This window comes from Gallinula chloropus (assembly GCF_964237585.1).
Source record: "Gallinula chloropus genome assembly, chromosome: 6".
Classification (NCBI taxonomy): Eukaryota; Metazoa; Chordata; class Aves; order Gruiformes; family Rallidae; genus Gallinula; species Gallinula chloropus.
Window position 1 is genome coordinate 7,422,674 of NC_140091.1, and position 121,896 is coordinate 7,544,569.

Here is a 121,896-nt window from a genome sequence, read left to right on the forward strand (position 1 = left end):
TCTGGACATCAAAAGAGACAACAGTGGAGCATAACCGAGGGGACTTTATTAACACAAATCTGCAAACATCTCCATAGGAGGACTATGCTCCAGAGTTCTTAACAACCCTAAATATGTATCAGGTAAGTCAAACCTATGCTTTCTGTGTGCCAGGGGAAGTCCAAAAGTTCCTGACCTCATTGCTGGAAGCAAGAACAAATAGGCACTGATTAGACTGAAGTTAAGTGTATTTCACCTGAGGGCTCATTAACTATAAGAGAAAGGGAATTGGGATGTCTTTTGAATGTAATAAAACACAGTGCTGGTGCTGTGAAAAAATACTGCCTTGATGGCAAAAAAAAAAGTATATAATGAGTTTTCTGCTAAAATTATAAAGATACCATTTAAGAAACAAATTTCCATCAAATAACAAGTAACAACTACAAGAGTTAATGTTAAGAAAGTTCTTGATTGTTAATATGGATACCAGAAAACACAGTACTAAGCAAAAATGTAGCACAGTTCCAACATATATTTTAAAGTTATGCTATAATTGGGTATGATGTTGAATATAATCAGAAGAAGTCTGATTAGCAGATCTGGAGATACTAAAAAACCCCCACAAGAATAAGGGGGATATACTACTAAATAAAGCTAAAGCTTAATATTGGTATTAATTATGGAAAGAGTAAAAAAGGAAACTGGCACACTGGATTTTAAATATAAAGCAAAAGCATGCTATTAAAAGATAACCTTAATTAAAAAACCCAAAAAAACCCTAAACCAAACCACACACCAAAAAAATAATAAAAAAGGGGAATGTGGCTAGTGATTCACCTGAAGAAAAAAAATTAATGACACAAAAAGGCCTTTGGGAGCTCTCCATAGAATTGTTCTGCTCCTTTCAAAAGCTATGTGTTTATTAATGCCTACACAAGTAGTGCAGGGGTATAAAGGAATCAAACCAGATTCAGAAGGAAGATGACTTTGTCAGTGATGTTTAGCCATGTAAAATTTTTACTGAAATGAGGAGGATCTCACCTCTTCTAGTGTTCGATTAGTGCTTGCAACAGCCCTGGACTCACAGATAATAATTGACTTGTCAGCCCAATATAGGACATAACAAACAAGTATCTAGAAGCTTCACTGAAAAAGCTAAAATGTTGGATTCAGTTTATAAGCTGCAGACTTGATGGATATTAGAAGATTTCTACAACTTAAGGTAATATACTAATTTCATAGAATCACAGAATGCTTTGGGTTGGAAAGGTCCTTAAAGATGATCACCTAATTCCAACCCCCGTCATGGGCAGGGACACCCACTATTAGATCAGCTGTCTCTGAATCTCTTAAAACAGATACTCCAGGTAATTTAATTTTGATATCAGCAAGTCTATTATGTGACTTTCAGAATACCTGGCTGTGTAATGGAGGTACATAGTCTGGTGGCACAGGCATAGAAATGACAGTTTTATCATTAAAAATAGGGAAGAACTATAGAGAAAACACCCTGTGCATCCCTCTGAAGCATTTGCAACCTGAATATCTTCCCTCTTCAGGAGGGCTCTTTGGTTGGAAGCTGAATACTTAGCAGATGACTTTCCACCCTTATAAATAGTTTTGAAACTCCTTCCAAATAAGGATGAACCAAATCAACCTCCCTCCTGACTCAATAGAAACCAGTATTTTCCATTAAGTCCTGGTGGAGTTAGAGACAAGAAGGCTTAAGCTGATGCAAACCAAACTGTGTTTTAGAACAAGAAGTCCCTTAGGGAAGTAGGAGAAAATTCCTCTGTGACATTTAGCACATTACAGAGTCTAAAAAAGAGGCATATTCTCACAGTATAGGTACAGAGAAAGTAATTTTCTTTGTAGAATCTCTGTGTTTAATTGGGATGTTGGAGAAATATGAAAAATGCTTTCAGAATTGAATTAGCATGTGAAATGACTTTCCTCATGTATTGGGTTCAAGTGCTTCAAAAACAAGGAACAAGACAAGACTGTTCATTATAATTTGTTTAATTATTGAACCATTAGTGCCAAAGATTAGGGACACTGAAGAAGTTTAGTAAATAAATGTACTGGGAATAGACATTATATGCTGATTACTTCATGCTGGCTATACAAAATACCAATTTAATGTAATGGAAGCTTTCATTTGGGAACCAGTTTACAGACAAAGCCCAAGTTTCAAAAGAGGATAACTGCCTACTGAAAGCAATGACAAAAGGGATGGATATGTAGGTATAAATGCCTAAATGGAAAAGCTGTGTAAGTTGCCATATTAGGCTTATGTTACCAAATTTATCTGTAGTGAGGTAAATAGATGGATGTTACCATAGACAGAGTTAATGTCTTTTGCCTTAAGACCTGCATCCTTTTTCAGTGATTCTTTTTTTTTTTCCCCTGAGAAAATGAAGATGTTAATACTTTTTTTTTTTTTCTTTTTTTCCGTGATCAGCATGAAAAACAATAGGGACATTGGAACTGCATAGAACAGTTCTAGATCGGTCTGGAGCTATAATGCATTTTTACTGAAAGAATCTACTATGGATTAAAGGAGAATAGAGATGGGCATATATTTCACGACAAAACCATGTGTCAGTCTGTATTCCAAAATTATGCTTCCAAGAAAGAGCATTTAATAACTAGGCCTTCATGAGGTATAATGGAAAAAGAATCTTTGGTTGAAAAAAGAACATTTAGACTACTAAAATAAATAGAAAGATCTCTTCAGGGATGAATGATGCTGAAAATAAGGTATATTGCATTAAAATGCGTACACAAGAAGTTAATAGAGATTACTTGCTTAATTGAAACACTTCTGCAAGAAAATAGCAATGGTTACTGCATAAAAGCATTTCAGACATGGGATAGTATTTTGGTAATTAAAATTATGTCTAGACCATCTAGTTATGACTTTTTTTCCAGAGGTAAACCACATTAAATTATTTAGTTATGAAGTGCAGATTGTAAACATGAAACAGGGAAAGAATAAAATGTAAAGAATGAAATGAACGGAGGTAGGTGATAAATATTGGCTTTGTTGCTAATCAGGTAGTGTAAGTTCTGTGCTGCCTGGTTCACAGAGTATTTTTCTCTCTGTATAATAAAGTACATTTTGTTGTGTTGGATGTCTGTCTAAAATGCCAAACAAACTGTCTTTCAGAAAAATTATATGGCACTGTTGCATTTCAATGTGAACTGGAAATCTGACAGGAATAATAAAAAAACCCCTAAGACAGGGAACTCAGATCTTAAAGGTATGCATCAGAAATTGGTCTGCTAACAAGATTTCAGTTGCCCTTTGTATATAACCTTTTTTAAGCCTGAACCTGTGCTTTTTATTAATACATTTTACAATCCACTTAGAAGAGTAAACTATCTAATAAGAGAGGCTTCCAATTGTTTGGGTGTTAAAAGGAGTTTTATCTTGCCTAGGAAAACAAGGTATCAAGAAAAGAAGAAATTAAGAAGATGCTATGGTCTGTAGTTAGAAAAAAAAAATAGTAGGAGGATACAGACTTGTAAAGGAAGTGCATTTAAATGCCCATCTGTAGTTGTCAGTGCTTGTCCTGTCCCAAATGTCCTGCACCCTGCCTTGCAAAAGATGTTCAGCCATTCCTTGAAATCTAAATTATCACCATAAAGGTGAAAGATTATCTGTATAATTGAGGCATATTTTTTAATTTATAAAAATATTTAGGGTTTTTCTCTGACAGTGTAAGATCAATATAAAATGTTTTTCTGCACAAGTCACAGTCATGGGAGGCTACATTGTAATCTCTGCCAAGAAGACAGCATCTAAACTTGTCAACACAGGGAAAGGACAGGGTAAACAAAAGTTTCATGGAAGCAAGCATGCATTCAGACCATGTGTATACTAATCCTGGGGAGGTCAAAATTCAACTTCTGCCTACATTGGCAGTATCTTTTTAATATCCAGCTGCAAGTGTCTTCTAGGCACTAAAATTATTTTTAATGTAATGTTTCCTACCCTGAATGAAAATAGTTTTTATAATCTAAAGTGGGATTTGAGCCCAGTATCCCAATATATAAAGTCATTACATTAACCAGCCGAGATGCTCCGTCATAAAAAGATAACTACCTTTACATAAATAACTCCTGACTACGCAAGCAGGGCTTGTCTTTGAAGGTGAGAGAGAACATTGCAGTTTATTGTATTATATGAATGCTAAAAATGATATTCATAGACCAGACTACAATGACCCTAGTGATGAGCACTGAGAGATTTACACTTTAAGGGGAAAAAAACTTTTTAAGAACTGACATCATCATCAAACAATTTGTGTTTCTCAGTGAATCCACGAGCTGAGCCTGGTGTTTTAATGACTAGAAATCATGAATATTAAACTGGAGAAAAGTTGACAGTATTTAAATGAGCATCATTAAGAGACACATAAATTAACAGGATTTTTAGTTCTTGTGGAACCGCCGTTTCAATGTTAATTAAACAACTGGAGTGCTCTTGTGCATTCCCAGCAAACTGTCCCTAATGTGTTCTGCTGAATATCATTATGGGTGGCTGCCTTGCTGTTTAATTATTTTCAAGCTGATTTTTTTTTCCCCGTTGCTGCAGTGGTTTTATGCTTGTCTTGCATTCAGAAGGTGATGGGGCTTAATCCCAAAGGAGTCTGTCAGTTTGATCTACATGTGGTGCTTATACTGAAATACCCATTTTTGTAACTAATAAAACATGCACATATAGTGTTGCTGCCTAACCCTGCTGAAAAAGCCCCACTATCGACTGCATTATCTTTGTACGTAACATCCATTTGATGACTTACTGGGATTTTAGCAGTAGTTCTCTATCACAGTGGCAATCATTATTTATTCCATTCTGCACACGCAGGTGGTAAAGAATATGAATTTAGATATAGAGAAGGGAAGCAAAATAAGCATGAGATCTGGTTATTTTATAAATGTGAAGAGAACTGCTACACAGAGCACTGTGTGCTGTGTCTGTTTAGCAGATTCACTGTTCAGCTGCTCCCTTACTTCTATCTGCATTATGTATGTGTACATCAGGAATTAAAGTAGTATTTCTTTTCAGTCCTGGACATTGACCTGCCCCTCTCAGTACCAGGTCTGCAGGGAGGACAGACTCTATTTGATTCTTTTAATAGCCCTTGCCAGTCTCCTGTAACTGGCTCTGCATCCTTCCCTTCCCATGGCAGCCTGCTCTCCTCCTGCCTCACAGGAGTCTTCACACCATCTTTGAAGGATATGCTCCTTCAGACATTTATCCAGACTCTATGTTAGGCTGCCTGCTCACTCAGGGGCCAGCCACAAGGCTCCATGGACTCTTAGGACCTAAGACCATCTCTACTGCTTAGATGTTTGTCCATGTTACCTCTTCTGCCAGGTGTTTGTTCAAACTGTCTGACATCTCCAAGCCTAGCCAGGCTTTTACATCTAGCACATAGAGGAAAACATCCCAGCTAAGCTCATCAGGGATATTACAGTGTGCACACTAATCGTGATGCTAATGCAGTGCAAGGCATCTATGCAGTCTCCTTGTAAAAGGGCGGCTGAGGACGGCTCTTGCTCCAGCTGAAGAGGATTTGACTATTTTCTGTTCTTTCTGGGCTGCCTAGGCAGACCAAGGCAAAGACTAATAATTGAACAAATGTCTATTAAGTCGTATGCTGTTGCCCTGCCTCCTTCCCTGCTATGCCACAGCATCATTAGAACCAGAGGACACTGCCTTCAAGTAATGGCTACGTGTTACTGAAACCCATCAAATCTATATCTTTTCCTTAGGGCCTGGTAACTACAGCATTTAACCTCAACTGACTGACAGTCTGACCTGCAGACTTGGGTGGCAACATGACAAATTACTGGCTGGCCAGTGGGAGTATCAGAAAAGGTCTTTTTAGATTTGTAAGTTGAGGAGAGAAAAAATAAAAATCCTGGTTCTCTGGCTGGCAGAAGTCAGACACAGTAGTTGATGTTTCCATCCTCTGTACTATGTGCTCTATAACTAAGGCCAGGGAGTGCAGCTGCTAAAAGAGCTCTACCATCCTGCACATTTGCAATGCCTGTAACTGTGTATGCACACTTCTTGTAGCAACAGAGGCTTTCTCTTTGCAGTTCAGCAATCCATAGAGATAATATACTTAGTGCTACCATGCTGAAGTTGTGAGAAATAAAGTAGATGGAGATTAAAAATCTGATATGATCCTCAGCTTTAGGATTATTTTTCACTCTGGAAAAAAAAAAACCCAAAACTTTTTAGCAATTTTCTGGGAAATATAACTGAACATTTGTTGATGGGGGAAAAGTATTTTGCATCCAGACTTCCATTTAATTAACTAAAAGTTGTTTCTGAATGTCTTTCCTTCCTACCTACTTACTCACAGTTGCCTGTATTAATAGAAACAGTTGATAGATGTCTTCAGGGGAACTTCCTATCTAATTAGTAGATTTTTTCATACTGCATCTTGCCAATAAAAGCAAAATTAAAATAACCAAACAAAGCTAATTATGTGGTGCTTTGAAATACCTGTCACACAGTTTCATATACATTTCCTCCTCTCCTTATTGTACATTACATCAGTTAATAGGTATTTATACACGATGTATTCACTTTTTGCTGGAATGCTGTTGTGATGTGTTTGTTTAGGAGGCGATATCCAGGGCTTTTATGAACTATTCCTAACTGGAGCAACAAGAAGTGAGGTAGTTAGAGTTCACAGAGTAAGCAATACTGTACTGCAGAAACTTCTTGGATTTATTTGTTTAGACTTGTATCCTCGGAGATCCCCCCTGCCCCAAATCTCTAAATAGTTGGTGACTAGAGATATATTGAATGTAGGCTTGAAATAGCACAGAGTTTTGGGTGTCTGGATGTGAGAGGAGTTTGATTTGGTGCATGATTTAGCCTGGCTTTGGTTTGAGACAATGAGGAATGATGTTGTACACATGCTGCCTCTTAGAAGGTGTAAAATAGTCCTTGGTTCAGGGCTTCAGTACAGATTTAATAAAATATAGTCCCAATATTCTCTCCAGATTTGCTCCAGACTTAATAAAAATTTAACGCCATGCGATATTGTTTCAATTTGGCTCAAGTTAATAACAGAGTTTATTTGGAGGTAGACCAGCTCTTCTATGAGTCACCTACTTAATGAACTTTTACCAACTTTGACCATTTACTTAGGATTTCCTGATGACAGGGAGGTGGTCAGAGGCAGAAGTGTATGCAGTTAGATTCTATATTGCATGGGGTAATACGAAGCTCACTGAATATGTGCTGGATATAGCTGCTGCCAGAGCTGGCAATTCTATTTAAGCATTGTTTCAGATTATATACTACAAGGAGCTGGCAGAGTTGCAGACAGTACTGTGGTTTATTATTTTTAAAGACTTGACTAAGGAGGGGGGTGTGTGTCAATTCCTATGGCTATTTATACCAGTAGGAAGATGTAAATGCCAGCAGCAAATGCAGACAGTTGCGTGGTGCTGCTGGTGCAAAGGCAAACAGAACTGTACTGGATGGAAATCTTTGCTACAGGTTTTGGGAAGGAGAATGACAAACCTAACCAGAAACAAGAACTCCTATCAGGTTAGCTAGCCAGCAACCCACACAATATTTTAGTAATCTAAGTAGGAGACAGACTTTCCTTTGCACAGAAATTCACAGGAGGAACAATTTGAAGTCCATAAGCTGAAAACAATATCTCAATATCTCAAATGCAAATTCCTACCACTGCTGCAACTTACACATTTAAGGGCAACCATCTTCCTCATTTACATATATTACAGCGGTCACACTGATATTGTTCTAATTCATTTTATCAACTTCCACCCTTGCATTATTTGAAATTCTTGGAAATATCTAGTGCAATCTATGCATTCCTGCAAATCTATTTAGTATCAAAGAAGCAGTATGAAAATTCAAAAATACGTTTAGCAATGAAGACAGCTGTGACATCTTGGTCTTCCTCACTGAATGCTTAGTGTTTAACCTCCCTGGTAAGTACCACAGGGCACAAACTTATTCCTGTACACAAGCCTGTATAGAAAACAGTTATTTAATTTTGCTGGGCCCAGGCTAGGATCAAGTACTGTTATTTAGGTGCTAAGTGTTTTACAGAGATTTTCAGTGTTTCTGTGTCATTTAAGTATTGCAAATTGCATCCATTGTCTTGTCAATAAGGCATTATACAGGTGAATGCCTTTGTAAAAGTCATCACAGTAACGAAAACATTTACATGCCTGTGTCTCCCTATTTTGGATTTTGTTCTTTGCTATCTTTGAAGCTTTAATTTACCACCTGCACATTGTTCTGGAGAGAACTGCAGATTTTTCAGCAGAATCTCTTATCCTAATTCTTGCATCTGCAAATCTAAACCTGTGTGGGTTTCTACTTCTTTCCCTTTGGTCAATGATATCTTTGCTATCTGTAATCGTCAGGCATTTAAAACCTGGCCTAAACGCTCTTCTCATCTATGTCCAGTGATAGGACAAGAGGTGATGGGTGCAAGCTGGAACATAGGAACATGTGAACATAAGGAAAAACTTTTTCACTGTGAGGGTGATGCAGCACTGGGACAGACTGCCCTGAGAGGTCGTGGTGTCTCCTTCTCTGGAGACATTCAAAACCCACTTGGACACATTCCTGTGTGACCTAATCTAGGAGATCCTGCTCTAGCAGGGGGGTTGGACTAGATGACCTTTTGAGGCCCCTTCCAAGTCCTAATATTCTGTGACAATCAAATTTAGGTTCGGTACCCTTGCTCTTATGAAAGGATCTGGGATAGCGTTCCATTGTCAAACTGGTGCCTGGGCATCACCAGTAGCAGCTCTGTGCAGTTTATGATGTGCAGGTACAAGCTGTGTGTGCTTCCTCTCTCTGGCATGCTAGGCAAGCCCAGTCAAGTTTCCCTCAGTGTGTAGGAGAAAAGGAGAAGTTGCAATTACATTACTTTAGAATGTTGCTGCAAGCCTGTAGTGCAGCGAGATGGAAAGCACAAAAGAGGAAAGCCAGCAAGGAAAACAAAGGCTGGAAGACAATCTAATAGGAAGTGTTCTAGGGATAGGAAACCAGATACTCTGTCAAGAGCTGAACCCTTCCTTTAGTGCCTGGTTTTGCTGATTTCTACTTCTGGACATAAAAATCCTGGAACCAAATGCAAATTCAACTAACTAAATGCATTCCCAAAACAAACCTGTTTGTTTCCTTTGGTATCTCACCTCCAAACTTCTTGCACCGACGTATTACTGACCTTATTCATGAGCCTGTGCTGTGCAGGTGCACTTCTGCATGGAGCTTCACAACTGAGCTGCAGTCCCCAGGGGCTGGCGGCACCTTGGGGGCACTGTCAGGTGCCCAGCCATGCTGCACATCCAGGAGAGCTCTCGTTATTTGCAGGAGGTTTGTAATTACCGTGTTTTGAGACAAAAGGCTCCTGAGCAGGAGCATATAGCCAGCTCCCTGTGAATTGAAATTCAGGTTTTCAACCAGGAGTAATGTGATACTCTGCTTCTGTGATTCCGAGCTGCTCCAGCACGCACATCAGAGCCGTACACACAAAATAAGCTATAAATCACTTCTTCAAAAATCTTTCTTTGTTCAGAGCTTTTAATGTTTATTTTCCTTGTACACAATGACGATTCTAGTTAAAATAACATTGCATCATTTGGCTCAGGTTACTAGATAATTGGGGAGTCTTTAAAGCGGATTTTCAAGTTGAGAGTAATGGAGACAATTTATAGTAGAACAGATGGTTGGCCTTCATTTGCCTGTTGACAGGTAGCGTGTTGTCAGCACTTCAGGTTGTTATCATACAGAGAACAGCAGTTCAGAATCTTAATTGGGACCCAAAAGGATATACTCTACAGCTTTTTCTGGGCATTTACAGGCACAGGAAGATGTACAAAAGAAAATGGGGGGGAAGAAAGCAAGCTGATGTATAAATATGATTCAAATGCAAAACCGTCGAGTTTGCACATGATGATTTCAACTTGCTGATCATTTGATAAGAAGAATACAAAAACTGAGAGGATGGAGGAGGTCAAAGGAGTACTTCTTCCCATGCAAGTGGTGTTGCTGGGGTGTTTGCGTACTCACACGAGTGCTTCCTGTTGTAGCAACAACAAACAGTTTGCTACTGCAGGCAGAATAAACTGAGAGCAGCTATGCAGGGCACCTGGAAGAAATTTAGGAAAATTGAGAGGTTTCTGATTGGATTTTTTTCCACTGTGATTCAGATGTTCACTATATCGAGCAGGAAGCAGCTGAAATCACGTTCTCTGAGGCAGCAACATTGTGATTACTTATAATGTACTTCTCCTAGCAGGAAGAATGTATGATAAAATCTGTAGCACTTTTTGCATAGCAAGGTTTGCGTTAAGTGTTACAGATAAACCTCTGGCTTTGTTATCCTCATACTTTATTTTATTAGATTTAATTATTTTATTTGGTGTGCTAAACTCCTCCTAGGAGGCTGTGTTTTCAAAAAGTCAATGGTTCTAAAGGGTTTGAAGAATGCTGGTTTGGATAATGACTGGGAAACAAAAGTACCTGCTGGCAGCAAGAAAGCTGACGTTCTGGTCCGTAGGGGACAAATTCCTCTCATACATGCTGCTTAGAGAGATTCCAATGAAATGATGCCATTATCCCCAAGAATATTGTCAACCTTTGCTCTTCAAATATTCTTTACCCCACACATTCAGTTATGAACTTCTCTCACAACTCATTATTATTACTGAGGACTAACATTGTGCTTGGCCTAAGTCAGTAACACATAATTCCTGCCTGAAGGGCTAACAAGCTATGGTGGACCACTCTCTTTCAGAAATGAAATCAAAGCCTAGAAGCAGGTCACATCCCAGCTGTGATATTTTCCCAAGGAGAGCAGCTCAGTTAAGCATACAGCCAAAGCGTGATCTCCATCTGAGAGGCACATGATGCAGTATTATTTAGGAACGGAGTATTTTAAAACACAAAAATCAATCTCCAGCAGCTGCCTTTTCAAATCTTGAAACAAAAAAGGAAAGAAAGCAAGCACTTCTAGCACAACTTTGTTTTTAAGAGTAATGAGACATCAGAGGATGTGCTTTTATAAAACTATTTGAGATTCTGTACAGCAGTACAACAAACACCTATTGCCGCAGAAATTTCAGGAACATGTGGGAGATGCATGCAAGCTGGATTAGAAACAGAATGTCCTCTAGCAAGCTTCTTTTTTTTTTTTTCTTCTTTTTTTAAGCAAGTCACAAATGCTGCTTTCATCCTCAAAAAGAAAAGGAGGGAAGAACTTTACATTGGCTGAGAAGTGTGAGAAATTCACACCACTGTACCTTGCCTTGTGGATAAATGACTGACCTCAGCTTTCAGCAAGTGCTGCTTCCCCAGCTGGGCAAAGCGACTGGACTGTTTTGCATGTTCATTCTCCAGCCAGGTTTGGATAGTCACTGTTTCACCCTCGCAAGAGATTATTTTGGCCAAATCATGATTAAAAGGATATTTTTAGCTGGCTTCTACAGACAAAATGTCAGAGGATTTGTTTCTGAGTCAGAGGCATAGCTGCTGTTCATAGTGTTTTTGGAGCACTTCTGAGTCCCTGCAATATTACAGAGCAGTGTTACTGAGCTTACCAGTCTGTGCAAAATTAGGTGGGTGCTAAATATTGGACTGAGTGTCATAGCATCCACGCATGGGATCAGCGACACTCAGCTTTAGGCAGGAGATGTGTACCATGAAATTAGCAGGCTTACTCACGCTGAAAGCCATGCATGCCTTGGTGCTTTTGAAAGATTGGAACCAAAGTCATCTTCTGATGCACAGAACAGGTGTAATGCAGGTAACAACGTTAACAGCTGGTCTGCTCCTCCCTGCTGCTGCATTCGTGTGTGCACCTGGAAGGTCATGAATAGGATAAACCCACCATTTCTTTATGCTCTTTGTTCATTTAGATATTGGAGACTTTCCTGAAGCTGAACTACAGATATTACCTGAGCTCAGGGGATACAAGCACATTCTCACCAGGAAGCAGACGAAGGCTTCCTGACTATGTCTGTGAAAAATCGGGTTGAGATTAATTTCAGAAGTGCTGTTGATTTTAGGACCTTTATTGGCCTTTGTGCCGTTACTGTTCTCATTGGGTGTGCCTGATAACATTAACCTCCTACACACAGCCCTCCCCATCTGACAGAAAACTGCATACTTTGCAATCTTTGCCAAAAGCTTGTTTAATCTTAGGCATTTCTAACAACTATATGCACAACGTGATGAGGTGAACAGCTGTAGAAGTGAGTTGTATGGGAAAAAGACTAATTTCTTTTTTATAGCCAAGAATGGAATAAAGGATCTGTGCTAATACCAAACCTAGCTATACTATACCTCTGCCTGCTTTGGCTGCTCTTAATCATTTATTATCTATCTGGTGTTTTATCCTTTGAATTAATCCTGCGCAGATGCCTGAAGACTACCTTGCTAAGAGAGATAAAAACACTGAGATTGTGATACCTGACAGGTATTTCACCTTTAGCTCACTGAAAGCATACCATGTTCAGTTGCTACTGAACCTCAGGAAGAACACGGAGCTCACAAGTATGCCAGGGCCCCTCATTTTGTCAGGGGTAGGATCATAATACCCTGTCTGCAACCTGCCAACTCTTCCCAGCCTTTGCAGAGGGGTCCCTGCCTCCCAGCTTCCTTGGGGAGCAATGTATGGCATCTGCTGGGGGTGTGTGGGGTCAGAGAACCAAGGGTAATGCTTCCTATGTCTTCCTTGTTTCCCTCCTGCACTGCAGGCAAGCCAGGCACATTCAGCCCCTAATTATCCCTAATTAATAATTAAGAAGTTTTTGTTTGTTTCTTTGTTGTTTGATGGTTTGGTTTTTTTTAAAGGTTTGTCTTTTCCTTCCATTTTCTTTCCTTACTGTAACATTTTCTTGTAATACTGGAAAGCAGTTCTTCATTGTTTGGACTAATTTCCAAACAGATTAAAAACTGTTGTAGCAGTCAAGCTTCAGTTCCTTCGTTTATTAGATTCAGAAGACAGCAAATTCCTTAAAATACAGATATAAACAATTATGGTAATGTATTCTGATTTTATAATTAGTTTTCATCACATGAAACATATAAGTTTGGGCTTCAGATATTTTTCATACCCTCCTCCCAGCTCTGAGTTTGAAGTTCATGCTTTTTCTGTTCCCAGCCTTGCCCACAGTCCTTGGTGGGCCATGTAGCAAGGGATGGAAACTTAAGTCTCAGAGAGCAAAGGTAAAAATGCTGAAATAGGAAATATTTTACCTTAAAATGCATGTAGCACATATGCACTTGCTTTCATTATGACACAAAATAAAAAGAAATTGCATAAGCTTCGGGATGCTCTCTGAAAATCTCCATTCCCATCTCACAGTGAGATCAGAGCAGGGACCAGGAACACACAAGCTTTCAGAGTCCAGGTGGAATAATTTGCAAACGGTGTTAATCTTTGGAGTAGGGGAAAGTTGCTCTTTTCATAGTGAGAGACAGAGGGGAAGTTTTGCCTATGGATATGAATATGAAACTCTCAGCTACTTCATGGCAAGCCTGACCTTGCCCTGCTAGAGTCAGTGAGAGATTTTCCAGTGACTTTTTTGGGCACAGAATCAAGCTGTCGAAGCTTTGCTGAAAGCTGAATTTGGACCCTTGTTGTTATTACATACAACAAGAGCTTCTTAATTTTTGTTTTAATTACTTTTGTCTTGCATATCCAGAAGGATAGGAAATGAGTTTTATTAATACATTGAGAGTGTAATGATCATTAAAGAATAAAGAAAGGATTATAGTATTCTGCTGCAGTCCTCCCACACGGAACCCCGAAACCTAATTGTAGCCCTTGAGGGTTTGAGCATGGCCCTGCTTAATGATAATTTGTGTCACTGCTCCAAAAAAAAGAAGTGGCTGTTAGGGCAGAGAAAAAGCTCTGATGAACAATAGGAGAGATTAAATTAACATGAATGGGCAGAAGCCCCATATGTGATCGCAGGATCCATTAAGTGAGGTATTTCCAGGAGAAAGAGGGAAGTATTAAGACCATTGTACAAAACACTGATGAGTTTTGAACAATCTCATCTCTATAATTCTCATTACTTACCTTCAAGGAAAACAAAGTCAAGCTGAAACAGGTGCTGGAAAGGACAGTAGGGTGACAAGGGGGAACTGGAGTGCCTGCCTGTGTATTGAAGTACAGCAAAGAAAGCCTTGAGCTAGCACCTGCCCGAGCTAGTACATCCAGATGGTGCACTCAAATGTGGGAACAGCAGCATCAGTGTAGCCCTGAACCTCAACTGAAGTACACTGCAATGCAGCAGTGCTGCTTTGCTCAGGTGAAATGCTGTGCTGAAGCACCTTTATGGCTTTCTAGAACTGGGGCTGGGTCCCGTGGAGGCCAGCTTGCACCTTGGGTTGCAGCACATCCTAAGAGCTTGCTGAACTTAAGACTGAATGGATATAATTTCTCCCTTTTTTAAGGATATATACTGAACTGTGTGCACAGATGCTGTGGGAAGGGTGGGTGAAGAAGGGAGAGAGAGAAGAACTAGTTAAATCAGGGGTAAGAATAAATGTACTTAGAATGGTTATGAAACCAGTAGGAGCTCTAACTGGCAGAGGAGAATTTTTCAGTGGCTTTACATTAGGAGTATTGAATCTGGTTCCTGACAGATATTTGCTGTCTTCATTAGCAAGTTAAAAGATGAAGTGACCAGCAAGGGAAGCTGCATGGGTTCATTGACCTTCCTGTTCTGTATCCTGCATTTGGATAAAATGTACCCTCTGCTGGATAAAACAGTCCACTCAGAGGCAAGTGTTGTGCACAAGTTGTCACGTTTCCTGGGTAAATCTGTGTCCCCGGTGAGCACCAGAATACTCGATAGATTCCTGGGGCCAAGAATTCACAGTGTCTCCTGGGTTGGACTGTGGGGTCTAGTATATCCCTTTGTTTTTTTCCAACTAAACACAAATAACACCTAAATCATCTTTAACATGTTTTACAAGTATATCTAAATGCAGACTAAATGAATATCAGCATCTCATAGATAAGAAATATTTTAATCAGCAGGCAGAGAGAAGTGAAATGACACAGCTGTGGTTGCAGAGCAGGCAGGAGACAAAACTGGAAGGAGAATCCACATTTCTTGTGTTGCAGTTACAAGAGGCCAATGGAAGCCAGTGGCTGATTTACACCAACTGGTGCTTGAGAGAGTAAATAAGGGCCCTGCACATCTCTGCCTTTAAAACATGTCTGCATGTGAGGCAGACAACTACAGTATTACCAACTACAGTTGTGCAGCCATTTCTGGGTGGGAACTCTGAGGTGGCAACTGATACACAGACGGTGACCTCTGTGAAACCTGGACATGGGAAGTAAAGATTTCCTAAAACTCTACAGGGTGTTTTGTAGATCAAGTTCCAATCACCAGGTTGCTCCACAGTCAACGCATAAGCCAAAAAAGTACAGCGTAAAGTTCTAAATGCTTCCTTGGACTTACCCAGTGCATTGCTGTCTGCTGATGCCCTGAGATCTGTGATAGAGCACTGGTTAAGTATGATCTCTTTCCTCCCAGGTTCTCACTGGTCCTACATCTGATCTTGATTAATTTGTAACAGGTCTGAGAAAAAGTTTTGTTAGGTATGGAACAGGATAGCTCCTTATCTGTGGCAGTAGAAAATCCTGCTGTTAGTATAACGTTGCAAAGAACTGAAGCTCAGCTGACAGGAAGAACTTGGTAAGCATGCATAGGGCAAGGCTTACAGGATGAGTCACTGGTGTGCTGATCTGCGTGGGGCAATGCTCAGGCTGGGGGCAGAACCCATCTGAGAACAGCATGAATGTATGCTCTGTATATGCTGTGTATACTTAAGTACTACACCAAAGGCAGTATACATGCATTTGTTTATTTTGCTCTTCAAGGCAATTTATATAGACTAGAAGAGACAGAGACAGTAGAGGTTAAATATTCAAGGCGGTGATTTAGCTGTGTGGATCCTATTAAGGTTAATGGAAGTTGTAGTCAGTAACCCTTGCACTGTACGCCTTAACAAGAGTTTAGTCATAAACAGCTGCAACACTAGAAATAAAACTCATTTGATGAGCTAAATGCAATGATTATTTTAAGGACAGCAAGTTCTGTTGTAGTTGCTGTTATGCTCAGAAGCAAAGACAAGCAAAGAGTTAAGGAAGAGGCTAAGATTTTCTAAGAAGCAATTTCTGTTCTCCTATCTGAGATCCTTCTATAAACCTTACGATGCATTAGTTTTCAGTATTATCCCCAAGAAGATGTCATAAAATTCTCATGCTGTCCTGATCCAAATATCTCCTGAGAAATTCGAGCCACCTTATCTTACGTTGAGAGCTAAGCATGTTGAGCCGTTGGCAGAAACTGGGCTGTAGTCAAAGTGCAGCCAAGATACAGCTTTAACCTTGGATGTAGTACTCTGAGGTAGCCGAGACACTGTTTCTGTAATACCTGGGTGCAAATTATTCTGACACATGCTCTATTGTTAGATTTCGTTCTAGTGCACAATAGAAAACAGGAAGGCAGGGGAAATCTGTCTTCTGTGCAATAAATCAACTTTCATTGTGATATAGTGAAGTTGCAGATACCCTCATTTGGATCCTCCAGCACTGGAGTACCTGTAATTCTCCTGATCCACGTTATAAAACCCTTGCCACTTCAAAAGTGGCTTTTGAAGGAACTTGTTCCAGCAACTCTGTTCACCTGTGACAAGATAAGGGTTAAAAAAGCCTTTCTACCTTTAGGAGAAAACAGTAGACTATCAGCTTTATCCTCCTCAGAAACATCCAGGATAGAGGTCAGCTGAACCTGTGTGTGAGTCAGGACTCATTTTCTCTAATATAATCATATGTTTGGTGATGGATTCAAAGAAAATTGCCCAGTACTTGCAGGGTTAAATCACTAATAATGATGTTAGTAGTGATCCGGCTGGCAAAGTCTAATTCCCCTGAGATCACTTTCTCCAAGAAAGGCAGTGTGCTGTGGTGCTTTCTGTGAGTGGAAGGCATTATACCCCTGTTTCCATGTGGATTAGATGACCACTTCTGCATCTAACCCTTTTTTGACACTTAAAGTTCATATGGCTTATCAGTGAAGTGATAAAAGGGTGACATTCACTGTTGTCTGACCATCCTTTGTCTTTATTTGTCTTCATTACCAGGTTTTGGTAACCCTGGAGAAACAAGTTAGAGCAACTATCAGCCCAGATGACAAATTTGCAAGCAGGCCAGGGTGAGAGCTGAAGAATCTGATCTGAGGTGAGTCCCTGTTCCTCTTGAGTAATGCACCTTCTCGGACTTCACTCCTCAGGATGATTTGGTGTAGCAAAAAGGTGTGAAACAGGGAAATCCAGACCCAGGTAATTCAGCTCACGTTTAAAAGAAGGTTTTGCTTGTTGATTAGGTAATCCTTCTCTAGGAAATACACGGCACCAACTGCTTTTCATGCTAGATTAGTGCTCCTGTGGTCAATTTGCTTTTACTAATGTCAGGGCCCCACGGAGCAGGTTCATCTGTCGCATAGCAACTGCTTCAGCAGCAGTGGAGGTAGCCATGCATAAAAGATTACACATGATGGCAGGGCACAAGTGTGAAGATTTTCAAAATTAGATACAATCTCAGCATGAATATGAACTGCAGAATTGACATGGAAGGATTTTTTCAAGTCATCAAGTTTCCATATTTATCAGAAAAAGTGATTTAACTGCAGTGCATGTAAACCGAAGAAAATGCAGAGGGCAGTAATTTAGAAAAGGCAGCAAACAAGGCAGTGTCTGTATACAAATAAATGTAAACAGAAAGCCCCACACCGGTTCTGCCAACTGTGAGGCCGCCTTCAGTTTCATGCTACAGATGCCCTCAGGAGAGGAAACGATCTACAGTATTTTATGTACGCCTCAAAAGGTCACACTCTGAAATGTCCCACACTCACTAGTAAGGGCAGGTGAGAGAACTTAGGTGACTTCATTTCCAGCGGACCTCTGAGCGACCTGCAACACTCCCACACCCTGCTCCAGGAATCTGCTTCCCTTGCTACCTTGTTCAGAGGAGCAGAGATGTTTTCAGCCCTTATTGTTTGCTTTAGATCTAGCTTCTCCTTTGGCACACAGTTGAGCTTTCCTTGGACATTTCTTTTCAAACTACATTCAATCTTTTAAAAGATGGACAGAGGGAGAGAGAGATTGATCGATTAGGTATTTTGAAAGTGGTATGTCAAGGACTGTGTTTTGTTGCTAAACAAGGTTTTTCTTCTCTCTCTAAAATAGTGCAAAAGTGAGAATTTGAAGATCTTTGTATTTGAAGTGCCCTGCTAATTTGACAGACTAGGTTTGTTTTTGTTTTGTACTCTTCTTTATTCCCTCTTACTGGGAGGACAAAAGACTCGGCTCATGCTGCAGAGTGCTGTGGTTGATCCTTTTGTATGCAAGACTAGCAGACCTGCCTGAAACAGGAACCTTGGAGGTAAATCAGGCTAATGAAGCAGCTCAGAGAGGCGATGTGCATTATTTTGTATCCCACAATGATTTTAAAGTCAACACACATACAGTACCAAGTATTTTGTAGCTTAAAATACCTGTAGGAGATCCAAGAGAAAGCTGTTCATCTAGTTTCCTCAGTACTTTCGTTTAACTGATAGCAATTAACTCTCTTTTCATAGTAAGGAATATGGGAACCATTTCACTCTCTGGATAAATTTTATCTAGGCAAGAAATTGTATTATGACAGTTGCTATCTGTGACACTAAAATGCTTTTATTAGGATGATTACAGCTCTTTTTTACTCTAAGCTGAAAGAGAAACTGAAGAGCAAGCTTTGCTAGAGAGAAAGCAGTTTGTTAGGAATGGCCTTTTGCTGCAAAGAGATCAGGGTCTTCTGGATTAATCTTCGGATTATATAGATTTTCCAAGGATAAGACAGCTAAGTCATCCTCCGTCGCTAAGGAAGACAGCACTGTAGCTGCTTTGGCTAATCTAAGACAACAGCTTTTCCCTTGGAGGGTGTCAGTAATCCAAAAGATTGGTAGATAAAATAATTGAAGTTCTCAGGGGTTAAGTTTAGAGGCTGCAGCCATTTTTGCAAAAGCAGCAGTTTATTAAACTGACAAAGCCACACTTCAGTACCCACTGGCCCTTCCTCAGCTGCCGTCACAGTGTTATTTCCTTGGCGCATGTTTTGGGCATTTTGAGTGGAAGGGAAGGCAGCAAGAAAAGGTTAGGGCCTTGTAACAGCCAAACTGCTTCCTTGCCACTTGTAAGACTGGTAATACCGTACAGTTAGTTGTGTTTACCTACTTGAGATATCAAAGCATGCTCTAGACTGCAATGCTGAGGTTTATCCTACTTTACAAAATAGGAGTGCTTTACCATCCTTGTCTGTAAGTGGGAAACTGAGTGCTTAGCTGGCATGCTTCACATAGGAGGGAGGAGAATCCCAAAATCTCATATCCCATTCGATACTTTAACCGGCTGCTGTGTGTTCACTTGGACCCAACGCTGTTCTCTTGGTCCAGTAGTTGGTATCACATCATTGCCAAGGCAATTGCATAGATATGAGTAACTAAGGGCGAGCTTTTGCCCGTAGCCCGATCCACAACATAAAGCACACTCATACCATGGACCTAAGGGCCCTTCATCCCTCCCTGCATCAATGTCTTTGTGAAAGAGCATGCGCAACCTTGTAAACCACAGCATCATTTCACGTGATGTCTCTGATTCTTGACCCTCCTCTTGCATGCTTTTCCAGGAGGCCTGGAGCAATTGGGCTGGGAAATTGAAAGCTACTACTAAATCAACACTTTGTTCAGGATTGGTTCTGTGAAAGATGAAAGAGAGAGACTCTCCCAGGGAACACCCAACCATGAGTCTTTTTGTGTTTGAAGAGCCCCATCATTAGCTTCCACCGTTTGCAGATATCTAACACACTCAGACTACATTTTTGATAAAATACATGAAATTATTTTAAATCTTTTCTTACAGGGTATTGTCAAGGGCTCATTTTGTATCTTGCACTTGGACTGCCAGCTTTACAGGACCAACCCTAGCTTTACTCAGAGTGCATTTGGCAACCGCTATTTTTTCAAGCAGTCAAGTCCTTCCCCATCAGTGTGAGCAGAAACACACTGCCATTTATCTGGAGCTATTTATAAGAGACAGATCATCAAATTTCTCCAATCGGAAGGCAAAAGTAAGGGTAGGAGTCATGTCTTTGTGTTAGATGTATTTAAGCTTGTATTAATTGTTTTTGGAAGAAAGCCCAAATGTTTCCTGAATGTATATAACGTGGTGCAAACACACGTGTATGTGCAAATTCAGTACTTAGAACATGGATGGATTCTTTCATTCCTCTTTAAACTGTCCTTTAATGTCTCCTAAAAAACAAAGGAGGAAAATAGGAACTGCCCAGTTTGACTCACATGTGGATTTACGTTGCACAGTCCTGCCTGTAGTGACAGTCAGTGCTAGTTCCTGCAGGGGAATGTGCAGTTATGCTGGAGCTCTGGGGTAGCTGTGGCCAGTCATCCTTTCCTCCCAGCACTGCTAGGTGAATGTTCATGCAGGTTCTGATGCAAGGTGCCTCAAAACCATTAAAAAAAAATACAATAATGTATATACTGTCTATTTACAACAGTGCACCTTCAGAGTCTTGGTTAGGTAGCAGTACCACAGAAAACAAAATTATCAAGTTAATGTTTTTGAATTGGCAACCAGTCGGTCTCATTGTGTCTCCTATGTACTTAATGGAAGGACAAATAAAATCTCAAAGAACTGATTAGGGCTGTTAACCTGCTTTTTTGACTTTTATCATAACCTCTCTTCATCTTTTTTTAATGTAAATAGTCCCAATATCTGCAATTTCACTTCACATTCAATTTATGTTTCCACCCAGTAAAATCAAACTGGTTTATGTTGCCTTAAAAAAAAAATAAAAAAAAAATCAATGCATTGGGTAAGGCACAGACACTCAGGTTAATTTTTTCCCCAGTATTTGTAACTACTCCTGTTTGTGATTTTATGCTTCAGCAAAATTCAGCTTCCAAACTCTTCAGCTGCAATCTCGTGGTCTCTGATGGAATTAATTTTGAGTTTTTTAATCTTTATCTGTTTTTAAATGTTTAGCAGTACACCATAATCTCTTTTTTGTCAAATGCTTTTATTCAAGCCATTTTTTATACTTTGTTCTATGTTCTTTAAAGGTCTGACTGTAATGAGTGCTACATGATGCACTCATACCTTTTCCTTGCAAATATTTCAGATCTAATGGTACAATCACTGAAATCTAATTGTGCAGTAACTTGTATTTTATTGATCAGTTTGGTTCATTTTTTTGATGCCAAAGTAGTTTTAAAAGTGTAAAACTTGGTCATCCTGTTTGATGCATTTTTTTGTTATCTGCAGATCTGTTTACATATTTATCTTTTGCTCTGGACATCTGGTTGCACACACTCTTTCTAGTTCCTGCCTCTCATGTTCCCCTTCTCCTTTTCCATCCTGCTCATGTCACTGCTGTGGAATCCATCTTTTTTTGCAGTTCTTTTGCTACTGTACTGGATTTCTCTGATTTGTTCAAGTTTGTACTATTTTGGAAAATTAATATTGTTTGGTTTTAGGCTTCTTAATGCAAAAAATATAACTCAAGCAGTATATATACTGTATAAAATTTGTTTTGGCACAGAAAAAATAGGCTCCACTTCATTTTTTTATTGATAATAACATTTTCTTGCTGGAAGGAACAATCAGCCTTTCCATTTTCTCTTTGTTTTCCTCATTATACCTTTTCAGATTAATAGCATTTTGCTATCACCTACTTTCACCTGAGATTTGGTGTTTCCATTCCACAGTATATCCAGTCCTACAATTAGCATTTACTAATTAAGCCCATCATATTTCACTGTTAATAGCCACTGTATCCTCTTCCTTTTCTTTGTTCAGGTACAGTTTATTTTTCTTACTCTGCGTTGTTTAAGCACCATGTCAGGACTGTCTCAATGCAGATTCAGAGCCTTCATCCATCAGTGACAAACTGAACTGTTTGTTCATCAAATTTTTTTGCTTAACTCCCAGATTCCTGAAGGACTCTAAGTGAGCTTGAACTCTTTACCTTTCCTCATCATCTCTCTCACTTTACCTTGAGGACTTAAAATCTTGTCTTCAATGCCATCTACCTGGTCTAAAATTTGCCCCCACTTCCCTGTAGCTTCTGTTTCTTCTGTATGCTCATGGACTCCAGTATTTATTTTATAGCTCAGAGGCATCATGGTAATGGTTGCCAAAATGGTACCTAGCACTGGGATTCAAGCCTAGTTAGATGTGACGCTGCCAGTAGAGACAATGGAAAGAGAAAGGCACCTCCAGAGAGCAACTAATTTTAGCTTAGGCACATGCCTTGGAGTGGGGATGAACCGCTGTACTGGCAGCATCTCCTCCTCTCCACAGTGACTGCAGTGGGAGCTGAAGTGGGTGCTTTAAAGTTTGTGCCTTGTCTTTAGAAGGCTAAAGCTAGGTGAGATGAATCCCACCCTCAGGTTTGGAGTATGGCATGCAAAGGTGATGCGAAACGTATTACCTCATAAATCAGACTAGGTGGCAGGGAACTAGCTAATTGATGGGAACCAATCAATTAGCCACTCTGGAGGTGTAAAAAGAAGCAGGCCACCCCATCTCCAAGTGGATATGATCTGGATAGAGCAGTCTCTACCCACCCAGAAGACTTCTGCTAGTAAGGAAGATTGCTAGTGGTGCTGTAATTGCTAGTGGTTCAAACCTTCAGCTCACACCAGTTATGTTATATCTTGTAACCCAAAGACTGTACTGCAGTTTCCAAATGCAGGCATCTCATGTATCTAACTTGTGTACTGCAGTGACTTGTGAGAAAAGTGTATTTAATCCTGCATCCCTTATTTCTGATCTGTCAAGAAACTTCAAATTGATCTTCAAGCTTAATTTTATAATAACCCATAGGTAGTTTAAATATTTCAGTCAGTTCACCTCCTAATCACCTTTCCTTGAGGCTAAATAATTCCCATTTCATCATTCTCTCAGCTACTGTGTTAGCCTTCTCCAGTACATTAATCATTTTGGTTGCCCTCTGCTGTACTTTCTCCATTTTATTTACATCTGTCTTCCACTCTCATGACCAAAATTGGACATTATATTCCAAATTTGGTCTACCACCACAGGGTCTCATAAAGTAAAAATGTAATTTTATTGGCTTTGTTACAGATAGACCTCTTCCTTAATGTATGCTAGCATCTTCACTGCTGCTGCCTGTTGAACTGAGATTGCGTGAGCTGGATCAGTCAAATACACCCAGGGCTTTTTCCTCTCTCATGTTAACTGCTTCACTGCCAACTCATCTGGTTTTAGTGCATCTCTGTTGGTATCAGCATTCTTTACTCTGTGTGTACTACTTTTCTGTGAAGAGGAAAGGAGAATATTGCAATATGAAGTGAGGATACTGGTACTAATCACAGATTTTTTTTCTTGCAAACCTGGATGATTTCATTGGAATTTGTCCCTTTCTGTTTCATATTTCATATTCCTTTATGCTCTTCACATTCCTATTGGTGCTACCACGGCTATTCTATAAACAGCCATATCCTTCAGCATTTCAGTGATCAGCTGTTTTAGTGTAGTTTGTATTATTTAATAAATGTAGAGAAAAATCTTAAAAGGCACAGTCTGAGGATAGCACAGCAGGGATATAGAGAATATTAAAAATCCTGACTAAATTGCCAGGCTGATTTTCTCAGAGACACAAACTCATGTTTTCCTTAAAATCCCAACACCAAAACCAAAAAGAAAACACTCCCATATTCTTCCTCTGCACCCCACCTCTGCCCCCCAGTCCATAAATAATTGGAAAGAAAATTCTGTTCAGGAGAACAGAACATGAATGATCCTATTTTCTGGACAAAGCCAAGATATTACTTTTTTTTTCTCCCTCATATATTTTGTCATATAAACTCCCTAGGATTTCATGCAACCTTATATTTAGACAGCTTCAGAATTATGAACCCTGTAATAAATCAAGACACTTTGGATCAGTGTCTTGTACATTTTAGTAACAGAGTAAAGCAACAGAAACAAATATCATACTAGATATGTAAAGGAGGATGAGTAGAGCATGCCATTTCCTTCTAAATTTCTTATTATTTTAATGACAGATGATTCCAGTAGTTAGGTTGTCAGGTTGGGGCTTAGGAAACTTGAGTTCGGTTTCCGTTCAATTGAGTTCAGTTTCAGGGCAAGTCATGTGATTTATCTTTGCCTCAGTTTCTCATTGATGACAAGTTCTCTGTAAATGCTGAATGCACTGGAGATACCATGGTCATAGAGACCATATAACAAAATAAAGGTCTCAAATGACAAGCCCATCTTAATCTCGTTTTACTGGAATCAAGGGCAAAGCTTTTATGCAGGAACTAGACTAATGACCATATCCTGAGATCTGGTCACCTGCCCTGACTGGTTTTAAATATGCTGGAGGGAAGGACAGAGATGGTTTCTGGAGCAGACACTCATCATTAAACTAGCTTGGCTTCTGCAGTTATTGGTAAGAAAAATGTGACATCCAGATTTCTCTGGAATCCTTGGAGATAAATGCAACCAGAATGGTATGAAGAGGGTTTACAAAGGCTAAAAAGGTGGCTTAGAATTCCCAGAAGTTTTATGTTGCATGTAGACATTATATTCAGAAAAAATGTCCTGTAACCTCTGAGAACAAAACTAATACTAAGGTTTTCAGGGAAAAAAATATGCCTTTTGCCTTGAAATGTTCCATGTTGCTGGGATAATTTGGTCATTTAAAAAAGTAGGAAAAATGTACATGTAAAGATTTGTACTGACTTCCCCTACACCTTTATGCTGTTCAGACTGCACATATTGCTTTTATTTTGACCTGGATAGCAATGCAGTGTCATTCAGAGCTACTTTTAATACATGTTTAATAGTTATTTAATAGTTATGGGCCAACTTATGCAACATAATGCTTAACCATGTTCAGGTTGTAGAAAAATACCCGGAGTCCTGAAATTCCCTCTGCCCACAATATTAGCCAATATTTCAATAGATATAAACTCAGAAAGTGGATGCAACTTGCTATATAGCTGACCAAGTAATACTCATTTACCCCAGATGAGGATTTGACTGCAGTGTTTAGATTGAAAACATATGATGGTATTTATTTTTACCCAGAAGGCAATCAGAGGTAGGATTTCCAAACACAAATTGTACTGGCGTAATCCATTTAGCTGGGATTTAAGGATTAAAAAAAAGAGTAAGAGAATGACTTGGATGCCCATGATGTAAATAAGATTAGATAATGAATCATTTCCTAATGCGTTAAGAAAATAAGATTAGACTCTTGTTGGTCATGTGAACAGTTTTTCACTGATGACCAAATCCAAGCCTCTGAAAATAATCCTTCCTTGCCCTCATCTCTTATATTGTACCAGGAATCTGTCCTTAATGATGATAATTTTAGACATCAAGTGTGAATACTGCAGTTTTGTGTGACTCCAGGATATGAAATAATAAAGAACTGGTGGTCCACAGTTTACCATGATTACTGTTACTCAATTTCTGTCATGAAAGTTAGTTTATGAAGGTAGAAGCAAGCTGAGACCATAGGAAGTAATGGATTTCTGCCACCAGTTTCAGTGCAGCCAGAGTTTACTTGGGGTTTTACTTGGGAGTTTTCAAGTACTGTCTGTCTACCATATGAGGAGCTGGACTTCAACAATTGTCATGTGATAATAACACATAATAGTCCCAGAAAACAGCACTCATGTTAGATGTCAGCTAAACCTGGAAAGCAAAAGCAGCAAATGCTTTATTCATTGAGCCTCCATCTTTTATCTGTTTCAGGATTTTGCTGTCATTAAACCTTTTTTTACCAAAGTAGTTTTAAATTACCACATTAATTTCAAAATCAAGCTAAGTTTCTTAGTAAGTGAACCATTTTCATCAGTATCTGAAAGAATTCATTATAAAGTTGATTCACTAAGAGCTCTCAACTTACTACATCAAAAGAACACCACAATTTTCACAATTCATTATGTTCCTACAGTAGAGGTTCAAAATATTTATTGAGCTGCTTCTACTGGGGATTTGTGTAAAACATTATAAAAGTATTGCTGATTTTTTCCTGGTAGTAATTTTTCTTCCCAAATATGCGTATGGGGCTAGTATGCCATGGGAGATGCATATCCAGCTGCTGTAAATCAGTACAGCTCTATTGACCCCTTCCAAGCTACTCTAATTCATAGAGATCTGACCTATTAAAAATCTTTATTTCTGCTTTTGCATGTTTATATCCTAGTCAATCTTCAGTGATGGGAAAGGTTGAGATGAAGGAGTAGATCAATGTGAGACCAATTGTTAAAATTTTAACTGTGTTCATTGGTAGAAATGATGTGTGTTACTACTGCAAGGTTTATATAACACACACCACAGTGGGGTCCATTTACGAGATGAGCTCTTATATACTACCACAACACAAATAAAATCCTTGGGTCTTTTTCATTGAGGAGAGCAGGGAATAAAGGTAAAAGAACTGTACAAGGGAGAAAGGAAACAAAAACTTTGGATAACTGTTTACACAAATCCTGAGGGATAGGGTGATGCATTTGCACCAGCCTTCTTTTGCTGATTACTTTGTATTATTCTTAATAGTAAGGGAGTTTTGATGTAGTTTGAATTAACTGTTCTTGGCAAAACCAAAAGTATATTGTACTAAGTAGACATGGGGAAAATCTTAATATAGTCTTGTTGGGTTAATGAAATGAAGCAATTCCCTTCAAGATGGTTGATGTTTCCTGCAGCATCGAGCCTCTTGTTAAAATAAACCGAAAGTTAGAAAATTGTGCTCAGATCTAGTGGAGGGTTTTCAGGGAAACCTGGTTTTATCTTTCAGATGGCAAAGTGACTTCACCAAAATAACAAAATCACTGTTCTGCCTGTCTCACCTGTACTCTAATAGAGCTTTACTATCAGAGACCAGGTGGGAGATGCTGATCCCAGAGATAGCCTTGAGGCTCCAGGCTGTAAAGATATTGGTTTAGACCTCTGAATATTCTTTTTCGTAGGGTTTTATAGTGAGGAACTATTTCCTCTTCAAATCTTTATTGGTAGCATGTTCCATATGAATCATCCCATTGCTTCTGAAAAGCATGGCTTAGGGGAAGTTTGTTAGAGAAGAGTTTTGGAGTTTTTCATTCCTGCAGAAATTCTTCTCCTGGACATTTTCATGGAAAGAGATGTTTGGTTCCAACAACTCCAAAAGCAGATCGATATCTACAAAAGCAATAAAACACCTTGGCAGAAGAACAGCAAGAGCAATTCAAGAGCGATTTGCTCCTGCCAGGAGAGCCTACGGCAACAGAAAACTTGGTGAAGAGCAGTGGATCAGAGCTGCACAATATCACACACCCAACACTGACAGAGGACTAGAGAATAGGATATAGGGAATGTTAAAAGGTCTGATTTGCAAAGAGGAGCCAGCTCTAGACTTATAAATACCTTGCCAAAAGAGGTGTTAAACCAAGAGTTAATGAATGATATAAGCTGTATGTGTTCTGTAGGGTACTCATTGCTCTTGTTCTCCAGAGTGGCATTGTATGCTGGCAAAGGGAAAGCTTGGAGGGCACATGCCCACAGAGACCGTAGATGCTACTTCACCTATCTGGACCCTGGATCACCAGCATAACTAAGAATATATTTTACCTTCTAGAAGAACTAATGGTTCTAATTTTCTTAATTGTTACTGCAGAGGAGGTTGGACTAGATGACCTTTAAAGGTCCTTTCCAACCTCACGCATTCTGATTGCTATACAACAAAAACTCCATAGTGGTAACCAGTTCTTCCTAAAATCAGTGGCGTACAGAAGTCTGAATGTTGAAGTCTTTCTTCAGTAATGTAATAATGCACTTTCAGATAGGATATCTATATGCAGGCAATGTATCAATGTGTTAATATTCCCTGGAAGAGAAGACTCTGGAGAATTTGTTTAGCTATTCGATGTGTCTGGGTGTATCACATATCATTTGGGTGCACCGTGAGTTCCTACAGTGGGATATAAACTTAAAAACTTTCAGCTGTCAGAGCAGCATTTGCTATTTTGCCTCTGTGAATAAGTGAAAGGAAACATGCAGAGGATGCTGTGAGCAGGGGTGGCAGAGCCTGCTTTCAGAGAAATTATCAAAGGTTTTGGGTTGCTCAGGCTATAGAGATGAGTTGTCCTGCTGCAGCACTTTCTGTGGTGAAGTCACATTATGCAGCAGGTACGTTGTTATTGTTACAGTAGATATTTGTGATTATCCAGAGTTAGATTAGTAAGGCTGATTTAGGGATTCATCAAAATGAGCTTGTACCTTCTGTAAAGGTTAACTTTGACTTGTACAAAATGCATTAAAGATGAACAGTCTTCAGTACTATGCTCTTCAGAATTTTACAGTGAATGAGCTACATGTCATTGATTATTTACGGAGCACTCCACACCATAGTAATTCCAAAGTAATATCAAGATATATGTATCCTGAAGCTTGTTGGAATGGAAAAAATGTTACCAGTGATATTTTGTAAAATAAGTACAGTATAAAGGTCATTGTAGGGAGGTGTAAAATTGCAGGATATCTTGGCCATGAAATTCACTTGAAATAAGTTCAGAAATTATTAATCTGTCCTTAGAGTGAAATGATGCATTGGCAAATCCGCAGTGAACTGAATTTCACTTAGGTTTTTGTTTTAAGTGGAAAACTGAAGGGAAGAGAAACCCCAGCTGCACAAAGATTTTCGATTTCACCATGTTCCCACAGAAGAACTGCAGTTTTGACAGGACTTCAGCTTCAACTGGCAGCACGTCCCATAAGAGATTTTTTCCTTTCCTTTCTTATACAAAGACAGTGTTTAGTATTGTATCTCTGTGTGTTTGCCTGGAGCAATCTAAGGTACTATGGCTTTTCTAATAGCAATTCACATTTGATTTTCTTATTATGGCTGTTCAAGGTTTCCAGTAGTGTTTTAGTTTTAATTTGACAGAAATTAATAAGTATAAGGAGAAAGATATCATACATCAGCTTTGTACAGCAGTATTGTCACACTTCCTAATTCGTTAGACAATAAGAATAATCTACCACTTCCAATTTAGACTCAGTAAAATAAACACATGTATATTAATGATTTAAAAATATTTCTGTTCAGTCAAGCATGTCGTCTTTATGCAGAATAGCATCAGATCAATAATTAGTTGCCATGCATTTTAATAACAGGAGTTTTTGGTTAAGATTGTTTTTCATAATTTTGCATTTATGTTTGACAAGTTCAGGAACTTGTCTTATTTGAAAGAAAAAATATGAATGCAGAAATTACTTCTCATTGTATTATTGCTTGCCAAATCTAATATGTAAATACCCAGTAGAACTCATGCTTATGCTAATGGAGAGAGGATCATAGAAATCTTGTAGACAGAGTCTATTTGTCCCACTTTGTTCCACACATTAGTATTCTCTATGGTACTTAATTATTCAGTGTTTTAATTTTAAATTAAAAATAAATACTGTACATGAATGATAATTTGAGTGAAATGATAGGAAAACATTGTTGCAATGAAATACAAGAGAAGTTCCCTTACGGTGTTGCTTTGGTCAAAAAAAGTATCATGAAGAACTAGTCCTTACACTTCGTAAATTTAACTCCCTGCCATCATTATGGATCTAAAGAATACGTATCAGTGAGGGGTTATAATGTGGAAAAGGAAGCCAGCTGAAACTGTTGTATAGCCAAAGGCATAGTGAACCTATTATTTAATGCTGGATTTATTACTTCTGTGCACATTTTGTGGAGTACGAGGATTTCCACCTGTAGTTACAAAATTCATGACTGGCATAAGAAGTAGTTTTTATATATGGGTTTTCTTTTGTCCTAATGGCGTTTCTCAAAATAATTCATTAACAATAAGTTTATAGCTGACCATTTTGCCAACATTTGGCTGTCCTAGAAGGTTGCTCTGACTGTAGATTTTGGGCATCATGGTGAGTGTAATACCAGTCTGAAACAAGAGGAAGCTTTCATCTGCATGGAAATGGCTGCAGAAGTCATCTTCCTCTAGAAAATGGCTTTTCCATTTACACTAAACAGCGTGGTTGAAAACAGAAATAATTTTGTAGGGAAAACAAAATGCTTTGGCTATGTGAAACACTAAGAACTGACTCCTTTAATTAGATACCAGGATGGATGCAAAGCTTGATCTCAGGAATAAGGAGTCAGAAGCATTTCTCTTCTCTGCATTTTTGACTTGGTGTGATCGACTTGGTGTGGCAACTGATGCTGATTACTACCATGAGGTTGTTGCACTATTACAGCCCTCCTAATTATCCTTCTGTCATCATTATAGTGACCGAATACAACATAATCTCAGTGACAAACTCTCATTTTCCGCACCTGTACAACAAGAGCAGCATTGCCTTTTCCTCCTCTGTTTTGAACATAGCATTTAGGTAGTTGTAGCATTCTGTTTCAGACTGAAAAGAATATTGCTTTGGATCACCTTTGCTTAGAAATTTTTTTAAAAAAAGTATTAATAAATTATTTTTAATGCTATGGGTGGGAATGTAGATGAGTGCAAGCAGGTGTTAAACTGTATTTTCATATCTACTAAGTTTGAGAGGATTTTAAAGTAATCTTGTCATAGAAGTAAGGCTAGCACTAGAAGGGTCTTTGTGCCTCACTCTCAGGTTTTCAAAATATTGAGCTGTAAATTTAGAAGATAAATACAGGTGCCAATTCCTTGTCAGAGTTATCCCATGCTTATTCTACAAAGCCACACTTGTGTTTAGGTGACAGTATAGTTCCCCAAGATATGATCTAGATGTTAAACCTCCTGCTTCCTTCCTTCCTCAGACTGCAAACCTGTACTTGTTTGTAGACACAAACCTTATTTCACAATTCCTTTATCTCACTTTCTCCCTCTTAGGTACCTGACTTCACTAGCAGGCTCCACCTGCAGATGGGTGTTTCATGCCTAGGGACCTTCCTCTCTCTCCCTTCCCCAGAGTAACTATCCTCAATAGTTACTCTGGGAGACACTCTGTCTTTCTTCTCTGTCATGTGTGGAGATAGTTTCCTTTGCTATCCTTAAATTAGGAACCATATCTGCATTTTGCTTGGCGGTGGTTGACATCCTTTGCTTTCACAGACAACTCGGACCTGATGTAGCTTGGACCTGGGCTGAGCTGTGGTTCCATCACTTTTCACCTCATTCCTCTTCAACAAATTCCACTTCAACCGCATTTTAAAACTCTCCAGCTTGTTAGCTGCTTTTGTGCTCATTGCATTTACTTTGTGGAGTTTGGAAGAGGCGCTCAGCTCTAGCAATACACAAACCATGTAAAATTACACATTGTCATTGATGATATAGTCCAAGTAAAAGTCTGATTGTTGCATTGTTAATTCACAATGGAAACAAGCAGGGAGTCCAATCCCCTGTTGTTACTGGTGCTCAAATCATATAATCCTGCACATTTATATTAAGCTCCATCTTACAGGCACTTGGATTCTTTTTCTGCACTAGTCTTACTGGAAGCCTGATCTAAAACATCTTTCCTTTTATGATTAGAAACCTTCTAATTTCTAGCCTAAATTTATCCTATTTATACTCTGCTTTAGTGCCAGCAATCACCTGTAGCACAGATTTTTTTTTTCTCTCCAAGGTGTTTCCCATGTTACACTGTTCATCCACTGCAGTATTTTTGCCTCTTCATATTATTTTCACCCCTCCTCAGTTGTCCTTCTTTGCACCTGTTTAAGTTTTTGTTCTTGAATCTGAGGAGCAGAATTATTCAGGCTATTTCAGAGGAGGTGATAGGAGTTCCTTATGCAGTGCTCTAAGTTCTTTGCATTTGGAAACACCTTCCTGAATACATCCTAAAGTTGCATTTGTCTCTTTGACAAGTGCATTACGCTGACACCTCACAGCATCCGCAGTCATGGGGGAGCATGGGCTGGCAAATTCAGCAGCTACTCTGAGTAAGCTGGGCAGATGCTGGCTACGTGTAAAGGGTAGGGTTGTGAATATTTTTCTGTAATACATCAACACTTAACTCTTCACTTTGAAAAAGTATCTGTCAGTTCTAATTGGTAAATTTTAATAGTTTGTAGGTTATAATTTAATAACGAAGGGCTGGGAATTCTAAATGAAACAGCAGAGAAGAATCAAAGCAAAATTCATGATAGAAAAAAGTTACTGCTGAAAGTGACATTAACCAAGCATTATTTTGTATTTTAAAAATATCCATTTATTATATGCAGCCTTGTGGTTACCTGAATGAAGATTCTTCTTTCTGTGCCAAGGAACAAAAGGGAAATGTTTACTTGAAATGTTGAAGCATAAGATACTGTATTATTTCTGGACATCTTGTTAATGGAAACAAGATAATTTTCTGTATAGAAGAGCCACATTTCTTCACCTGGAGGACAATTCAATAAAGAAAGGGGTAGAAATAAGTCACTTACCTTAGTAACATATTCCTGTTAACTGGGACAGGAAATCAATACCACAGGACCAGGGATACAGGACATTAATAATCTTTTGTAGATGTTAAGACAAGCATAGCCTTTACAGTGGTACCAAAACCGGGATATAGCTGTGCACTAATAGATATTTAAAATTAAGATTGGAGCTATGTTTAATAAGATAATTAGTTCCTATTGTACAGAGAAACTGTAATCTGAATTACCAAGCAAGGTAGGACTTCAGTTAGTTTTAATGAGTTACAGAAATATATAATCTTGAAGGGAGCTGACCATGTACATGGGGCTGAAATGGGGAATTCAATTTTGACTTGGCTGCTGTATCTTGATCCTGTCATTGATCCTGTATATTTAAATTTCTGTATATGAAACGTGGGTATGATGCTTGTCTTCCATAAGATTCTAACAGAATCAGGCCTAAACTATGTGTAAGATATTGAACTGCACAGGTATTCCAGTATACAATATGAATATGAAAATGCCATACTGAAATGACGTAGCTATATCCAGATGTGAGTTTATTCTGACACCAGTGCTCACACAGAATGTAGTGGGGGACATTACATTAATAGCTGCTCAACTCAGTCTGTAACACCACGGCCCACGACAGCTGGGCCAGTTTTGCTGTGTAGGCATTACCTTAATTTTACACAGTGCTTTGGGGTTTAGACCCTGGTTTGCCACAGAACTTAACTGTGTGCTTAACATATGATAGAGTTTGGTGGTAGATTTGCACTTAAACATAAAGTTGAGACAGTTTCTTTACCCTCTAGCAAAGATGCAATAAGGTGGTTCTTCATATATAGTCCAGAAGAAGGAGGCAAATGATTCATCATCCCGGAGCATATCTAATATACCCAGTTTTAGGAATAGACTAGATTCTACAAACAGATCTATTGGAAATGCATCTGGTTTACTGTGAAACAAGACCTCTACTGTGGTTGAGACCACTTGAATTGTTTTTAGTCTTGATATAAAAAAGCTGGGAATTCATGGGATTGTTTTGGAGGCTAAACTGTATGGTTGAACATCAGGGTGGGTCTTTGTGTGTTGCATAGGCATTTCCACTCCAAAAACCTGTAAAGCTCTGCACCTTTCTAGGGATGACTATGTTTAGAGAAAGGACAATGCAAACATGGAGCCTTGAATGTTTGACAAGTATATATTCTAGAAAGTTGTTTTTCCCTTTGTCAACAAGAACCCTATCAGACCCTACAATATACTTTTAAGCTCAGAGGACTAATTTTAAATTACTATGGAGAAGTGGATGGATTGCCATGTCCCTTCTGCAGTTTCAGTTAAAATGCCTGATCATCGAATGAACTCACACTTTGGGCTTTGCAGTGGGTCCTGAATTGTCATTCACTTGCTAATCATGCAGTCTGTGGTGCTGGTGATTAGGGAGGAGGAAATAAAAGCAGAGTTTGACTGGGGATCTGAAAGTGAGCTTTCAAAGGTGATGATTAGAGAAACCCTGTTTTGACTTGCAAACTTGATATAGAATCAGAGAAAGATTAAATCCGGATCCAGGAGCTTTGTTTCGACCGAGGGACTTTTCCAGCTGCAGCCACCCTTTGCATGGTTACAGTTTAGCCCACTCAGTATGCATAGAGGGTGGGCCATACAGAGCCTGTGATATCAACTGCTTACAGGGTTAGCAGTTGCTTTCTGATCAGACATGCATGTTAGGCTTCAGTAAATCTGCTGTACTGAATTGGTGAAGCAGTGCTTTTCAAATATAAGGCACCACTGAAATCAATAAATATAAAGAAATTGTGTTATCCTGTATAAAGAATAATAGAGTTTGGCAATGGTTTACATAAAATGTTCTTCTGATATTGTTCCACTACAGGTATTTTTACTAAGAGGAAATTCTGACATTTGAAAATGGTAAAGTCTTCCAGGAATGGAAACAAAGTAATCAACAGGAAGCATAAGATCCGAAGCCACAGAGGTAAAATGATAATTTAAGCCAATTTACAACATGCAAAAGAAGTTGAAAGAATCAGTAGGGGTTTTTATCCATCAAAATTAGATGACAGCAAGGAAAGTAACAGTGAGGTTGGCTTGAGGGTGGATGCTTTCCAAAAAATGAGATGATTTTGTGCCTCAGTGTTCAATTGGAACAATGGATCTGAATTTGGATGGGGGGAAAACTGTTTTTATGGGAATTAATTTGGAAGGATGGAAATATGATGCTTTTTGAGGTAGAAATAAAATTCAAAGTGCTGTTTCAGGTGCCCTGTGTAACAGTAATCTGAAGGAATCAGCATTTGAAACTGCATTTCTACTTGGAGGATATTTAGGACTATGTTAAAGTAAGAGGAGACATGATTTCTATATTTAAGATAGGAAAAACCCCGTGATCTAATTAAATGTAGGCATATTACCATGACATCAGTAGTATGCAAGGCATTAGAGCACTTTGGAACGAAGACTGATAGAGAGCATAGCAAATGGAAGAAGTAGGATAACACAGAGAATAGGTTTACCCAAAGCAGATTTACTAGATTAACTTGATAATCTTTCTTTAGATTATCCTGATCTTTTTAGACAAAGGAAATGGCAATAGATGTGATATGTATATACACTATGAAAGAGGCAACTGACACACAGCTACATGGAGAATTGTTTGGCTGGAAAAGATGCAGATTAGACCCAGAATTGTAAAATAAGTAGAAATTGGCTAAAGGAGATAAAAACAGATGATGCGGAATGAGGAAATACCGGGTTAGAGAGAGCTAAAAGTGGAGTTTCTGAAGGCACAGTCTGGGGACCAATATCACTTAATATTTTCATTAATCAACTGTGCACAAAAAGAATAAGATCCTGCTGGAGAAGCATGCTGAAAGCTGAAAGTGGGAGGGATGTTCAATAGCAAGAAGGCTCATGGCAAAGAGAAAAACAGAAAACCCTTGGGGACGGGGAGATCCAAACGGGTTTGCATTCAACAGTTCAAGTAAAAAGGCCAGGTAGCTGGGAACTAATGATTTCTAATATAAGGTAAGGCTTCTTGTTTGGGCTGATACAAAAGTATTGGACATACATTTGGCATAATATCAAAAGAAGCATTTCCAATTGAGATAGGAAAAGAATAATACTGTTTAGAAGGCTTTAGTGAGACTTTTTCAGGAATGTGGTGACCAAGTGCAGCCATCTGAGTTTGAAAGAAAGAAATTCAACCTAGACTGGGTCAGAGTAAAGTGGGTAGTTTGATGGGGGAATAAGGATTACGTGTTAGCATGTTGAAGGCTGCAAGGAATCAGCCAGAAACTTGATAGGAGCTAAGAGTAACTGTGCAAGCTTTGGCAATGTTGTTGAGTGAACAAAGAACTGTAAACTGGACATCAGTAAGTCACCTATATTTTTAGGAGAGGTTTTCTAATGGAAAATACGAGTTTCTGGACGAGCCCTCCACAGCAGCAGCAGGACCACCCCTGTAACTAATTCTGTGATGGAGATGGTATCATGTCTGAGGGATTCAGCAGCACATCTGCATGCTGCAGCAGCAAATGGCTCCACAATCAGTTGACTGTCCCAGCATCCTGTTCTCATTCATTCTGGTCCCACATTCATAATGATGCATTTCAACTTTTGACCATGACATCCCCTCAGGTGATCCCCCCAGCACCACTGATCCAGAGCAGGATTATTACACTTCTGCAGCTCTGACAGACAGGGGTAGGAAGGAGATTCTCCAGCCTTGGGAAATTGGGGGGGGGGTAGAAATTGCCTATACTCATCCTTTTGGCACAGAAAAATGGGGGGGATGCAGTCACCTTCACTGCATAAAGATCTGAAATGGAGCTGTTCTTAAATAGGAGGTGAGTTTCTCCAGTTATTCTTTTGCTTAGTCAGGCCATCATTGTTTTAATCCAAAATGTTCAGCTGAAAATATTGGCTTCTCATTGAAAAAATGAATACTGTCCTCTCCCCCAGCCATTAGGTTATCTGGGTTTCTGCTAATATCTTTTCCATTTTCTGTATTTAATTTGTCTAGCAAAATGAAATAAAAACATGCTGACATTTTCAAGGAAATCGGATACTTCCCATGAAAGTTTTGATGGAAAATTTTCAAAGAGCCCTGAGGCTCAAGAGCTGGTTGCATCAGGGTGTGGCCAGTTAAATCTGCTGCCTGAATCAGTGGGGGCAATGCCTGAGCATCTCTTAGACCCTCCAGACTTTCAGGTGATTATTTCTAAGAGGAAAACATCTTTTATAGCAAACCACGTGCTGTGGGTGGCACTGACTTTGCTCTCGCAGCAGTTCTGGCTGACCTTGATGCGAGTGGTGCAGAACGCTGAGGCGCGGCTGCCTCCACCCTCCCCTTCCTCCCCCCCTGCACTGCAGAGGCACATGAAAACTGACCACAGCGTAGCCCTAAATGCTTTATTTTTAACTTTTGCCAGACAACACGTGTATCTAAGGCCAAACAAAAAGAGCCAGAGAATGGGGTGTAAGTGCTTGTCAATGTCAGACCCAATCATTGTCAAATAGGGGCTGGATTCTGCAGCTACACTGCATGCAGAACTCCCATTTCCTTCCATGGTGCTGAAGCCACAGCAATGAATGCCTAGAGAGATGGATAAAGGCAGACAGACATAGATACAGACTGACAGAATCAACCCCCAGATGGAGGTTGCTTGAAGTTACCAGAAATTAAGATGCTGTACTGCTTAAGAAAGAGTTCCATGATCTCATTAAGTCTCTTTCATGTCTCCCTTTTTATTTTATTCTCCACCCTCTTACAAAAAAAACCAAAACCCAAAAAACTTTGTGTTATTTGCAGATTGAATTAGAGGAAGATCATCTATGTTCTAAATGAAATGCTTGCATTCTTTTGTACTAGCAAATCCCTTCATTGAAGGCCTCTGTTTTTAAAGGAGAAGAAAATGCAGTAGGACATAATAATGTCATATATTCTAACTTGCTCTTGCAAATCAGGACTTTCCTTTTAAATAAAAATGCCATTTATCATTATCAAATGAAGTGCTAATGGAATCAACTCACACACAAACACATGCATATATATATATAAAAAATACACATTAAAAAAATCCTTACTGCAGAGAATGATCAAGTACCTTGTCAGCAATCCATATTATATTCGTTAATTTGATTCCTGCCAAAAAATCACTTAAGTGAGACCTTCTGATTTCTTTCTTTAACGCTTGAGGCTCCTTTCATCTAAGCAGTGTTTATTAGCCTATTTTTGAAAATCAGCATAAGCACAAGTTATATTTAATCTGTTCTTTTCATGTGGTTTTGGGTTGGGGTTTTTTAATGTGTTTTGTTTTGTTTTTAATTGCAGTGTCAGAATTAGGAATTGAGCATTGGTCAGTATTAAACAACCCTGCTATTTCAGTTAGTGACAACTGAAACAATAAAAGCTAAGGTTTATTATTTTAATTTATATTCTTTAGGTGAGACTGATTCTAGTTTAATTTCAGGACTAATGGTTATGACGGTGAGGAAATTATACTCACTGGAAGAATAGTACTGTGACCTGATGACTGCAGTTTGGCATGCAGCTTCAAAACTGTGCTCTACCCCTAGGCTTACCTGTGCCCCTTTCTTCTGTCTTGAACAGCCAAACTCATGCCTGCACACTTCTGGGTCCCCATCAGAAAGGTGGGTGCAAACTTACTGAACTCCTTAGTGTGGTATCTGCAGATTTAAATTGTTATATGACCAGATATATGAGGGAGATACCCTCATTCACCAAATGCTTCACCTTTGGTGATATTAAAGCTATAAAGATATTAAAGAGTTTCTGCTAACAGGTTATGGGGGTGACGGGTTTTGTCCTTCTCTCAGCACTGCAGCCAAGGGTAAAACATCTACCAAATGTAAACTCTGTCTCTTACAGAATTTAATGAGGCTCCTTGTACCTAAGGTATGGTTGTGGCTACAGATTTACCTAGGAAGGAGTGGTCCTGGCTGGACACCCCCAAAATTCCTACCAGGAAGGACAAAACATATTTTCAAAGCTGCTGGAAGATGGTTGTGGTGGTGGAGTAGTCCTTATGAAAATGGTCACGATCTGAGAGCTGAAGCAGAAAGATACCAAAATGAAGCAGGTAAGAAGTTATTTTGCTTTTTTTACCCTGTTGATTTAGAGAAGCGTGTGGCTTCCAGGCAGGAGATGAGTTTGTGTCCCTGGGCAGAAGTCCTTTGCCTGCCCCATCAAGCAGGCAGGGAAAGCAATGGGATACCTTGTTGAAATTTAGAAACTGAATCCAACCTCAAATTCTCCGAGAACCCAAACTAAATAAGGTTTCCTTAAGCCACTCAGTTCACATACATTCCTGAAAGATGTTATACCTCACAAGTATCACTTGCATTTGTATACATTGGGAAATAGAGTGGATAATAAATCTTCTTACTATTTATTGCTCTGCCAATATGTATCTTGGCAATATTAAAATATATGCATGCATGCTTATGAATTTTATTTCTCTTCAAAGGAGCCAGCTCCTTGTACTAACAACCACAGCTATGATTTGATAGACTCCTCTTTACCTGGCATGCCTATAGAAATCTCTGGAGAATTAGAATTCTCATTAAGTGCACTGGAAAGCAGAATTTAATCAAATGTATGCCAAAGCTCGCTGTTAAAAATGTGCAACTATAAATTGCATTTCTGTGGAAGTTGTTGCAGCCCTACAGTGACCACAGAAGTCTTTTTTATTTATTGTAGCATGAATACGGAATAGATGAAATTAAATCCTCCATAATCAATGGCTCCAATTTACATGTGTTACTTGTCAAAGTGACTTTCTCTGGTCTCCACAAAATGCTATATAATGTGACATCTCACAAGTCTTCAGGAACATCCTAAGATGAATCTGAAAGATAAATATTGCAGTTGTGAGTCTTTCTGTCATGACTCAAATAATTTTAAAATTGCAGAGATGTATTCCTCTAACAATGTTAAAATTGTTCTAATGCAGGATAAAATGGTAGTTTTAGTCTCTGTAATTTTTATAGCAGCTTGTAATTTCCATGCACTTGTTACAATTCTCAGATCAGGAAAGATTACGGGAGAAAACGTTTTCACTGGAAAATCTTCTCTGCTGCTCATCTTCCCTGAGTATACCCAATATTTAGAATCTAGGAAGGCTTTTATGAGTTGTTTGATGCTGTAAGTGTCAAAGTTAGACCATTTGGTTTGGATTAGTGTCATTTCTGGAGTCTGTTAAAGGGATAAGTATGAGCCCACCTCCTGGTTTCTCCCCAAAGCATAATGTTACAAACACCGATGCACTCATTTGTATCCGTTGTGGTTGGGTCCGCTCACCAGCAGGCTGGGAAATGTTTGAAAAACAGAAAATGTCAGTGAAAAACCTGTGTCCTTTGGTTCTGCTTTGAATTGGTCCCCAGATTAGAACTATGATTACCACAGTAAAAACCCTCAAAGTACCCCTTAAGTGTACCAAGACCTGATGGAGTGCTGTTCCTCCTATTAAATACCTTCACTGGAACTTTGGGCTTATTTGGTGATATGTACCACAGCAATCCTTTCAAGCTCTCTGGGTTAGGGTGCTGTTGTGACTGTAGCTGTGATGGTATGACAGAGTAGATATTTTTCTAGAAAAACTGGTAAAGAAGGTGAACCTTTGGGCTCACAGCGCTTGGAAGAGGAAGAGGAGAAGGTCATGTACAGAGACACCACTGTGACATTGTTCCAATGAGTCATGTTGAGTTTGCATCATGAAAAAGTGTCTATGAATGTTAATGCCACACCAGACTGCACACCTGCAGGCAGTAGGTGTATCAAAACCATGCTGAGGATACGTTTTGGAGAGGTACGAGGCAGCCCAGGGGAACCCCTACATGGGCAATTTGGCATGTATGAAGGATGGTACGCAGCAGTATTGCTCTATTCAAGGAACAGTTTTGGCAACTCAGGAAGTAAGAGTCTCTCTGGAGCCCTGCCAACATCCAGGGGGACAGTTTGACTTTATATCCAAGGGTCAAAACAGGGAAATTGTCTGCTTGAGGTGGGTCTGGTCTGGCAGCCCCATGCCTCTCTGTACTTTTGAGGATAGCCTGGGTTTCCTAGATAACGCAGGGACAATTATGTACCATGTCAGTGGTCGGTAGAGAATTTCTTGTCCCCCCTCTTCCATCTTATATATCCCAATAACAGGAGAATAAACCTGCACTTTGAGGGGAGAAGGAAGTTGCCCACAAAGCAATGAGAGCAGATTCCCTAGGGTAGAATGAGACACTAAAACAGCACATCCTGTCCTGCATCCTTCAGGCTCAAATTAAGGGGAGATGCGGTATCACTGCTGGTGGGAACTGGAACAGGTGAGTGACAATGTTTTTCACATTGGTAAGGGGATGAATAATTAACACTACTTACTTACCCTTGACATAGAGAAATGTTTTGTAGCTGTGAAACAGATTTTGGGAGCCTTTTTTCTGAGACAGGGTCCGTGTCCCCCCCCCTTATAGTTAGTGAGCATCCTGTGTGCTAAGTGCTGTGCTGGTGCCTGAGTGAGGCTGGTGGGAGATGGGGTTAAGACCAGACTCTTTGTGCAGTCTTTGGCCCTTTCTCATTCTCTGGCTGCCAGGACTGGCTTTGAGACACAGGGACCTAAATCACAAGCCTAGAGAGGAACAAATCTGGCATAAAGCTGCCTGAGCCTTTATACCCTCGACCCTGTTTGAAGCAGAGCCCAAATAAACACCTTCATTTTTCAAAGGCAAATTGCTGGAGCACCAGTGCTGTAATACCCAAGAGGCCAGCTGGACGGAGTGCTCAATGCTAAACTCAGCCTTTCTGTACGAGATCACGGCTTTTTAACTCGTTCTCCCTATTCTTAATTTTATAATTAAAAATTAAGGCAAGTGAACAACACTGATTTTTGAGCTAAAAACTGATAAGCCTCCCTCCCCTCTTAACATAGGTATATATATGTTCTTGTAAAGAGCTGTTGGATACAGCATCACCTCAATTATAATGAAACAGTAAAGAAATTCCACGTTGAGAAAGGTTTTCTGAGGGTATACTCTCAGTTACTGCTGTAGATTAAAAATAACCTTCTCGAGCAATAAATTGGTTGAGACAGTAACAGGACCAAAATCATAGTGAAATCTAGTAATGAAATATTAATGCTACCATGTTAAGCTGGGAAAATCATCAACATTCATTTTGCAGATCTGCGTAGATCGTATTGCTGGTGTCCTGAACCAGCCAGATTTTAATGTGCCGTGCTTTCTACTTGTGTCCTGTTCCTATATACAATTCCTATTAGCAGGAAAGATGACCAAACTCTTAAGTCATGTAACTGCTTCAGGAAAGCAAAGAAACACTGTTGGAGTACATGGCAGTAGCTCTCTAGAATTAGAAGGCATGTTGCGAGTGACACAAAGAGAGCTGTCAAGTACCTGGTGCTTTGCTTTACTGCTCCACTAAATGGCCATTGTAGAGCTGCAGCAGACATATGGGGAAATTTTATTTCTAGGGCAACATCATTTTTGCGTGAAACTGAAATTAGATAAAAACTAGGCATAAAGGTAAGTTTGAATTTCAGTTAGTGCTTGATCTTTGTATGGCAAAAGGACCTCCCTTGGATACTCAGTCTAGCTGCGGGCTTTCTTTCAGGTACTGGAACCTGCGGCTTTCAGAAGTCAGGCCAATTTAAATTGTGTAGATTTTGCTGCTTTACATAACCTATTTGAATCTGGTGGGTTTTAAACCCTGCAAGGTAAATAGGTACATTCTGCATACGCCTGTCCTACTGGCTTAGGCAGTAGCTTTAATGTCACACAATTAAACAAAGTGGTGAGAGGAAGCCTAGCAAGGTCCAGCCACATGCGCAGTGCTTTCCAGAGCAGAAGGAGTGGCAGATCCAACTGTCCAACCAAGGTAACTCTATTTTATCAGTGTTCCTCACCCTCCAGCCTGTGCCAGCTACAGTCCCTTTCTGACACACCACAGAGCAGCTTGTGCATTATTACCAGCAGCTCAGGTGGAGGTGGCTGCATTAAGGTCATTGATGTAACAAGGACTATAGTTGTTTTATTTTGTATAGCAGGTCCAAAGGAGGGTTGTGATCTTTGCAGTCAGTTTGGCTTCCTGTGCCTGAGGAAAACGACTCCCAGAGACACACTTGAGCACACCGAGGCATTGAATAGAAGAGCACAGGTAACTTCCCTTGGAAAGAGGTGGGCACTGCTGGGGGTGAAACAACAGGTGTAAGAGGGGAGCAAGAGCAGATGGAGCCCCAGTCCTTGCCACAGTGGCAAGGACTGGGGAGAGAGACAGAGAGGGAGAGACTGGGGAGAGAGGACTGGGGAGAGAGACAGAGGCATGGTACCTCCAGAAGTCGATGTTGAAAGCAAGATGCTGAGCCAGAGATGGGATCTTCAAAGAGGAAAACAAGCCAGTAGAGACTGGACTCATGACTGGGACAGACATGTAGGCCTGTAACTAAGCTGCTCTAAGGGTAAGGTAGATAAATACCAAAGGCTTGTTACACTGGCCTGCACAAATTCTGCTCTTCACCTTAGGCCGGGGTATTCCTGATGTCAGGTGACCACTGAGTTTTAACTCCAGGACATCACTACTATGGTGGTGTTGGGGTTTTTTGGGGTTTTTTTTGGGTTGTGGGTTTTTTTTCCTCTCTCTCTAGGGCCTGAATACTGTAAGGGTTTGCTCCCCTTGAAGTCTCAGAGTCAGTCAAATCAAATACAGAGCTGCCTTCCTGCCAAGGATATCAAAGCTAAAAAAGAATAAATCACAGCAGCTTTCTGGACTAGCCTGCCTGTACGCATCACCTCGCAGCCGGGTCCCTCGGTGCGCAGACCTCGCTGGCATGAATTTCGCCTGGCCCTTTGGTGTACTCATGAGCCTTGCAGACCTGCTGAGGGGACACTCCAGGGTGAGTTTGCAGAGGGCTGGGTGCGTGTGCCCTGGAGCAGTGCCTGGGCAGGCTGATCCTGTGGGTGAAGTACTGAAACGGAGCAGAGAGCATAATCTGTTTTAATGGATCCTTCTGCTGCCACTGAAAAACTCCCTAGTTCGGATTACTTTTGCTGCAGGCACGATTAGTCAGCAATTGACAGGGCAGGGAGTCTCGGTGGGGAGTCCGTAGCTAGCTAAGAATATGAGCCAAACAAACATTATTTTCCGGCTTATTGGGAGAAAAACCTGCAGAGAGCAGAAAGTTTGTCCCTCGCTGTTTTCCTGGGTAGGGGTGCAGTCTCGAAGGCGATGAGACAAACACTTGAGGATGGCTGATAGCACTGGAGTGCAGAATAAACAAGGAAATGGCACTGAATCCCAAGGCATAGAAGAAAAAGAGACCTGGTAAGGACAGCTCAATATCAGAGAGAAGAAAAGCTTCCTGAAGCCATGTGAAGTCACTAAAACAAGTGTCTGAAATGATACACGAATGGTTCTCACCTCCTTCCACCTGAAAGAATTGGGCATGTTCACAAAATGCTTCTTCAGTGTTTGCTTTTGAATAATGAAACAAAATATAATGGTCAGTAAAGTTAAGCCGTTAAGAGTAAATCAGTTCTGTTTCCATTGGAAAGCAGCCTGGATTACCCTGTAACACTGAAGCCATCTGTAGTTCCCACATCGATTTTCTTCTCTGTGGCACCGAACATACAAAATCAGCAGGCGCCTTTGAGTGCTCTCTCAGCCACATGGAGAAAATAGATAAAAGCCCTCTGGGCCTCCTGTATGTTTATGTGCAACCTCACCTGTGTGACACCTGGCTGTGCCCAGCACAGAAATAAGCACAAGCAAGCTTGGCAGCCTGCTGAATCGGCATATTTACTGTGGAGGAGAAAATACTGCCAGGTAGCAGTGACCTGCCTCTTTTCTGCAATGCACCGGTGTGCAGCATCCCAACAGGAGTAGCTTTGTTTTGTGCCAAGCACCTCTGAGACAGAGGAGACTGTGCCCAATTTTGCGGAAATAAATAGCAACCTCCTCTTATTGTTATTTGCTGTTCTTGTGGAAACTCTGCTTTCCCTGATCCACTGCAAAATGCTGTTTTTGCTTTTCAAGCAGCTACAATTTTTGCCTTTTCAAGAGAAAAATACCTGTTTAAGTGCCTCTGAAGGCATGACAGCTTCTTCGCTGTGCCTGATGTTTTCTTGTACCTGACCCTGCTCTGACCAGGCAGTGGCACAGCGCTGGCTCCATCCGAGGCCATCCATGGCACTTTCGGTGGCTGGAAAATGCACTGTCTCCATTTTCTCAACCAAGCCAAGTGGCTGAGCAGCACATGGCAGTTCCTCCATCCCTCCTTTAATTAGACACTCTAAGAAGTGAGAACAGCATCAAATAAGGTGAGGTCCCACTATTAATAACTAGCAAGTGACTGTATATTTAGATACGTAAAAAAAAAAAAACCCCAAATAAAAACCTGTGAGCTTAAGATCAGAGACAAAAAGAGCCTTTTATCTCTCTGAGCTCATTTGAACTCTCAAGACAGGGGGTGAGTCCACTTGACAAGACCTCGGAGCCGTGCCAAAGCTGTCTCCAGCCTTTGCATTCAGCATCGTTGGGACTGGTCACAGCACAGACAGCAGAGGACCTGCCTGCCCCACAGTGCGCCCTAGAAAACCATCCCTATTGTTGGGAATACGGGACACAGCAGTGTGGACCCACCTTGCCTGTGCAGCAGCTCGCAGAAGAGCAGGTGCCCCCATCTTTCATGGAGTGTTTGCTGTGCTGGTTGCTGTGGGAAGAAAGGCAGCGCTGGTGTTGCTGAGCCCCTGGGGCTGCCCCAGAGCTGCAGCCCTGGTGTCCTGCAGAAAGCCACAGATGTCAGCAGAAGGTGATGAAGTATGAATTCAAAGGTTAGCCTATTTTCTCCCCCAAGCTTTAAAGGAGGGAATCGCTACCTTCTGAGATGGATAGTGTCATTAATCAGACACTGAGAGTTCAGTCCCTTATACGGTGCCAAATCATCTGGACTTTTATCTTCCCGGCCCCGCACAGACGACAAATCCAGGCCTGCTAGTGCTTGGGGAGAGGGGGTGGGGAAGAAGTTAATAGGGGGAAATTTTTGAAGCATAAACAAAATTTCAGCAAAAGGTTGTTCCTGCCATGACACGATTATAAATGAGATGATAGGCCACAAAGAACATTATTTTCTGTGGTTTTAGCAAAATGATGCTTCTGTTCTAAGTGTAGAAATAAAATAAAATACAGGGAGAAAGAGAAGGTTCCTTTAAAAATTCCAGATATTTTAATTAATGCCAATAGCATTAAAATATTATGGCTTGAGATGCTTATGAAAAGTCTCTTTTATTCATTAAATTTCCCAGACCCAACATAATTAGAATTCTTAACATTCGTGATCTCTCAGCATTGGCTTCCAAAATTAATGGTCTGAGTAATTTCTTACAGCAGATGAACTGAGTTTCAAAATAAATGTACTGCAGTAGTAAACATCAACTTTCTGTAAAGGCAGGATGCACCATTCAGAGATGGATTTCGAGAAGGAAAACACCCTCCATTTTCTCTCTCCTGGATTTGTGTATTCAAAGGACATAATGAAGGATTGTAAATCCCCATATTCAAAATTTAGGGAATCCCTGAGCAGAAGCTGCCTGTGCCACTTGTGCATGCAAATCACGCTGCATTTTGAGTGCCACACTCAGTATAGGAGTGGCTGGTGCTCAGGGTGAGTTAGGAGGACACGTTAGTAAGGGATGCTGTTTTCCACAGGTCCCTGCTTCACTTGCTGTGGAAGTTGAGAGGGCTGTGATGAATGCAGCTGGGCATGCGATGCTGTCCTGGTTCAGCCATCTGAATGGTGCCCTGCAGATCTGGGTTGTGCCAAAAGGCTGCTCTATGAGCCTGGGAAGGCCATTTAACCCAGACATTTTGCATGGGGTTGCTAAATGTATGCTGTTCATTTTGGCATCTGATTTCCAGTGTGCAGAGCACTTGCAGCTGCAAGTCCTGCTGGTGGGCTGTGAACCCAGGAAGAGCCACGCTGAGCTAGGAGCTGTAAAACTGCTGCTTCTGACCGGGCATGGCGGGCTCTCACAGCTCCTCATGGCAGCCTTCTGATGGTGAGACTCAGGATCCTGGATCTCATTCCTGGTCCAGGAAAGCTGGCAGCTCTGATGGGTGCAAATCATCCTGTGCATTCCCCTGCATCTTATTCTTGTTCTAGTTCTGTCTTTTCCTACCCCATCTGGTTAATGTTTATTAATATGTGAAACGTGAGAGACAGAGGGAAATGACCAACCTCTTTTCAGTTGTCTGTGGGGACAGGACAAGGGGAAATGGCCTCAAGTTGGAGCATAGGAAGTTCTGCACCAATATGTGGAAGAATTTTTCATGGTGAGTGTGACAGAGCCCTGGGACAAGCTGCCCAGGGAGGGTGGAGTCTCCTTCTCTGGAGATATTCAAGACCTTTCTGGATGCCTCCCTGTGTGACCTGTCCTAGGGAACCTGCTTTGGCAGGGAGCTTGGACTCGATCTCTTGAGTTCCCTTCCAACCCCTACAATTCTGTGTGAATCTGTGAATCTCTTTGCCTGGCTATTCGCAGCTTCCCCAATTTATGTTCAGGCAGGTTAAGTCCCCTTTGCTTCCCACACCTGCATTGCTGCCCAGTCTCATGGTCTTTGCCGAGCCAATCAGACATATCTAAATGTTCCTTCCTTTCTTTACAGCTGCAGTTCCTCCAGGATCCAGGTCTTGATGCCAGAATGTGTGATCTTTGTGTCCACAGCACAGCTGGGTGGAGCTGTGACCATAGGTGCTATCTCACTCAGATTCTTTAGCCAGGTGTTAACACATATCCAGTAACCATGGTGGCAAATGGGTGAGCCTGTGGTGAGAGCTGGAAAGGGAATCGATTGCTCTGTGCTGACAGGTTGGTGGGGTGGGGTTACCCCTTTCTGGACAAGCTGAAGGGCAAGATGAGCCTAGCAGGACAGGAGCTTCAGAGTTTTTAGGATTCCACTGAAAAAAAGTCTTTGCTGAGGAAGTGGGATTGGATTTTTTTCATATGCTTTCACTTGGCCACACTTGCATAGATTTTTTCACAGCAGTAATGAAAAGGCACATCCTTAATCAAAGGTCACAAGTCAAGTAAATTTCTACTCCCCTATCCAAACCGTGAGGAGCCGTGGTGCATCTTAAAGAAGAGGATGTCAGTTCTTTTTCTCTTTTACCATTACAAAACAGTGCATTGTTCCCTGGCCTTGCCCTTGGGAATAGCTATATTGTTTTGGCTGAAGCTTTCCAAAAAAATTCAGCCTGAGGCAGATGCCCAGGATGGAAAATGACAAGTTACTGGTCAAAATATGACAGTTATAAGCAGCTGAAAGTAGAGTCTTGTAATTGGAAATGTCAGACGGTCTTGACAGTAGGCAGAGCTACCAGCCCACCAACCTCAGGAAGTTTGCTCAGGATTTGATGTGTAGGTAGAGGCGGTGCATGCACCTCCTAATAGTCTGAGTAACATTATACATGGTGCAAAAACAGCGTAGCAAAGTTTTCCTGGTGTTAAAACATGGCATGAACTGCACTTCTGCTGCTGGCAGTGTTGTCAGCTGTGTGACACAAGCTGGAGAGCAGCCACACTGGCATAGCACAACCCTGCTGCTACCTCCTGCCTCTGAGGCCAGGCAAAAGGCTCAGGAAAGAGCCCAAGGACTGAATGTCCCTATGCACCTGAGCTTCCTTCTAGCTATCGCTTTCTGAGTGGAGTTGGACTCCCCAGCACTTGAGTTACTAAACTGAAGACTTCTGGGGCAGTTTTGTGGGGAAGGATGGCAGGTCTACAGCTGCTGGCCTCTGTGAGCACCTCTCATGCCCTCAGCATCCATCCAGGGGAAGTATTGGAAGGGCTCTGCAGCTGTCTTCATTGCTTGGTCTGGTATGTGTGCAGTGGCTGGGTTTGATTCTTCCACTGTTTGCCTGTAGCCGAGGGAAAACTTCAGAAGGCTCCAGCCACCACTTGCACTTGAACCAGCCGGTCACTCCCTGCCTGTCAGACGCCTTCCCGGGAGAGACACTCACCTTTCTCCAGTGCAGGGGCAACCATCCAGCCCTGTAGTCAGTCACTGCAGTTTCATTAAGTTTTATATTTAACTTCCCTCAGCACCTGGGACCAGAAGGAGTGTGTTAGTGTCTCGGAGCTGGAACACTACATTGAATTACCTTGTTGGTTTATCTGGTCATAATAGCAAGAGAGATCCCAGCGCTATAGTTAAGAGTCTGTCAGCATTTCCATTATAAACCTCTTATTCTCAAGAGGTTTTAACTTAGCTGTAAAAATCTGTTCCATTGCACAAACTTAGTTTAGGACATGGCATAGAACAATATTTTATCTTTTAATATTGAAAATACACACACAGGCAGTTCGTATTGAAATCTATAAGTGTGCAGCCATGGATGTACTGGGTTTAGGCAGCGAACAACCTGTTCGGCATCTTCTCTATTTTTTTTAAATTTAGCTGGCTAGATATTCTTACTCTGGCTGGTTTAATAGATAAGAAGATACAGTGGTTTGACAATCTCTTCCATTACTGGCACATGAACTCCTCTAATATATGTTAATCTGATCATTGACAAGTGCAGCAGAGTCACACTGCGGAGGAAACATAAGAGGTTTGGCACAAAGGCTCCTTGCCCTCCTTTTCCTTTTATTCTAGACACTCATTCAAGGACACTGCTCATGCTCTGAAAAGGCAAAGCAAAAGCTTTGACCGCCTGCCTGGCAGGAAGGATTTGGCAAATGTGTCATCAGGGTTCTCTCTACGATGGTCTGGAGGGCAAGAAGCACCAGCACCTGTCTCTGGCTCACCAGCTCTCACCAGGGCTTCATCTGATTTAATTTTTTTTGTTTCCTTAACCAAACATTTATTGATTTCCTAGCAGAAAGCAGTGGGATCAGTGTCCTTCAAAGGAGCAGGGGCTGTTTATCTCACCTAAAGATCCCACAAATGGTAATGTTTTTGGATGGGAGGGTTTGACCTCAGTGACAAAGAGCACCAGTCCTGTCTGGTGCACAAGGTCAGGCAGCAGGGGCACTGCAGAGGGACCTTGCAGGGCACAGAGAATTGTTCCTGAGGTCTTTCTTTTCTCCAGGCATAGGCTGATACAGGAAGGAAGCTGCTTCTCCCAAAGCCCCCAGTCCTCCTGAGAAGAGGTGAAGCCTGCAGGTGAAGACACTGGGCAGGACGAGCCATGCGGAGACCCTCCACAGTGAGTGTCAAATCCCCTAGAAATTTCTCTTTTTCTGGACAATTTTTTATATGTTAAGGAAAACCAGGTGGTGGTGGGGGGAGGTTTTGTTTGTTTGTTTTGGGTTTTTTGGTTTTTTTTGCCCGAGTCTGTAATTTTTGAAACTCCTGACAAAGCAGTTGATGGCCCAGAGCCCCAGGATTGCTCCCGTTTTGCTGGCTGTACTGGTGCTACAGTGACTTGGAGAATGCAATTAGGCCTGGCTGATTTTTGCTTTCCATCCCAGCCATATCACATGCTCTTCATCTCACCCTGCCCTTTCCTTGGAGATGCTGTTAAATTTCAGGCACAGTTTGCTCAGGTTGGGATCAGCTGCAGCCCGGTGTGGCCAGGCAGCCTGGGGCCTCTGGCTGTGTTTGTTAGAGGTGGCTTCCAAGTGGATTCAGGATTTTCTTGCTCAGCTTTCCTACCTCTTCTGAGATCTGCTTCCCTTTTGACACTTACCTCTGGAGTCCCTTCCCATACACACACTTCCACCCCTCCGACAAGGCTCATTTCTCAGGACAGAGATTCCATTTCTCATAAAAATGCTGGCAAAGGGCCGTGCAGGTCTGGGGACCAGCTGAGAGAGATTCATCTAAATCCCATGCTGACAGTTTCCCATCGATAGCCAAGGCTACGCAGGCAGGGCTGCAAGCCCATGATTCAGCAACTTTCACTGATTAATCAAGTCACTTGATTTTTTATGCATGCAAGTGTGCCCAAGGCAGCTGTTTTAAGTCGGCTTCTAGTCAGAGTGTTAGCAGTGCTGGGGATGTCAAAGGGTTTGGTGATATTGATATAAATATCTATATATGCTCAGTTTTCTGATTAGGTTGTGGTTTTAAATAGTCTTCAGCGGCGTTCGTTTGGTTGGTAGAATCCTTTCTGCAGATTTACATGCGTGTCATACCTCTGATGCTGCATTTCTTAATTACAGATACACTTTATCAGAGTTAAACATGGACCAGGCCCCTTAGCACAAATTATACTCGGGGGGTGTGTGCTGGGAGTGTTTCCCAGGTGTGTGAGGGGATAAGTACACGTTAACAAGTGCATGCATCTCAGAAAAGGCTTGGGAAGTATTTTCATTTCCCAAACCCCACCCCTGCTAAAATCCGTAAGAACACCAACCCAGAACTGGTTTTGGCTGTGGTAGAAGAATGTTGTATCCTGTATTTCCTACATACCCTCATGGCTTTGGGAATGTGCAGGTAGAATTACAAGTGCTGATGGGCTTGGTAGCATCGTGTGTGCTTTCAGGCAATGTGTTTATAGCTCTTTTATTGATAAAATGAAGTAGTAACCAGAGAAAATGTTACCACATTCTCCTGGCACCCTGCTTAAAAGAAAAAGAGGAGCATCTGTATTTGGGGGATCAGTGGTGTGGCCACAGTCATCCTAATGCTGCGGAAGACAACTTAGTTGCAGTATACAGCTGGTGAGAGTGAGAGGAGCAGGTCCCGGGCTTATTTACAGCCCGTGGCTGCCAGGAAGTGCTTGGCAGTCCTGGCTGTCCCGGGGGTTAATGCTGAGCACTGAAAGGCAGGGCTGCAGCTGCACAGAGCCCTGCCTCCACTGGCTCCAGCCTTCTCACCCAGAACCATGCGTTCTACTGGCGTGTATCGGGTCAAGAGACTGATCCAGCCTTTCTTGGCTACGAAGGTTTGTAGCCATCTCCTCCAAGCAGGAGATCGGGAGACAGGACTTAGTGTTATGTCATTCTATTAGGTGTAAATTAAGAGCCCATTTCTAATCAGTATGGCAAGGAAAAAAAAAAAGGCAGCAAAATAAGAAACTGAATGCTTGGCTTCAGGGGAGTCAAAGGGATGCAGATATTTCTGTTAATGGCAGCAGTAGTTGTTGATGTTTATTTTTCCTCACTTCAGTAGAACAGTGTTTGTTAATAATTCTAATAATAAACATCCACAACAATTGCCAGATTTGCCAATATTTTTTTTTTTCAAAACTGAGGCTAAACAGGGTATTTAAAGAAAGGGATTTCTTGTGTGTTTTGGTCCTCCCCCTGCAAACATAGAAGACCTGGTGTAACGTGACGGAGCCTGTCAGGAGCAGCTCAACTTTATTCTGGCCAGGAGAAGAGCTCAAACGCACTTCACACAAGTTGCATTGTGAGCTGCAACAATTATTGCAGATACACCAAAAAAATCCCAAACCAAAACCCCAACCCTGCTAGAGCTGACTCACAGATGGACAAATTTGTTATTGTTTTCATGATCTTTTGCAATGTGTTTGCAGGTTTCCACAGCCTTGTTTAAATTCAAGCAAGGACCTTTTTGCACCAACTTTGCAGGATTTCATTTGTGAGTTGTACATTTAATTCTCCACAGCAGATGGTGATGTGTGGGTGTACTGCTGTATATTTGCAACAGATTCCTTATCCTACAAAATTAATTAAGTGTCTCATGTGCTGATTTAAAATCAGAATTGTATTGTTCATAAAAAGCTAATTCTTGCATATCATTTTGTTGGGACCTGTGCAACGCCAACGACATGTAAGGGAAGTAAAGTCTGAGTGCTGCTTTAAAGCAGATAGATCGTGGCAGCACAAGTTGGTCCCCACGTGCAGGCTGAAGAGCTAATGATCTTGTGTGTTTAAAAGCCACTTCAATAAAAGCAGGTTCCCCAGATGTTGCTATGAAGAAAGTTGCTGGGTGGCTCAGTGATACACAGTGCAGACAGGGCCTCTGAATTAAAGTCTGTTTTCTTTGGTGGGTTTCTTTCTTTAGCAAGCATTGCTCTTTAAATGAGTGCTCTTTTAATGGCTTTGCTTGTGTTCATTTCCAAAATTTAGGGGATTTTAAATTTTTTTTATGCTCCTAATTTGATAAAGTCTCTTGTCTTTTTGAAAGCTGTCAGCTTGCACCCGTGCCTTGACCATGAACCCCTCCCATGCTGCGTGTCTGGGTCTTGCAGGAGAAAGGAAAGTGTGAAGCTGAGTGGGGAATTTTGGCAGGTTTGGCATTTCCAGCATCTTCAGCCCTGTGGTACTGACTGCGCCAGCTGCCTCAGGTGGCACAGAAAAATGGGGCTTTGTCTAGGCTGGGGTCCACATCAGTGTCACTGGTGGGTTGGGGGGAGGCAGGTCTTAAAGGCTGTGGTGTTAAGCAGGTGGTCAGGATGGATAAAGTAAGCCCATCGTTCTTTGTGATGGCTCCTGGGGCTGCTGTGAGACGGGGCTGATAACCAGAAATGACACTGAGGAGATTTCATAAACTCACAGAATGGTTTGGGTTGGAAGGGACCTCAGCAATCACCTAATCCCACCACCATCATCCATCCACACACCCCCACCCCATTGTTCCTTCCATTAGGTATCAGTGCAGTGGGGTGCTGTGCACGGCAGAGGCTAGTGGCCTGTACAGAGGGTCCCCAGCGTGCAGCCCCTGTGCCACTGGGGGCATTAACAAAGACACACACTCATCCTTCCGACACCAGAGCAAAGCTGGGTGGGTGGCAGCACCCCACGGCACCCGGGGCTGCCAGGAGCTGTCTGTGTAGCTGCTACAGCGAGGGTGTGGGGTGGTGGGGGTGCACTGGAGCAGGACAGCCCTCGAGGCTGGTAGCTGAAGTGTTTGGGGACAAAGCCCCTCACATCCACCCCAAACCAATGTGCAGTGCTGGGGCTTTGGGGCATAACAATGCATCCTTATCACAGGGGTTTGCTTTATACCTGAAGGGGGGAGGAACGAGGAACCAGCCTTGGGTTGTGTTTGCCTGTGAGTAAGTAGCAGTAGCTGGGTCATGTGTGCTGGCTCCAAACCCCACTGACCTGACAGGCCTGGAGGGTTATTGTGGCATGGATAGAAGTTTTAGGTTGTTTTTTTGGTGGGGTTTGTTTTTGTTACTGTACAAGAATCTGCAGCCCTGTAACAGTTCACATCTGAATGAAATTCAAGATGAAATATTTTAAGTTCTTTACACGATGCTGGACCGGTGTTTAAAAATATCAGTGATGCCTTAGGGGTGAGGTGGACAAAGCATCAAATCTTGTCTGAAAAGCCATGGTTTAATTGTATGTGTGTGTGTGTAGCCATGTCCCCATCTTCCCAGTTATTTCTCCTGAAAGAGTACGTCAGACAATTACTAACTTGATAGAAAGAGCCAGGCTGATTTCCTGCCTTCAGTTGTGGGTGAGGCAAATTAGTTTGCTTTTGTATGACCCATCCTTTCCTACAGCCCCTTCTAATCCTTGTCCTTGGTACATTTACAGGGAACAGGCTTTATGAAAGGCAAGTTTTGGGATTGTAGGAACGGAAACAATTTAACCTCAGGGACTCCTTCTAAAGTTTCCATTCTCCTGCTCATCTTGGTAGCCTCACTGCATTTGATCCCATTTGAATTCATGAAGTACACCAGAGCAGCACACATTGTTTCTGGGAAAGCCCCCAGATGTGACTGCTGCACCACACAGGGGTTCTTCTGGCTGCTGCAGGCACCACGCTGATGTCCTGGAGCTGAAACCTGCTTCCCCTGGGGAGACAGAGGCCAGGAGACTGCCCTGCAGCAATGCACAAGAGGTAGCCCGCAGGGTGGGGAATATGTGTCCTTGTGTGGTTGAGTGGTGGTGTGTGGTTGTTGCTTTTTATTTCCTTCCTGCTGGTCCCCAAGTGATTTGCCCCCTTACGAGTCACTGAAGCTCAGCTGGATTGGCTCCATCACAGCTTCTGGGTTTAAGGAGTCAGTTATTTTTAGAAGAGTGATGCTGGATTAGACTGAGATGTCACAGCTTTCATAAAGTTATGCTGGATTTGATCTCTTTTCATTTTGCTCTGTATATACAATGAATTACTTCTGTGCAGTGAGCTTAGCCAGGAAGATCTCCAGGGCAGGGAGCGAATTTCTGTTCACCACATGCTGACCTGGTGTTACCTCACCTGTGGTCACATAAGCAGCTGTGAGCCAACAGCCTTGCCAGGCTCCCTCTACCCCCACTGCTTACCCTGAGGGCCAGTCAAGTACCCAGGTAGCAGCCTCTGCGGTCATGGTGCCCCCAGGCCACCCCAACCCTCCCAGCAGAAACCATTAACAGCACCAGTGTTTGTCTGCCTTTGGCTGCTACTGTCAGTGCCATCCCATAAGCTGACTTCCCAAGGTGAGAGTTTAGGAGGAGCGCACTGCTATCTTGAATGCACCAGCCATCATTTTCCACCTATGGCCCGTCACCGTTCCTTCAAAGCCCCTTACTGTGCCCAAGGTAGGCTGAAGGGGGATGTGAAGTGAACACACTTGAAATGCCCTCCCCCAGGTGATTTTCCATTTATGCAGCAGGCTTGCTAATTGCAGAAAGATTGATTACCCTTTCAGGAAAGAAATATAAAACCTGATTACTTCGAATGAGTGAGTGAAATTTGGTTCTGATCCCAGCTGGGCAGGAATTCTTTCAATAAGACTTCCTCAAACACACTCACATGGGATCAGTGTAGAGAACCAGGGCTGGCTCTGACCCCTTTCACCCAGTGTTGATTTGTGATACTCAAAAGGGGGACTATGCCTCACATGCCAGAGCCTTAAAGCTGGCAGCCCTTTCTCTTGCCTTCCCTGTGTACAGGAGCGTTGATACAGCTCATGCCATGTGAGTCATATGGACAGGGCAAATAGGTACCTTACATGAGTGAGGGATAGAGGACCAGTAGCCAACCTTCAGCGGAGGCAGGGAAGTAATCTGGATCAAAACCAGCTACTTAAGTCAACAGCCAAATGCGAGCGCGTGCAGCCACGTTTCTGCTGTAAGAGCATCTCGAGCGTATGGTGATTTTCATCTCACTGCATGAGGCAGGCAAAAGAAAGGACAGGGAAAAAATTAGCCACCTAACCCAACAACCACTACAGCTAGATAGTGTTATTTACTACAGCTTGTTCTGAAATGGGAAGTGCAAGTGTGGGGTTTTCTGAATGGGCTAGTGCGTGTTACCCAAGGTACGGTGTCTGTGTGTGTACCGGAGGTGGGTCTGCACACAGATATAGCGATGGATGGAAGGACGATGCTTTTCAGGGCCTGGTCTTTAAACAGCAGATTACTAACTTCTGTATTTTGCTATGGGATGGAAAAGTTGATTTAAGAATGGATGAAGCAAGCTGTAAAATCTAAGAAAAAACTCATTCTGTGGCCTGAAATTAATTATTATAACCAACATGGTAACTTAATCTCACAAAAACACGAGTTTATTAATAGGTGAAGGAGCCGAAGGACCACACAGTCCGTCCGGCCCTCAGATAGAGTTTTCCTAATCTCAGATAGGAAATTCAATGCTGTGGTTTTACAAGGTACATATTCTCATTAGTGAATGTTACAGAACATAAACATGGAGTGAATATTTGTATTAATGGGATTTAAACAAGTCAACTGAAAGTAGTACCAACTCTAGGTATAACACATGGTGAAAAGAATAAAATTTGGAATGTGATCATCAATATTGTTGTACAGCAGAGAATGTACACTGGTTCATATCGCATGACAACCGTCGCATATTCATAGAAAAGTCAAACTAAATGATGGCTTAAAACTGTATTATTAGTGCTGAAACTGGCTTGCTACTTTTGTTAAGTGTTGCTATTGACTGAGTTAATATTTTCATTGTGTAAAAATACTGTATATAGTAGAAATCCTTCAGTATCTTCCACATTCAAGTAAAAGTTACAGTTACAGTTTGGTATTTGGTGTTCGACAGCTTAAATTAAATGGCCCATTCTTGCTAACCTTCAGAAAGAAAAACAAATAATGAATATGCTCAACCTGGTTCCACTAGAAGACCTTGCTTCTGAAAGCAGACTCTTAACATCTACCTCGTTTGAGGTGAGGCTGGGATTACTAAAACATCTGAACACAGTTAAAAAGGTGGAAAGTCCATAGCCATTCTACACACTTTCATTTATTGTCTGGACAATTAAAGTACAAATAATTCAAACACAACAAGGTTATGAAAAAAACATTTACAATACTTTCCCTCAGAAATGATCTAAACTAGCAAGGTTAACATGAAGTCATTCATTATAACTAAAGTATACAACTGCCTGGTCCTAAGAAAGATTTTTTAAATTATTATTATTATTCAGATAGTAAAACACATCGTAGAGAAAAGATTCTGACATGCCTTCCCCACTAATGCTTAGCAAATGCATCAAAACTTTCCCAGCAAACTGCGCTCATTCATAGCAGATGATGTATAAAGGTTTCCCTGAACATTGAATGAGTGTTCCTTTAAACTAAAATCTAACATTGTTAACGTAAAGAACTGATAAAATTATGATGCAGCCTTTGCTTTAGTTATTTGTCTACTACAAAAGTTTGCCTCTTCAGTGTGAAAAAACAATACTTAGTCTACATGCAGTTAGTGGGTATAGCATGGAAAAAATGCACAAAATAAGCACAAGTTATAAATAACCATAACGTTTTATTACCATTAAGACTAAACTTGTATTGAAAAGATTTTATATAACAAGACAAGAAAAGCAATAGCAAATTTAACTATCAACTAGATTATGCATAGCGAGTAACTGTTTCTAGTACTCAGGGAAGAGCATGACCCTTTTTTGTTTTAAATATATAACCGTACAAAGCACAAACATACTAAAATGATCAGTGCACTGGACATGGGAGAGCACCCCCTCAGTCATTTTGTTCCCTTAGCTCTGTTTTCCCCAATCTGAATTACATTAAAATAAAGACCCAGTTGTTTTCTTTTCTACTGTGCAGTAAGAAAAAATATTCACAACAAACATGACAATATATCAAACAATATTTCTACACAAGTTACCTTGATACCTCTGTCACTTAAGTATCATAAGAAAACATTTTAAGACATATACAAACAAAACTAGCAAAGTGTTACAACTTATAATAAATTAACCAAAAGAAAAAATAACTTTATATATATATATATTTATATTATATATACACATACACACACAACAAAATGACACAATAATATGCTTCTTCCCATAGTTTAAGTAAACAAATAAGTAGACTAGCCAAACTAGCTATATTTGATTTTGGCCATATGCATCACATCGGCAATTAAATAAATAAGTGTTTCAAGCAACATAAACAGTGTTCCAAATGTGCCAACACAGCCCAATTATATTAGCTTGGGCTATAAAGTGAATTTGAAAATTCTTAACAAATTTAAAGCAAATGTATTTTTTCTAAACACATTACATTTAACTATGATACTAAGATATGTAAATAATTTTGTAGCACCTACTGCTCAAACCAAGGAAGTTTTTGATCAAAAAATTAATTTTTTTAACTTTTGTTCTGCTGATATCCCATACTGATGACTTAAAGAAAAACCATCTTGCAACTCATCTCCTTGCTTTTGGGTTTTGACTGTGGGTAACTGCGTGCCTGGGAAGAACACTCTCCCGTACTGTATTTAATATTTTTATTACATGCTATGAAAAGATACGAAGATCATCTGTTTGTAGCCCATCCTTCAAAAAACAATCTACTAATCCAGTTTAAAACACACATCTTGATCTCTAAAAAGTTACCAGTGCAGTATGAACATGACAAAGTTGTCAATTTCCCCTAAATTAGCCAGTCAAAATATTTTTTCTCAAATCCAGATTCTCTTGTAAAAATTCTTTATATTTTATAAAAATAGATTTTTCTTGAAACCCATTTTCAGCAAAGAGACCACCTCTTTGGCAACATTGTTAATGTTATTTAAATTGTTATGTCATCAGGTATCCCCCTTTACCCCATTCCCTAACAGAAGACTGTTTAGTTCACATGATACAAAAGAAAAAAGGAAAAATAAAAAAAGTTGCAAAATTATGTTCTTCTTTTTGCAATTTTTATTGTTCCTCTTTAATTTTTGTGGGGGGGTTTACCAATCTGATTCAATCAATGTTTTGAAAAACTGAAAAGAAAACAAAATTTTCTCGCTTTTAATCCCATTAGTTTGTAAAAATTGTTTTTGTTCTATTATTTTTTCAAATGAGTGAATGGTCATCTTAAAAAGACCCACCTTCAAGGAAGGTAGTAAAACTAGCTGGCCGGGTAAAAATCCCTGCACATTGTTATCTATGTATATTATATTCAACAACGACAGCTATGAAAGAACATTCAATGCATCAAAGGTTTTTTTTTTTTCTAAGCATTATAAAATCCTTTCCTGTTCCTCACAGGATATCCAATGTTTTAATACTTAGGCAACACTGGCTTATAAAGTCCATGGTTGAATATAAGCCTTGAAGAGTTTTTTTTTGTGTTTTGTTTTGTTCGTATATATATTTATATATATATATTTTAGTAAGTAAGGATATGAAATTCAGGATTTGTGGGTTTTATTGGTTTTAAAGGAAACTTGCAATACTCTGTCTCCTAAACGGTATCCATTAAGGCTGGCAATCGCCATGGCAGCTTCGTCGTAGTTGGTCATGGTGACAAAGCCAAATCCCTTGCACTTGTTGGTGTTGAAATCACGGATCACCTTGACATTATTGACTGCTCCGAAGGGACCAAACAACTGCCACAGCACGCTCTCATCCGAGTCGGGAGACAAGTTGTAGACGAAGATGCACCATCCAGTCCCAGTGTGACCAGGGATATTCATTCCGACAAGGCTCGTCATACCATCAATTGTGATCGGAGAAAACCTACCAAGTAAAAAGAGGGGTCTATTCTAAATAGATCTCTTGGCACAAACTACACGGAACCAAGACTAAAATAAATAAGCCAGTGTTAATGAAGGTTCTCGATCCTATCCCTGGAAGATGACTACACAGCCACCCTGCGTCTCTAACTCCTACTTAAGTGGAAGGGAACTGCATTAAAAAGACAGACCAGATCTGGGCATAAACGCCCTCCTTTCAGAAGACAAGCCCTACTTAGGTGTATACAAAGATCTAATTGAGATGCTTAAGGACAACCTAAGAAGTCAAAGAGGGCCCTGCACATGCTGCTATCAGTACAAGATCATTTAATAGGCCTGTAGGAATTTCCCACTTCGGCCACTAAAATAATGCAGTGTCAGGGCAATGGAGAGCCAGCGCTTCACTTTTAACCGGTTTGCAGTGGAAAAAACCCACCATAAACCTCAAGACTTATTTTAAGGGATAACAAATGCCACTGTCAGGATTCAGCTACAACAGTAACCTCTTTAGCTAAAAATACTATTATGTTTAGAGAGATGTCTAAGTGGTAGATTTTAATTCCCCTCCTAACGTAGCCCTGAACTGACAAACCCTGGGGAAAAAAAATCAAGTTAAAACAGTCCTAACGCTGGCCACATATGAAAGATTTATGCAGCATCTGTACAGTAAGTAAAGCAGCACACAAATATAATGAGCATGTCAAGTAACACCTTCACGCTGAGATTCATGTCCATGACAGGCTCTGGGGTTCTTCATAAAGTCGACGTAGAGATGAGTTCCTAGAAAACTAACACTGCACACCCCAGCTTCCCCCCCACCCCTTTGTCTTTTGGATTCTGTTTTCTTAACTTACACATCTGAATTGTGAAGCTGAATCCAGGCAGTGGGTCATTAACCAGAACTACCACAGAATTAATACAGGTTGGGAAGGACCTATACGCATCAACCTCCTGCTCCAAGCACGGCTAACTCCTCAGATCTGCTGCTCATGGCCCTCCAAGGATGGAAACTTCACAGCTTGGATCCCCTGCTCCAGGGCTCTACCACCCTCACTCCCTTATACACAGCTGAACCTTGCCTGCCACAGCCTGTTCCTGTTGACTCTTGTCCTTGTGCAGCTGAGAAGAGCTCGGCTTCACCTTCTTTCTAATGCCCCTCCTAGGAAGCTGATGCCAGCAGTTGGGGACTAAAGTCGGCATTTACTTTTCCTGGATGTCGGCACGCTTCTCCAGCTTGTCAGGGTCTCCCCAGTGGCAGCCGTGGCCAACAGCACGGTGACTGCCCCTGCTCCCTCACCAATTTCGTGTCACCCATTAATGCAAGGAGGGCGCCTTGCAGCCCGTGACTCAGGTTATTAATGAAGATGTTAAGCAGCACCAGCCCTCAGGATCAACATAATTTTCCTTTCATCAGTTTGAAAAAAAAAAAATGACATGCTTTCTGAAGCTACACTTTGGGATATGCTTTAAAATAACAACTGCACAGAGGAAATGTCTTAATAAAAATCCAGTTTCACATGTACCTTCAGTATGATGAGCTTTAATACCAGCACTGAATAATAATTCCTCAGGATTTTGAGTGATGACTGAGGGAGCGGAGGGGGGGGGGCTCAGTGTGGCTGAGCGAGCTCTTGCGCTCTCCCGAAACACTCCTCCTTTTACACTCATTAAGACTTCCACATACATTTAGCAACTTGCACAGTATTACACAGTGTGTATTAACTAACCAGAAAAAAACTAGGGCTGCTCACCATTCTGCTGACTCCTGATGGCACTTTGTACACATTCAAGGAAAAGGTGACATTTAGAACGTATATATTAAGCTGAGGAAGATCACTGGGCTGTAGCTACACTGTAAATGAGCAGTTTGCTCACAGCACTGGATCCTCAGACATACGTGCAGGGCTGCAGACGGTTTATTAAAAATACGTGGCAATTTTCCAACTGAACTTCATTTTTGTAAGTCCTACACTCAACATCCTTCACCTTCTCTCCCGCACGCTCAAACAAGTGGTTCTTCCTTCTCATGGCGGTTCTGTGGGGCTCTAACCCATGCTGTTCCCCCAGCCACTGAAAACAGACAGCTGGACAAAGCCAACTCAGGCCTCTCCTTCCACTGCACGTGTATTGTAAGGAAAATGGCCAAGACTCAGAGCCTGTTCAAGCCAACAAATGTATTTTGAAATCTGGAAGATGGGACATGAAGCCCACTGCTGACAAGTGCCAGCTGTGCCAGTAACACACACAAGCCTGCAAACTCTCCTTCAATTAACAGGAAGCACAGCACTGACGTATGCGCTGCCCCACGGTGATGTTACTGTGAAGGCTGCACAACCCAGTGCTGTGTGCCTACACCCCATGTTATGAAGTTTTGCATTTTGAAGGAACGCTGCACTCATGTAAATGGTTACAGTTCCCTACAGCTCGCTGGAGAGCAGCTCTTCCCTGGAAGCCTTCAGGACCTATGCAGCTCTCAACTGTGTACGTACCACCAGCACAGGAGGTGCCGTAGATCCAAGAAACCAGTGCCAGCCTATTGACACAAGTACAAGATAACCTCACACATAAGTAGCTTTGCTATCAAATTAGTGCCAGCAAGACTTTTTCCCCACATCGGCACATCTCAGTACCACATAATTAATGAGGGGAGACAACAAACCAATCCCCAAACCCAGGAACACTACACTAGGGGCCATCTCAGGGATTTTTATCAATACAGTATTTTGTGTGTGACCCCAGGCTCTGCTAGTGCAAGTACAAGTTACCAGGACTTGCTGGGAAGAGACAACAATTTAACATGCCTACAAAATAGCTTAAAACAACATTGCCTTTTAAGACTAACATTGCAGAGTGAATACTAAGCAAGCAGATGCATAGCCTAAAAAAGCCACATCGCACCCCTTCCCTCTGCAGGTAACCCAAAATCCAAATTCAAACCTTCACTGGTTCAGACTAAGCCCTGTTGGTCCTGCATCGCAGACCAGTCCAATTCCAGGCAGGGCAGCAAACCCCAGGGAACTCCCAGAACAAGCCCACCCTTCTGACATGACTTGTACCTGGCAGATCCTGGAGGCTGAGTGTTGTGCCATGCTCTGGGCACCACATCAAGAAACGAAAGGAGAGGGGAGAACGCAGGAGAGGCAGCATGTGATAAAATCAGGTGGCAAGGTCTGACTCATCGTACCACCATCACTGCTACGAGTATCAGGAACGTAACAAATGTACTAATGAACACCAGGAGTGCTTCTGGGAAGAACACCGCCTCTGTTCTGATTACTGCTTCTGTAAGTAGTCTTAAGACTCACCATTTGTATGGTAGCTACTGTGGCAGCAATTAAATCCCACACTACTGTCCACTGCTAGCTAGAGTAAAAGACATACTTACCATACCATCTTACAGGGTGAGCTTTTTTAAAAGCTCAAATAACTTTCTAATGTGGTGAGTAACCATTTCAAAAGATTAAGTAGTGTTTTTTCATCTTAATTGTGGGGGGTGGATGGACATCTTATGGTAACATCAGGAGTAAGACCACACCTGTATTGTGCTGCAAGGTTCGCTTGCGTTGATGTGTGCCATCAGGAGAAACACTAACAGCAGGTCAACTCATTTCAGCTACCAGATCAAACAGTGAACACTGATGACACAGCACAAATGTTTACAAATCAGCCAGACTTTCACACACACGTGCACACACACACACACACACACACACACACACACACACACACACACACACAGAGGTTTTTAAAACAAAAAACAAAGCTCACACACTGAGAAAATGTCAAAGTATTAAACCTGTAACAAAAGGAACTTAGGGCTGATTAAGGTGCACACAGCTACATTTATGGTTGGACTCGGTCTCAAAGGTCTTTTCCAACCTAATGATTCTGTGACTTTTTTCAAGTCAAACTTGTGATGCCAGATGCAGAGCTGTGAGATTCAGACAACAGCAGTGTAATTCTGGGCTTGACTGTTAAATTTTTTTCCATTATCAGATCCGTGATTAGTTAAAAGACTTAATAGTTCTAATTCTGAAAAAAATACCATTTAGCAGGACAACTGCAGTTTGAATGCCTGTAGCTGTTGCACCTAAACCATTTGAGAAGCCCACCTGTAAATAAAAAAAAGGTTGAAAAAACCCACAGAATTTGCATGTGTGGCCTTTAAAGTAACAAAACGAACTGAAGTCCAAACTTAAAAAGAATTTGACATGCTGGTGGAAGAAAAGAAGGATTAAAAAAAAATGAAAATAAAGTTAGTGAATTAAAAAAAATAAATTGTAGCACCAATCTGTGCCAACACGGACATCTGGCAATCTGTGGAATTCTAATTACCTCTTTACGCCATAGGCCATATTAAGCAAATTGTCCAGCCTGAAAAGAGAAGGAGGGTCTTTGGGTTAATGTCTCACAGATGGCAAGATCGCTCAATGGAACTATTATTAATAGCGTTCCATTTTCAAAGAAGAAACGTTCAACAAGTTTCCCACACATCTAAGGAGCCTAACAACTCCCAGCCTGCTTTGTTAAGTCTGAGGTTGTGCTTCAACTTCCACCGCAGCATTTTAAGTAATTTTTAACTTGTCTACACTCTTAGAGAAAACTTTTATTTCCAGGGTTTGGTTTTAAAAATAATCCACTTCTGATTTGCCTTTTTTAGGCAGTATTGCTATGAATTTTTGCAAATACTTAAACTGTTCACCTTTTACTTACAGTTAACTTGGAAATAAAATGTGACAGTGCAAAACTGCTGGAACTGGTAAGATTTTTGATTCTAACTGCTTTAATATAATACTTTCTCCTCACTGTATTACATTTCTTCATTATTAATCCTCCACAATACATAATATCTAAATGACCACCAAGTTTGTCAGTATGCAATCATCTGCTTTCCATGGGAGCAGGCTAAAGCCCCTCTATCCATGGAATGACTTGGTGGTCACCTCAATGGACACAGCTGCGTGCCAAGACACACACCAAGTCTGAATTTAATAATGACTTTTTTTTTCAAAGTGATGTTTAATTCATTAGCACTTTTCATCACTGAAAAACTAAAATGACTTCTGAATAATTCTCTACAGCCAGTATTCGACTCAAGTTACAGGAGTGTGTCCTGGTTCTTTTTCTTTGAAGGCAGACCCTTTATTTGAACGCTAGGTTGCCTAAAAATTATCATCAAAGGTAAAAGTAACAAGAACATCATGTATGGCTAACTCTGGCTTACACATCAGATGGAAGCTGTGTATTCTGAGTGCAAAGCGTCAAAATTCCCTGAGAGTATCTGAAGTATCACACTGAAGACTAATACAAGGTCTCTCTATACTAAAAGCAGGTATCTCAGGCTAATAAATTTAATGATACTGCTGCTGACTGGCACGGACTCAGCTTTTTTCCTGCTACCAATCCGCTGTCATTAACATCAAAGTCTAAGCTGCATCAAAACTGTAATAATATAGTAGAAAATAAAAGCACTACCCCAAAAATGAGACACAACAGGATAGTCACTGCTCATTTGATTATCAGTGTAACTCTATTCTGTCCTCCCTTTTTCTATGAGACTTCATGAGATCTGATTGTACAGTACTTCAGCTGTTTTAGTAAATATAACATGACTACTGCTGTCAGCAGATTTTCCTCCTCATTCTCCAGGAAAGAATATTTAATTTTACAAAGAAAATCAGGTCAGCCTACGCAACTAAAGCATATTTTCCTGCAAAGCACCTGCCCCACATTGTCGTCACTGGTGGAACTTCAGTTCTTTTCCAGGTAATTACCTGAATCTCTGAGCCTGGTGGTGAAGTGGTCCAGGGTAGCGTCTGTTGGGAGACTGATACAGCTGTGAAAGGAGTGCCTGGCTTGTTTTCTGGCTGGGGTTATTGGCAAACTTCACAGTAATTGGTTCTGTAGCACCACTAGGCTTCTGGCCATTTAGTCCCTTTATGGCTTCTTCTGCCTCTATTCTCTTATCAAAACGGATAAATCCCACACCTCGAGAAACCCCTGGGAAGTAAAAACACATGAGCAGATGAATATTTGTAGGAACAAATATTTGTAGGAACAGCCACTGAACGCTGGTTTTGGCTTCACAGAATACAAAGCTTGCAAATTAAAGGCAGCCCTATAAAGAAACACCTTCCCCAGCACACACTCCAAAATCAGCCCCCACCACATTTAATACAGTTATGTTAAGTAAACAACATCCTACATTTTGAGATCCCTCATTCAAGAGGCAGCAGTTATTCCTCCCAACAGTTATGTTAAAAAAGAACCAGGTACTGCACGTTACAGTAGCCTTAAGACTCGACTGCCAGCAAGAGGCTGCATTTCCAGAAAGCCATGCATAAAAAGTTTTCTTTTAACCTGTGACTTGATCAACCAGAATCCGTGAGGTGATGATGCGCCCATATTGTGAGAATAACTGCTCTAACTCTTTCTGGGTCATTGTTTTCGGAAGGCCGCTGACATACAAGTTCGCATCTCTGATCGATGCTGAACTTGGACGGGCATACGACACCTATGGATTGAAGAAGAGGAGAGGTGCATTAGTAAAACAGAACCACCCTTTGCATTTCCAACAGGCAGCCTGTGTTCCGTTCTTTCGGAAGCAGCAACCTCCAGGCTGCCTGTGCTGCAACACCAAAGCAGCCAGGAAAGGCCAGGAGAGCAAAGGAAGAGCCAGGGAGCCCTTAACACCCAACGCCAGGGTTCTTTCAGTGCAGGCATAAAATAACTATTCTGAGGTAGATCAGTGCACAGCTTCCTACACAGGGCTTGGTAAACTTACCCCTATGGCTTGTGGGTGTATGGATGATTTGCTGTATCCAACGTGCAATAACCTTAGCACATACACAGCACTCTGAAGTTCCAGCATGTTCCCCCCCTTCGACCGCCCCACCCAAGTGGCTGAAACAGATCAGGTTATTTGCAGAGTGATCTTTTGTGCTAGCTCTTTGTTGTTTTCATCCTGAGCTGGCAAGATCTGTTCTGGATGAACAGTAAAGTACTGGTGAAATTAGACTAAATGAACATCTGCTGGGGGAACTGTATACTGACACTCATTGTCATATCTGCTATTTATCACGAGAAGTTCCCTTGCACTATAAGCCCAGAACCAGACCATCAACTATTACGACCAAGCAAACAACCAAATCTAGCAGAGGCACTGCATGCATGCTGTTGGAAAATTATTAAATCAAGTCTCTCAGCTGCTTTTCTACCTATGAATCAGATTTGTAATTACAATATGTGCATAAAAAGCGCTCTGCTCTTTAAAGTAATATATACATTTAGAAAACACACATTTAACATAATAAAAATACTTCCTGGATAAAGCCTAATGGCAAGTATTCAGCGTGGATCATGAATTACTTCGCAGCACATCCGAAATAACACTGGATTGAGTATTCTGCACTTCATCTTTATTTATTTAAATATAAACAGATCAGTACATTCCTGTATTACATCTTAAAGTGTGTCTCGGAGGGTAAATGGGGGTCCCCATCATGACTACAACACATCCAGCAATTGTCTTCCCCTCTTCCCCAGCCTTAGCCCAAACACAAGTGATGTCAAATGGATGTCTCTATGTGGTTTATGTGTCAAAGAGCTGTCTTTATGTGCTTCACACCTAAAAATAGATGTTGACTCAACACAGAAAATGATGTGAATGACTAACATTTGCTTCCACAATCTTCTCTGCATAATAGCAGACAAACTCTAAAGACTCTAGATTTTAAGGTTTTTGGCAACTTCTTTATAACTTGCATGTTTGTACATAACCTTTTAAATCTAACATTTACAGAGAAGGCTAGAGAGGAGGTGGAAAAATTTAGGGAAAGAAATGTGAAAAAGAGGTTAGATAAAACATTTGCATCAACTGAAGCAAGCTCAGGCACAGCACCACAGCACAAGCAGGCGCAATGAGCAGAGAAACCTTCAGTGCTGAAAGGCAGAAGTATATCGGGGTGGAAACTATTATGTGCCTCAGCGATTTAGGACCTCACAGCCCATGGGCTCCTGATGAGACACAGCATTTATGTCACTTAATTGCTGGTCCCAAACACCCCTCTGATGCTCCAGGACAAGAACACACACGGCACTGCTTGGCTTTTATGTAACTAAGCTCAGGCCTGGTGCATGGGGAAACCAGGGGTAACTACACTCAGCTTTCACTCACAGATGCCATGACAAAAACCCCTGCTTTTGCCAGTGCTTGGTTTGGTGGCCCCACAACGGTGGCTTCTTGTTCATACCCTGTGCCAGGACAGTCATCAAAGCAGAATCTCTCCCCCTGCTCTGCAGATGCCCTACCTTGAAAGGGTACTGTAAGGGTTCAGACACCTACAGTTTAACCTACTTTAGGAATTACAGTTTAAAAAAAAAGGCTTAAGAGCCTCTCTGGCGTGGGGGTAGGGACCTCACCTATTCCTTAAAACTGAGAGCTGCAAAATTAATAAAGTTCCTGGGAAAACAGCCAGGGGTTTCCTTTGGGTTTTCTCACTCTGGCACATTCATTAACCAAATGCCACGTTAGAGGGAAGATGAAAAGTATTGGGATATGTAAAAAACAGCACTTCCCAGAGCACTGGCTGCCTGACATTTTTTATATATATATATATATACACACACACACACACACAATCTTCCCCATACAGAAAAAGCTCTGCTCTTGTGGGCCATGCAGACACACATCAGAAGGGACTGCACACACACTCACAAATCCACCTACTCACAGCACATGCAAACACCTATCACTGCTGGGGTCTGATTTTTATTCCCTCCTGCAACTAAACATTCAGGTTGCAGGGGAGCCTGCCAAAAGCAACTTGGTCATCTTTAATATGAAGGAGAAAAGGTGGCGAGCTGAACGGACTCAAGGATAGTAATGTCAATTATTTACCTGCTTTGGGATCTTCTCCATCCTCCCTTTAAGGTCAGCCAACGACAAGTCAGTCTGTTAAACCGTGCCATCCTGCTTTCTAGCTATTACTCAGTACTGAGGACCTGACACCTTCCCCTGTATTAGTTTCCAAAAGAAGCCGTCACCCACCGTGACCCTCCAGAAGCTGCCTGTGCTGTTGAAGTTAAAATGGGAGCCAAAACCAGCTCCCATTTTACCAATGAAAACTGCAAAGCACTGGGTGAAGATGCTGCATGAATTCTTTATATTCACACTTAAGAAAGACTTTTTTTTTTTTTTTTTGCTCATGGCAGCGTTACAGCCCTGTAATGAAACAGTGTGTTTGGAAAAAAGAGAATATGGAAACCCCAGCACCACAAAAAATTCAAATAAATGAGCTGGAGAAGACCAAACTGCTGTCTGACCCAGGCACTTCTCGGCACTGCAATGTTTGTCCATTTGTATGACAGCTGGAGGTCGAGCGATGGTGTTATATTTCACTGCATAAGATCATTTAGGAGTTCTTCAGTCAAATTTGCAAGGAAGATGATAAAATGTTGTACAATTCATTTTATGGCTTGCTGGCCTCTGATGTTAGTTTCTATAAATATAGATACACTAACTGCGAAAAAACATTTCCTAGGATATTTCTCCTCTGACATTGAACATTAGCCTGTGTAAGGGCTTCTCTTCAGCATAAACACCAATCTCGGGAGTCTGCACCACTGTCTCCAAATGCTGCTGCAGAGTCATAAGGTCCAGCATTTCATATCTTCCATGGTGATGCACATTTTTGTTCAGGAGCACGGAGAGTACCTCCAAGTTAAAGTAATTACCTTCCCTATTGATTTCCTTACCCATTTTCCCCGCACAGAAAACTTTTTGAAAGATTCCTAACCTCGAGACTCTTCAGAAGGTAAATTGAAGCAATCTGGTCTTTCCAAGTGAGAGCCCACAGCAAAGGCCCCTGCGGGCAGGAACGCATCCCATGTGTCTTACAGACGCGAGGCGCTGGACGCGTAGCGGCAACCAACGCTTAACCTTTTCACTGCCGCTCAGGGTGGGAGATGCCTTCGGCTCGTACACTAATCCTGGACTTCTCAAACATTAAGTCCCTTTCTAGAAGCCTCCTCCTGAAAGTCAACTCCTGTCTGCTCCAAAGTTGCTCTTCAGAGCAACAGCATTGTCCTTCCCTGAAACACCACACTGTTGGAGCCATGCTGCTCTGCTCAGAAGAGCTGCTGGCAAGTAACCCAGTTCCTCCCATCTTTCAGAGCCTAAACTTCTACATGTCTTGCTCTGCACTTGGTGTTACTCACCTGGGGAGCGCAGGACTAGTCAGGAGCCTTTAATCAGTAAGTGCTGCACGGCAGCTCAGGCATCCCCAGGGCACCGAGCCCCCCATTGATGGTACCTGTGACCCCGAGACACCTCTCTGGCCACAAGCAGGCAAGGTGCAGCTGGTGCTAAGCAACTCCCTGCGTGGATTTCCAGAAAGCGCCTCCAGCATTCAAAAATATTAAACTCTTCGGTGACCTTCCTTCTGAAAGGCTTCACTTTGTGTCTGTGTGACACTCAGAGATGTGGTATTTCTGGCATGACACTGGGAGTGAATCACTTTGCTTTTTTCCACCCCAGATCCAAACGTGTAAAGTAGGGGCAGCCCTTCCTTCACTTGCTGCCTCTTATTCCAATGGATCACACTGGAAGTGCTGTAACATGTATAAATGAGCTTCAAAGACGTACTTTGTCAGAACAAGCATGCACAATAGCCCTCTGGTCCAGAGGCTGAAGACCAGAATCCAGATTATTTTCTTATCCATCACTTGCATGCTTTGTCCTTTCTCTTCTCCAAACCCCTGGCTGGGTGGTGGAGAGGAGTGACGATGCACTTTACTGTTGAGTGATTCAATACCATTTAACTGGGATTAATTATGATTGCAGGTAAGATACAATGGCCTATCCCATCGTTTCAGGAAAGGCATCCATAGATAATAACCTAGAGGCACTCCAGCTGTATCAAGACAGGACTACGAGAAATAATTGCTCCAGCTCTCTGGAATGAAGAGGACTCGTTGGCAAAACTGAAGCAGTTAAAAGAAATCTCGATTAAGAGAAGATGTACAAAACTAACAGCTAAAGACTCTCTGGTGCCTGCTGAAAGCAGCAGAGCCAAATCCAAACCTTCAAACGCAGCACTGAAGTCCTTTGAGCTGCAGCATAACTACAGGCACGAAGGGTGGAGGAGGATTTGTTAACAAGCACTACAAAGTCCAGAAGGTTACACAGACAGAGGCTTCTAAAGAGCAAAACCAAGGTAAACTTAGTGGACGCTTTCCAGGTCTGTGGCATCTTTAAAGTTTCCTGTCTGAGGCTTTGTCCCAAGGTGCAACAGACACAGCAGATGACCCCTTCTTACCACTAAATGAGCTACCACAAAACAGAACAAGCCATTACCTTAATTTAAAAAGGAAGTATAAACCACCTACACCCCCAAATCTGCAGCTTGCAAATGCCTGTAATCTGAATTTTGCGGGATGGAAAGCAATACGCGCTCATTTGCACCTCTACCCTCCATACAAAGCTTTGCTGGATCCGCAGCCGATGAGCCAGCAGAGCTCTTGGAGTGCAGCACAGACCACGTCCCTCAATGCAACTGTGTTCATGGGGAACTTAAAGCAAATCCCTCTTGCCACAGTCCAACATGCTCAGATCCCCCCACCATCTCCTGCCCCCCGACCCTCCATCCCCTCTCCCTCATACACCTAAACTCTCTCTGCCATCCCTTGGTATTTCATTTTCCCCAGCCCTCACAGAGATCAGGGCATCCCCACACCTCCCCACACACCTCCCCATATCACCAGGCCCTGCACAACATCTCTCTCTGAGGAGCAGCTGCCAAGTGGTGGCCAGCCAGCTCTGTGGCAGGGAGCCCCCAAGGAGGCTACAGGAAAATACAGGTGGAAAACAGTTTTTGGCAGAGGATCGCAACAAGGGCACTCAACACCAGAGCTCTGCCACTGTAAATACCAGCAAGCCAGCACTCCTCAGCTACAACTCACATTACTGGGTTTAACTCCCCCCCAACACCTCCCAAGCAGTTTGGGACAGGGTGCAGAAGACACAAGTGCTCCCACCGCTCAGTGCCGCAGCCGCCTCCTCCCCGCACCTCCTTCACCACGGAGCGCAGCTGCAAGGCAATCCTTCTGACACACGACTCTGTAGGACAGCGGAGTCTGAGGCTGCTGTTATTTGGTTACCCTACAGTGACAGCACGGTTTGTAGTTTTGCAGACAATTACAAGAATTAACATAGACAGATTCAGAGCCTGAATTCTGTGGACTACCTGACATTTTGAAAATAAACCCAGAGAAAAAAGATAAATAGTGAGATCTTTGAGCCGCAGTGTTACTGCATTTCCAGAAAACACAGGAGTACTTTCTCTGGCAGCCCTAATTCACTGTATTTTAAACTAGGACCATCCAGTCCTACCGATCAAAGCAGGAGAGTAGAACAGAAAGACATTTTGAACTAACAACAGGAAGCAGTAGCTATATTCCATGTTATTTATTCTTTTAAGTGGAAAGTAAAGTAAGTAGATAAAAAACTCTGGCCAAAGGAATGGCTCTATCTGGTTGGTATTATATCATCTGATAGATTTGATGATTTAAAAACTGGAAGGCATCAACCTATATTCCTTCTGCCCTCACTGGAGGCTTCTCGCTAGCTCCAGCAGTGCCACAGCGTGCTACCTGCTCCTGCCAGGGAAGAAGCCAACCTATTTCTCAGGCGACAGAGGAAAGGAATGAGGGGGACACAAGACTGCGCTTCAGGGGGTTTGCTGGCTCTTTAGATTTCAAACTTCCTTTCACAAGTCTGTTCCAGCATCCCCCAACATGAAGCCAGGTCACCTGAATCCCCATGTAAACCATAAAACTTCCTTCGCATCCTTTCAGGCGCTGTCCCTTTTTCAGGGCAAAGCAGCACGGTTTAAACAATCTGTACCCTGTGCATCACACATCTTATTTTCCTTCTGATATTTGATGCAACCGAATTGCCAGGCAATCTTCAACAGCAGCAGTGACCTTTCAAATGCTTTTATGGATGGGCAAATTTAATTTCTAAAAATAGATTCAATTTCTGGAATATATATTTATTTCAACACATGCTGTATCTTCCCTCATCCTAAGCTGTTTTGTAGAATTATGTCAAGCTTTAGCTGTAAAAATAAAGTGAAGCCCTTCTCCCTCACAAGATGATGCTGCTGCTACGAAATGGCGTAAATAAAATATGCACTATGATCAGCTGAGGAGGAACACAACGTGTATAACCTATTACCACCAAACACATAACACTTCCTTCACTGTTTTCCCCAAACAGATATTCTGTAAATAGTCACCTCTCGACTTTGACTTGAAAGGGCATCATTGACTTAAATAAAATGCACATAAATATTTTAGCTGCTACACTGAAAAGGGATTATTTATTGTTACAATGAAATAATAAAAAGAACATTCCTTCAGTTATTTTAGTCCGCACATCTGAGAGCAGACTGTGCCTCGCTGTTTTGCTGATCCTGCTATAAAACCAGTTCCTCCTGTGACTGCATGGCTGTTTTGCAAGGCATCGGGAGAGAGAGAACATTAAGCTGCTACAGAAATGTTACTGAAGTGAAAGAGACAGGATTTGGGTACATACGCAGAAAATATGGTGGGTTTTTTTATGTAACAGGAATAAAGAATATAGGGTGAAAAACCAAGTGCAAGTATGATCTCCCAGAGCCAGCCTGCGTTCAGCCTCTGCACAAGGGACAGCAGAGCCCATGACAGTCTGAGCAAGGAGATGGGATGCAGCCAGCAGGACCAAGGTGACCTTGGCAAGCAGAAGTAATTTACCCCTGTAAAAGGGCTCTCACAGATTATTCGTTTCAACCTTCCATCAAAACAGCTTCCAAACAAAAGGTAGCCAGAGAAGTGCTACCTGCAGGGTTGCAGCTCCCCAGTGTACATGGGCAGAGGCCAAGGTTCAGCCTATCCATCAATAGGACATTACAGATTCATTCTGGGGCATAAAACCCAGCCACGCTCATGAGGCAAACAGAACAAAGTAACACTCAGTACTTTTCCAGCTCAGTGTTATTTGAGCATTTAATTAAATATTTTCTAGCCTACAAAAATATATGCCACCAACTCCCATTCTATACATCCTTTTGAGACAGGCTTTTTTAATGCACCCAGAGAAGTGCATTTTTACTAACTGTAAAGGGCATCTAGCTAGACTAAAGTCATCGCCTCTGATAGTTTAATACAGTATTTCCATGAATTAAAATACTTCAACCTTACAGTGAACCACAGCGAGATGCTGAAAAGGGGCATGCAGGGGCAACAGGAAAGCTAGGGGACTTCAGCAGCACTGAGTAAAACTCATCCCTTTGGAAGGTAGGGGTGTCAGGCACTGCCGGGAGCAGTAGGAAACACTATTCACCGCTCTTAGCGTGAGCACTGGAAAACCTCCATCCTCATCACTCAGTACCAGGGAAGCAGGACTAATTTATTCAGGTTTCTAATAGCAAAACGTAATTAAAAATACAAAAAACCAAGAGGGTAAAAAGCGAGGTAATCAAATGGAATTCTGCAATTAAAAATTGGAATGGAAACTGCCAATTACATGTCCGTGTGTCCGAAGCTCGGCTACTTGAATAGAGGACTCCCTTGGGTTGGTTTTAGGGAGCTGCATAAGCACTTAATTGAAAACAATTTTATTTCAAAAAGCCTATATGTATCTTCCCAGTCACTGAAGTTACGCGGCTCCTGGCCGTGTACATTAGGTCAGTGGCTTTTATTACCAAATTTTAAGAGTTTTCCAAAGCCCAAAAATATGTCATGTCCTCTATCAAATTCTACTAGTTATTATTAGCAAGTGTAATACCCCAAACCTAATAAGCCACTTGTATTCCTGAAATTTATACCAAATCAAAAGAAACCGGAAAAAACATTCCGTAAAGATGCTTCAGCATAGGAAGTTCTGCATAACAACCATGTTATTGGACATGATAACAAGGAAGGCAAAAGGGTTTAATTTTTTGTGTGAGAAACATACATGATTTATGGGGTAAATCTTGCAGCTTCTACATTTCCTGTGACCTCGCACTATTATGAATACAACAGCATCGCCCCGGCTCAAGAACACAGAGACAAATAAACATCGGTATTCAGGACAAGCAATGAAGCGCTGCAGAGTGTTCAAAACACAGAAGTGTTGCATTAAAAACTGATCTAGATATATCAAGTTCAAGTCAGGTTTTTAAATGAAGTACTTCGACAGGTTGGTACTTCAAAAATGTGTTTTTCCTGGTAACGTGCCTGTGAAAGCAATTCAGGGAGCAACTTACAGCTCAACTTTTTGCAGTAAACAGTAACTGATGAATCTGGGCGTGAATTTCTACCTGCAGCAGTAGGTAAGGCAGCAGATTTTGCCACTTTACCTTACATATTGCTGTAAGATTTTTTTATTTAACTCTACAGAACCATGCTTGTGAGCGTTTTGGTATATGGCCCACATACACATATATGGGATGGAACCTGGCTGGTTTCTGGGAAGGTTGGAAGTAGCTTCTTCTATGTACTCCACACAACCACTGCAACACTTCTATAACTCAACTCAAGACTTCACGCCTTCTCCAATCAAGCAGGAAAAAAAACTCACTTTAAACAACCCTTAGAGATGCACAGGAACCCGACAAATATTTCTGTTTTAAGGAATGCTACTTTGTCTAAATCAAAGCCTTCAGTGAGAAAGGCGAAGTGTATCTAAAATATTGACCATACAGCATCTTTTTTTGCACGACAAGCAGTTGCCGGCATTTGTACTGAGTATTTTCCAAAGTAAAAAACCCAACAACCTATTTTTATATTCTTTAACATTTCTGCCTTTGAAATACAAATGAAGTACAGAAAACAAATTAAGAAGATGGTACAAACTAAAAGCCAGCGTTCAAATCTCACCAAAGCAGTTTCAGATCATTTGAATCTGACCTGCTGTTTGTTTCAATTTTTGATCCACATTCCTTAAACCGTATTTGTCAGAACTCAGGATGTGGAATTCTTCAGTAAACTGTCTCAAAAAAGCTTTATCAACAATGCAGCAAAAGATGTGACAGCGTAGAAACTTGCTTTTCTTGTGAGACCACTAAAGAAGGTTGTTGAATAACTAATGGTCTATTACAACAATGAAATGAGAGACTTCAGCGGGATCTCTAATCCCTCCAGCTTTTAAAAAGAATAAATCAAACTAAGGATGTGGAAATTAAGAGACTTTTTTTTTTAAATATCATTTTCTAACTTGAGAAACATGCTTTCAGCATCTGATAATGACATGAATGTCACTATGAGATCTCCATGTCAAGGTATTTCCCATTAAAACACAAGAAAGCGTGTAACTTATGAATACACCATCACATTACCTCTGTTTATGGGTAACAGTATCACTATGGCTGTTTTATTCTACATTTAAACCTCCCTGCAATGCTTTCCTGTTACTTTCCTCCTTTTAACAACAGCAGCAATTTCAGAGAAGAGGTATTTCACCTTCTGCATCCTCCCATTGTTCCAAGGAGTAGCTCGTTAGCCGAGTGCCCCTTACAACGGAGATTAAAATAGTGACGAAGTTGTCAGAAACCATTTCAACTACTTTCCCCACTTCCTGAATTGAGCAAAAGATGTTTTGTGTTGTCTTACCTTTATGGTTTTGGTCTGGAGTCTGAGTCCATTTAAAGTGTTAATGGCTTTCTCTGCATCCTTTGGATCAATATAGTTAACGAATCCATACCCTAAACTCTGCCCTGTTGAGACAAGAAAAAGAAAAAAGGACTAAGTACTTTCTTTTTTTTTTTTAAGCACAGGAACAACTTTCACTGATGGGGGAAACAACTTTCCCCCCTGCCCCTGCTCATTTCATCCCTGCTTTCCCCTACAGTCCCTACACTGTGCTTCACCATTTCATTATCTCGTGGAAGCCTACATTAAAATTTTAAATTGCTGCTCTGAAGATCCTACTTTAAGAAGGAGAAGCAGCAACCCCCCCACCCTGCCTTCCCCAGAGTTTACTCAAAAAGCTTGTATGAGGCTTGACAGCAGCAGAATTGTGTAATAGCTTTGTGCAGAGTTCCTAATAAATATGACTGACCTGCCAGAGCAGGATCGAGGCCACCTCTTGCAAGTGAGAAACAGCCACACACATAATTTTTGCTACTGTTTATAAACAAGTTTATAAGTGTTTAACATGCAAAAATTAGGAAACAGTGTTTTAACACTAACCTTGAAGCAGCTGACCGAGAAACAGACAGCAACCTTTACATCTCATTTGATTGCTCAGTGAGCAGGCAGTAAATAGGAAGAGAAAGGACGGATCAAATCGCAGTAGGATGGGAGGGCACAGTAAAGCTTTCCTCTGGGTATCAGAGATGACGGCAAAACCAAAACAGTGCAACTGCTGCTGCGCAGGGGATGGCGCGAGCCCGCTTTAGCGGCCAAAATAATTTCAACAGCTTCTGTTTTACTAGTGAGATCTGTGTGCGTGTTTGGAGGAGAAAGAGGGGACCTGATAAATAGCTGGGTAAGTAGCAGGGGCTGGAGGCCGTGCTGTCAGCACTGCAGGTGCTCATTCCCACAGCACTGGGTCATGAGAACCCGTTCCGGAGCAGAATCTCTTCCCCATTCCCAAGTACCAGCCTTGCAGCATCAATCCTATTAATGCAGCGTGACAGACAGCCGCTTCCAGATCCCTTCCTCCCCGAGCCTCCTACTGAAGTCATTTTGCACATCTGAGAAACACAGCAATCTTTATTTTCTTTTTTTATTAAGGCTCATACCTGAGACCATCTCATCTCAGGAGTAAGAGCCCAAGCAGGCAGGCAAGCGGTCCTGCACTTCAGCCACGCTCTCACACACCCTCCAGTGCACAGCAAGCAGAAAGACGATGTGCCCCTGGGCACTGGTGTGCAGGGGATCTAAGTGCTTCTGCTCACAGGCAGTGAGAAAGGAAACGTGTGAAAATCCCTCCCAACGAGAGGGACAGCACTGGTGGAAGATTTCCATCCGTGGAAATCGGGACCCAGCTCCTCCTGCTCACCAGGAGAGAGGGAGGTTGGGAAAGCAGCTGCACACCCAGTGCCCCGACGTACCCTGGAGGCACGGATCCTGCCTCCCAAGCACAAAGCTTTGTTTCTTTGTCTCCTGGACTACAAAAAAGCATCTGTGTGTTTCTCAAAGTCAGACGCCACCAAAAATACAGCGTTTGCTGTAACACAAATACAGGGAGCGCTTCTGTCTTACGGAATCAGATCAAAGCACTAGAAGCTGCTAACTATGCAATGGAAGACCTTAAAAATCCATGGAAACACTGCAGTTCATGCCTAAAATGTCCACATGCAGGCGTAAGGATAAGAAATGGCTGTTTTAAACTGCAACATATCTAGGGAGCAATTCCACCCCATCAATTTAACTTCAGGGAAAAAAAAATAAAATAGCAACATACCCAGTCTTCCTGGAGAGCTGAATTAATCTCAGTAAAAACATTCTTGCCCAGGTTACACGACAAAAATATCCCTACCCAAGTTACACAGCATTAACCAAGGACGAGCTGAAGTCTGACCGAGCAAGAAGCCTGCAGCAGAAGAGCTATAAAGATTCTTTCTGTGCCATTCCTTCCCCTTCTTGTCTACCTGGAATATTTGATACAGCCTGGACACCCTGTACCCCGAACACTTCAAATCCTTAATATATTTAATCCTAGACAGAAGGAAGCCATTTGCTAGAAAATGAACTTTGTTTTACAGAGGAAGGAAGAGGATAGAATTAGGGTTTGGATAACCTGAGTTATCTGGGGGGTGAGTGTGCGTATAGTACACACACATACACACACACACTCCTGTGCCTCACTTCCCCATTAACCATCTGTCAGCCTTCAGAGGTACATGGATAATGGGAGTAGCTGATGCAAAGCCCTGGGACTTACGTCAGTCTGTCTGAACATGGGCTTCCATGTCCAGGCACTGTTATTATCATCAAGGCACACGTACTGACCAACCTCTACAATATAAACAATGATTTTTTTAATAATCTCTCATAGGATCACTTTTGTCAATACTTCTGTAAGGAAGAGACCATGGGTAACAAAGCCATAGATGACACATGCTGTGGGCAAGGCAGGGAATGGGAATACAAGAAAAAAGTGATACAAAGTTTATAGGCCATTCACTCCTTTCCTTGGAGTTCAACAACACCGAGTTGTTTACATATGGTCTCTGATTCTCACTACTAAGTAGAAACAAGGTATTTTCTCCAAGGTGAAGGATAAGGAGTAAAACACAAACAAGGCTGTCTGCATGCATGCCTGCAGAACTGGCTTAAAGAGAACAGTTACACTGTCATATTTTGCTCAGGAAAAGTAGGTACACAGAAACAGGTTTTCCTTTTAATATATGAAGCTGAACATCATAGAATATGTAAAACTTGTAATGGAATTTAAGGCCTGTTACTTGTAAGCTACTTTGTGTTAACTGAAAACAACCCCTTCCTAGCTTAACCCACCACCACCCCAAACCGACACCCTTTTCAGCCTACTGACACATTGGTGCAGTTGTTTCAGTGAGCAAAGTCCTGTTGCTGCTTTATGCCATGCCCTTCACTCTGTACCAGCGAAGCCAAAGGGAGACAAATCTTTGTTACAAGCCTGGCACTTCAGGTGTTACGTTTTGTTTGGCACATTTTGTATTTTCAACCATCTCCCCTAACCACCATTATTTCATTGAAGACACACCCCTCCTTCCCATCTCAAAAAATGGAAAAAAACCAAACCAACTAACCAGAAACACCTACAAAACCATACAGAAGAGAAGATTATTTGTGAAGAGCTTTATGACTGCTGGCAGACATCATAAAGTTTTATTGTGCTAAATATTTACCCGTTATGAAACAAAAAAATTATATATCCAGCTAAAAATATTATTTTCAAATTACTCTCAAGGGCAATACACCTTATGTCAGACAAAACACAGACTCTCTAGATGTGAAAGAACTAAAAATTATTATTGGTAGAGAAAGGAGAGAAGAATTTGTTCCAGAATACGGTGAATATGAACTTTCAAGTTTTTTTTTCATCATGTACTCTTACTGCATGTACTCCAAAAGGGTAACATTTCTTTGGACGCAATCTGGCAGCACGAAGCAAGCAGCTGGACCTCTCAGTGGGATGGCACACAGACACTGAAGTTCATTCCCATGCTACACTTCCCAGGAACAGCACCGTAAATAGTAAATATTTTCTGTGATTTGGAATCCAGTAATTCACTGCATGCTGTGATTCAGTAGGGCAGGCAAGAGATATTTCTAGATGATCCCAAAACACCACCTTGTTATATCACTATTGCTGTTGCTCTTTCTAAAACATTTAATCTAGCTTGCAGGAAATGATGCTGTGATCTGGTAAAAAGTATGTCTAAAATGAAGCAGTAATAGGGTAAAAAACGATCAAGGACATGACAGTCTGACATGCAAAGCCAATCATAAGCTGCTAACCTACGTACCTTGGTTTTTAGGAGGCTCTATTTCAGAGCTGAAAAATTGCCAAGATTAAAACAGACCATGAGAAAGAATACAGAAAAATCAATACACCCTCTTCGTAACACTTACCCACACTCCCAAAACCTGCAGCTATGAGAAAGGCAGTGCCAGTTAGAGACCCATACCTGCCTTCGCCTCCTTTGTAAAGGAGGCTGCTTAGGACAACTCTGTGTTTAAATGAAAAGGGAAAACAGACAGAGACCAGCATAAGCTAAGAACAGAAAAATCATCAGAAACAGAGAAACAAACAAAAAAACCCAGAAAAAGGAAAAAAAAATCTCTGGCTAGTAAAGGTCAGAACAAAGGCTTTTTTTTTTTTTTTTAAGAGATTACAGAAACAAGATCCCTTAATGCTCATGCTGACTAATCAGCAGATAGCAGCAGTACAAACAGATGTCATGTACACCTGACAAGTCTGTATGAAGTACTAACCAGCAACCCAGGTGGATGTTAAACAGGAACTCCTAAAGTTATGCGTGTTTAAATGAAATGATCTGGAGTACTTTCACAGAATAGGCTCCAAAAAAAGGACAAATGGCTCTCTGGTGATACTCACTAATCTGTACAGCCCTGAAAGGATTCCAGGAGCCCGGAGGAAAGGCAATTTTGCACTGAAATTCAGAGAGGGAGGACTGGATGACCCAAGTAATTACAGGTCCATCGGCCTAATGCTGAGCAAGGCAAAGCTACAGAATATTCAATACTGGATTCTAATAATATAAAGTATTAGAGAGGGGTAATAAACTCAATGTCAATCCAATTAGGTCTATGGAAAATAGATTCTGTCAAACTAAACTGACATGTTCCTTGATGATATTACAAGTTTGACTTACAAATTTTAAGAATGTCTATTTAACAGCATTGATATACTTGGTTTTCTATAAAGCACTTCATTTGGCACTGCTTATTAATTGACGAAAACAAAATTAACATGGTACACATTAAATGGATTAAAAAAAATAATCAGCCAACAGATCTCTAAGTGGGAATTGTGAATAGGAAATCACTAGAAAGATGTTTTCCTACAGGTCTCTCAGGAAACAGATCTTGGCCCTAAACTGTTTATTTCTATTGATGAGTGGAAAAATCCAAACTCCTCGCTCCTGAAGGTCGACTGCGTAAAGACAGGATAAGAACGAAGAGGACAGAGCAAAGGTACAAAGCAATTTAAGCTCCTCAGTAAACTACAAATAAGTAAATTTAGATAGCACAAGCCCAAACCAACCACAAACCATGACAGCCATTCCAAATGGGAAATGAAGGTCTGATACAGGGTGACAGATAATCAACCACATCTTGAGCTTGCAAAGCTGCCAAAAGGGTTAAAACAATTATTTGCTGCATAAAAGCCATACACTTGAAAAGAAAGAGAAATCACTGCTTCTCATCTGGCTGCGTGCTCCGCTGCCCAAGCTGTGCCCAGTCCTGGTATACGTGCTTCAGGAAAGATGTTGATGCCTTGGCAATGGTGCCATGAGAATAGACTGCAGGGTTGAAAAAACCCTCTTTCAACTGAAAGATGGGACTCAATCTACATGATCAAAAAGGTTAAGTTGAACCTTAACAACTTTAGTGCAGATCTGAAGTACCAATTGCTTTTATTTTTTTTTTAATAACATCTATCCATCAGATAAAACATGGAGTTTTGTATCCCAAGTCCCATCACTTGGCAATTGAAACAAGAAACCAGACTAGAACAACGGAAGTGCTGTTTTCCTGGGGAAAGCATTTGTTGGTTTTGACAGTGAAGATAACAGATTATTTTACCTACCTACCATCTATTTTCTCAGCTCTCCTACCATTGGAAATTCTGAAAGTTTGCTTTTTTGAACTAGAGCTATGCTCCAGCTCAAGCAGGAATACATCCAGGGAAGGTTTTGGTGAGATGTGTTAAGTGCTCAATAATCTCTTCTACTCTGTAGCTCTACAAATACAGTGTTCCTGCTTGGTTGTTCTCCATACAGCTCTTGCTGCAATCGTTCCCACAAGGAACGTAGAAGCAAGCTATTTCCTCAACCAAGTTGGAAGCCTTCCTACTGCTGCAAACCATTCAAAAAGCAACACATAGAAGAGCAGAATTTTGAGTTGCTCACCTATGGCCTTACAAATCAGAGTTAAAATTATTATTACCCCCCCTCCAAAATTCTGGAATTTGAAGTTATATTAAAGGACCATGGTTCCCCCTACAAACAGTTACTCACTAAGATAAGCACAGAACGGGACAGCAACACCACAAACTACCTTAAACCATGGTTTTGTTGTCCCCTGCCCAAATGTAAAGCCTAATTAAAGCTGCCCGCCTGACAGCCGTAACGCGAACACCACCGAGCACCGATGTTTCTCTCTGACACAATCCCTTCCTTCAGAAGTAGGCCACGTCTGACAGCTCGTCTCATATTAGCCAGGCAGCAGCAGTCAGACAGTAACAGCCTTCAGTCATCCCAAGTTGGGGACAAAAAAAAAAAAAGATGTAACAATGAATTCTCCCAGCCTCCTGGCTCCAAGTTTTGCCATTTCCAACGTCAGCAAACATTCAGGGAAGGAAACTGGTGTGCCAGGGTGAGCTTCTCCATCAAAGCAGCTGAGCTCAACTTGATGTCCACTGGCAACTCCCGAAGCAGACCTACACATGCTCTTCAACCTTCCCCATCTGTTCTCAAACCGGGGATGTTCCCAATAAATACCACCTACAGATGGCTGGCAAGCAAGCAGCAAGCAAGAGAGAGAGGCAGGCAAGACTTATCATGCTCTTCATCTTCTAAATAACACTAAAAGAGGAGACTTAAGTGACACTTGAGGTCAGCCCTGCTCTAGCTGGTAGTCTCATTCCAGAACACAAGCCTGTGAGCCTCCAAACCACTTCAAAAGTGTTCTAAACACATTCCTAGAAGGACACAGTACGTCTGCAACTTGTATGAAAAGCTGTATGCAGTAGGAGCTTTCAGAGAAGGTTACAGAAATACCCTTGAGAAGATACATTCAAAATGTACAAAGAGGGTCAAGTGAATTGCCTGCCTCATTTTTTTTTGTCACTGTAACAGTTGCCAACAAATACAGCTGTTTACCTAAAAAAAAAAAAAAAAAGCAGGTAAGCTATGGAGAGAAGATTCAGATCAAGGGAAAACAAGACCTGATCATGAGACCACGTCAAACCCTGCTCCTCATCTGATGCTTTTTTATAGGAGTAACGTCAGCCTCATTCATCCCCCATCCGTTTATCAAGGAGAAGCATCTGCTGTTACCCCAGCAAGGCACACACTGCTGTGGAGGCAACCCAGGAGGGAAGCAGCATCTGCACACTGTGCTCCCAGGACCAAACAATTAAACTGAGGCTGACACTGTCACAATTCACTGTAATCCAACTATATAGGTAACTTGTGCTGTGATTCACGCAGCTCTTCACTACACCATCCATTTAGTCAACACCACTCATTTACAAGAAAGTCCTTGCATTTCTACAGACTGGAATTCCATACATGTGGTCTATGAACAGGAAAAAGCATCCTTCTCCTATTACAAGGTAACTATCACTTTTCCAAGAACTTAGGGAAAAATGCATAGCCTTTCACAGCAAAAATGAGAGTAAGATCAATAGTAAAACACCTTGGGGATTGTCTTCTACAGAAGGGTGACTGGGTACAAGTTCTGCTTGGGAGCCTTTCATCAAATCACGGTATTTCAGGTGCCCTTGTTAGTTCTTTTGAGAAGTTCCCCTTCTGGATTAGAACAGTCAGCTGTATTTAAATGCAACCAAACCTAAAGCCCCAGATATGCTTTGATGCTACAGTGCACCTACAATTAAGGAGAACAATTTACCTTTGGTTAAAAACAACCATCAGCAAAAATCTGAGTGTCAGTAGAAGATTTTTCTTCTACTTCAGTCCTACAGTCCTTCTGAGAGGAAAGCCAGGTTCCAGACTTGCACTGGGATACCCTTATTACAGATCCCCTCCAAAACACACGCATGTAGTTCTGTAACAAATAAATAAGCATATCTAAACTGAAACCTCAGGGAAAAATCCTCCTCTGTTCCACAGACTGAAGCCTACCTCTAGCTGGGGCATCCGTAATAGTGTACGCGCCAACACAAGCCTGCTCAGATGGGACAAGATTCCTCAAGAAAACTCTTCCCCTAAAGCACCAGAGCCCTGATCCTCAAACAGCAGAGGCTGGTCCTTCCCATAGGAAATCTGCAGGGAGAAAATTGTTACCACTGCCTTAAATTCTGGCAACGCTAGAGAGACTCAAATAAGAGCTCATTTGCGCAGGAGACAGGTTTTTTTGGGGGGCTCGGGGGAGTCACGAGTTTCACAATGAGCTCCCACGGGAGCTCTATGCACTCAGGATTTAATGTACCCCTGTCCAAGTGGAAGGGGCTTCTTTGCACCTTCTCCAACAGACTCTGCTACATGACTAAAAAAATCCCCCAAAGGAAGCCCTTGCAAACGGCGTACTACATCCCACGTAAAACTCTCCCTCGGGGAGAGGATAAGAGGGAAAATGAACCAGACGTACAGACACCACTCACTCAATTTTAATATCTGAATGGGAAGTGCCAGATACCATGACAACGAGCCTAGAAAAATAAAAGGGGAATAAAAAAAGCATTGCCCAAAATGTGAAACAAATCCTATAAATGTAGCTAAAGCAATCAAACGATTAGAGCTAGTGATGTAACTGCAAACCCCGGACCTCTGCATCTCTGGAAGAGAACCACCATGACTAGAACACAGACAACTCAAAGCAAGACCCCCCCAGAAATTCAACTCCAAGTTCCCCACACCAGAAAACAAGGGCATTCAACCAACACCTTGCTGCCAGGTTCAAAAGCTTGACTTCTCCAGGCAGTGACAGAGGAGATTACATGATTTCTGTCCTCCTCTGTGGTTTTGACAAATCCCTTAATGCAAGATGGTGTAATTTAATGCCTTGATTTTCAGAGATGCTGAAGCAGTAGCAGTTCTCATGTAAATTAAACACCATTTGACAGTAGCTGTTATCCCTCAAAGTTACACACAGTAGTGAATAGCCCCACATAGAAACAGAACAAGATGGAGTGTGCTTTGACAGAGCCTGCTGCTGCCCAGCACTGCTAGACCCTTCCAAAAAATCCTCCTCCTGCAGAAATTTCAAGCATACTTTGAAAAAACATGCAATTACTCCATTTTAAACTTGACCATACCAGTAATCTAAACCACACCTGCCCTGGCAAATAGTGCCTTGCAGTCCTGTAAAGGCCTCCAGCACTTCCAATGTTCTGCATCTCACCTGAAACAAGACTTTGCTCGTACCTGCATACTACACAGTTTTAACAAAGTCAGCTGTGTAATGGCTGCACTTGAGGACATGGACTAATCTGCATGCAAAGCTTAAGCAGCAGTTTGAGACAGATGCTGCTGACTTGGCTGGAGTCTTCGGCGGTTCCCATTACTGAGGCATGGCAGCATTTTATCTCTGTAACACACCTTTCCACAAACACCACTGAGGAAAGCATTTTTATTCCTGCTTTGACTAGAAACTGGAAAGCATCAAGATTTCCAGGGTGAACTTGGGCAGAGTGGCACAGTCACTGGAGCAGGGATCTAAAACTCCACCTCGCCCACTCTATGACACTAACCTTATTATTGGACCATTGAGATTTGTGCTGGGCTGGAAATACCTTGTAAACATTACATATATTCCATGCTGCAGAACATATCCCCCCCTTTTCTTACTTGTTTTCCTGCTTTCATCATATTACTTTAAATATAAAACTGATTTTAAGCACAGGTGTATTCATACTACTGCAAACAACTGATTACGTACATTTTCAGAAGCTACTTCTCCTGACATACGTAAGACAACCAAGTTCCATTTCTGAACAAATATTTGGATCCCCCCTCTCTCCAGTTGACATCTCTTGCTTCCCTTCTTTTCATCTTCTCCTCCCCCTTCCTCCAAGGAGCACAGAGCCTCTGAATTAGCAGCTGTTCTGAGAAGAGCAAGGCTGCACTCCTCCCCGCTTTGTCCCAGAACAGAACAGGGACTGTACTATAAAAATCCAGTGTTCTGGGGACAGGCATGAATGGACAAGAAACAGCCATGACTTGTCTATCCTGAACAGTGAGTCAATGCTGAAGAAGAGACGAATTAAACACAAGAATGCAGACATTAGAAACAAACAGGCTAAGTTAAAACAATATTCAGTAAGAAAAAGTGAACACAAGGAGACCCTCCATCCTTGCACATCCCCCCACCCTCCCCCTCAAAGAGACATACCAGCACATAAGAAGTGGTAAGCAGCAGTGTGGAAGGAAATGTGTAACAGGAATTAAAGAAGTCACTGCATGACATACAGCATGTGATACGTGGTAGGAAGCCTTTCACATCCCGAACAGGCAATGTCACATCATGGAGAGAGGATACAGCATTGCTGGATCCGTGGGACATGAAGAACCATGAAGATTACACACAGCCATGGTAAGAAGAGTATGTAGTGAAGGATAAGGGAAGCAACAAATACAAGGTAAATTTAAGCAACGACAAGGTTTTAAATCAAGAATGATTTAAGGCTTGAGAATGATTTAAGGTACAGGATTAGAAGCATCCAGCATTAAAATACTTTATTGAAAGCATTAAAATGCTATCCTTCAGTTAAATCTTGATTAGAAGAAGGCAAAAGCCCATAGATACTTCAAATGTAGAAAGACTATGACTGGAGTCTATTAACACAGTTCGTCAGATGAAACTGAAAAAGGTCTAAAACTACACAGAAAGTCACTCCAGTGTGAACCAGTAGGTCACGGAAGAGTTACACGCTTCATTACAGCAACTTATCTTCCCTTCCTGCATCCCAAATGCTACTATTTCTGAAGTTGTGACGAAAGTGGAATGCAACTAAAACATATTAATGTTGAACAACAGAGCAGAAATGGAGAGAAAAATGGGCAACAGTGATGTTTCACCAGGCAGGCTTCAACCAAAGGAGACAGTGAATTCCTATCACTGGGAGCCCACACCATACCTGCTGCAGTTTTCTGCAAACATAACAAGCTTCTGCTGAAATTCTTTGTGATGCCAGTCACCCAGAGCCAAAGCTTATGGGAAGAACCACTAGTCCAGAAAATGATGGCAACGAGTGGTGGGAAGAGGAAAGGCAGGAGGACAGAACCACAGTAGAAGCCAAGGCACTGATGGGGATTCACACCTTGGTCACAGGTCAGAGAACTACACAGGCAGAGTGGAAAGTGGGTCGTGGCTTAACTAAGTAACACGCGACTTGGTTTAGAGAGGGAGATTCTTGTTAGAAGGCCAAGAACATGCTCTCAACCATGAAGCAGAGGTATTGGGAGAGACAAGGCACTGCTAAGGTATCCAAGTGCATCTTCAGACCTGGAAGCATTTTTTGTGGGAATAGCAGCAGTAAGACTTCCAGTCTAAAGGAAATAGCAGACACACATAAAACTGGAGAAAAACAAGAGTTTGTTTTGCAAAACAAGAATATTAAGTAGGACATAACAATATACTGCAGCAGCAACATCTGAAACCTGGTTGACTGCAAATTCGAAAAGCCCTGGTAATTTTGTCATTAAATGATTTAATTCAGCAACATTTAAAGGTTTTGTACCTCAACCTCTGTCAAACAACAAAAAACAAAGCTACCACAACACTAAGAAATCTCACAGTAATTCTGAACAATGACTCAGAATACCTATTCTGTCTCATAAACAGCCTACTAATTAAACTCTCTTTGAGCTCTACTAACCAGTTTTTCCAATGCACAGAGGAAAGCAATTTATTACAGACCGGAATACCAAATTTAATATTAACCACACAACCTGTGTCTGCAGCATTTTTAATCTGATCAGCGAAAACATAAATAAAAGCTGCAACCTGACAACTAAGAAGGTTAATCTCTAATAGTTAGATTTATGTAGATTACTTTGCACAGCATCTGGAAAGATGCTGAGAAAAGTAAAGCCACTTTATTGTCTCCAAAAATATGCTACCTATAAAAATTTTACTATCCATCAATACTTTGACTGCAAGGAACCTACTTAACAAATTTGCTTCAGCTTTAAGACAGAACTTTCAACATCTCTAAAACAAGAGCAGGAATTTAAGTATGTTTCAAATGGAAAAACTGCTAAAGGAGAAAATATTATGACTTTGTTTTGTGCATGTACCACTTAGTTCTATCACTTAAATTTCTTTATAATTTTGCTGAAAAGAATATTAGCATGAATCTGCTCCTCAATGAATTTTCTCCAGACTGAAAATCAAGTCTTTCCTTTTTAAAGGTGGCAGATTTAATCTCTATCAACCCAAACCTCCTTCTATGACACCATCCACAGGTATGACTGGACTGGCTATCAGGACAAGCCGTTTGTGTTGGCTGACTACCACCAAAACCAGTGCAGGTTTTAGAATAACACAGCTCTTGCAAAAAGCCTTTTCACAACATTAAAGATGTATATGGTAAACAGATGAGAAGGAAGCCATATGTATTTTTCATTTTGTTTCCAGCTTGAACAAGTATGTAAACACACCTAACCTGGAAGTAAGTACCACAATCCTACCAATAAACAAAGCCAAGATAACAAATCAAATACCCCAATGTGGCAAAACGCACAAGGGAAAAAAATGTTATCAGTCAAGCACCCAAGCTGTTCATGTTTGGGGCTGTTTGGGTTTAATAAAGTGGGTTCCAGAGCAGGAGAATATTTAAAGAGCAAGTAAAGAAGTAGGAAAAAGATGCATTGGGAAACAGAAGTGACACAGATACAGCAGGTAGGAGAACAGAGTAGTCTAAAAAGGAACTGCTGGAGAATACCTATCTTCTCATGCCCTAACTACCATTCTTACAACAGGGCATGTTAAAACACCCCCTACATCCAGGGAGAGTACCCTAAGGAAGATAAAGGCAGTGTAGAATGCTGAAGCAAGAAGAAACCTGTTAATATCTAATTTAAGTGCTTTGAAATGCATGTGAGCATAGACAATTATCCAATTAGGGCAGGAGGTACATTAGACCTTCTACTGCAGAAACAGCAGCCCCTGTACCACACCAACAATTAATCAAACTGGTGATACTGCCACTTGTGTGCTTGCAGGTGAGCACGATGCAGCTTTTTGTCCATCTGTTTTTGCAACACCCCTTAAAAACCTAACTAAAACCCACAACAGTCTGGGCTCTTGTGAATAAAAATAGCAAAAGACATCCTACCCCCACCCCAAGCTGATTTAACAGATGCCATGAGCTGCAAGAACAGCAGTACTGGGTCAGAGCAGGGGTCTGGCTAGTCCAGTATCCTGTCTCCAGCAGCACCTGCACGCCATAAACTTGCACTAGAATTCCTAGCAGGGACAGGTAGGAAGATCTGGTAAGTCAGCAGCAGACCTACTCAAGGAGGGAGAACAGCAGCTACGTCCAATAAACCCCAACAGTGAGTCAGCCGAAGTAGAGCCAGTGACATGCTTTGTATTCCCTTTCTCTACTCTGAAATTTAAAGTCTCACTGGGATGAGAGGGACCACAAGATTGTGGCATCACAGACATGGGAAACATGGCACCTGAGCAAACCTGTATAGGCAGGCAGGCAGAGATGCAGAAGGGCCCCAACAAGACTCGATCTATACCACAAATGGTTTATGAAGTCAGAGGCTGCGATACCCTGTCAGTAACTGCTCCAGGAATGGAGTGCAGGGCATGAAGTAGGATGCTCCTGAAATCCAAAGATGTGTATTCTTGTCTTTTGACAAAGACTGAGCATCAGAGTGGTTTCCAGTAGCCAACAGATTACCGGAACATTTATCAGTGATGCCTGTAAGCATACAATTGCCAGTGAGTTGCATACAAAGGCATCTGGACTCCAAATTCAAGGAGCAAGAGAAGTCACCCTTTAGGCAGGAAGAAAAAATCCTTTAGGCATAGAAAACAGTGGTAAAACCCCGTCTCCATGTATTTTTGTGCAGAAATTAGAATCACTAGAAATTAACTAATTTTAACCATAAATTAGGATGATACCCCAAGTAGCAAAGCATTGGGATTAAACCTCAGTCTTCTGGAACGAGTAGGACTTAAGGCCAGGAAAGACCTACATAGTGAATATCCCAAAAGGAACTTTGCCCTCTAAAGATGGCATCTCACTTGAAAATTTGATAGAAATACAATATGGAGGTTTTAGTCTGGCTGTTCCCAGAAGTCAAGGTATGATCCTGCAGAACTCTTCTGTCTGTAGAACAGGAGCCTTGTGTGCTGGGAAGCCAAATGGTGATGGGTCAGCTTTGCAACTGAAGGGGCAACAACTTCCTGGCTCACTGAGTCTGAGGAACAGCTACTGCAGGCAGGTCAGATAATCCTGGTCACAAGTTTAGTAAACACCATTGTAAAGCTAACTCCTAATGCAATGCCGGTTAGAAGTGGTCTTGTGGAAAGCAAGAAGCAGGCTACTTTCAAAACCATTAAGGCACATTCTACACAAGTCAATTGTGCTCTTGGACAAGCTGCCTAGCAAAAGCACTGGGGTAATAGGCAGGGATGACAGCCATAGCACAGCCACACTGCCCACTGAAGGTTGAGGGGCAGGAGGTCCTGAGTAGCAGGGAACTGGTGAATGCCAAAAGGTGACCCTGCCTCAACCACAAGACAGCAGACACTGCTGCCCACCTCCCAGAGCCTGCCTGGAATTCTTGTCCTTTCCATTCACTTTCTATTTGTCCTCCTCGGGCTAAAAGGAGAGGCGAAAAAAAGAAGGGTTACAGACAGAAGGGGCTTTGCATGTGCACTGAAGGTCTGTGCTTCTAGAGGGAAGGGCAGAAAGAAGGAAAAAGGATGGACAACACTGGAGTTAAGGGGTGGAGGTACTGTCACCAAATAGAGCTCCCCCACCAGAGCTGTTTCACCTAGCTGTTCCCTGGTAGACAGTGCAGGCCATATGGAGAATGGAAGAGTCTCAGACTGGAAGCTCAGCAGATACTAAGGTTATTTATGAGGCTTTTGAGTGTGACTTACAGGTAAGGCATACTCTTGCTATTGAGAAAACCACAGGGCTAATCCTTCCTCACTAGACTTGATAGGAGGTGATGGCATTTACCCAAACAAAGCAGTTAAAAATGAAGAACAAACTAACTATGCATTAAAGGCATTTAATACACTTCAGAACAAGCTCTTGATCGAGTTGCTGAAGTTAATGATAAAGCTCTTTCAGAGCACAAGGGTCATGCTTACTTGCTTTTGGCCTATTTGGCCCAACACTCCCTCCAATTGCTTTTTTCCAATAATCACAAAATCAAAATTCTTTTGTTCACTGGCACAGACTATACACCAACTGCAGAGAGTTGATAAAGAAGATGACAGATGCAAATTTGACTGTTTTCCTCAGCATTTAGAGCAAACCACACCAAATACATTTTAGAAATCCAGTCCAAAGACACTCACCACTACCACGTTCTCTTCCGCACAGTGCTAATGAATGTAGATACTTAATGCAAATGTTCATTTATATAATCAATATTTGGGTATTATCTTGAATCTGCAGCCCTTAGAATAGGATATGCAACACTGAAAATAGGTTTATCTCTGCTCAAGAACAGAATATACTTCAGGAAATAAGAAGCTATAAAAATAAAATAACTAGGCCACCAAATCAGGATCAACTTAAAGGTCTTTAATGACATATATTTAGTCTTTTAAAAGAGAATTCTGAATCTTAGCTCTAAAAGACTTTGAAAAGCATCTTTTTTTCAGGTCTTCTAATATTTTATTCTCTGCATCCAAATGGAGGTGCTGGACAAATATTATAACCAAAAACTGAGGCACACTCCACATTCCATCTGATTCACATAAATAATTTTCTTTTTTCAGCTATAAAACTTATTATTTTAAAATTCTCCTTTTCTGGGCACTTGACTTTCAGCTGCAGTTATGCCACTATCTGACCACTCTTTCCTCACATTTTGACAATACATTCAACACAAAGAAGCAACTCCTGTACCTGCTAAAAAACAGTGAGTCCAACCCCCAAGTCACTCCCCTGAAAACCCTTAAGTAGTTCACTTGATTTGGTATCGTTCTTCAGACAGAACTCTAGTATGAATACTCTGCTACATAAATATTTTTCCTATTTCAGCAAATACCAAGGTTTTTTGCTTTCAAGGAAGTCAAATGCAGAAAACCACAGCAATTCCCTATACTGCCAGTTTTGAGGGGCACTACTAAACATGGCCTTTAAATCCAATCCAACCGAATGCCAGTGTCATTAATTTGCAGATTGTAACCACCACAGTACCTAAGTTGGGAGGTTTTTTTCCTGTTCTGAAAGACTGTGTTAATTCTTATCTAGTACTGGAACAAAGCAACTGATGCTAACTCTCCTGTCTAGTCTAGCAAAATCTATACCAAGTAAGTGATCAGAGATCAGTGACTAGTTATCTCTGCTTTATGGTGAATTATTAAAAAAACCCTTCCAAGTCAACAAGGGAATAAACTACCTCTACAAGGCATTTTTCTCCTAAACCCTGTTATTAGGTGAGCTTATGCCATGAGGCATGAGTGTTTACATACTTTCTAAACAGTTTAAGTCTTATCTAACATAATCCCTACATTCTATAATCCTATCTGGTTAATGTATTTTAAGTTGGAAAACCCGCTGGAACCAGTAATATCTTAAAATGGAGGGTACTTTTCAAAGCAAAATCAGTGAATTGGACATCAAATGCAGAAGTAGTTTATGCTCAGATTATACCTTCAGTCATTTAGGATCAGGTAACTTAATGCTGGGTTTCACAGTAAGCTATATTTATCTGCATATGGGTCATTTTTTTTTCTTCCAACAGGAAACACTTTTAATATACCATTTTTTACAAAATTCCTAGAGAAAACACATACAAAAGATTGGCAGTCTTTGTATGTGAAATTTTCAGTGAATACATGTTCTATCTGCAGATTCTAAACATAAATAGCTGCAAACCATTTCCTTTGAATAAAAATAAATATTTTCCCCCCATGACAAGGCAGCACAATTTTACTAATATCTGTGCAATTTCCAGCCAGAGTTTTTCCAGTGCAGACTTAACCATGCAACGGTTACTGTCTGTCATGAACTGTATTACCAAGAGGCCTCTTTCCTGTAATTAAATTTAACCACTAATCTTGTTTTTGCTTTGTGTCTTTCTATGATGATGAGCTTTCAGAGTCCCCCTTCGATCCCCAGATGGATACTGCAACCTCTCGCTCACCTCCTCGACCAGGCACCAAAACTTCCCCTTAAGATGCATAAGGCTTAGCTGCTGCCTGTTGCGAACACTGGGCCAAGAAGAGAAGACAGCTGTTTACCAAGCAAAGCTTAAGTCATGTTTTCCTGTTCCTGCACACTTTGCCATCATTCAAGAGCCTCCACCCCAAGAGCAATACTGCTGGAGATGATGATCATACCTGGCTTCCTTCTCTCCCATCTCCTACAGTCACTGACACATGGTGCGATTAACGGCTTCTGCTCCTAAGGCCACACACCTTTTCCATCTACTGCTTTCAAAACCGTTACCAATCACAGATACTGAAATGAAGGCTGCTTAATTAGGCCCCAAATTTCAAGAAACTCCAGGCATGCAATCTCTGAACAGCACGTTACAGACAGAAACACCAGTTCAGCGTCATCGTTCACTGAACACAGTTAAATAAAAATCTGGGTCTTTGGTTTTTACAGCAGTACCTTTGGGTAGCTGCTGTTACGCTGCTCACTACGCAGGGAGGTAGGGAAAAACATGTTTTCTGTAGCAGGCAGATGATCCCAACTTAATGCAGAACGGACCTACTTCTGGACCAGAAGGGGTTCGTGGTAGCTTGCTCAGAGGACAGGCAGAGCATCCTCCCTAGGTTCAGAATTTATTAGTGTCTATGGGGAAATGAGCATTGAGCACAGCTCACAGGGAAAGTGTTTTCCTGTGTTCTCATATAATGCTGTATTATTCCCAGCTCTGCCATTTTAGTCGGCTTTTGATTCTTGGATTATATGGTTGAACTTCCAAAAAGTGAGGAATGGAAAATCCCTAACTCTTCTAGAAAGGGCTATAGGTAAAGCAGTTGATATTTCTTTCTCTCCTAACATGTGACAACACACAGATGCTACTGCTTTGCCTGTCCTGGATTTTCACCAGGATCATCAATATTTATATTGCATTTACAACGTCACAATTATTTCTGATCTGCAGATTTAATCTAAGTCTCTATCAGTCCTATTATAAATACCTGAAATTAAAACAAAAGATGTAAATCTTTGTGTGCAATCTTAAAGGAAGTGAAAATTCAAAAGGAACGATTTGAAAACTGAGTGGCATTTGGGGCAGAGGAGCAATGAAGCTACTGATTATGCATGCAAAGAACATCAAAATTGTATCACACAGCAGGAATATGCAAACTCTGTCATAAGTTAAGGGGTGCACAGAAATCCTCTATCAATAGATATTCTGCTTTACAGTGTGCTTGCATTGTTGTAAGGTAGGAGATCCAAAGATTTTAGGTACCTATCAAACATTTGGAGATGTAAATTCCTGCCTAGGTTACCGAGAAAAATATAATTCTTGGGAGCTCAGGTAAGACACAATTGAATCAATTAAAAAATTAACAACAACAAATACCCCATCTCCCCCCCACAAACTACGTCAACAAGGACAACTCACTTGGCCAGCAGCAACTGCTGTTTCTGACAGACACTATGCTGACTGGACCTTTTGTTTTCCAACATGGGACAAAACAAGTTCATAATTTCTCCTCAGAATTTTCTGATGAATCCAAGCCCCTCTCCTCCCTCAAGTTAAGATGTTATTTATCAACAGCTTTCTTTGGACAAAATAAGAGCATCTGCAACTATACTACTTAGCATTGCTTTTAAGTGCCAAGCCCCACAGCCATCTGAATCTGTATTCTTCCTCTGTGAAGTCACCTCCCTTCATTTACCACCGCTCTGAAACATTTGTGCCATTTAGTTGGGGTTTGGTGGTTTTTTTTTAACTCAAGTTCCTTCTCATTTTTTGAGAGCAGCTGATTAAACCTGAACAACTGGGTTGTTGGACGAAATATGCTGTAGCTATGAAATGGTACAGCAGGGACCAGTTTCACTGTTAATTTAAAATGCTAGAATTAATTAGGTAGTGTAAATGAAGAATTTAATAAGCACACTTTACAACCACAAGTTCTGCTTTTATTAAACACCCCTGCCAAATGAAGGCAACTATCTTCAGCCTGTTTTTCCTTGTCTCATTCCCTTAAAATCTCTGCAGTGAAAAAGCCATTTTTTCTATTGCAACCCCTCCCCCATAATTAAAATGTATGCCTGACTTCCATCTCCTCTTTCAAGTCATTAGCATCTTTTAAAAATGCTACTGTATATCCTGCCTGTTCTGAGAAGCTACCAAACAAAACCGAAGTTTACAATTTTGGTTTTGAATACCAAATTAAAGGCTGTCTTAGAAGCTGTCATTCCTATTCAACTTGGTACGGTGTACTACCAAATTAGCATATTTTTTTTAGTAAAGGAATATGCTTGTTTAAAGATGTGTCTTTCCAAAGCGAGGGGTAACATCACGAATCAATTTTCTTAAAAAACCTCACTACTGTTCTAAGGCTGCAAAAAGACTCAGAGAAGATGATTATTCCTGACATATATTGTTTAATCCATTTTAGAATTAATAAAAGTTCAGAACATGAATCCTCTCGAAGGGATCCTGTATGGTTACCAGACTTTGTTTAACACTGAACTCTTTGAAAAAAGTATTTTGGGAGCCTAAACATTATTTCATAAAATCTGTGCGCTCCCTTAACAGGATATGGGAAATCAAATCTTTTACATGAACCAATTCAATCCCATGTAGCCTCAAAAATACATTTGAGATTTTCTAATGTGTTTTTGCCAGGTAACTCTTTAATGACGATGATCTAAGTTTATGATCTTCTCTATTTTTCTTAAAGCAACTTCTGTCTGCAACTGTTTATTCTGTCTTTCCTTGACACTGGACCTTAAAACAAGGAGAATAGCTTGCTATCTATGAAGACAACTCACATTTTTAACAGTAAGAGCTCCAACATTTCTTTAGAGGCATACCCCATGAGGCATACTTAGCCAAGATTAAAAACACAGGATTTTGACCAAAACCAGTGAAAAATCTCAAAGCAGAAAAAGCCTAAATTATTTCAAACGTTAAGAATTTACCGCTGCTTCTGCAATACAGCTTCTACCGTCCAAATTCTACACTGGATTTTTATTACAAAAAAAGAAAAAAAGCAGAGAATCCCTGAAAAGCCAGTAATTCCTGCAACAGCCTACTGTCATATTTCCAAAACCACCCCCCAAAACCATAAACCCCCCAGAAAGCCTAATGAAGAACTCACATAATGATCCAGGAAAATGAGCTGGGTATGACCTCAGTGCATTTCTATTTTGTTACTCTCTAAAAGTTTTTAGAACCTTTAAAAACAGGGACTGCTTCTGGCTGAGGGCTGCATTCGATTTACTAACTCTGAATTCAGCATGAGGAACAAACACACATCTAAAACTCAGTAATGTTGCACAATGCCTTGGTAACAGGCCTGAAAACCTCAGCAGATTAAATTCTGCTTTCAGAAGTGACACAGAGTCTTCAGAGGATAATTCATTTTTGAGATTTTGGGTCTCCTGTGCTTGTGTTGCCTTCTGAAACATTAAGTAGACTAAGGGGTGATGTCCTCAAAGCAGACATGTAATTTAGTGGGTTTTTTCTTAAAGAAGGGTTCCCTTAAAGTACTGTACTTATCATAAAGACTTCTATATTTTGAATGGAAGAAAAAGGCATAGGCAAGAAACTACCCGAGAATATGTCTGAAGATGATATAGCAAATTTCTCACATCTTCGAGCAGAGACAAAAGCCTAGAGATGGACTGAAACAAAAAGAATACTGTTCCTAGCTGATGAAGTAATGGGTCTCCAAAAACAGCCAAATGCCTACGAAAGCAACACTGAATATCAAAATCTTGCAGATTGAGCTGCAAAAAATTCACCATGAATTCAAGGAATATGGGAAGAAAAGAAGTTCATGAAGGACAAGACCTGCCATGATCAAAATCCAAGCTAAACACACTAGACTCCTGCAGATGAGGGTTAGCTATTTACTTCTGTCTGAAAAAGCTGAAATAACCTGCAATTTCATTTCTCAGATTATTTTCAGACTAGAAGAAAAACAATGGTTTATAGAGCTAAATTGGTTTGGTGGCATGTATCAGGGGTGGTACATCTCACTGGGATACTGGGCCAGGTATCCTTACAAAAGAGGACGACTTCAGTTACTTGCATGGAAGTTTTTGGAGTAGGAGCTTTTAAGCCATTTGTTTTTCTTTAAGTAGAAAAAAAAGTAAAGAATAAATAAAAGTCAATTCCATTTCTCAATTGTCTTCCTTTTAATACCCCTGAAGCTGTGGTCCAGTCACAAGAATATTGAAATAGATACATCATGGTCAATGTGCTAAAGCAAGCCCTGCTGGACTACACTTCCCAGGAGCTGAGCTGCCCTGCAGCTACTGACATTTGTTATGTGCCTTGTATTCAACCAGAATATTGCTATATGTCAGGAAGTAAATAAAAAAGAAGCAGTGCATGTTTAAAAGCACTAAAGCAGATCATCCTAATGCTGTCAACGTAATGGCTGCCAGGCTGTTAGAGAAGTAGGTATGAAGATTTGCATTTTAATTCCTCATCTTTACAAGGTGCCTCTTTCCACAGAGCATACACCCAAGTAGCCAGGAGTGCACCTCAGGAAGAGACAGGTCCTTTTCTGAACCCTTTCCTTCCCAAGGTGGCTGCTCTGTGCTAAACATAACGGTGCTGGTGATGCACTAAAAAGCAGTGGAATTTCAGCTGTTTCCCACCTATGATGCGAGTAGACACACAGCCTATAAAACGGACCTGTAAAGCAAGCTATAAAAGCTGATCGTTCATCCCATCATCTTGTGCACCAGTGAATGCCTGCTTATGGCAGCAGGGATATAGTAGGCTGGATGCATCAGCATCCATCCACACCTCCTCTAGCTACAGTGCGGGCATCTCTCTCCTCTGGTGTAATGTAAGTAACGGAAGGCTTTCTAGTCTGAAGGCACCTACTAACAGGTATCTCTTCATGTGGAAAAGGACTACAGTAAGTTAAAATTCTTTTATGGAACCAAATTCCTATAACCAAAAATGCCCAAATCTAGTGCAGTGGCTCCCACTACAGATCACTGCCCTTCCAGAAGGCTGTGGTAAATATGCTGGGAAGGGCATGCAGAGCTATCTTGACTCTACAGCAGTCTTAACAGGCAAAAATTCAATGGCAGTATGGCAAGGTTCAAAAGAACTAGTCAGAATCAGGAGCTGTCAGCTGGCTCAAGCCATTTATATGGCCCTCCTACCACCCTAACCAACACTTAATAGACCCCAGAATTATCCGTAAAGCAATGTTATTATAAAGCTCTGCTGCAAGAAGGTGCAGTGTTACATGCACGCAGGCCAGCGGTGCTCGTGCCTCCCCTCAGATCAGTACAGAGGATGAAAGACAAGGGGCTTCTACAGTTGTTCTACATCCGGTGTGCATTACTGAACACTAGAGGTTTGTCACCTGAAGGATTTTACCAAGGTATCCGCAGTGTCCCCCGTGCTAAGCACTCGCAGTGTAAGCACTAAGGTTTTGCTGACCCCACGTGTAAACTGACCCTGAAAGTCAACAGCACGAAGTGCTTACCTGTAATTTTGTCTCTCACGAGCTTGCAGGATTCGATTTCACCAATGCTTCCAAAGAGACTCCTGAACTCCTCCTGGGTCATGTTCTGGGGTAAATAGTTGACTATGAGGTTGGTTTTGCTGTCATCTGTAGCAGCCCCTGTCTGCATGGGGGAAGGGCAGTTTCTACTGTTGCTGGAGGGTCCATTGGTTGTATTGGAAGTAGGGCCATTCGACACCTGAGGCTCCATGGTGCTAATTATCTACAGCAAAATAAGAGAAGGGGGGAAAAAACCCTTAAGTTTCATAGATACAATAGCTATTTTTAAAGATACTTACAAATGAACAAGTAGGTAGCATTCAAGGCCAATTTAGATACTTCAACAAAAAAAACCCGGCTTGATTCCTCTGTTATTGTTGCAAAGTAGGTCATGCTAGTCTTTGGCTGTGAGCATATACTAAGATGCAGTTAAAAAACCCTCTTTTTTGTTAATGCAAAGCTGATTTCTGCTTTCATCACGCAGCCATTTTCACAAATGTAAATTTAAACCACATAAATTTAATTATAATTTAAGGTAATAATCATAATTAAAATTATAGTTCCATTAAATCAGATCAAGTAAGTGTATGGCTCTATACGAAAAGGTAAAATATTTTACCTATTTAATAACTGTATCACAGAGTGCAATGACAACAACATTAACCAGACACAGTCAATCCGTAAAGTGTCGTCATCCGGATTGCCTTCAATTAATAAACTCTGTGTCCCAAGACACACCGTTTGCTGGTTCCAGTGATGACCTATATTCTCTAGTTACATTTTTCACTGACACCTCTTTAAATAACAAAGCCCTGGATTTGCAATCTTCAGAGATACAAAGGTCTTCAGATATTTACTGGAATCAGAAAGGTTTAATCAGAGAAAGGCTTATTGGGCGCAGGTGCAGGCTGGAATTTTAACAAGTGCTTCTATCTTGAAACACGAAACTCCAATTTTCACAGAAGAGACTCAAATAGACCTTTCCAAAAAATGACAAATAAGAACCCAGCCTAGCAAAGTGCATGTGGGACAGTAGCCCCATTGTCACCAGTGCCACTGGTCACGTGAGTGAAGCTGCCTGCGTGTTTATCTGCAGGCTGAGGACTGAAGAATGCAGGTTTTGATCCCAGAACTGCACAGGCAGAGCAAGGAAGCAGAAAAACCCGGGTACTTCAAGCTTCTTCTACACAGGTATTTGCCTCCACTATGGCTTCCAGCCCACCCTTCCCTTGTCAGCACCGGTGACAGCAAAAAACATCATCTCAAGCTCAGATTGGACTAATTTAAAGCAATGCAAATAGTGGCTGTTGCTGCCTGGTTTGAAGTTTGCCACGTGCAGCTTCACTGGTATCTCTTATCAAAGCACATCCCTTCAACGGGCTCAGACTCCCTCCACCAAGACTAGTAAAGTCAACTGCTGCCCTGGGTGAGACGCAGGGACAGGTGGAAGAGAACTGAGGACTGAGACACCACACTCTAAACCTTGTGCTCATCCCATCCTGTAATTATTATAATTACTGAAGACTTAATTTGCTACTTTTTTAATCCAGGGAGGTACACATTGTGACAAATTAGGCTTGTAATTCAGGAGGATGGTGGGGGACAGACACACACATGAAAAAGGTGTGTCTATTCTAAAGATAACTGCACAAAATACAACTTATTTTCTAACTGAAATTCTTCAGTGTTAGTTTAATGCCTCATCTAGGAAATAACCCTCTTTTAATCAATGGAAGCAAGCTCTGAATTACCATTTTTTTTAACTGTCAAACCCAGAAATAGCTACTTGGTTTAACAAATTTTAAATAAAAGAGATGCCTTGCCACACTGTGCTAACAGAAAGGCCTCAAAGCACATGAAGTAATTTTGAGACTAAGCCTTCACAATAATGGCAACTTCTTTTAAGAAATTGTCACATCTAAACCAGAGCCCTCATGCCAGTTGCACCAGCCACGAGGTACCAAGCACTGCCACCATCCTCCACCAAGCTGTACCAGCCCCGTATGCCCCTTTGGGACTCTGCTGTTTATCAGCTATCAGCCATACCTCCCTTTTTCTATCTGATTTCATAGATGTATTCTCCCACATGTACTACTAAATGCTTCAGATGCTGCTAAATCTGTTTAGTTTGGGATTTCAGCTGGAGGATCACCACTGATCTCCACATCCCCAGAACCCCATAGCAAGCACCAACACCAATCCAGAGCTTGGCCGGCAGCCTGCTGCTGGGCTGGGGTTTTGCACCCCAATGCTACCCCCTTCAGCTGAGCACAGTGCTCACACATATGCTGTATCTGCATCAAGATGACTAAATTGGGGGGAAAATATTCCAGCTCTGACATTAACACATAGAAGATGAGTGAAGCAGCTGGTGTGACTACCTGTGTGCTTTCACATCATCTAACCATATTCTTTTCAGTATGAAAGGCTCAAAACATGAACTGCAATTTTACTGACTGATCCTGCACCCCCAAAGTCCCCTGGAACCCCACACCGCTGGTTTCGGTTACAGCAGAAGCAGGACTTCAGCACAATGCACTGAGGAAGGCACATCATCTATTATTAGCAACAGACACAAAAGCTATCTATAGTTCCCTGTGATAAACAATAACCCTGGATCTTTTAAAATCTGTGAAAGAAAACAAAATTTGAAACTGGCTGGTGTCCCACTTAAGCACTCTGCAAACTCTTTAATTACACTTTCATCGTGCTTACCTTCCATACCAAGCAAAATACCCCTCAGAATTTAATTTGGATATTTAACACACTCTGAACATTAAGAGAAACCTATTCTGCAAAAGTCTGTTCTTAAGAAGTAAGTTTCCTCACACAATACTTCAAAATATCTTGAAATGAACTGATGTTGCGTGCCAGGTTTTCTTCCTAGTTGCTCTCACTTAACTCCAATTAGGATTTCCTGATTTTCCAATAGTAGAAAGGAAAAATCAAGGCACTTACTGGCCCTTCCAACTATTGCAAAGTTGTAGGTTACTGAAAACCAATTTGCTATATAAAAACTTAGGAAAATGGATAGAAAGAAATGCTGAAGGAACTGTAAAAACTATTTCTGATGAAGTATTCCAGAAGCAGGTTTTTTTGCAGCAGGATTTTAACCCTCCATTTACAGAGTGATTTCTGTACAAAAGCAGTTATGTACCAGAGCTTCCTTTCAAAGTTCTTATATGGGCAGAACAGAGCAATACTTATTTTAAATGTACAGACTGATTCACATCATTGGCAGAGACTTAAATTATTAATGGCAACACAAAGGTGCGTCCCAGCTCTCCTGTGCAAACATCCTGTCCTTTCTCCTACACATCTGAACCTCACATCCACTGCCAGGAGTTAGGTGTGCACGCGCTGGGGCGTTTATTGTCATCGACCGTTTTTACCACTGAGAAGCTGTTGATCCCGCGTCAGTCAGCACATTACATAAGAGAAACATTATTTATTCAAAGAATAGATTTCAATGTGCCATTTGCCTTTTTTTTTTTTTTCTTCCCTCTTTATCCAGAACACTAAGATTCAGATTTCTAATTCAATACAGGCATTTTTAAAATAGATACTCTAGTTTCCTGGGCACAGAGTTAACTTTCATTAGGATTTATTTACTGGTAATTATTATTTTTAACCACAAGAAGTATTGGGCTGCAATTCAATTCTACGTGAAAGATGGCTGTAACTAACTCATCGAGGGCTTATTTGGATACATGCAAAATAAATGCAGAAGATCTAACAGTGACTGAGCCCCAAGCTAGTATTTTTTAAACAAGATACACCCTTATCCCTTAACGATTAATATTTCACCCCCTATACATGCCACTTAAAATTAGCAGCATCTTTATGCTTTTGTAGACCTTCTCTGACCCAATTTAAGGAGCTACTACTGGTCCTGAAATATTACAGTACAAACGTCATGTGTGATGACATTCACAGGATACTGGTATATAAAGAGGTATTTTGCTTCAGAGAGGGATTTTTTTTTTTTGCAATAAAAAAAGGAGTCCTGCCAGACTCTCTGTACTGCAACACCATGTTCTATACACAGGATAACAGTAACTGCGATTTAGTCTTCAATTATACTGTTGATAGACATTGATAATTTAGCCACTGATAATTTGAATATTCTATCTTTATAACATTGAAAAAAATACTATCTGTGACAGGATTTCAAGACTGCAATTTTCTAAGTTAAAGGCAACCCATATTTCAAATTCTGGATGTATTTCAGACTGCTGCTTTTAAAAATGACTTCTTGGTGTACTACTTTTCTCAGTATGATAATGTATCAGCAGAGTATGAGGTATTTTAGTTTGACAGATTTCACAAAGAAATGCTTTGCTGCTGGGGAAGACAGCATAAGCTTTGCCAGTGTTTTGCAAAACACTGCTTACCAAAAAGCTTGGTATAACCCCTCCTACAAAATCTCAGCAAACACCTATTATAGCAGCTCCTACATTACAATGTTTCAGAAATACTTCTCTGTCATATCTTTGTATAATTTTTGCAATTAATTCAATTAATTTTAATTTATTCCTGCTGAAATATTTGTGCCAACAATAATGCAAAGAATACCTGTATGTATAAACACAACTATAACAATGCTTAAACAAGCGGGAATAACTGACAATAATCTTCAGTTATTACAGTAAATATGTGACATCCATCTACCATTACAAAGCACAGTTAATGAATCATTTGGAGAACTACCCACAGACTGATTAAGACAGCCTTATCTCCCTACTGCATGCATAAACAATAGCCAATGGCTCAATAATATAATTTTCTATTTAACTTATATTTACAAAATTTTCTTAGTAGCCTACAAGAACGTTCACATGTTAAGCTGGAAGACTGTCACATATGCACACTGAAAGGAGCTTGTAGTTAGCAAATAATTAGTGCCCATTCTTACTGCCTGTATTATGGATACTCCGCTGCCCATATTCCACAATAAACAAATTAATCTGATATGTATGAAAAAACACAGTAACAATTACAAATCTTAAGTGTTATTTTTAGGGACTAAAGTGTTTTTTAAACATATCACAAGCAATCTTTTCCTAAAAATCAAAATTGAAAAAAACCTAAAAGCCATAGAGAATTCATGCAGACATGTATCTATTTTGAGGACTCTGAAGTCAAAAAAAGTTATCTATGAATAATGAACTGTTCACAGCACCTAAATGCCAAGAAAAATGATCATGGTAAATTACACCTCATGCAGAATTCATGAGGTCTAATTTTATATTATTTCTAAGTGTTCATTAATGAACAAACTCAGAACATTCTCCCATAAAAAAGAATTTAGATAAATAATGCAAAGCTCCTACTTTATCTAAAAAAGCTCTTTAATTAGCATCACAAGTTGTTTGCTTTTACAAGTGAAAACAAATGGTGCCATGGCAGAGGTCCCACAGCCATCTCCTGAACGATGACAAAAGGAGAAACAAACAAAACCTCTTAGATTCACAAAGGTTTTCCTTCTATAATGAGAATCGGGCTTGAGCTCCCAGCATATCTGCTTTTTTTGAATGGGGGGCTCAGTCCCACAAGAGCTTTTCTGGAAACGAGAAAAGCCCAATTTACAGACCCTGCCTGATCCATCCCTCGCCCTCCCATCTGCTGAGCTTTATGGGGCTGATTAGCCATGCCAAAGCCAGAAGGTCGGTCCACAGGCATGGAGCAGAACACAGAGATGCATTTAAGAGCAGGTCCCTCAGCCCTGGAGCAGCAGCTGCATGGCCTCACCCCACCTTCAGATGCAGCCACTGCTATTTGCTGCTGGGAGATTAATCACATCTCTACATTTCTGCAGGATGAGACAGACACCAGAGCATAAAATCTTCAGGACACATCGTGTTTTCCTCCCATAGGAGTGTTAAAAATCGCTATTTGTTTTTTTATAAATTATTTATTGGTTCACAACCACAACTCCAGCCAGAGGGAAGAGTAGGTGCATCTGAATCTCACAGGTTGCATAGTGACCTTAGAGGCAAATGATGCTCTCTGCAGCTCCAGTACAGAACTTCTTCTCTGTAACACAACTGTCAAATTTCACTGTCAATTACATTGTTATTAAAGCTGATGTACTGCACAACTAGACTTTGCTATTATTTACCTAATAAATACATCATGAACATGAAATAAAGGAGGAAAATGAAGCTTTTGAGTAAATCTGCCTGGAGGCAAATCCAATCTCTCAGAAACAAATCATTATCTAAGCCTCCATACTTTGACACACTCCCCACTTGTATGCATTTTTACATTCTCCATATTTACCTTCCTTCGAGTAGAAGTCATATCAAATATTTTAAATATATAGTTGAAAGTCTCACCTCAGAAAACTAGCAGTCTTGGGCTCTTGTGACAGGGATACAGTCTTCTTACAAAAACCTCTGCTCCTGAGTGCACAGCACTCAGGTTGAAATGACATTCAAACGTTTTCAGCAAGTTCACATTTACAGGTGCCGCAATAATTGCACAGAGCACACAAATAATCCAAATGGAGAAGACAACAAATGCATTCATCATAAGAGGCAAGCTTCAGTTCCAATAAAGGAGAAAACTATTTTCTTTAATAGCTAAGTTTACCCTGATCTAGTCCATTACAGGCTTTTTCGTAACTATGCTGAAACAACATACTCTGTCCCCAATCTGCAGTGAAACGAATGCAGTTTACTGGCAATATTACTTATCACAGCAGTGCCTGAAGGACATAACTGGTACCAGCACCAAGTTGTGCTAGATCCTGTACAAATGGGTAGTAAGGGCAGGGACTGCTGCTGTACCAACACAGCAACAAAACAGAAAGCCAAAACCTGTTCTTTTTATTCCTAGTTTTGCAGAAGGGAAAAAACCCCAACAAGCCAGAGGTTAGTAGCTAGGCAGACGGCTGAAGTTCCACAGTAAGCTGTGACAGCTCCATAACACAACACCGTATCCTCAAACCTGTCCCACCGATAAGGTCACACTGGTAAGGGCTTTTTCAGAAAACCAACCAGCATTGTGATTCACCAAATCTCTTTTTTTTCCTCTGAGAGTTTCAGATAAATCTGTCTCCTGTTCCCATGAAGCATGGGCTCTACTGTTTTGCATTTAATTTCAAGTACAAAGGGAATGGGAGGGGTAAAAGGGATCCTAAAATAACTGACCACCAGTTCAACATCAGCCATTGCTAAGGAATCAGTGGAGGAAGCCACAGAGAACTTTGTCTCAATAACCACACACAAGACTATAACAAAAGGCGCTGTATCACATACAGTCCCTTAGCCTTCCTGTAGGTACTCCAGGGATAAGAAACTGGAAAACTACAATCAGTATATGTATGGCCCTCTCCAAAGCCCAGAGGAACCAGAGAACTAGGGAGCAGACGCATGGACAAGCACTCCACACGCTGATTTCTGGGAAGCACGACAGACACTTGCATGACCACACATTTGCAAGGACAAAACCCATTATTCCAGAGCTGTAACTATATTCTGCTTTTATCATTACCTCAACTCACTGCATTTGAGGTTCTTTATGAACTTCTACTGGGCTTAATTTCCAATGACTGTTCCCAGCCTCAGAGGTTTCTGTCTCTAGTCTTGAGTATTCTCCAGACTTAAAATCTGTATTGTATGTGCTCAGCAGCACTAGCCAAAAGGTAAGCGAAGACGACTAGTGTAACAGGTGACAGTCACAGAAGTTTCCTATCACCCCGTATCAGGGTTATCCTTTTCTCTAAAACAGACTTCTTTTTTTAGACTGGTTTCACCAGAATTAGCTTGTAATAACTTCTGCCATTACAAGTCATGTACGTATGAAGAACACAGCCTGACTGTGCTGCATTCAAACACTGCGCTGGAACACAGCTCTGAATAAAGCCACCAAAGACGACACCCAGCAAGGAAAATGGATGCACCCCAGATCTGTTGGCCAGGTTACACAATCAGCTCAGGTTAAAACCCCTTACAACCCCTTGTCCCACATACCATAGACCTGAAAGGCTGGTGGCAAGGAGATGTCCTACTTCTGTGCTATGACACAGACATCAATGGCTCCTGCCCACCCGCATCCCCAGGGGTCACTGGTCGCCTCCACTCAAGGTCTGTATGGTTTCTAAACCTGAACAAAGGCAACGCGGTCAGGCTCTGCCTTCTGAAGGAACATTTATTTCCTCTTCAATCACCCTCCAACTCCTGCCAAATTCATACCAGGCAACTCTGTACCTAAAATTTTACACTGGCTTTATTTATTTCTTCATACTGGATCACTCCTTATCCCCTCCTAGCTTTTCATCTGGATCTACTACCTGTTCTCTCAAGGTGCACATGCAAGCCAAAGGAGACTGAAAAAAAAAATTAATAAGATGACATCTTTGACTGATGCTCCAAAACAAAATTTGATCAAAACATCCTCTTTTTCTCCATGAATTACATTTTGTTAGGCAGATACCACAAAGCGAAGAAGTCTCCCAGGGACTGTCTCGTCCCTCTAAAAAGACTCAGCGACTAACAAAAAACATATTTAACAACCTGTGCTAGCAGGATGATAAAAAAAGAAAAACATTAAGTATACAAGACAAACCCTTCAAGATTCCATAGGGTTCCTCAAAAGCCTGGATACTACCATGCTCTTCTATTGCTATTTAGAGACAAACGCCCAAGACAGACCCTCAATCTAAAGGGCATACAGCCCACAAATACGCTGAAATGAAAGCAGAGGAGACTTGAGAAAGTCTTTTTATATTTTTGGTTACTTTGAGTGTTATTTTTAGCTGAGAGCTTTGTTTCCTAATCACTACCTACTCGTTTAGTTTACTGACTATATTATTGAGTTACATATTAGTAATCTATAACTGAATTATATTACTGACTTGGGAATATGTATGTTGCACTATGTACTGACGCACAGATTCCCACGGGTACGTACACGTTCATGTAAGCAGCAGACAGCTGCAAGTCTTCAGCTGCTGTAGACCTGTCACAATTCCACTTTATGCTTTTCCCTTTAAGAAAATGATCTGGAATCATTTGCAACCTGAGAGTTTTAGACAGTGAAAGCTACATTACAAGCCCTACTGAAACCTAAAAATGTCTACTTACCAGAAGGCAATGCAAAGCAAGGGCAGAGCAGGCTCTCCGTGAAGTCTAGGAACATCCAACCCCCCACTGCTGTTATTTCTACAGAAGTTCCAAAAACAAAAGCTGTAATATTCAGTAGCCCTTAAGCGATTTAAGATTCATTAATGTTCACTAAAACAGGATTTCAGCTCCTAAAACGTCAAGTTCTTCTTCTGAAAACCTTGTCCACACATTTTTCACGCACACGGGCTTATACTATGCAGGAATAGATGGCTTAGCAAAACACATGCCACAACCATGTTATTTTAAGGCTCTGTCCTCAACAGCACCTTAATGAAGACACACTGGTAAATGCAATTAGGAAATACTAAGCAACATGTGTACATCTCAACTGCTGGCAACAGCATCTCTATGGATACTGCTGCTTGCAGGTCTTAACAGCCAGACCCCAAAATAGGACTTAGCTGAACATCATTTCTATCTCCATTAGATATGTTGGCTTGCTGCAAAGTAACCACCTATTTCTCAAAACCGAACCGAATTAGTAGTCAGTAAGTTTTCAGCTTTTCTACAATTCAGCTGTAAGCCTACAGCCCTGTACCACACTAACACTGCTGATGGAAATAATCTGTCATGAAACACAGGCATTCTTGCTACAGAACATACCTACAGTAGACAAAGTTACAATTAATTACTCTAAAGTAATATGGCCATCACCACTGCAATGGTAGTTGACAGATTGAAAAAGCTGAAGTCTTGAAAAGCCTCTGGTGGAAAAATGATCAGAAATGACCTAGTAGGCAAAGGCAGCTGTTTATTCGGATAGTCTCACAAAGGAAGTATTGACACAATGGCTTAAATGAGTAAGTTTTAATGCGCTGCATGGGATAAATATCTCAGTAATACTCAAATTCAAACGATCTCATGCATAAAAGCATCTATGCTAAGCTCAATGACCCATTACCATAGATTAATAATATATTATTCATCAATAAAGGACAAAATACCAAGTACATATGCGTGTACCTGTCACAGGTCAGGTTAACTGATTCTAATGGTTTATTCTGGACGTAAGCTCTATTATCTCTGTATTAAGAAAGGGAAACATGCCAGAGGCCAAATCAAACACCTTCCTTATCCAAATTACTATGATGTCTCCTGAAATTTCCAAAGGAAATCATGTTCAAGTTCACCAAATCCTTACTCAAATAAGTGAACATACCCGGAACACCAAAAAATTAAAAATCCTTATAAAAAAAGAAGAAGAAAAAAAAAAAGAAAAAAGGAGCCCTCACGGAGAACATCCTCCTTGTTAAAGCACATCTTGCTACCATACCCAACAGGAGCCCTGCCAACCTCAGCCCCTCTCAGGCAGGACATGACACAGAGCATCCTGGCTCAAAACCCATCCATTACATTTTGCTCACATGTCAACAGGCAACCAGAAAAGTGGCAGCATTATTACAGGTTACTAGGCAGAAGTGTTCTAACAGCCTAAGCACACAAGAACGGCTTACTTCAATAGTGAGAAAGTCAAAATAGACAGTTACTGTCCTTTTAGTGGCTTGCTTTCCCTTGTAATCCTCAGCAAACTTAAGTAGACCTGAAGCTTAGGGCTACGTCCACTCCATCCAGGTGTTTCACTTAAACAAGGAGAACAAGTGACATCATGTCATTATTAAAACTAGTATCTCACCTACATATCCCTGACCACCGGGGCATTAAGCCCAGGCATCCTGGTCCAGACTGGTGTTGAAATGCTGGAGGAGAACATGGCTCCCGCAGCGGCTGCAATGGCTACCTATGGCTGCAGAGTTCTTGGTAACCAAGTAACACCACACAAATAACGTTCATTTTTGCATATAGCAAGGACTAATGATGGAAATTAAACTCAACAATTTCTACCCCAATAAGCATCTAGATTTGTGAACGCTTCTTTCAGTAGTTGGGTAATGACAGGCACAGACAATAAAAAAGGCTTCTAAAAATAAACTACTCTTTTTCCTGGATTAGTGTGTCTACAGTTAAATATAAACTGTGCTCTATAAATTATCAAACACAATGTCAAATTCTGAAGTGCACTCTGGAATCTCTCACATAGCACACAAAATACAGAAAATGGTAATTTTGTCCTGGCCCAGTTAGTCTAAGGAACAATATGCTACTGTGCTAGATCGTGGTGCTAGTTCCCATCAATGGTCACGCTAAAAATGGCCACAGTCACCACTGTAGCTGCATGTTGAATTTTTCAGGACCCTCCGCATCAAGCGAAGAGATTAATTCCCTGAGCAGCTGCTCTCACAGGAAGGGAATCGACAGCAACGTTGCCACAGCATAGCTGGCACACGCGTATCAGGAAGAATTTCCAGCATTCATGCTTTCTGCTAAAAATCAACTTCCCCCTACTCATCTACTGCCAGTAACTTCATTTGGAACAAAGATATACAGGGAATGGTACTGGAACTATTTTTATTTAAGGAGCATTTGTTTACATGCATTATTACTTCTATGGTGTCGTGACTGTGCCTTCTGCTCTACAGAAATAACAGGATGAGTCTTTGCCCACAAGTTCTTCTGCAGATAGTAAAACAAAAAGCCACCGATCACCATTCGCTGATCAAGGGTGACCCACAGAAGATGAGTACAAGGACAGCAATTAACAGTCACATTTATAAACCCTTTGATCAAGCAAAAAACCTAAATACCTCCAATACCTCTTATCCCAAATGCAGAATGTGTGAACAACCTCACCAGTGTGGTGACTTAAACGCAGGGCATCACATATTGCTGAGTTGTGACTTGTGTATTATCCACAATCAAACTGCTGATGGCTCTGGCAGTCTACATGTCAGCCTATGAGGACTGAGAAAAGACATGGCCTCCTCCCTGGGTTGGCATTTCACTCAAAAACATCCATTAGTATTCTGCCCAAGTGGTTTATTACAACCCCTTCAAACCAGAACTACTACGGACAGGTCGATTTCCCCCCACCTTCAGCAGGTAATAGACATCAAGAGTTTAAATTAATCCATGTACCAAAACAACACCCAATGTGGAATCTTTTAAGCAAGTCTAACAATAATAATGATTCTCAAAGTCACAATATCAGTTCTGCTTTTAATAGCAACAGAGAAACACAGACTTCTGGCAACAGTACTGATCTGTACTGGGAGAGACAACAGGACAGAGGCAGTTCCTGGAATTCCATGTCCTTGTTGGGCAATTAGAGATAGCGTTACAGCATGACTCAGATCTACCTGAAATTATAAATTATGAGTATTGCTGTCCTTGCTAGTTTTCCAGTATGCAACAGCGAGAGATCCATAAGGAGAGGAAAAATAAGGACAAGCTTCCTTCACCCCTCATGTCCCTACAAAAGCTTTTCAACAGCACTCAACCTAGGAGTAAATACTTCTCAGTGCTCAAAAAACAATTGGCTACTCCAAACAAGCATGCAATTATAGGCCAACACACAGGGCCCCAGCACAGTGCAGTTACCTGCTCCAGCAGCAGTCTTTTGGTCTCTACATGGAGGGTCAGATAGGGTGTTCTCACCAAGTGTTCTCAGAAAGCGAAAACCAGAGGGAGCTGTTTGGTTCTCCTTCCACGGCTCGGCAAAGGCACCCGGGTACGCAACGGAGCGGCTGGATCCGAAGGACTTACACTACTGGAAAAGCTCCAGTGGCATCGCTGCCCTCTGCCAACACCAAAGAAGTCACTTACGTGGACAGCGACGCATTATGCATGGAACCTTCTTGAAGCACTGCAAATGACAGAGCCACCTCCCATAGCCATTTGTGTCTGTTTTGAAACAAACATACATTACGGTATCGCCTTTACCTCCAGGAGTTCTGACTGCTCAAAAGCCATCAAGTACACTACCACCCCGATTCTGAAGGGTACTGGCGCACATCTCCAGACTGGGAACAATACCAACCATAGCCCATAAGCGCTTTTATAGCAACAAAAACATTTAATATCAAAATAATACAATAAATGAAAATAAGTTTCTGGCTTTTTCTCTCTTTCTAGAATTCAAGGACATTTAATTTCCCATCACAACAGCATCGCTGATGCAACTGCGTGTGCCTTAGCAACAAAGGCGTACTACAGAATTTTATATACATCATGACTAAATATTGTCAAAGCCATGCTTGTATTTTCCTGTGCCACTAAACCATTTCCAAAGATGCGCAAAGGTTTAGCTATCAATTTTCCCCTTAACATTCTGTCTTTCCACCCCATTTAATCAACAATTCTTCACTGTTTTGCAGCATTTCTTGACTTTCACAATTTTCTTTTTCACTGAAGTGAAAGTCCTCAATGTAAGACAGTCAACGGTAGAACAATAAGCAAGACAAACTAGACTTTCAGTTTCCTCCCTACTTTTGGGGGCCTTAAAGCAGTGATAATGCATTAGTAGCTCCAAAGCAGTTACAGGAAACTGATTACAGTGACAAAAAAATGAAGATCAACCTAACGCTGGTTCTACTGAGCAAATTCTCAATGAGTTTGTGTACACAATGCAAATGCTACGAGTAAGGACAATGTTAGGTAGCTGCAAAAATTAATTGCAGTCTTACTATAATCTCATCTGAAAGCATTTCATTTCTAACACTGATGTTCCAATGCTATTGGAAACTCGGTCTGAATACTTAAATAAGTAAACAACAAACAAAAGGTCTCATCTTCAGCGCCCCAAGCTATCATCCAAAACTGGTTATAATTAAAGGTGTGAACAACAGAGTAACAAACCTGCAAAGTCAAGGTTCTGAGAAATTAATGGGCATCACACCACTGCACCAGTTCAAATTTATCAGTCATTATCTCCCCGACTAGCACAGTGCTGTTTCACGTATTTGTGCCTCCTTCTCTCTCCTCCAAGCCTTTCCTGCCTTTTCTAGATGGCTAATTTTAGACAATTACTGCCTCTGACACATTGAGACCTTTTCTCCCTCCTTTCTTCTTGCTGTAAAACTACTGACCTACAAAAAGCCCCCTGCACCTAAAATATTCCACTCTATTAGAAAATAAAGATTGATCATCTGAGGGGAAATAGCAAGTAAACAGTCCTTGAATATTCATTTCTCCAACAACTTCACTTTGCATTATCTCAACATCCATTTCCCCAACATCTTCACTTTAATGGTACCACAAATGGTTAAACATACTCAAAATCAAAGGCGAGGTACTGGTCCCCATTAAACTACTGCTGTTAGGATTAAATCTGTTGTACTTGTGGGATTGAAACATATCCCTCCACTTGGCAAATTTCTTTAGAAAATGAAAAATGTGCCTTGCTTTTGAAGTTCCTAGGAAGTCCTACGCTGCTGGTAACTGGACATTTACACAAACAACTGGAGAGTATTATACATCACACAAACGCCCCTTCCCTTCCCATACGAATCCCGGCATCTTCCTTAAGATCTAGTCAGATAAGAAGGGAAGGTAACACTTGCATGAACACATACACATAAATACATGCACACCCATCCTTTCTCCATCCTACTCGCAAAGGAAAAAAGAGAAAGAGCAGGAGAGGGAAAGGAGTGCAATGGGGAAGGGGTGACTTTCCATCAGATTAGCAAATTTCGCAAAATCTGGCCTATCCTTTAGAGAGGTACCATGCTCTTTCACATTGCCTCGCTCGCAAAAGGACTGTTTGCGCCCACTTCTCCCCCAAAACCCCAATGACATTGAAAAAAATACTGCAATGCAGCAATTGCCAGTGCATCGGAGTGTATCCAGTCAGCTGTCCCACAGACAAACAAATGTACATTTTAGTGTGTCCAGGCATGTAAATGAGTTGTCTAGTGGACACAGATTGCCAAAACAGACAAGTGGATCTGTCAAGTTATCTGCATCTCTCTCTCTCTCTTGCTATAATATTCTCTGCCACTGCCTGTTTCTTGCCTGGGGTGTTTGCTGGAATTATTTTGGAAGTGCAAGTTCCCCAAGAAAAGGGCGAATTCCCCTGCCGGAATACAGGGCGCAATCACACTGTTTCTTCAGAAAAACCTCGGCGTGTGGAGTGGCTCTAGGTTATGTACCAACAGTATGACAATTACACACAGAAAATAACCTGCATTTAATTAGTACACTCCCAGCATATCAAGTAGGAAGGTTGAGGAAAAGAAATTCTCTGTAACCTACAAAGATATTATTTCAAAAAAAATTAATACATTTAAAGATACACAAGATTAACGCAACTGGATTTTCTTTCAATAGAGTCACAATATTTAACAGGACCAGATAAAGATGATGAAGACTATTCCAACCCCATTCAAATGGGATTTTTAAGTATACCCCTTCTAGCTCGTTGTAACCATCCTTTGTCACAACAGCTCAGGCTCACTTTGAGAGCTCAAAAAGGTAAAATTAATAAAGAGGAAGAAAGCAAAGGAGGCAACCAAGCCAGTCAACAGTGGAGAGGCATGCCTGTATCTAACATGGGAACTTGATTAGTACAGTACATGGGGATAGGATTTTAAACCGATGGCTGGTATTCACCTTGCATCAATAACCAATTGTAAAAATTCCACCCTTTCTGACTAGTATCTCACCAAAACAACAATTATTTTGAAAAAAAACTGTAGTTGTCTTTTAGACACGATATTTTCTCCCCCTTTTTCTCGGAACTGAAAGAGGTTTTAACATTCTAATCTTTCTTTTAAATCCACAGCAGTCTAAATTAAATTTCACTAACTCACAAGCTATTTTTCTATACCAGGGTCTACAATGCCATCTTTTATATGCAAAAAGAAAATGCCACTATGTACATGCAGGCTGTATTCATTCATATAATCTTAAAACAAAGAAAAGAGGAAGATCAGGGCAGGAACACGTGCGCCATAAAACAAGGATGACATTATTTTAAAATCTTTGTAGAAACACCAAACTGAACAGAAAATGAAAATGTAACTACTAGCTGATGACTCTTAAAGCAAACAATGCAGCTGTGTATAATAAAAGGCACCCTTATTTATTGTCATGACTAAGTTAACAGATTTAGAACACAGGATCACTGTTTTGGACAGAAGAAAAATTATTTTACTCTCACGTACAACTACAATGCATGTCAGAATACATCTCTGCACATGCACAGCCTGTAAAATACAGAATTTTACACACGCACACACACCCCCTCAAGATTCTCCCCCTCCCCTACATTGTAAAGCAGTGCAGTTTTCAGAGGGCCATTCAATTATTTCTTCACAAAAAGGATTGCAGCAGAAGCAATACTTAAAACAAAGCAAATTAAAAGGGGGATTTCATTTCTTTTTATTCGTATTTAAACTAAGCTCTTCTATTCCTGCCAGAACTTGCATTTGAAGTAATCCTGCACCAGAGAAAGGGAAAAAAGTGAAAAAGAAAAATAATCTGAGAATCTGAAGACAGAAAGAAAGGCGTGTTCTGTATTCTTGCCTTGCTTCTCTTGTGCCTCCTGATGTGTGATAGATGAGCATTTTCTGGGCAACCACATTTTTCTATCTTTTACGCTACCGTCTATCACTTACTAATCTACTAGGCTTTTTTAGCACTTCTAGCACCAATAGCCTTGTTTCAAGATGCACTTCTGCTATTTCCCACTATTGTTCGCCACTACAGGAAGAGACTGTCAGAATTAGCAAAATATTCAGCTGCAGCTTAAAAAGTAAAGTTGCCACAAGGAGTCTGACATTGGAAGTGGGTATTACTCCAGCAGATAGATAATATGCTGTGGCTAAAGGTGGGGCTGGAGACGAAAAGGGAGAACAATCTTGTTATTTTTCTAAATTCTGCCCGGCACATAAACCCTAGGATATGGTGAACTCCCCTGAACTGATTATTCTGCCATATAACCATCTGATTTTGTAAAAATACCAATATCACTTAACACAAAATCACTGCTTAGGGTAAATTCATTCTACCTACTGTTCTCATAGGGACATTTGCTGGAAAATTCTAAGAAATGATTTGCAGAAGCTATCAGCTGTGGGAGTTCACTATTATACCTCTGTCAACTTCATTCAATATAATTTACATTTTTTTTATACTGCCTCACAGGATTCCTTGCAATTTTTTGCACGTACAATTTCACAGCAGGGAGGGGGAAGGAAAGAAAAAAAAAAAAGAGGAGAAAGATAACCTTCTTTTGCAGAGGAGAAAGAACAGATGCTTAAAACCAGATTTCTAGAAATCACTGTAAGCCTGAGCCAGAAATGTAATTAACACCTATTTATAAAGAATAATTAAAGTTGTGACTGCCACAAAGAACAGCAGAGATAATCGAGGTAGCCCCTGGTTTTTTTTTTAGGGTTTTTTTTTTTTTTTTTACACTGTTTGCAGTATTCCCACATGATTGCCACCTGCTCCCCCACTCAGCTTCCCCTATGCTCGTTTCCCCGGCAACCTTTCATTGGCTTTTCCTCCCAGCTATCGCTTTCAGTTCGGCTGCTCAGTCTAATCTTATTTGTTTTACACCCATCAAAACAAGCAGCTAGACAAAGACAATCCTGTAAGAATGGGAAAAGACCGTCGCTTTGTTTCCCCGGTTATAATAAATATCCGCGGCAAAAGTCTGCAAAACGTTAAATTAAGCGAAGGGGGGGACCCTCGCTATCCCCCCCTCCCCCCCCACCCCAGCATCCCGTGGGGCTGGCAGGAGGGATGGGTATTGTGCGGGTTTGGTCCCAGCCCCCACCCCGGGTCGCCCCGCTCGGCGCAGCCCAAAGTCCCCGGCAGTTGTATTTGATCATGCCATTTTGCACAATCTGTAAGGAAAGCACAAAAGGGGGGACGAGACGAGAGCGTCCGGGCTCCTCTGCCAGGAGAATATAGTCTAAAAATAGAAATACTATTTTTCACATAAATGGCTTTGACTTCTCCCGGCATTTAAAAAAGCACAAAACAACACGGCTCCCCCCCAGCCCCCACCCCGACACAAAAAACACACCCTTCATCCATCCATCCATCCATCCGTCCATCCATCCATCCATCCACCCCATCCATCCTCTACAGCACTAGCAGCTCCATAGGAAACGCAATACCTGAATTTTAGAGGCGATTATTAGGTTTGTATTTAAGGCTGGTGTAATACAAGCGGAGATTAAAAGGCATCATCGGCTGCCTGATCCGCCAGGCACATGCGGTACAATGACACCGTGACTGTCAGCAGAGACCATCCTCGCTCGACTGAAATGCAACGTTCAATGGAAACGCCGTGAAGTGCCATCACAGTTAGATACGTTAAATAGATATATAGATATATACACACACACACAGGCAGACATATCCCACAAAAAAAAAAAATAAACAAGGCTCTCTAATTTTATTTTATGACTCACAATCCACCGCCCTGAACAAAAGAAATCCGCGAGGCACGCGAGAAGCAAGACAAAACCCCACGAGCAGGCTCTCCCCGTTCACTTACCATTTTCAAGCCATTCCACTCCATCTGTGATCACAAAGATGGACCCTTACAGCCCCTCACAGAGTCAAAAGCAAAAAGAGCGTTATGTAAAAGCTGACATTCCTTCTTACAGCGCTGCTGCCCAACGATGCAACAAAATCGACATATACTAGGCGCTGCAACACATACAAGCCTCCTCCTCTTTTTATGAGGTCATGACAGGAAACTCTTTGAAATACAATATGCAGCATTTACTGAAGCTCATATAAATCACCCTCTTTTAAAATTACCATACCTATTGCGCAGTCCACCAAAAGAAAATTACCAATCTCGAGGCTTTTTTTTCCACCACCGCCAACCCCCCCCAACCCCCCCCAGGATTTTGCTCTGCATTTGTATCTCCAAAATGTCAATGTGGAAATTAACTCCCCTCCCCACCTTAAAAAAAAAGCCTCTTCTTCCTTTTGCATTTCAGTTAGCCACATACCAGCCTCGCATTAGAAATGAGCTTTTTTCTTTATTCTGAGAGAAATCGCAATTACCTTAAAACGACAAAGTACATCCTTTATTAAAGGATACGCACACATTAAATATGAAAGCGAGCGAGAGACAGGAGGAGAGAGAAAGGGAGGAGGGGGGGAAAAAAGGAGAGATCATGTACAAACACATCAGTAGCAGAAAACTAAATTCATGTGAAAACACAGACTGAGAATGATGCAGATTCGGGGAAAAATCTGTATGTTAGCTTCTATATCTACCTCTATATCAACCCGCTACAATCCGATTGTAAATCTACTAATACCTACCATAACCATTCTTAATGGCAAATATTGGGTCTTGAAAGGCTTCAACTCTTCTACAGATTTGCTAAAGGTTTCAGGGAATTATTTTTATTATTATTTTTTTAGAAGATCCACAAAGCACAGTGCTAGACGTTTGTGCAGCGAGAATAAGAATAATAATAATAAAGAAATATTATTATTTTCTCTCTTTTTTTGGCTTTTTTTTCTCTTTTTTTTTTTAAAAAATCAGGTACCGCTGTCCCCGTGCGGCAGCCCCCGGCGGCGGGCGGAGCGGCGCGGAGCCCTGCTGGAACTGGCTGGCGGCGTCTCCCCTTGACATCCATTTATGGGACCATCTGTCAGCGGCGGGCGGGCGCTGATTGGCCGCCGCCGCGCGGGGAGGCGTTGCGACATCAGGTGCTATTGAAATTAGCCGCTGCCAGATTGACAATGTTAATGATTTGGTGACCTCTACAACAACAGAGACCAGATTTCTGAACTGCTGCTTGTGTCTAGTAATTAAGGCCCGGTTGAAGAAACAACACGCATCCCCGTATATTTTTTTTTTTTCCCCCTTTTTTTTTTATACCTCTTCCCAACCCACCGGTGCAGGAGCCCTCGGCCGCAGCGATGTCATACCTCGGCCATGCTTCAGTGCCTACATCTTCTTACCTCCTGCACGCCTGGCTCTCAGGTCTGGCGTATTTTAACCACCTTATCTTTTTCGACAGTTGCTTTCCGGAGAAATGCATATTTAATGATCTGCCTCTAGGCTTAAAGGCACAACAAAAGCACTTCAACGTGCATTTAGAGCTGCGTTTATTTTCAGGTACTATTGATTTTAATTATCAACCCATCTTCTCCTCCTTTGGCCCTGCAAGGTTTGGTGGGTTTTGGGGTTGGTTTTTTTTTTAATTACGTATTTTTAGAAGTGGATTTGATATTGCTGTCACTTGATGCTGAAGCGCAGCATACACCTATTTATCAGGGCGCTCCCCCTGAACGACAGCTGTATGTCAGAATTATTTCGCCACCTCACTTCATTATTCTTCAGCTCTCTACAGGAAATAAAATGACAGCAAACTTTGGGCATTTCAAAGAATTTTTTTTTTTTCTCCAGGCTCAGAAAGGAACGTGCTTAACTTAACAATGCACACTCATTAATCCTCCGCTCACTGCCACTGACAAACTAACAAAACTTCACTTCCAAACAGCAATATTTTACCCTCTCCTGACCATGGCAAGTTTATTAAAAATTCTCACAAGTTCGAAGCATTCATTTCTGGCGCTTGCTTGGACTTATTTTCCTAAAGCGTGCTTGGCTAAAGTAGCAAGGCATGGCATCCTGGAACTGCAACTAACCTTCAATTTACATTCATCTCAACTAAAGCAGCTGAGTATTACTCTATTAACACAAGTAGGAATTGTTCAATTTTATCATTCACACATTCATTTTAACAGCCAAATATGTTTTTTAAAGATCCGTTACCATTGCAAGCGTTTTTTAAATACAAGAGTCAAAACCGGAGAAAGCTGGGATGGGCCATGTTATAAGCTCACTTCTCTCTTTGCTGGAGAAAGAAAACCTGGCTACAAATCACCAAAAAGATTCTCAAAAATACGTAAACTTCTAGAACAATTACTATCTGTTATGTTTGGCTTTAAAAAAAAAAAGTATAAATATGCCCTCCGGACTGCTAAGCTCTGAGCTGACATTCTGTACATTTAAAATTTCTCTAAACCATAGACACGCTCTAACACACACACACAAACTAAACACACCAAGAAAACCTATGAAATACAGTAAGCTTATAGAGTCTAGCTACAAGCAGACCAAGAAAGGAGAAAAAAAAATTACATTTAAAAGACATTATACAATCTATTTGTGGAGTATGCAGTGAATTCAATTAAAGTAAGAACAATGTAGAAGGCTGCAGAGGATTTCTCTCACCATGCATCTTTTTGAGCACATTTGTAGCTTGGTAAAAACTAGCAAAGATTACACTAGCTCGTAAGAGGTTTCCGAACTCAAATATTAAGTGACCTATTAGACTGAACACACAGGCATCAAAATGCTACAGAGCTAGTATATTACCATACATTCTCGTGCAAATATACATCGAATATTAAAGTTAGATTTGTAATGCAAATTTTTACTTGAGGTCTCTTCAGGGGTTAATAACACCGAAGAAAGCATCAAGAAATTATTTTTAAGTCTTTTCAACTTCATCCTACTTTGTTACCATAAATTCGTTATGCATATCAAAAGATTCAGCCATTTTTCTGAAACAGTAATTGCACGCTGCTCCTCTAAGAAAAAAATTAGCTATCTTATCCATCTATAAATCCAGGTACACTTCACACTGACCACTTTCCCAAAAAGCACCCCACACATGCAGTTTTCCCGGGGATCACTAAAACAAACGCTCAAACATCCTCGGAGGCCTCTCTGTAAAGACAAAGGCAGAATCCTATTGTTGAAAAAGTCAACCTTACTCTCGTGTTTCCAATAGTACCATTTATCTTTCAGGGTAAGGGACTGACCACCGCATCACGGTTGTGACACATTTGTAAAACATCAGATTCTCAATACAGTCTCTCCAGCATCAGCCAGCAAGCCCCTGAGCAAAGCATATTTTTAATGCAATCTTCCATCCCCACAAAAAGAAACTTGTCTTAAACAGCTAATCCAATATCAAAATGAAATCACAGGGTTGTTTCCCAGCCCCCCCTCCCTCTCCTTACCATAAATGAGCAGTTTCTTGACTCATTAATGACAGTTTCCCTTAAAAGAAGTGATCTCATATCACTGAGCCCCTCTCCACCACGCATACATCCCAAAGGTTGCGGGTATCTTAGCATCAGTAGCCGCTAGCAAGCTCTCTCATACAGAGCCCAGATGGACTATACCAGAAGCCAATTCAGCGTTAATAACTACCTACTCTGTGCAGTTTAGAAGCCTTACGTGGCATAATGTCCTAGGCAACAGCAGCCGATTGAAACCGCAAATAAAAGACAACCCAATTCTCCAAAAGCATCAAAAGGAAAAAATAAATCGAAGAATGATTTTTCTTTTTAAATCTCTCACTTTCATAAGATTAAACTGAATCCTTCACAAACATAGGAAAAAAAAGAGAAAAAACAGATGCTGCCCAGAAAAAGTGACAAAATATTACCTCATTATTTAACAAAGCAGCATTAAGCGTCCTGCTGATTTCAAACATCTTGCCACAGATTTTGGTTAAGAGAAACAGAAAGAATCCTTTGCAAGCCCTCTGTCTGCAAAGGGTTCTTCAATTTTCTTGCGCACAACAGAATAGTCAATATGTTATTTCCCTAGAGTTCGCACATTAAAACATCTAGTCAGTGAGCTGAATTTTCCCCTTATCACACTGTAGACTCCTGTTATATGTACTGCTCTCTTTGCAAGATTAGCCTGCCCCAAACATGGCTGTTGTTTAAACTATTCTTTAAAGTAACAGTTCACTCCATAACCACCAGGTGGGCAGTGTACACAGATTCAAGTAACCATCTTTAAGATTTTCCTTGGAATAACTGCTCATTGTGATATACAGCAAAAATCCCCCCCCCCCCCCCCCCCCCAACGCCTATCAAGCAGAAGCAGGGAGGGGGGGATTTTGCACTGTTTTATGCTGTTTCCTCACACACACAAATCTAAAAATCACTTAACTTTTTTATTTTAAAGGGACCTTGAAATTTACACAGGAGCATTTCATTCAACAAAAGTGAACTAAATGATAAAATCCGCCAGTTCTGAGAACGAAATGCAATTAAAAGGGAAAGCACGCCCATAGAAATGGTCTGTACTGCAGAAGAAACAAAATCAGCATGAAGTCCAGCACAACAGTGGTCTTTCATGGGAACACAAAATTCAGCACGTACATGATTCACACCCAGGTAGTGTCTGCTGGAAAATACAACCTCTACCATCGAGCATACTGGAAGACAACACGGTAAGGTGCTGCTATGACGTGCTTTGGCTAGAATTAATTTA

The 121,896-nt window shown here is 41.1% G+C and overlaps 1 protein-coding gene across 3 annotated transcripts; it reads right to left on the minus strand.

Moving 5' to 3' along the window:
- Window positions 1-59,055: 59,055 nt before the first annotated feature.
- ELAVL4 (ELAV like RNA binding protein 4) lies at window positions 59,056-120,743 on the minus strand (the record flags this gene model as incomplete). 3 transcript variants are annotated; one of them, XM_084266337.1, is made up of 7 exons in its annotated part: window positions 59,056-59,383; window positions 63,715-63,753; window positions 65,154-65,379; window positions 65,740-65,893; window positions 76,015-76,118; window positions 98,623-98,863; window positions 120,627-120,743. In XM_084266337.1, the coding sequence occupies 7 exons, from the start codon at window positions 120,741-120,743 to the stop codon at window positions 59,056-59,058; spliced, it is 1,209 nt and encodes a 402-aa protein (XP_084122463.1). The 3 variants fall into 3 exon arrangements, with proteins under 3 accessions (XP_084122463.1, XP_084122462.1, XP_084122464.1); XM_084266336.1 differs by having other exon boundaries at window positions 59,056-59,404; XM_084266338.1 differs by lacking the exons at window positions 63,715-63,753; window positions 120,627-120,743 and having other exon boundaries at window positions 98,623-98,857.
- Between the last annotated feature and the right edge of the window lie 1,153 nt (window positions 120,744-121,896).